The following is a 125,778-nucleotide window of genomic DNA, read 5'->3' as shown; positions in this document are numbered from 1 at the left end:
TAGCTCCTGGAAGTCTCCTGGTGATTTTAGAGGGGGAACTCGTCTTTTTGAATTTCATTTGATATGGGTCTTGTTCACAGGTTTGTGTCGCATAAGCAATTTCTAGTCTATACTTTCTTATTATTTTTTTTTCTCAATTCATTTTGAATGCGCATTATTATCATCGCACTTATTCATGTGCTGCTAGTAAGCCTATTAGCAACGGACACGCAATCGGCATTCGAAATCGAGAGCCTGATACGCAGCTAGCACAGCCTTTGCAATTTTTCTGACTCCACCTACGAACACTTTGGGCCATACTTATCGTCTGACATACCTCAAAAACCAAAAGAAGAATGGTCTGTAGAGCTGCTCCTATCCTAACATCAACAATAATAATAACAATAACAGTCCATAGTCAGACTTTGCAAGCAATGCTTCCGACTACAGAAACGTTCGAATATTCTTCTTGGAAACGTTTTTGCATTACAATGGAAGATAAGTATTGAGTGATATTTTTAGAAACTGTTTATGGATTCTCGTTTCCACTATTGTTGGTTTATACTAATGCATAAATCAGAAATCAGAATTCCCATATTTTGGAGCAAATATTTTTTGCCCGATATTTAAAAAAAATAATGAAAGCTTGTTTTGTAACAACCCAGATGAACAAGATCTTACATCATGCCAAATAAATTGTTGAATAAACACTTCTGTACGATAAGCAAGCTTTGAGTCAACTTTACGATTGTGAAACTCTGATAACTGTATGTTCTTGGAACGCCAAGATGATTCCAATATTGAGTACTTCCCCTGAGGAGAAACCAAGCGCTGTTATGTATTTTATTTCTGTTCGATGACTAACTTTAGTTGCGATGGCTAGAATTTAATGTGCATAAAATATAGGTGAATTTTAAGGAAGAGTTAAGAATTTCTTCCTTTCTTTCAATTTCATGGCTTTTATAATTATAGTTTATTTAGATATAATCAAGAAAACATTTTAAATTTATTTCAATTTAATTTCTATTATGTAGATACTCATATGGTTCAGTATAAATGGCATGACAAACATCTGACATAGTTTTCATCCTCTAAATTCAGTTCAATATATCCTTTCCTCCATAGGAATTTCAGCTAATTACTTACTCACGCAATTACTTCTAGTATCACAAATAATTTGTTTCCAGGTATGTTGTTGTCAGTCCATTGATATAATGCTTCACCATAAATGTGAAAATTATCACAAAGAAAGCCTTGAATTTCGACATATTAGTAACAACTAATAGAAAGAATAAACATTAGCTTTCATTCCAATAAATATAATAAAATATGAGTTTCACCTGAATAAACATGTATGAAAGACAATAAAAAGTAACCCATGACAAGTAAGTAGTGTATCGACAATCCAAATTCAGTTGTGTTGTCTTTCCAAATCATAATCGGCAGCAAAAGGAATTTCCCCAAATTGGCTATTGTTATTGTTTTACATAAAAGAATTTCATTTGACCAATCCCATCGATTGTTTTTCTTCTTCTCTGTTCCACGTAAAAATATCGATATTATTTGCAAAATTACGAATATCATGAAGTTATCTAAATTAAACAAGTACAGTTGATGTAAAATTGATCCCGCATTTGATGGTAGAATGTACTGAGATTACCAATTATATTTTCGAGGCAGCAAATATAAAAACCACGTTCTTCCAAAAAATCCTCTTTGTTTCCAATATCGGAGAAGTTGCTAAGTTTTTGACGCCATAACGCAAATGATTCTAATAATAGGAGAACTAGCGAGAGCTTCCAGTGTAGCTATAATTTGAAGTACAGATTGAGAGTTCAGTTAATAATTTTCACAAAACTTGTATTTTCAAGAATCACCACTTACCTTGAAATCAGTATTATACAGGACGTGACGATATGCGCTTTGCGAGAGTAATACCAGGTCGACAAGTATTATGATTGGTTCAAATTCTATATACTTATCAGCAACTTCGTGGCACTCATCCTGAAAAAAGAAAAGAAGGCCAATGCAAGTATTATGCATAATAAGGTGCGTAACTGCTTCGTTTTACGAAGATAAATTTTGCGACTCTATACATGTCCTAGATAATAGACTGGTGCCCTTCTTTTCAGCAGGGCTAGGCGCAAAACCATGTCACCCGCTTAGTTTTTGTTAAAACCCAGCAAAGTTATAAGTGACCAGCTTGCTCCCGTGATTTGAATCTGGTTGAGAAACTATGAGTGGGAGAAAATTAATGAAAATTTGGTCAATAACCTTCATAAAAGTATGAAAGTCTGTAGCTCCCGAGGCGACCCAATTCTATAGTTATTTTTAGTTTTTTTTTCCTAATTCTTATCGCTAGTTGAGTTAATAATAGTAAAATCTAATTGACTTTATAAACATGAAACAAGAGATTTAAAGGGATTTTCTGTTTCAAAAGCAAGCAAGCAAGCAGGCGGAGAAGCGGGCAATCAAAACTGGGTCGAACTCTGAAGGCAAAAGCTTTGGCCGATTATTTGCAGCTGCTGGCAGTGAGTGAGAAGCGTCAATATTCATCAGGAATGTCTGATTATTATTAAAAAAGAATTATACGGTAAAATGTTAATGGAAAAATTAAACGGGTTTTTCTCAAAATTACGTTTTTCAAAACTGGTACGATGTCTTTCTTGAAATCTACTCGAACAATTTTTATAAACCAAAAAAATCGGTTGTAAAGAAACACAAGACAATAAACCTCTAGCAATTTATATGCGCCCTAAAAAAGATGGTTTCCCGATTTTATTCAGAAAAAATATCTATAAAACAATGAGCATATAAAACAAGTTGGGAAACGGGAAACTGCACCTTTCAGATATAAAAGGTTTTGTGTTTTTTGTCATATATTTGAGTGGGCATATGCCCCAAGATCATAGCCGATGGAATGAATTACAGCCGAATTGGTTAAATATGGAGGCGATCAATTACACCAAGTGGTTCATCAACTTATGCTCAAAGTGTGGGACAGCGAATCAATGCCTGATGGCTGACAACGAGGCATTATCTGTCCCATACATAAAATGGGAGATATCACACAGTGCAGCAATTATAGAGGTATCACGTTGGGGAATATCATCAATAAGATATTCCCTGCTATCTTGCTAGGTCAGATAGCCCCATACGCCCAGAACATCATTGGCCCATACCAAGGAGGCTTCACTCTAGGCAAATCAGCAACAGATTAGATTTTTTTTCTTTGTGACAAGCGATGGAAAAATTGTTGGTATATGGACATCTTTTCATCCACTTTAAGGCCGCCTATGATAGCATTGCCAGGGTAAAAATGTACACGGCCATGAGAGAATTCGATATCCCGACGAAATTAATAAGACTGACTAGGTTGACTTTGAGGCCAGAAAAAAGCAACAGGCTCACTCTCGTCCTTTTTAATGTGGCCCTGGAAAAGGTGATCCGTGATGCTTAAATAAATGCGAGGGGTACGATCTTCTTTAAGTCCACCCAACTATTGGTCTATGCTGACGATATCGATATCATGGGGAGAACGGCCCGAGATGTATAAATTGCCTTCATCCAGATCGAGCAGGCGGTGCGAGATCTTAGGCTGCACATCAATGAAGGCAAGACAAAATATATGGTGGCAACGTCAGCGTACAGAAACTATTCCACTCGAAACGTCAAAGCTCTTACTGTACAAGACAATGATCTTGCCAGTCCTCATATATTCCTCGGAGGCTTGGGTTCTTAGCAAGAAAAAATGGAAAAATCCTCGGAAGAATTTTTGGCCCCCTACATAAGGATGGACGATTCCGTAGCCTACATAACGACGAAATCTAGGAGCGATACCATGACTGTCAGGTTGTGGATAAAATCCGGCTCAATAGGTTGCGATGGGCGGATCATTTAATCCAAATAAATGAAGATAATCCAGCCCGAAAAGTCTATAAGGCAATATGTTGTGTGCCTGAGATGGAGCGGTAGGTCAGGACACCAGACAGTTTTTAGGGATATCGAACTGGTGGACCTCGGCGCAAACCCAGGGTCCCTGGAGTTCCTTATTAAGGTAGGCCTAGACTGGATTCCGAATGTTGTGCCGTTGGTGATGATGATATGTCCCATTTGAACACTCTATAGGAGCGGCTTCGTGATTTTTTTTTCAATTTTTTCGGTTAAGTAGTTTCTGAGAATAACCCCATGAAATAAGCTATCACTTTCTTTTTCAGTGAAACAAATTTTACACCCCCTTTTTGCATATACGGAGATCAGCTTGGTGCCAAAATCATTCGTAGAAGGCGACGATCCGAATAGTATGAATTTCCTAACGTATTTATGTATGTATGTATTGGTTTGTAGTTGATTGGTTAGTAACATGGATTCGCACCCACAGAAGTGCTATAGAAACACAACACACAATACATTAATAGATGCGCAGAACCCACTGCGCTTTTTAACTATAATAGTTTCACCTCTTTGCGTGTGTTACAGCCTGACAGACAACCAATGGCAAAAAGTAGATAATAATAATAATAATAATAATAATCGATCCGATCAATGCGCACCTCGAGACCAACAACATTCTGTCCGAGGAGCAGAAGGGCTGCCGAGTTGGGTCAAGGGGTTGCAAAGAGCAACTCATTATCGACTCGGTAGTTGTAGGACAAGCAACTAGAGGCCAAAGAAACCTCTTCAGTTGCTATATCGATTATGCCAAGGCTTTTGATAGCGTTCCGCATACCTGGCTAATCGACATCCTACATCTGTATCGCATTGATCCGAAACTAATAAAGTTTTTGGCGACAGTCATGGAAGGGTGGCATACCACCTTGTCAGTCCGTACATCTGAGGGTGCTAATACCTCAGAGCCCATCCGTATTCGGAGGGGCATCTTCCAGGGGGATTCATTGAGTCCTCTTTGGTTTTGTATGGCACTGAACCCCCTTTCATGGCTACTGAATGATGCTAGAGGGCATGGTTTTGCAATAAAATATGGCCTACGTGCTAAGTGCGAACTGACACACTTGATGTACCTAGATGACATCAAGCTGTATGCTGGTACTGACAACCATCTTAGAAGTCTGTTGCGAATAATTGACATGTTCAGCCGTGATATTCGGATGGAGTTTGGATTAGACAAATGTCGAATCCAAGCCATTCGCAAAGGTCATCACGAGCCGCATGCCGGACATAGCATTGGTGACCTCCACATCGAAGCTATGACCGAGACAGACTTCTACAAGTACCTAGGAATTCTGCAAGGAACCCATGCTCGAGTTGGTGATCTGAAGGAAGCTCTGCTGTCCGAATTCCTGCGACGTGTAAAGCTGGTGCTGAAATCCCATCTCTCGGGGAAGAATAAAATAAGCGCGTTGAATGTATTCGCTATCCCTTCACTGGCTTATGCATTCGGAATATTGCCGTGGACGAAGACTGACCTGGAAAACGTCCAGCGGCGGATACGGACAACTATGTCCAAATTCCGAATGCATCACCCAAAGTCTGCCGTGGAGCGGATGAACCTGCCTCGTGACATCGGAGGTAGGGGCGTGGTTGACGTGGCGGCACAACATCATCGCCAAGTCGACTCGCTGCGCGCTTATTTTTACAGTAAAGAGCAGGCGAGCCCCTTGCATGCGGCTGTCTGTAAGGCAGACTGTGGACTGACTCCACTTAACTTGAAGGATCGATCTTTCAATCCTCTGAGTGGGGTGAAGTCGGACCAGGAGCGGATCGTGGAATGGAAGTCGAAGGCAATGCACGGTAAACACGTGAATTGTCTTTGGCAGGCATTTGTCGATTTGCATCTGTCGAACAGGTGGCTGTGTGCTGGGGAGCTCTTTGCTGAGACGGAGGGGTTCATGTGTGCCATTCAGGATGGCGTGGTCGCCACCCGAGCTTATAAAAAGCTCATCATGAAAGAACGGGTGGAGAACGACCAGTGCAGAATGTGTGGTTCGGCGTTAGAGACGTTGGACCATCTCATTTCTGGCTGTACTGTTATGGCACCGGTGCAATACATCACCAGGCATAATGCTGTATGTAAGGTTATCCATCAAAACCTTGCATATAAGCATGGGCTGATCACGGGAACATGTCCGGTTTACCGATATGAGCCGCAAGCAGTACTTGATAGTTCTGCTTACAACATGTATTGGGACCGGCAAGTTCTGACTGATCGCCATACCGCACACAACAAGCCTGACGTACTGCTAGTTGACAAGACGGGTCGCTCCGCGTATATTATTGATGTTGCTATCCCCCATAATAGCAACATTGAACGGAAATACGTGGAGAAGAAGGTGAACTATGAGCCATTGGCTCGTGAAATCAAAGAAATTTGGCGTCTCGAGCGGGTGGTTGTAGTTCCCATAATATTGTCAGCTACAGGTATTGTACCTAAATCCCTGACGGCTTCCCTTGATGTCCTGGGACTTTCGCACAGTCTGGTTCAAACCATGCAGAAGTACACCATTCTGCATACGTGCTCGATGTTGCGGGGGGTACTCGACGGATTCTCCCACTGACCTACCACCGGCCACCACCACCAGTGCCTCTTTAGTTTTTAAGTAGGTAGGATCGTCCGAGCCTAAATGCTTGGCACTTAGTGCTAGTATTAGGTAAAATCCGGCATCTGCCGAGATTGTGATAACTCGGAAATAATCGATCCGAAACTAATAAAGTTTTTGGCGACAGTCATGGAAGGGTGGCATACCACCTTGTCAGTCCGTACATCTGAGGGTGCTAATACCTCAGAGCCCATCCGTATTCGGAGGGGCATCTTCCAGGGGGATTCATTGAGTCCTCTTTGGTTTTGTATGGCACTGAACCCCCTTTCGTGGCTACTGAATGATGCTAGAGGGCATGGTTTTGCAATAAAATATGGCCTACGTGCTAAGTGCGAACTGACACACTTAATGTACCTAGATGACATCAAGCTGTATGCTGGTACTGACAACCATCTTAGAAGTCTGTTGCGAATAATAGACATGTTCAGCCGTGATATTCGGATGGAGTTTGGATTAGACAAATGTCGAATCCAAGCCATTCGCAAAGGTCATCACGAGCCGCATGCCGGACATAGCATTGGTGACCTCCACATCGAAGCTATGACCGAGACAGACTTCTACAAGTACCTAGGAATTCTGCAAGGAACCCATGCTCGAGTTGGTGATCTGAAGGAAGCTCTGCTGTCCGAATTCCTGCGACGTGTAAAGCTGGTGCTGAAATCCCATCTCTCGGGGAAGAATAAAATAAGCGCGTTGAATGTATTCGCTATCCCTTCACTGGCTTATGCATTCGGAATATTGCCGTGGACGAAGACCGACCTGGAAAACGTCCAGCGGCGGATACGGACAACTATGTCCAAATTCCGAATACATCACCCAAAGTCTGCCGTGGAGCGGATGAACCTGCCTCGTGACATCGGAGGTAGGGGCGTGGTTGACGTGGCGGCACAACATCATCGCCAAGTCGACTCGCTGCGCGCTTATTTTTACAGTAAAGAGCAGGCAAGCCCCTTGCATGCGGCTGTCTGTAAGGCAGACTGTGGACTGACTCCACTTAACTTGAAGGATCGATCTTTCAATCCTCTGAGTGGGGTGAAGTCGGACCAAGAGCGGATCGAGGAATGGAAGTCGAAGGCAATGCACGGTAAACACGTGAATTGTCTTTGGCAGCCATTTGTCGATTTGCATCTGTCGAACAGGTGGCTGTGTGCTGGGGAGCTCTTTGCTGAGACGGAGGGGTTCATGTGTGCCATTCAGGATGGCGTGGTCGCCACCCGAGCTTATAAAAAGCTCATCATGAAAGAACGGGTGGAGAACGACCAGTGCAGAATGTGTGGTTCGGCGTTAGAGACGTTGGACCATCTCATTTCTGGCTGTACTGTTATGGCACCGGTGCAATACATCACCAGGCATAATGCTGTATGTAAGGTTATCCATCAAAACCTTGCATATAAGCATGGGCTGATCACGGGGACATGTCCGGTTTACCGATATGAGCCGCAAGCAGTACTTGATAGTTCTGCTTACAGCATGTATTGGGACCGGCAAGTTCTGACTGATCGCCATACCGCGCACAACAAGCCTGACGTACTGCTAGTTGACAAGACGGGTCGCTCCGCGTATATTATTGATGTTGCTATCCCCCATAATAGCAACATTGAACGGAAATACGTGGAGAAGAAGGTGAACTATGAGCCATTAGCTCGGGAAATCAAAGAAATTTGGCGTCTCGAGCGGGTGGTTGTAGTTCCCATAATATTGTCAGCTACAGGTATTGTACCTAAATCCCTCACGGCTTCCCTTGATGTCCTGGGACTTTCGCACAGTCTGGTTCAAACCATGCAGAAGTACACCATTCTGCATACGTGCTCGATGTTGCGGGGAGTACTCGACGGATTCTCCCACTGACCTACCACCGGCCACCACCACCAGTGCCCCTTTAGTTTTTAAGTAGGTAGGATCGTCCGAGCCTAAATGCTTGGCACTTAGTGCTAGTATTAGGTAAAATCCGGCATCTGCCGAGATTGTGATAACTCGGAAATAATAATAAGGAAAGTGGACACTTCAGATATAAGAAGTTTTGCGTGTTTGTTATATGAGGAATTTTCAATGCACGTTTACCCATTACATTACATAGCTAAAAATTTATGTATTTCCAAATCCACAGGTGAGCATAACTAGTTCAACATAGGAGTTTTTCTACAAATTTTAACTTCGCAATTGATTTTTTCATGTTACCGTTTTATTTTTGAAAGTAGCTTTTTTCATATTATCATAAAGAATACTAAAAACAACTCCTGAATATAGTGAAACTAATTAATTCACTTTTAGCACCTTCTAGCGGATTTATTAAGTGACAAAAAAGTTTAACATCGGACTAATTATTCCAATAAATGCATTTTCCTGGAAATCCATAAAAAAAATAAATTTAACTGAATTTTAGTAAAAAATTAAGTTAATTGAGCAATTAATTAATCACTTAGTATTACCGGCTTTAAAGCTTGCTATCATTTAGGTATGGACTTTATTAATTTTAATTGTTTCAGTTTTGTTTCTGGTCGTATCAGATACACGTCTACTTCGTATGTAAATCAAGACTATTCAAATAAGTTTTCACGATCTTTCCTCTGTGATGCGGTGTATTATTCTGCTGAAGGATCCAATCATGTTTATTCAATAATCTATCTCCTCATGGAATTCCGTGATCTTTTAAAATTGGACACTACGTGCAAGCTTCCTATGAATATATGTGTGTATATCTCTCCTGAAACTGAGGCTGATATATAAATAACTACGAAAAGCTAAAACAGTCGAAATAAGATGCTTCCATAAGGCCATATATGGGGTTTTGCATCTCAGTCCGTTAATTTTATTGTGATATTGCTGTATATTGCTATACATATAAAACATATCCTATGTATGATGTATTCCGGGCAATTCACACTAAATTGGAAGCTTTAACCTTTTATAACTTCATTGGTAATTGTAGGAATTTTCGTACTTCTAGACACGAGTTTTCACCTTGGGCTCTCTACGATCCTAAAGTCATTGCAAAGGTAATTGTAATAATTTTATTTCTTCCTCTCGCAAATGTCGGTATTTCCTACTGTTGCAACGATAATAGCTAAAATAATCAAGTTTTATAGCACAACTGGGGAGCCCGCTATTGCCCTTTTTGACTGACAACACTGAGAATGGTTTACATTCCAAAGGCCTGCTCCCAAAGATCTGGTCAAGGTATGTAGATAACATTTTCATCATCGTCCATGAAGAAAAAGTGGAGGAGATGCTGAAAGTTCTGAATAATGTACATCGGAACCTAAGAATCACAATGGAGATAGAAGATGATGGAGAACTCCCATTTCTTGATTTAAGGATCATTAGCGAACGATTCCGGAAAATTCAAACCAACCCCCTTCACATAAAATGGCCCCTTTCCATCCACATTATCTACCAATTGCTCATCGTCTTCCTCAGTGTTGAAAAATTTAGGAAAGAACGGCTTCCAACGGTCGATTGTTGAAAAACTCATGTGGAAAAGGCGACACTGCAAGAAATAAGGGCACTGGCATCCCTCGTTAATAACTTGAAAGGAAAAAGTAGAATAGGGGTCACACACTCCGTGGCTTCGTCGAAACTTATAAAAACGATGAAAGGGTTAAAAATCGACGTAGTGTGATGGAGAATAGGGTTCACCAGCTCAGAAGTAGGCTAAGATCGCCCAAACGTTGCAAATTGAAACACTAATCCAGCGGGATATATAAAGTGACATGTCCAGATTGTGAGAAGTGCTACAAGCAAAAAGACGGTTGTCAAGGGAGAGCACGAGAGAAAGGCGGCAACGGCTAAGAGAAAGAATAAACAGAGCACAACGCTGAAATCAATGATAGCACAGCACATCCCAGATGAGAGACATAGCACATGGGACAACGTAGACGTCATCAAGTAATGCGGGAAGAGTAGGAAGTTGGAGGCGCAAGAGAGCTTGGTGATCCTAAGGGAACCGGAACGGAACAAATTGAACCATGACACGAGCAACGTGCAATCGAAGCTTCTGAGAGATGTGGCAAGTGATGTGTGTGGTTTCCGAAAGTAAGATTTCTCACTTTAAGTATGCACATTTTGACTCCTTACTTGCGCACTTTACAACTCAACTATATTCGGCAAAAAAATGTACATCCCTCTTCTGCATGTATGGAGAGCCTCCTTGAAAATCCACGGAAATTTATGTCACTCACTGTATATGTGGGATTTCAAAGTTCCAACATGTTCATCAAATTTCGTTCGGATCGGTTTAGCTGTTTTGGAAAAAAGTGCGTGTGACAGACAGACAGTGAATCGATTTTAGTAAGGTTCGTTTTACATAAAACTTTAAAAATTATTATCTGATTACCGAAATATATACCCAAATGCTTAACTTTCCGATCAATTAAGTAATAGAGAAAACCTAAAAAAAGCATGGCATCCGTAAGAAAGCAAACAACGTTGACGAAAAGGCTTGGTATGTTAAGGGTTAAAAAGAAAATAGTTCGCTCGAGGTCTTCCTCGAATATCGATAGATGATGATGGTAATTTAGTAGTATTGAAGGAAGCGTGCAACAGATTTGAAATTCAGAAGCCTGATATTGTAAAGGCTGCAATGAATATCTTTGCCAATTAAAAAACTATTTACTGTTTCAGGCACTTGCCTATTCCAGTAGTTGAAAAGGTCCTAAATTCTGTTCCACAACTTGAAAATATTTTAATCACAGCATTGTAGGCAGCGATCAATTAAGTAATGCAACTGATAGATTAAATAAACAAAACTTGGTCTCGGATGTTCCTACGGCATACAACTGCAAGTACCATTCTTTTGCGGGAATAAAAAATATGGGAAAATATATTTAATTTTTATTTGTAAAACAATAGAGGAGATGAAAAGAGTTGAAGCTTTGAGGTAACCTATACAACAATATTTGCTAATGTGGGCGTAAAGCTTTTATAATCCATACATTTATTTATTTTTTAGATGATGATTTAGCGAATAAAGCTAAAGGCGGCGTCAATACCATGGGGCAAATGGTCCTGAGGTACACTACTCAACGGCGAACGAACAGATGATCGTTTACTTTTTTCTTTAACATTCTTGCTATTGCCTCTTTTGGTGCTTCATCGTTTATTACGAAAATAATAAAATGATTACCAGAAAATCAACGGAGGCTTTTACGACGATAGCCCGCATAAGAAGTAGCAATGCCGATGATGGTTATGCGAAATCAACCAATGAAATTGGCGATCAAAAGTTAGAGGTTCCCGTCAATCAGCCGCGAAACAACACTGGTAGAAAAGTATCATGGCACATTTGCAGGAAGGAACCTATTCGAAATCGAAAAAGGACAAGGAAGTGTTGCGGTAGATGTAAACCCTTTTATAACGAAGATTCGGAAAAATAACTAAAATTCAAATTATGTTGAATACATCTTACATTACATTACAAAGTAGTAATCTCATCATTTTTTTATTAGTGCGTAAATATCAAAAATTAGATACTTTTTTTTCGTAATGATAATATGTGAAATGTAGTTATATCATTGTACTTACATATATACTTTATGAAGAATACAAAATGGAAATAAACTCTCATAACTTATTTGTCTAAAAACATCTATCTACATTTTCCGTCTAGAAACATATTTGCTTTATGATATAATACACGAATAATATAAATTTTTTGTAGGGGTACCCCGAGTGGCATTTACGTGTATTTTAACTATTTCCTTATTTAAAAAAATGAAAAACATTGTTGCAGTGCAAATTATGCCTTATAATTTGAGAGAAAATTGAACAATCGTGAAAATCCGAGAGGGTTTCAGCCATTTTTCAAGGACGAAAGTGACAAGTAACAGATACCAAATGGGCACCCGGGTATCTGGATGGTAACATAAAAGTTAGATATCGATCATCGTTGCTTTACTTAAACATATTAAATTCCCTACTAACCCTACTCTAGCCGCATTACCACTTGTTGTGATTGGCTGTTGACTTCATTTAAACGTTAAACACCATGTAACGTAAAAGTTGTAACTTTGCAAGGTTCTACGTCATGGAATTCCCATCGTAACAAAATTTACCACTTGCTATATACTATCATAAATATACTATACTAAAATCTTAAATCGCCTTACACTCAGTTCCTTGCGCATCGTAAATGCGACTTTACACTAAATGACACTTCATTATGTACATGGCAAGAAGACTATCCACAGGAGATTCAACTCCCTGCACATCCTTTGAAATTCTATGGAGACGGAAAAGTCTTGCGTCCGTCGACCGCGACGGGAGATGCGCGATCAAAATTGGTAATGGATTTTAATGCAGTGTTGGGTAAAAGCTAATTGCGACTAAAGAATGAAACTAATTCATTCGTTATTCGAACAATTTCAGTTGATCTGAGTGAAATTATGCGGTGTTTCCAACGATTAATTAATTGAAGTAATAGAAACTTGTTGTTTCTTTTTCGTTGGTGTGGACATTTATTCTTGCAAATACCGATATTTCGGGAACCACTTGTTCCCTTCATCAGTGCTAACAAGTTTTAAGTTTAAAAAACTTTTAAGTTTTAAGTTTAAAAAACTTTTAAGTTTTAAGTTTAAAAAACTTGTTAGCACTGATGAAGGGAACAAGTGGTTCCCGAAATATTGGTATTTGCAAGAATAAATATCCACACCAACGAAAAAGAAACAACAAGTTTTTATTACTTCAATTTCAGTTGACTAACGGTTAGTTGTACGGAAATCAGTTAATTGAAAAACCAGTTAACTAACGAATTATTCAGCGATTTTGATTGATAATTAACAATAGAATATTACTGGAGGGTAGGCGAATTACATTTGGAAGTTTTTGTAATTTTGTTATGAATTGTGTAAAAATTTGCATGGATTTTTTGGGACTGGGAGATGTTCTGAAATTTGGGTAATGTTTTGCATGGGGATGTTAAAGCAGTGTTGCCGTCGTTGTGTTATCGGTGTTGTGCGAACAGGTTTTCCGTAATTGTACTTTTTAGAGGTTTTTGGACTAATGAGTGCGGATCGCAGATTGTTTACCATGGAAGAGTTTAGCGCTGCCGCCCTTCAATTTGGAAGCCGTGAATTTTGAAAAAAGATTTTCCGTTTGAGGTTTCCTCGCGGCGTAAAATCCAGAAAAATATCGCAGGTTCAAAATTTTGATTTTTGGTGTCGTTTAAGAGTTTTTTTGAAATTGGTTTTAGGCATATCATTTGAGTTCTCTAGTGATATTTTGAAAAGATTTATTCATTTTCACAAAATAACACAAAAGGTGAGACATTTTTATATGCGGCAAACCAACCCTGACCTCTTCTGTTGAAAACAACCGACGATCCGGAACCATTCCGCAAAAAAATTAAATTCGAAGACGGCAACCCAACTTACAAAATATTCATAAATTCAAAGGCGCCAGTACGGTTACAACATTCTCTTTGAAGCTAAGAACCGACAGAACAGAAATCCTCCCCCTCCGCAGCAGCTAACATAAAATCATGTCACTGATTACCTGCTAACAACTTCGTAGACCACCTACCGCCTATCGTATTTGGAAATGAAAGAATCAGTTGTTTTCTAATAAGTGTAACCAATAAACGGACACACAGACATTTTTAAAATTGCTTTGCTTTATACAAAACCTTAATAGAAACTTCAATTCTTCATCTTTAATTTTCGTACGCACGATTCCTATAGAATTAGTTAGAAGTTTAATCGTCAATTGAAATTAACAAATATCAATTCGGAGTGAAATTATGCGGTGTTTCCAACGATTAATTAATTGAAATAATAAAAACTTGTTGTTTCTTTTTCGTTGGTGTGGATATTTATTCTTGCAAATACCGATATTTCGGGAACCACTTGTTCCCTTCATCAAGTTGAACTTGTTAGCACTGATGAAGGGAACAAGTGGTTCCCGAAATATTGGTGTTTGCAAGAATAAATATCCACACCAACGAAAAAGAAACAACAAGTTTTTATTATTTCAATTCGAATACCAATTGATTAGTCATAATCATAAGTGAGCAACTAATTTTCCCGATTTTTAATTGTTAGTTGCAAGGTTTGAATAGCGAATGAAAATTTAAAAAGTTAGTTGCTCGCTCGTTATTACCAATGAGCAATTGTCAATCGATCATTGCAAATAATAACTGAATGAATTATTAGTCGTATAATTAGCTAACTAACAAATTAGTTAACTGCTGCTCAACACTGTTCTAATTGAGTGCTCCAAAATGGGAAAACGGGAAACTTGGTGGAAGCAAACACGCGCAACATTCTGCTCTCCTAGGGAGTGAAGAGCAAATATGTTAAGTAGATGCATCCAAGATCAATTTTTTGGATGTTTCCGCTTCATACTGAGATAAGATGAAGAAACACACACAAAAAAAAAATATCTATACGACATCGACACACCGATACATCAATATCACTTGCCTACCTCGTCCCTGGCGGAAAGATTCACAATGAGTTTCCGTGCCCTTTGCCACAAGTCCCGAAACTTATTCTTACTAAGAACAGTGAATCTATTTGCAGTGATGCTAGAAAAGCACAAGTTCTTGCGGAATCATTTGAGGTTAAGCTCAATACCTCTCCTCCTCGAAACGATCCGACCTCAACTGCGACTGTTGAAGCGACAATTAGCAAATTCCTTTTCAAACATTCCAATAAGTTAGTGACCTTTTCAGCTACGAACATTGTAATTACACTAGTGGATTCGCAACATTTTCTGAGTCTCCCAGAACTCACCACCTTAGCCCACAACCTAAAGAGTAAAAAATCTTCCGGGCATGCGAGGTTACCGATTCTGTAATTAAAAATTTACCCATCGCCTTCTTAAAATTTCTTTTGGCAGTTTTTAAGAACTTCATTAATAACGGCTATTTTCCATCAACTTGGAAAGTATCAAAAATCATTGCGATCCGAAAAAAGGGCATCTTCTCCGGGCCAAACAATTTCAGACCCATTTCTTTGCTTTCCAACCTAGGAAAAGTTTTTGAGAGAGCCTGGACAACTGAACTGGTCCAGCATTCTAATCTCAAAAACATCATTCCTAGTCGCCAGTTCGGTTTTCGTCATATACGCGGAACGTAATATGCACTAGCTCCCTTCACGACACTGTCGTTCCTAGACTTAATGTCGACAATAAACCAACCGTAGCCTGTGTATTGGATCTAGAAATGGCCTTTGACTCTGTATGGGTAAACGGACTCATATACAAACTAGTCGAAAACAACTTCTCAATTCCGATTATCAGAACTAGTATCAGCTTTTCCGAAGATGGGTAATTCTAGGTCAACGTGGAAAACGAATTTTCTGATCTCTTGCTAGTAACAAGGGGTACCGCAAGGATCCATTTCGGGACCTACCTTATATAACGCTTTTACGGCTGATGTTCCCATTCCTGAGAACGACACTGACATTACCCAATATGTCGATGACACCCTTATCTTCGCGTCAAATCTCCGTCCCAACAAAGCCGCAAAAGCAGTAGAAAAATATTTGGTGCTTCACGGCTGCGCTATCGTGGCATTAAAATAAATGAAACAAAGAAGCAATCTCACTGGTGGCAGTGGAATTTGTATCGTGATTTGACGTTGGATACCAGCGACTCAGCTCAAATCAGGGTATAAATCTCGAACGAGCGCAATGTTGACCGCATTGCTCCTACAGGGTTCTGTAATCCTGTAGTATACCGTTAGGGTCTTGAATGAAGTGCTCTAACATACTTCAAGGCCCTATTCCAATTGGATTGTTCCGCCAACGATTATAAATTTAGATATTCAGATTTCCAGAAGTACCCATAAAAATGCTAAACGCTTAAAAATTAGGTCTAGTGCCAAAGCCAAACTGATTCTCTACAAGACCCTGATAAGATCCATCATCTGTTACGGAGCACCCACGTGGATCACCTGCTCCAACACTACCATGAATAAATGCGAAGCGTTTGAACGTCGAATACTTAGATATTGCACCGAACTATCTTATAACTGGAAGACTAGATAGGTCGGAAAGGGGGGGAGCAAGAGTGAAACCACTTCGAGAATATGTTCTCAATTTGACCGAAATATTTTCCAGAAAACAGAAGACCACACAAATCCAATAATTCAGCAATTCTGCCAACAGGGTAGCACATCCCCATTGACCATATTTCTCAATCCCTGCCAAATTATGAGTAATAATGTGGCCTGGTAGGAGTACAGAGAGAATAAGCACAAGTTACTGTGATATGTGATTACTGTGATAGTTTTAAGTTGGAATTAAGCATGTATTCTTAAGTAAAATGAAAATCTTCTGGTGCTTTTAATGCGAGCACCTTTTCTTTTAAAAATAAAGTCAATGTTTGGTAACTAAGAAAATGTCAAGATTTAAGTATGTACGTGAAATGCACAGTGAAGTAAGGTCGGACAGACCTTATAAATATAATACCATCCGTTGAAATAGGATTAGGATAGCTTCAACTTAAGCTACTAATAAGTTATCAATGATGAAGATGTAAGTCACTATTGAAAAATAAAAACTGAAAAAGTCAACCATCGGCACCGTTACTCCAAACAGGGTTTCCCATAATTGAACCAAACCAAGCATATTCCCCTGACCTTGGGCCATCTGTTTTCCACATATCCCAATAACACAAAATCCTGTTGGAACTTCGGCAATGGAGTATCAGGAAAGTAGTAAGCAGTCGTACCTTACGCTGGCCTCTCTCTGTTAGCTTTCGAAGCGATTCGAAGTATTGAATTTGGATAACCATGATCGGAGGTTGACAAGGTTACTTGTGCTAAATTGTTAGTGACTCGTCTCAATTGGAGCAAATCCACACTCTGCATGTGAAAGATACCTTAATAACCATAAAGGAGACTCAAAATTACCTTCACATAATTCTATAAAATGTTTTGGGGAAATTGCCCGTAAGAGATTGGAAAACTTACACACTTGATTATCTTGATAACAGACGAACTGTAGGTCTTGTAAAGTTCCTTAACTTTTGCTCCACAGTTGATGCACACAAACAGCTTCGCTGCAGTCGTCGACGTAACTTTCGGGAAACTTTTTGCCATTTGTGTTTTAGTTTTACTCATGCCTTACTCCCAGTGCGGATCCTGCGATCCCAGTGAGGCACTGTCAAGTCGCCATCGGCACCTGACACAGTTGTCAACTTATCAGATGACTAAAAATCACACATACATGCACAAAACTACTTGATAACTCAACACAAATACTTTATTAACACTTTTTTATATTAAATCGAAAATATAATACATGGAATTGTGTTTGCGTAATACTACGCTAACTTTAATGATATAGCGTGAACGAGCTGCAATCAACCCCTTTTAGTTGTCCTCGATGTTATTTCCCCATTCCTTAGCGATGATAAGAATAGAGTTCTTGTTGAGTGCGGGTCCAATCAATGGATTCATCTGTGCTAGGTAGCAGCAGAGCCAGCTGAAAAACAACCCTTCATTACATTTCTAATGATTCGTACACCAATTTACTTACAATAACCAGCAACATGCCGCTGTTAGCATCAATATACACTGGATAATTCTGTAAAAATAATTGATGGTCAGTTGTTCTGCGCACCGTCCCTCCACTGTATGTGCTACTCACCCTCTGTTTGGTCCTTTTGGGACGACGAATGGCAGGAAAATTCCTACAACGCCCCAAATGACGGTGAAGATGATTAAGGGAAGTGCAGCTAGGGCCATTGTAAAATTTCGATCTTTTCTGAAGAAATAAGAACTGCGAAAAAACCCTCAGTCCAGCAACCTTCACCTGCTGATTTCAGACAAATGTCACATGACAATTTTGAATGACGGCAGCCGAGTATAATTAGAACTAGTACGTTTTTTTATGGATTTGCTATAATTTTGTCTGACTGGAGTTGTTTGTTGAATGCGCAACTTCCATTTGAATTTAGCTTCATTCGCTTGAAATTGTTATAAATTGTTGTTAGTGAAAATTATAATAACTGAACTATAACTAACATAATTCATTCATAATGAATATGTGTCTTTTGTTTCATCTCCTATGGCAACATGGGGCACTCGCAGAGTGTTTTTTTCTATTGTATCTTTTTTTATCTTAATTTATTGACTCATGCTTCGCCTTTACTATTATTGCGATTAATGCGATGCGAGCCTAAAGCAATAGGGCAATTACAAACATACATCACCGTAACCAGAATTCGAACGCGAGACAAGTGATTCAACAAAATTTACTCAACTCAGTGCTAGAAAAGTATGAATTTGTGATTTTTATATTTAATTATACAATGGTACTTAAAGTCTGTGGACCTTTTTCATTATTTATGCGGTTTTAAAGAACCGGCTATCTTTTTGCGCAAGAGGTTTTTCTGAGCTTACGATTTTAAAGATGTTAGAAATGATTGAGTGAACTTTCAAAAAGGTTTAGGCTTTGAAACTCTTGACCTTCCTAGCTGCATTTATAAATTTCCTTCCGTTATTGACACGTTATTCATGTCTCAGACTAATATATAGTAATGAAGATCGGTGTCCGAGGTGACCAAAATGCCTGCTTCCACCAGTGCGTTATAGGAATTCCAAAAGTGCCAGTTGGACATTCTGGATATAAGTAAGGTGATTTCTGACGATTGTTTGATCGAACATGTGAAGGGAAACAAAATGTTGGGTACCGGATTTCTTAAGTCCTCTTGGTGATGTATTGTTTCAGAATAAAACTTAATCGGCTGAATTCTAACTTGTTATATACACCTAATCGATGAACAGCAGGTACAGCGATGATCTAAATTCCGCGCACTGTTCCAACATGATCCGTAGGGTGTTGATATGGTTGATGAACCCGAGCGGAAACCAGCGTGTCGATCAAGTATTCCAGATGTTCTTTGATGCGTTCCTGGATTATTTCTCAAAACGTGCGCGCTTTTTTGGAATCTTAACAGTCATCCCCTTCTTACACTCTTTGGAAAAGATCTTGGATTCATAAGATTTCCGTACGAGAGGAAGCTGCAGATCTGCAGTAACTGTAGGTGCAGCGATAAATAACTCTGCGGGGAGATGGTCAAGCCCGGCGACTTTACTCCGTTTGAGTGCATTGATGGCCGAAATGATTTTTCTTCTACTTCGAGCAACAGTCAGTGTCCGCATGTTATAATAACTAACCACTTCATCCACAGGAGGAGGAACCTCAACGAACGGAAGACGGTTAAGGACCCTGGCGAAGTGTTCTTTCCATCTCTTCAGTTGTTCATCATCGTGGATGAGAAGTTCATCGTTAACGTCCTTCACAAACCCATCGAAAGATTTGCAATCCTTTCGGGACGTGACCGACGACTTGTGCAGCACTCGATCAAAGAGCATTTTTGATGGCGGCCCAATCAATTTTCTCAGGTGCGTTACTCAATATATCTGCCGTTCGATCAGCAAGGTAGTTCTTCCACTGTCGACCGGCAGCTGGGCCGTACTCCCACCATTACGGTTACGGTCACGGTCACCAAGACCGTGCTTCTCCATCACATGTTCAAACAAGGTATTGTCACCCATCATGATCACAATGTGACCTTTAGGAAGTTTCTCCTCCACTACATCGAAAGTCTCCGTTTGTGCGTAACATTGTACAGTTGTGATGCTCCTTACCTTGGGCTGAAAGCTAGCAGTTAGAAGTCTGTCAGAAACCGGCTCCCAGGCCAAGAGAGCGCACCTTGCGATAGTCGCCAAAAGCAACCCGACAGCGTATTCGCGTCTGCTACCATTTGACTTTCCAGAGTACAAAAGCACATTACCGGAAGAGTACTCTCCAAGAGTTCCACCATCTTATTTCACTTAGGCCCAAAATGTCTAGTTTATATCGCTGGAATTGCCGCTTAAGTTTGAGAAAGTGAGCATTCTGAGGACCCTCGCTACGCCGAGGAGCGTGCGCACATCCGTTTTAGATAGCCACAAATTTTTTTCCCTGTTAGTCGCCTCTTACGACAAGCAGAGAAGGCTTTGAATCTATTCTTAAGCCCAATTCACAGGGCACAGGGAATTTAGGAAGGGAAAAGTATTTTGTAATTGTTGGTTATGTTGGTAGTAGATTAGCGGCGTAACTTGCTTCGAGCGCGTCTTAAGAGAGGTATAATATTGCGCCCATCGTCAAAAAGTTGCCAATGACACAGTCGTACCATCCATGCTGATAGTAAAGATTGGCCTTAATATCAAAATTGTTGAAAAATTGTGAAAAGACCGACCGACACAGCAGTAATTGTGCATCCTAAATGACGACCTGAAAACTACTCAGCCAAACCTACGAATCAAACTCTTCACTGGAAGAAGTAGCGGATCCGGTCGAGACTACCTGATTCTTCTTCTGGATCTACTTTGATGAGTCGTTGAAGGCGTCTGTAATTCTCATAATAAAATAATTATTCCATTTTATGACACAGTAAAAATCGATCGGTAAAATGCATTGTATTGGATTTCAAGTGCCGAAACGAGAACCAAAGCATTTGGGTTTTGGGTTGAGTCATCCTCTATCATTTCATGGTAGCTATCAAAATCCTCGAAAGAATCTCTCGCTAGATCCTTACCACAAGGTTAATTCAGCCAGATAAAGAATTGAGGTCCCGATAGCTTTTAACTTCAATTTCCATCTTGTAAAGGATATCTCTCGCATTTGAGAGAAGAAGCGTCATCCAAGTGCACTTATCACGACAACTGGGAGATATTTGTTCAACAAATTTGATTGAGAGAGAGCAAGGAACACTGTAATTATTAAATTTTTTTCTTAACAAATAATTCCCCGCATCTAACCATTATACACCACTTAATATGTCCAATGCAAGGGGGACCCATGTCGCTCTTTGAAGGCTTTAGTGGTGAGGCGTCGTTCATCCGAGAAAATGACTAACGGCAACTCTTCAGATGCTGCCTCACCTCTGCCCATGGAACATCGTGACCGAAAGTGGCAACAGATGGAAATTGCTCCTTTTTATATAATCGCAAATACGACAAGGATGCGAATTATATCCAACTTAAGACTGCCAGTACTTTCAGCCTAAGCCAGGCTAAAGCAACATTTTTTGTTTGGGATATGATTTTCGTCTGTTGTCGTTTTCGGTCACGTTCCTCCCAGGGCAGATGTAAGGCAGCGCCAGATGAGCTGCTTCTGCACTTTCTACTTTTGGATACTTGGGTGCTAAGGCTAAAACAAGGGGTTCGTGGACCAAAAAATTGGGAGTAAGCTGCTACTCATCTGGCCCGCTCCAACATAAAGTAGATATGGATTTAGGATGTCTCATATCCCAAACGAAAAAAATCATCTAATATAGCTTAATCTAGCTTGCTGTATTTCAATACTCATGGTTCGTCAATAAATTGCAAAATTCTTCTGATTTGTTATGTACCTCCTTCTTTTTCTAAACATTTTCTAAAGAATTTTTCAATTGTGCCAATAAATTTTTTTGTCGCTAGTACCAGGGTTCACATTTTGCATAGTTATAGCAGCAATTTGTGGACTAATCTTGATTTCAGTATGGACAGAACAAGAAACCATACAAAATCTTAGGATAGTGGATTCTATAGCATGGCATAGTAATGGAATTGTCATCCTTTCTTTAATGTATACCATTGCTACTTCTACTTACTGGTCGGCATATAAGCATCTGACCTGCACGCCAATGAAGCTCTTCGTTTAATAGCACGTGATATTTACGCCTTTATACCTACATATGTCGTCATCATTGATTCTACTTGATTTCTGGCAAATCTTTTTATCCATTGGGGTCAACATTTTTATGACAATGCTCAGCGTCAAGCGTGACAAAATATGAAAGCTATGATTCTGGTTATTTTCAATTCACACCTGGTACTTTGCATCTCTCATTGTGCTCCTTATTATTTGGATCAGTTTCGGAAAGATTCCTAGATTCAATAATGTTTTGCCTTATACGTTACGGGTAATGTTATCGTAGATCGATGCCGAATTCCCAGCATTCTTCCGGCATTGGTTTGATATTAGATCATCCTATCCTAAAGCTGGAAGTAGGATATACAACAAGGATATTCTTTTCGCTTTCAGATCTAAGATTTGCTTTTTTGAGAAAATGTTTATATATATAAAAAAATTTTATTTTAATCTGAAACTGGAAACTTCAAATATGTTTCAATTTTTAAAGCTAGTAAAACATTTACACAATCCCATACCATTGCTGAAGTTTTTCTGTATTGAATTAATATTTTTGTTTCTCTTCTTCACATGATTTCTTTAATTAACGTAGATCTAATTAGCAAATTTTCATAACAGGCTAAGTCGTGATCGATATTAATATAATTGTGTAAAAAGCAACATTTTCAAATTGTTGCTAGCTTAGACATCTCTCTGTGGGGGTCAACTCTTTTCAACCTCTTGAATTTCCTGTGAAATAAAATTCTCTTAGCCACTGCGTTGGGGTGACTCTTCAGACTAGTTAAGTGCTTACTAGCGAAATGATCAATTTCTTCTACTATTGTTCTGGTCTCTAAGCCTTTATGGAAGTTATCATTACAGAAGTACCAAAGAGCACCGAATACACTTTTCAGAAATTTACACTGAGACAGTTACAGCAAATTAATGCTGGAGGGTTTGGCAGAGCCCCATAGTTGAATCACATATGTATTAAGCACCGATTTGAAGATCTTACAATCCAAAAAGAGTTGAGTTGCGGATTTTTCGCCTTTAGGTGCCGTTTCAAGGTAAGTCTTCTATCAAGGTGTATTCTCAGGTATTTAATATCATCTGGTTGTGGTGTTACAAGGTTATTGATCTTTACTTAAGGATAATTTTCTATTTGCTAAGTGGAAGTTATTTACACACACTTCGAATCATTGACCTTCATTCTCCACATCTTTTTCAGTCAGTTTTCGACTTCCCTTAGATAACATTGCAGTTATAGAGAAGCCAGTTTTGGGTCTGCATGTGAACTTAAGATTGGGGTATCGTCAGCAAAGCTGTGGTTACTAACCCCCTGACAGGAAAATCCACCGTGTAGATAAAATACAGTATAGGAACTTCTGCTCTGATCTTATGTTATTATTTTTATATTTCACCTGGAATCTGCGTTTCATTAAGTTCAATATTAATAGTTTATGGAAATCAGGAAGTAGAAATTTTATCTTATTAATAAGGCTAATAGAAACCTTGTCGAATGCTTGTGTCACATGTAGCATTACCGCTGTTCAATATCTTCTTAATTCAAGCAAATTGCTTAGTTCTGATACAATCCGGTGGATTTGTTCTATTGTAAAGTGCCGTTTCCTAAATACAAATAGGTGATCAGGTATCACGTTGCTGTCTATTAAGATTGGCAATAGCTTCTTGAGTAGAAGTTTTTCGTATGCTTTTAATATTGTGGGGAGAAGGATTATCGGTCTGTGCTATTTGGTTTGAGCGATATCCTTTTCAAGTTTTTGAATCATTATCATAATTGCAATTTTCTAACAATTTTGGAAATATCCGATTCTCAACATTGCATTGAAACTGTAGCACAGGATTTTGCGGGCTTTTACTGACAGCTGTTTCAACATGAAAGAAGTGACTAAATCATACCCGGGAGCCTTTCTAGGGTTGGCTTTTTTCTTAATGACTCATTCAACTTTTCATATGCAAGTAGCTCCGCTTGGCGTTAATTGGACATCTGAGAAGTTCAAATTCCGATTGGGTATCGATTGGTTTAAATACTTCTCCCAGATGAGCTACAAATGCCTTAGATTTGTCTTTTTACTTTCAGCCCAATTCCATGTAGAAGTCCCCATAATCTTTTTAGCTGCTTTCCACAACGAATAGTCCTTGGACTCAGAAATAGACAGCCCCCCCCAGAAATCGTTATATATCCGACTCCTGATCCTCTAGAGCGCTGATCAATTTTGTGGCTTCATTGGCTGACCTTAAATGATCAGTATTTCATCAATCTGGCGTCAGTCAGACTGACAAAATGATGGCAAACTGATCGTCTAGGGTATTTTTATGGCAATAACTTTGCTTCTCGGTTGGGGAGACCTATATGACTGCCATTTTCTTCAAACTCGCATTTTATCTCGCAAAAGCTTTGAAATGGTCGACGAATTGACCCCTTGGAAATCGATTTTCTCAGACGATTTGGGCGTCACTAGAGACATAGAGGCGGCTTTTGGTATAATTTCGTTGAAACGCTCAAGCAATTCATCGATATCAGATTTTAGTAAACGTTTTAAAAAAGTAATAGCAATCTAATGATACGGAGTCAGGAAAATTTTGTGAGAAATTAGCACAAGTTTTTAGAATTCTCATCTAGATTTATTTTGACGGTTGTTTTTACTATTTCAAATCTCATTGGTGGCAGAAGAATTTGCACCGTGACTGGATTCCAGTGGACCTAGCTTTGAATGTGTACCTGACTCAAATCAGGCAAATAATCGCGGAAGGATGCAATGCTGGCGACATTGCCTCTTACAGTGCACTTGTAGTCCTGTAGTGTACTGTTAGTTAAGAGCTTATAGATTTATTTGATGAGCTCACACTTTAGGATCTATCCCTTATCATAGGGACTATGTCCTCCCGTTCTATATCCATGATTGTACTTTGTGATCAAGTTATTTTGTTTCTTGATATGCTAGGATAATGATTGTTTATATTGTTGCGGGATACTGTGTGAAGAAGCTTTTACTTGTGATATATAACGTTCGAACATTCCGTCGCTGCTTGATTTATTTATTTGTTTGTTGTTTTAACCTTATTACAATCGAGTCGGTGTCTGTCTGTCTGTCCGTCTGTTTGTCTGTCTGTCTGTCACACCCGCAAACGGCTAGACCGATTATCATGAAAATTGGTGAGAGTATGTAATCTGGTGTCCCCTTTACATACAGCAAGTGGTGCCATTTTGTGTTAAGTTTAAGGGGGGCTCCCCATACATGTGAATAGAGGGTGCACACTTTTTTTTCACATAATGTAGCCATGTGGGGCGTATCAAATGAAAGGTCTCAATTAGTACTTTTTGAAACTGATTCCATATTTGATATTGGGTGAAACATAGGGGGGTGAGGGCTCAAAATGTGACCCCAAAAAAGTGTAACAGGTCTCGTTCTCAGAACCTATCCAACTGAAAAATCTGAAAAGAATCTGCATCTCTACGAAATTTAGGCCTCAAAATATATCCGGTTCCGATATCTGCACAAATAAAGTTTATAATAGTATATTTACACATTGTAGAAATTTACCCGGCAGCCCCATTTATGTTCATCCCAGAAGTACAAAATTTGGCATGCGTATAATGAAGAACATAGTGCACAATTTGGTGAAGTTTGAAGAAAGTCCAACTATTATTAACAAAGTGATAGGGGGTAAAACTTTACCACTTTTTATGTAGGTATATAGTATCTGCGTGCTAATAACTTTGCGGCTAGTGCTCAATTCAGATAGATATAAGAAGTAAATCGGAAATATGGGTACGATCAACTTATATACGTCCATATATGTGTACAGTATTCGGAAATAGGCAGTTTGTTTCTTTAGGGTGAGCGCAATATTTATGGCTGTAATATGTACGTATGTCTCGTAGTTTGGAAAAATATGAAGGGATATGTTGGATCTGTAGCTATATACGTATAGAAAAACGTGCGTTGAAATTTCTTACATAAGATGAACACAAAACCTTTATACCCGAAGCGCGAGCTTCCGGTATTCCGACTTGTTTCTAAAAGTTGTTGGTGTCGGCTAATCCAGCCTCCTCTAGAAAGATCTTTATTTAAACCTCAAATCAGATTTATATAGCAAGACCCCCACGAGAATGAAATCTATGTAGGAAGATCTCCTCGAAAAAGCACAGGGTAGAGATTTCAGGTGGAAGCCTCATTTTCCCACGAATCCGACTTTAGGTGATTCGGAACAAAATTATAAAATAATTTCTTTTTACTTTCATGGTAGTGGGGCTCCTTAACTGAAGCGATTAAATTTGTTATTTATGAATCAAATTCTCTTTCCACACATTATAAGCAACTATTTCACACTACATGCAATTGTTGTTTCATGAAGAGTCATACGACGATTTCGCATCCATGAGTTTTTTTTTTTTGATTCTATTTGCATTGCTGGCGCCTCTCGTATGTACGTACGAGGACAAAAATAGAATCAAAATTGGCAAGCTTCATCAGGCTGATTAATTGCTGTGCACTCGACTGCACTGTTTAAAACGTAATGAGGCACTGATGCTTTGAATCTTTTCAAGTTCAAGGATTATTCCAGAAATTGAATTACTTTTGAAAGATGTTTGGTATTATAATATTCAAATGATATGCACTGCATTATCGGATATAACACAAAGGTGGTTGTCTGTGCTAAACTTATTAAATTGATGAGTGATGGTAGGCATCAAACGATGCCAGCTGGGGCTGGACTCCATTGCATTTTTATGGTAACCGTGTATTGGTACGGGCCATCCTCAATTGCCCACCTCTCAAAAATCTGACTACGAGTCCGACACAGGTTGGAAATTCTCGTGCGGCGTGTTGGATCGGTGCAGCAGGAGATTAGAGGAGAAATTATCCTAGGGTCATCTTAATTTATTGGTAAGTGTACGATCGTTATATTCGCCGGAAACAAGTAGCAAAAAGTTTCAAGAGTGGAAAATTATTAGTGGAAATATTCAACTCAACAAGGCATGGGTTATGTAATGTGGACCTTGTAAGCCATTGATTTTCAAGAAATTTTTTAAGAAAAATTCTGAGGAACTTTTTTGAGCATGTTTTTGATGGAATAATTAACATTTTCTTATTTACAGCTTTCTCCGATAAAAATTTGAAAATGTTCTCTGCCCTCTACGAATCTGTCCGGCAGTCCGGATTCAGAACACCCTTCAGTCAGGTGCACTGCGAATCGAGCCAGCCAAAACGTGAGATTCAAGCAGCTGCAGCCCCAGCGGCAACCACTGAGGACTCCTGTGAATTCGGCAGCAATAAGTATTTCTTGCTGTGCGGCTTTGGTGGCATCCTGTCATGCGGAACAACCCATACGTTCGTCGTACCGCTGGATTTGGTCAAGTGCCGCTTGCAAGTGGACCCGGCTAAATACAAGAATCTTTTCCGCGGGTTCCAGGTTACCGTCAACGAAGAAGGGTACCGCGGCTTGGCCAAGGGATGGGCCCCCACATTTTTCGGATACTCTGCACAGGTATGTATCGATTGAGTGTATGCTAATTGCATTATCTTTTTGCTGTGACTACGTTATGCAACCTGCTTCGAACGGGCTTACAGATCTGGACGGTCTCGTGAATGATTTACACGATATTTTATCGTGTAGGTGTGATGATATTTTCGATAAGATTAATCGGTCTTTTCGGTTTATCGTGGGCCATTAATCAAAACCGTGGTCATGTCAACAACGCAATGAATTCAATTCACATTTCAATAAGTTATTTCAGTTGATTCTATTATGAAATGCCCTGAAGAAAGCATGGACATGGAGAAACTCTCACATTTCAGATGATGGCTACTCACGTGCGTGAAGCATGATTGGCTGCAATCAGTTAGTTTTATTTTTAACTTTGTCACCCATAGTGACGCAGACGACTTAGTTTTAATCGGTGAGGAACACCAAGAGGCAAAACTACAAGCCAAACTAAAATAAGAATTTGATTATCCTTTCCTTGGTTTGAACCATGCGTGTGGCGGCCGGTTGACTTTTCATACTATACAGAAGAACAAGTTTCTAAATCTTTTGGTTGTTCATATACAATTTAAATGGAAAGATAGAATTGCATGGAGCGAAAACCATTGTTTTTTTTGGTATACATTTTGGAAGTCTTTATTTCTGTAAAGAACAAAGGCTAATCAATGATATCTTTTCTGTTTTGTTCGATGACCTTTTGTCATCTTGCGGTAAACTTCATAATTTTCCAATCGTAGAAGGATCTGCTTTTTTGGCGAAAAACTGAAGGAAAGTACTGATTTGCCGCCTAATACGAATTAAACGCTACTACATTCACGGAGTGGAAGTCTGACGGCGCAAGGTGATTTAGCATAATTTTTGACTGACCACCAAAGTTTTATGTGGTTTAATTGTCGGGATAGATCATAACTCCTCTAAGTTGGGGAGCTCTGAATGAGAGACGTATTCAAACTGTCCCAGTACTCTCAAAGTAATTGTTCGGTTCCTTGGTAGGCGTTTACAAAACGCGCGACTCTACCAATTCCATCAGAGTGCGTAATCTTTGATGAAGTTTACCTTTTGAATTCCTTGAGGAGGATTTTAACATCGGGACCAAAACTGTTTGCATTGCACCCATTGTCAGTTATCATTCTTTTCACGAATAAGTTATTTTCTTAAGCTTTCAATAGTATGTCGAAGATTAATAAATGCCGTTAAATGAATTTCTTTGAGCTCATGAAGAATGCAAATATCGAATTTGTTTACATATTCAAACTTCTTTAGGTGCAAATAAATAGTTTTTGCATTAACCTTTAACGTTCTTGCAATGCTTGATTTGATCACAATTTTGTCATCGTCGCTCGCAGTGAGCTGTTGTGATTAACCGCAGTGCAGAGTATCTTAAATAAAAAAAATAGTAGCGCTTAATATCCTAAACTAATTCGGGTCTTGACATTTTTTGATCATTGTCGCCATAAGTTTCACGCAATTTTTCACGGGCTTTGCTCGCTTTTTTCCCTTTGTAGAAGTAAAAGAGTCAAATATGGCAAAAATGCACAATTTGTCCTTCATTTTTTCTCATCCCTAAAACAATCAAACCGTCCAATTTTTTTTTTGAAGAACGGAGAACAAATCGATTGATGCAACGTTTGTCCTCTAATGTCAATAAACACAAAACAAATTAAAGAGGCCCGTTCGATAACGTTTCTTATCGAAAAACATCTCAAACCTACCTATCCGCAAAAAATAGCCTGGTTTTTTTCTACCGCTATTGTATGGTATTGATATGCACGAAGGACCTCACCATCTGTTGCAAAAAACACTAATCACTTTCTATTCAATACAACTACAATTCGCTATCTAAAAAGATCGCATACAGTTTTCAGAATTTCCCCTGGATTTGTGTCCCACTCATTCTGTATTTGTTCAATCAACCCGGTAAATTTGTATGCGATTCGGCTTCCTCTTACATCAAGAATGCTTCCTTTCCATTCATAATTTAATGGTCATTATTGAGGCATTGTGCAAACACTGGGAGGACACATTCCACTAAAGTTTTCTCCATTAACGGATGCTCCCTCTTCGACAAACTGTAGTCGGCCGCCAGCTACCATGACTTTTACGTCGAAATTCGAGCTGTTTGTTGTGGGAAATTGACGGGACTACTCGAGGTCACTGTTTGATTGTTACATTTGTATCTTCATGACCCGCCATCAATCAAGGTGTTTGCACACCGCGCCCGAACGCGGGCGTTATCTGCGAGGCCGAGATTTTGGAGTTTCACGCGATCGTGGATGTTCTTTGCGGGAAGCAAAGGCTTATCTATTGTCTCCATTTGTTTGGTCGAATCTACCGTTACAAATTTCACCAGGGTACTTGTTAATGAATCACGCGGATGCAATGGAAAGACAGATGTCCTTTTCCTCCTTGCTCACCGTTTAAGTGCAATCATATTTGTAAGTGTACGGAAATTACATAAACATTTCACGCAACACTGCCTGTCAGTATCCAGATAGCTTTGTGGCGAGAGCACTTAGGCAACGCAATGGAAGGTCGCAGTTAGAATCCCACGAGCGGCAGAGAGATTTATTTGTATTGCGAATTCAGCTAAAATAGAGCACCTGAGTCAAGTCAGGATATTGTGGATTGGATTGTTGTCATGTCTAATGGAATTTCGAAGGAACGATCTACTTTGAGTTGATTCCAAATGACTAGGCCATTGATGCTCACCTCTATTATGGATAATTCGATCGAATGTATGCATGCTCGCGGTTTGATCAGTTGCCTTTGCAGCAAAACAAAGTATACCGCGAAATGAATCAAGGAAAATATCACAAACCTTGACGCAACTGAACTATTGCTACAGCGAATACACAGTTCGGATTTTACGCCATCCGACCACTTCTTGTCCCGCGCTTTAATATATTGGATGCAGCATCAAAGCAATGTGGTGAGGTTGAAAAGGTCACAAGTAGTTCGCAAACTTAAATCTCAATATTAATATCTGTTGTGTGTGTTTTAAATTTTAGTAGAACAAAGATAATAAAACATTTTCGATTTGCTCCAATTGTGGAGAAGTTTGAAAACTCACAGCTTCCAAAAATCGAGAGGCGGCGAAGACGGCCTGCGGTTTCATTCCAAGGTAGGGATAACTCTTCAGACGCTGCCTCAACTTTCCCCTGGGAATAGTGTGACCGAAGAGGTGTGCGGGTGTTGAACGCTCCTTTATATAATTCGTAAAACACGACGTGAGTGCAAATTGTTCGGGTTCCACATCAACCACTAAACAACAAATTTCATAGATTCCATTCTTCTAATTTTGCCTTACAGGATCATCGTTAAGTATCCTCTCTAGCTGACCGCCTCATGCAAATAGCGCATTTCCTTCTCGAGAACATCGATTGGAATTATACCCCTTTATAGATTAGTCTCTGGATGACCCGCGCCCTTCTTTAAGTTTGGATAGTAGAACGAAGGTTTGGTTTCTCGGGGAAGGAAATTTCTTCAATCATCTATATTTCGAAAGTCATAGCGAATGCTTCTAGGTAGTATCGTTTTAATAGCTAGCTTAAGTGCTCTGTTTGGAACGCTTTACTGTTGCCAATTCTTCGAAAGAATGCCTCTAACTTCGGTTTCGTAATCGCGGTTATCAAGAATTATGTTCGAAACGGTGCCACGGAAAGAATTCGATGTTCTGAACTGTTCTTGGAAGCATCGGACAGTTGAATTGTGGTTCCTTGTTTTCCTAGTTTCTTGATCACCACCTCGTACACCATTCCTGAGGGTTGCTGCCACATGTCGCTCTGATGACAACTATCAGATTCTCCGGAATGCGCCTCTTCCGTTGAGCTTTCTAGCTAATGAGTTTTGCCAGAATCATTCAAGAGCAGTTAAAACCTGGTTAAACTCTACGGATTATTTCTAAGAAAATTAAAGTGATCAGTAAAATAAGTTACAAAAGGGAAGCCCAAGCTGACACTTTGTCGACTAAATTCTGAAGGTACTTCTTCATGCGGTCCAGGTTGATTTTAACTATTGTCTCTACTGGGAGCGCGCACATCCTCCCTTTTATGCACGCTACCTAGCCTTTCTCGGACTTCGTTTCGGTATCGTTTTGGCCCTTTGGCCGTGGAGGAAAGCGGCGCGTGTTTAATTTGCGGCCAGAAGCTAGCTTTCTGCGTTTTCAAGTACATTCAGAAAACCTCTAAATCTATTGTTGATCTGTTGTTATGTTGTCTATGTGAGTTTATGCACTGTATTGGTGACTTTATGGCTGGAAGAGAAGAAAGGAAAGAAATCCTTCATCATATGCTTAACTAGGTGCAAGGCCCTCTTTATATTATATATAGAAGTAACCGTTGCCTTGATATCTGTTGAGAACTTCATGTTTCTGAGTCGTATAGGTTTCGGTCACGTCTAACTCTGTTTTTCTGCCAACTCTGTTTCCTTCGGGTGTTCCTCAAGTCGTGTTTCTACGTTCATTTTGATATGTCCCATGTATACTTTTCTGCAATCTGCGCAGAAAATTTCGTATATCCCGGACTCAGCCATTTAATCAGTTGGATCCTTGGTCGATCCTAGAACGATTTTGAGCGTTTACAACTCAAGAAAGCTAGTTCTTATATAACACAATAATAATATAATCAATACAATTTCAATTTAGAATTCGCAGCATGTTGGAGCACTTCATTGAACCCATCGGGGTTTATTGTCCTAATTTAACTCTAGTGACGATGCAAATCCCTCTGCCGCTGTCACCCGAATTTTCCTTTGCGATAGTCTAGCCACTAAGTCATCCACACAGTGCGAACAGTGATTCGAATAAATGACAATTGAAATCAGATTTCCCTACACTATTCTGACGGCTATTGCTTTTATTGTTGTAGAGAATTGCGTATAGAATATAACTGCTGTAAACCTCATTTAAATCGGGGCAAACAAGAGAGAAAGTTTTAGAAGATTTGAGGACTATAAAAACAACAATTTTGAAGAAAGCCAAAGTGAAAATATAAGCTCATTACCAACACGTCCTCGAAAAACGATCAGAATTTAGGTCTACATTAGAATTTAGAATGGATTAAGATAGAATCTGGTTTGAGAATCGCCGGATTCCTAAGTCCGCAACCGAGTTGATGGCGGACCAATATACGGAGCAACATAGTTCCACGGGTTGGTCCACGGACCCCTCATTCTTGAGCAAGCACCCAAGTTGCAAGAAGTATATGACTTGCGATTTCGTCACAGATGTCGTATTTTTAAATTGATATAAGGGAGCAAATGCCACCTTGTAATTACATCGGTGACGTTGCTCCAGGCGCAGAGGCGAGTGTTTAATGAGTTGTCTCTGCCCTGGACGAAACTGCAAGTCATATATTAAGATAGAAGTTCCGTGGAGCACACCGAAAAACTATTTTAGAAGAAATATTGAGTGACCATCAATGGCAACATCTTCAATTTGAAAACAGTCCAGTTCAGTTTTGAGGAGAAGAAAACACTCTAAACTACCAAAACGGAATAACCGGTAAAATTTTTAACAGTATTAAAACTCACGGTGAGTTTTCAGAGTTGAATATCAGCAATAAGCAGCAGATTAGATAGTGTGTTGTTAATATCAGTTGAAGAATAATGCACAAACATATATAGGTATTGTTTCAGACGAAAAATACGTCAGCAAAACACAATTATATATTTAGTGCAAGCGTTCTGACGATTTTAATTGTCAATCATACAGCGGAAGAGAACGACGTATTCCAAGATCGGGGAATATTAGAAACAACGTAAATAACATGAAATTGCAAACCTACCAATGGATATATCAAAAAGCTGTATGTTAGAGGTAAAGAATATGGATAAGAAAAAAAAATATTTCAACCCGTTATAACAGCCCGCTCGTTTTCATTAGCTAATAAGCCGATTCACGGTGATAGCGCTCATTGGAAGTACATTTTTGGGGGAAATAATGAAATGAATTTTACTATATTTGCACGCATATGTTGCACATATTGGGGGGATGTGATTAAACTTGGATGGCAAGCATTAACGATCCAATGGAATCTCTCAAACTTTCTCTTACATTAGACACGGATCATTGTGTACCTAAAATTAGATATGTATACGCCTTGATTATATATATATGGTTGTCTTTCACCCTTTGGTGGGGTATAGCATGTCAACCATACCTGGGGAGCTGAAGCGCATTTCTGGTAACCGCGAGCGATGACCTGAAATGCGCTTCAACTCCCCCACGACTTCCCGGCTCGCACTCCTCCTCAACTGTTCTGCGCCAAGTGCCCTTGGCGCGACTCATTCGTCGGCCATCTTGGGAGAATAGTCCGCAATGCGATCGTCGCCCCTTCTTAATGTATAGCCTTTCCACTGCCACCGCCTTTTTTCTATCACATCGCACATCGGTGCCAAGCTTGTGCGTGGATTAAGTTGTTCGTTTGAGATAGTGTCAGGCCACCGTATCCCGATGATACGACACAGACAGGTATTGACGAAAGCTTGGAGCTTTTGATTAGCAGTGGAGTTCACTTTCCATGTGACACTCCCACTCCCCGTAGATATACAGATTCGTCGATGATTTCGATGGTCTGCCCAATGTGGACAGAGAGAATGCACTTACCAGTTAGACCAGACCAGCAAGCGATTGTAAGCGACCATCAGATGGTGATCCCTTTCGAGGCCGATGTCAGCGCCTCTCTTGTTGCGCACATCCAGAAGAAAACTCCTAAATCTACTTCTGATCACCAAATGGTCGATCTGATTGCTCATACGGCGTCAGTCAGTTGGAACTCAAATAACCTTGTTGTTACATGCCACCTTGGTGTTCAGATCACCCATCACTATCAAAATATCACCTTTAGGATGCTTCCCATCAACCGCTTTTAATTGCTTATAGAAAGCATCATTCTTCACTACATGGGAAGTCTCCGTTTGTGTGTAGCATTGTACTATAGTGATTTAACCTGGACTGAAATGTAGCAGTTAAAAGTCTGCCAGAAACCGGTTTCCAGGTTTTCGATAACCAAAGATCATTGTCGTGAGGTCAGTCCCTATCCGAGGTGTTGTTGACGTTTCGGTACTAGTAGAGTCAAAATTTGCAGGTGTCTAGCCTACAAATTTCTTCCCCTTTTAATCGCCTCTTACGACAAGTAGGGAAGGCTTCGAGTGAATTCTCAACCCCCAACTCACAGGGCGGTACGTACGCAGATACGCCCTGATTATGTATTAGATTATGTTCTAAAGGCTACACTGAAGTGAACTTTATACACGACTCTGAAAGATTAGAAATAGTGACGTATACGAATGTTAATTTAGTGCTTATGTTTGTTATTGCGTTTCTCGAAACAGATTAGTGGTTACAATTTCAAAGTTATACATGGAAGATTCAATTCCAATTTCCTTTTACTATTTTCGGTAGAATTTCGTCGAGATTTTTCATCGGTTGAATTCACAATAATATTAGTGGCTAACACTGGTGAATCATAAAAGATAATATTTCTATTCTAAAACCGCAACAAGATGTTTGATAAAGTATAATACTCGCAGCACTTGTAAGTGAATTCCTCTTCAAAGTGATAAGAGATCATATATAAGATCTTAATGTGTAGACTATGTTTGAAATTTCTAACTAATGTTTACGTTTAGTTATAGTTCTATAAACTTTTCTCTGTTTGCATTCCAGGGTCTCTGCAAATTCGGTCTATATGAAGTTTTCAAAGTCTACTACGCTAATTTATTAGGCGAAGAAAATGCCTACTTGTACCGAACATCATTGTATTTGGCTGCATCAGCATCGGCCGAATTCTTCGCTGATATTGCTCTGTCACCATTCGAAGCCGCAAAGGTAAAAATTCAAACAGTGCCAGGATATGCAACTACGTTCCGGCAAGCAGCACCTAAGATGATGAAAGAAGAAGGCATTTCAGCTTTCTATAAGGGTCTTGTACCACTCTGGGCCCGTCAAATTCCATACACAATGATGAAGTTCGCATGTTTCGAACGTACACTTGAGCTGTTGTACCGGTAGGTTGATACTCATACGAAATTATTGGACGGGATAAACCATTTCCTCCTATTTTTTTCACAGCTATGTCGTTCCAAAACCACGTGCAGACTGCACCAAAGGCGAACAACTGGTTGTCACATTCGCTGCTGGTTATATTGCTGGTGTTTTCTGTGCTATTGTTTCACATCCTGCTGATGTCGTTGTATCGAAATTGAATCAAGCCAAGGGATCGTCCGCTATTGAAGTTGCCAAGAAACTCGGCTTCTTCGGAATGTGGAATGGATTGGTACCTCGTATTATCATGATTGGTACTTTGACTGCATTGCAATGGTTCATCTACGATGGAGTGAAAGTCGCTCTCCGTCTTCCACGACCACCACCACCAGAGATGCCAGAATCTCTTAAACAAAAGCTTGCTGCCAAGAACCAGTAAGATAATTCATGATATTTAGGTGGTAACTTAACTATTTGTCTGGATAGCGCTATAAACGGGAAACATATTTAGTAAGAATAACGGAAAAATTAAAAAAGTCTACAAGGACTAGTATGTGAGAAAATATGAGATTTAGCATTTATTTACATCAAAAACACAAACATAATGTCAGTATGAAACACAAGTACCGTTTGCACTGATACATATCGTTTTTAAGCAAACAACATTTTAAGAGACTCCAGAGAATTGTTTGCTGGAACGCATACGCTGTCGGCTCATCAGCTAGCGTTATTGGTACAATAAGTAAAGTCTATAATTCCATCTACATTCAGAAACTGAAACATTTCCAGTTTTTCGTTTTATAGCCCCAACTTTTATTTTATTATGTCAAATTAAATGTTTCCTGGAATATATTTGGTGTTTTTATTTGAAAGGGATATGTTGGGATATTACTGATTTTGAGAGAAGATTTGACACATTGGTAAGTATTAACAAAGGAAGATAGTAATTCAATGATATTATCGTGGCTTCTTCCCGAAAGTGAACACATTTGAATGTGGTCAAGCATGTTTTTGATGCATGATTTACCAGAAAAAGACGATGGACCTCCATTACCGCTTTTGTTTTTAATATATCACCTTATTAAAGATATAACATTTTAAAATAGCCACGTCGTAGCAGTTGTGTTGAATGTAGTGTCATGTCACGCAGCGTAGGTGCGGTCGTACCTTTACAACACAATTTTTAGCTCTGAATGTATTTTCAAAGTTACCATTTGAGTCAGAAAAACACTTTCAAGTGTGGTCCACCAAAAAAAAGTGAAAAGTTTGCTCAGCGGAATCAAAAGTTAAAATGAAACCTTCGAATTTAGCACAAAGTATGGCTTGACAGTTTAAAGCAAAATTTAGCGACGTAGCTTAAAGTGGAGAATCAGCTAGTACTGATCAAGAAAAATACACAAATTTTCTAATCTATCTGACTATATTGATAATGAAATCTTGAAACAAGTAGTTTTTAACGTTGATGAGACACGAATTGATTTAGTTTACATATTAGGAGGAAATACTGCGAATGATTTTAAACTCAGATTCCTGTTGATGTATTATTCCGAAAATCTAAAGGGTTTGGAAAATACAACGAGAACCCACTAGTTGTTTGGATAACTTCGGTGTTATTCATTGACGACATAAGGCCTTACATAGACTCTACTTTTTTGAATTAAATATTGTAGTTCAAACTTCAATCGCTTCGGTCCAGAGCACACGATACATAGAGCGACTTTACACGGTTAATTTTTCATCAGTCTGCTATAAACCAATTCATCAATTGACTTAGGAGAAACTGATTGACTGTCGTATTAAGTATAAATAAGATAACAAAAAAGAGACTGCATTGCACGCAATTAAACATTCGAAACATTCGAAATTTATGTTTTGATTACAACTAGACTAGACTAGATTTTGTTTAAAAATTCATATATTCATTGGTAAGGGCATCAGTCCATCAGTCATTTGTGTGAATTGATTTTTGAGGATCTAGGGTAATCGATCCCAAAATTGTCATCAGTTGTTGGTGTAAACAAAAAAGCTGTGTCAAATCGTCGAACAGGATATCCGCTATAAGTGTTAGACAATCAAAGTGAGACATTCTGAAGCCACCAGGGCAAAGTTGAACGTTGCAAATTCATTCATTTTCATAAGAAATAACGCTGCCGGTGTTTCCCTAACGAGAAACTTTGATTTGTGGATGCAAAAATCAACCGGAGGAATAATCGTTGGCTCGACAACGACCCTGAAGATGTCATCATTGCTACAAAAATGACAGTTCACACACACATCCCGTGTGTCGGATTCGCGGAATCGATTTTTTGTTGGCATCAATTCTATCTAGATATAGTGTAGAATATACGGGCAAAGTAATTTTTGATATGCGGAGTCGTTCGGAAATTATAGTGTTAAACACGTGATAAGTCACATGCCAGATTTATGTCGATCGTCACGATAAAGCCCATATTTATCGGTCCGAATGACTTCGCTAAAATGACAAGAATTGAAACCAAGGCTGTACATGTGTTTCTTGAAGAAACCTAAGGTTTATGGACTATAGGTATAGCAGATTAATGATCAGTGAAGATTTTATGGCGAAAAATCACATTCTACTTTGTAAATGCGTTTTTCTCGAAACTGCATATTGAAAATCTCCTGCCACCATAGCCCAAAATCTATACAACCAAATTATGAAATTTTCACGACTTATTCAGAACATATTTCTACGGTCCGCAAACTAGGGTAATTGCGATTTACCCGGTAGTTTTTTTTACTCATTAAAGAAGCCTCACCAACACCAAAATTCACAAAAACAGTTTAACACGGCACCAAAAATTTAGCTTTTAAAATTTTTTAATAATCCTAGTTTGCGGACTGTAGTTAAGTTTGCACGTTAAAATGCCGTTTACTTTTTTCTTTAAGATGATCGCAGCGCAGCATACCGTGGCAGCAGAAAAACACCTTTTTTTGGAGATGGGTGTATGAATTGGTTGGTATTTTAATAATGAACTATGCTATCGGACTGGAAAAATTATTACGCATGATCAAGACAATAATAAATATATGGTCCGGATTCAGCACGTAGCGTGTCATACACGGTATCGTAGAAGCCAAGACCAGAAATCGTTCGCCTTGAATTTTATAGCGGGAGAAAATCATTGCATAAATACGGCGTTCCATGCATTCCAGTGGTGCGCAAAGTTCGTATAAGATCACTTTGTTGAATCCATGCAAAAAGCCATTTTTCTGCATGACATTGTAATTATCTGTTCATTTATCCTAGTTGATGATAATCTCGCAGTTGAAAAAGGAACGAATCTGGCGCAATACTATTATCTTCCTGAAATCACAGATCAAATCGAAGTTCGCATTGCACTCTACACATGGAACCGCTTTATATTTGCAAAAATTATGCTTAAATTCTTGAGAGGTACATTTTAATACAAATTGGCCTCTTACGGAACCATTCCTGGAAAAAGTCATGCTCATGTCTGCTTCTTCTATTCCAATGGAATGGGATGGATGGCAGGGGCAAAAATATTCTTTGCAAGAATTCTTACTTGTGTTGTGCTGTGTCTGCCGATCCGGAACGCCACTGCCGGATCCTATGAATACTATCATAGTAAATGTATGGAATAATTCTTTTGTGTCTGACACGTGCAGCCCTGTTAGTTGGAGCATAAGAATACACTTAAAGTCTTCCCTGCCTGCAATAAACGGCTAAAAAGAATAGAAATTGATGGGCTAGCAATCTGCAGCTTTTGAAACTTTATTGCTATGAAACGTCAACAACGCCTCGGATAGGAACTGACCTCATGGCTACGATCTTTTGCTATCGAAAAGGTCTATGATCCCCGACAACAGTAACGAGTTTCCTCAGAATGTTCGCTTTCTCAAAACTTGAACGGACGTTCTGGGCCTGAGCGAAGTTTCTCCCTATTGCGGCAATGTGCTTTTGTACTTTGGAAATGCAAGTAGCAGACGCGAATCTGGTATCGGGTTGCAATGGTTTCAGAAGGGTATACCACATCAAGAAAGAACTTGCATCTGGTCGCAAATCTTTCGATGGTCTTGTGAAGGACTCAACGATCGGGTTTGCATGCACGACGACGAACAACTGAAGAGGTGGAAAGAACACTTTCCCACGGTTCTTAATCGTATCATATCCGGTGAGGTGGATGAATGGCCAGTTATCGTAACATGTGGATATGGGCTGTTCTTTTTAACAGGAAAGAAATCATTTCGGCCATCGGCAGCGATTCACTTAAACGGAGTAAAGCCGCTGGGCTTGACGATCTCACCGCAGAGCTATTTATCGCTGCATCTGCAGTTTCTAAGATTTGCTACTTCCACTCGTACGGAAATCTTGGAAATCCGAGACTTTTCCCAGAGAGTGGAAGAAAGGGATGACCGTTAAGATTCCAAAAAAGGGTATCTATTCTAAGTATGACAATTGGAGGGATATCTGTGTGCTCTCTGTCGTCGCGAAGATAATAGCTAAAGAATGCTGCAATGCATCAAAGAACATCACAAAAGTTTGATCGATAAAGAGCAGACTGGTCTTCACTCAGGAGCCTGCTGTATTGACCACATCAATACCTTACGGATCATTCTGGAACAATACGCGGAATTTAGATCTTCGCTTCATTTGTTCCTCATTGATTTTGAGAAAGCTTTCGATAGTATCTGGAGTGCTCTATGCATAAGGGGCATTCAAGCAAACTAACAGCTATTATCAGTGCAATGGCGCAAAATGGTATGTGCTGCACCGAAGTAAAATCTTTCCGAATTTTGAGGTCCAAAGCTGAGTCCGTCAGGGTTGCATCTTGTCACAGATATTATTTCTTCTTGTTGTAGATGGCGTTCTTCATGTTGCCTTGCCCGGAGGATGTGGACGATGACATCTTTCCCCACCTTGGCCAAATGGCTCTGAATTTGGAAAAAGGTACTGACCTCCCAAACTGAAGATAAATACCAATAAAACCAAGGTTCTCAGTCTGAAGGGGCATCGTACTCTACTCACCTGTGTTAATAAGCAGAGTATCGAAGGCACCATCAATTTGTATATCTAGGGGACGATTTATTATCTGCCATGACGGTAGTCTGACGTATTTGGCTGGAGGATTGTTTTTCGAAGAAAAACTCACGAAGAGAATGCACTTGATTGTAATGCAATGTTTTCATTAGGAATTGGGTCGACATCCCCAGTTACTAAGCTTTTCCTGATTACTGGGTTCATGGAGTGTCTGATAGGTAAGTATTCGAGTTTCTTTTTTGTTCAGTTCGGTAAGTTGATGACTCCACACCGAGCTCAAGTGAAACTTCGTGGAAAATTTGTTGCGTAGTTGGTAGGACAACTCGATTATTTTTCCCTATTACCCGGTATTGAATGACGCTTCGGAACATGACTTAGTTCCGGAAAGCGGGTTATGAACGCGTCATGGAGTCGATGTCTGTATCCTGATGGATTCCGTTCCAAATCCGTGACACGGTAATAGACGCGGACGATAAATTTATTGAGTTAGTTCGTCCAAACCATACGACGCCTAGGTCTTCCGTCCCTGGTGGCTGACGGTATAACCGCCAAAACATCCAAGGGCGAAAAGCCGCTCCGATGTTGCTGGACGACTCTTAACCGTGTTGGGTACTGTCTTCGTATCCCTGGTCCTATTTAAAGAATTTGAAATGTTGTTATCCTGAATTTCTTCCCACAAGTAATGGAGAAACAGTCAACCCTGCAGCAGAGCCTCAATGCTACAGTATCCCATGGTTACCTCCAAAGGTAGGGAAGGTATTTGGAGGGAAGCCACTGCAATATAGTATAACGTCACTGCAAGTCATCTGATAGGTGCGTCGATTCCTTCACCCCAGATTACGGATTTGTTAAGGAGGCTAACTGCCCCAGAAAGGGAAGGGAATACGAACACAAATGGAAACGTTTTTCTTGCTACTTATTTACAAGATCATGTTGCGATATTCGTAGCGACTGGTCGCATGCAGCTCTGCGTTTGCAACTCAGGTCGGGATTGACTTGGTACGCCAGGATTATATATATATGTCTCTGTCAGATGACATTGAAATCTAATTTTTATTCTAGAAATTAAGTGAAAACTAAAGTATATTTTGCATTATTTTCGGATTATATTTTATATTCATATCATATTTACAATGTAGTAGTAACTAAAACATGAGAAAATTTGAATTGATTCACATTTCTAGGTTATTATTTTTAAAAATAGAAAAAAAACAATAGATTGGTAGCAAACTAAAACTAAACAATAAAATATTTACAATGAAATTTGTTCTTATGCGGTTACCACATTGAATGAATGCACATATTCGCCTTTTCTTATACAACTAAATAAAAACTAACAGTATAATTAGGTAGGAATAAGAATTAAATAAGAAATATTTGAAATAAACAAACTTAATGGAAAAGAAACAAAACTTCTCACCAATAATAGATAAAAAAATATTTACACTTGCATTGTTTCTCTTCACATAAAATGTCATTTGTTTATATTTAAGAGCATTTCAATAAAGTTATTTCCGTTTGGCACACACTTTAATTTTTTAATTAAATTTACTTTTGTATGCGTTGATATATAATTCCTCCTTATGCAATGGTGTTAATCTTGCATTGGTTGTTACAAAATAGTATTGGCCATAAAAAATATACAATAGTATTCAATAAAAGCGCTGATTATTCATCCTTCTATATCAAGTAAAATTTATATTTATGCGACTTTCAAAAGTTTGTATAAATCTATGTATATAGTTACGCCCAAGCGATTTTAACGATTACAACAGTAGCTTCTTTATCTTATTCTCTTCCTTAATAATCCTCACTTTAAAGCTAACAAGAACATACTATCGGATTCATACATTTTGTTCAATCAAGGTGTAAACTTTGTGGTTTTCCTGACAATGGAGAGAAGTATAAAAAGAGCTTTCGGTTCAACATGCAACAACATTTTGATTTTCATAGACTTGTGTATAGATAAAAAAGGATAACATGAAGCTTAACAATAGTTTAAAGAAACACAGCTGCTTTAACATTAATTTCAACATGATTTTGGCACAGTTTGTAAACATTCAGTTAGCACGGAGCGTTACTGACATGAACAGCATTTGTTAGGAGAATTTCACTTAGAACGAATGCCTCTGAGACGGAAAACCTTACAAATTTACATCACACTTTTGAGCAGACAATCACCTTCCCATTAGTCATAATCGATTATAAAATATATGGACAATTTCAGTCTTTTAGTTTCGTATCAGATTAAATATACCTCATAATGTTTAATAATATTTGATTCCAAATTTGAATATTATTTCTCCATTTTTTAAAGTCTCTGTTTTTGTATCTTTGCTCATTTTATTTTTAAATTGTTTCGAGCAACTATTTCACTTTTGTTTTTGCACTCCTTAGTTTTCCAGAGTGTCCCTTATGTGGGCTAATCTCTTCTATGTTATGTTACGGTTACAGAAAAAGTTGGTGAATGGAAACCTTTTCGATGAGATGCAGATATTCAGAAAATTCGGAATTTTTGCTGTAGTACTGATTGTTGCTTGGACATAGTAGTCATGAATGGTTTAGGGTTTTGTGCTGGAACAAGGAGCACTACAGCACGACCTCCTGAATTTGATGCTTCCAATATTTGATAGCAAACTGGTGTGTTATGCAGCAAAGTTGATTTGGACTGGTAATCGCTCCTAACACTGAACGCGATCCGGGTTGCTAGCGACATTTGCTCTTCACTTTGGCCTCGTTCAGGTTCGGATTAAGTAACAACATATTGATATATGTTTCAACGGTTGTTTTTATGCTATTACTTTGCTGTTGTGTTTGTAAAGGTATGGTGCAGCTTCTGGAAAAGGAAAAGAAAAGAAAGAATTGAGTGGTGGCTTTTATACAATGACTAGATTCTAAGAACACATTTAGTAAGGCAGCTGTGCGCAAGAAAGCATAGGAAAAGAAGCGAAAATACTTATACTAAGGAGACAAAATTTACTACTTTAATGATGGAAGATAATGATGGGACGGATAAAACAGAGAGTTTGCAGGAAATCGAGGGGACATCGAGAGGAATGATAGAGGTAACTAGGGCTAAGTGAATTATGATACGATGATACGAAGTTTATGTATCAAGGACTTCTTTAGCAGCAGGCATTAACGCTCAGTACGGGTCCCAAACAAAATACGCATTGGAGATAACGATTTGGGCAACTACTACTAAGCCAACGATAGGCCGGTATTGATGGACAACAGACGATTATTCACATCTGTGTAATCGAACTTATCGTTGCCCTTGCCTTTGTCTTAACATAGTTTACTAAGGATTAGTGATAAATCGGTTTATATACTTATTTTATTTACTACGGAAATCCCCAAAAATTGATTCTTCAGAGTTGAGGGAACCGAAGCTGCAAGCAATCAGGCGTTTTATTAGGAGGCCGGTAGTGCGGAGATTCTTTGTTAAAGGGAGCCTTTGCGAAGTATCTTCGAGAAAGGTCTGGGAAAACCAAGTAGCAGCATTGAAATGCTGACTTACCTCCGCCTCTTTTCCACACAGGCAAGATATATATAAACAAAATTTTTAGTTTTAAGAGCAGTGTCCGGTTGAAAGCCTTGCTGGGGTTTTCATGCTCTCTTTAATATATGATCCCTGTTCAGTTCTTCGTGGAGTAAAGGGCATCCGCTATTTTTTGCTATTGCTATGTTTTCCCACATTTTATTTTCCATGAGGCTGTGGCTTAATTTGAATCCAGCATCACACTTAATGCTGTGTAAGTAATAATCTTACATCAATGAAACATGCACGAAGAAAAACACAAATATCATTATACGAAATTTGGGTTTCTTCCTTGTCCAATGTGGAAACTGTGTCAAACAAAACCTTATTAAAACCGGATCAATGTTTGCCATCTGTTCATCTGTCACACGAGATTAGTCGGAAACGGCTGGAGTTATCATCACGAAATTTTGTGATACTATGTGATCTATGAACCGCTACATGTGCAAAGAGTTCCATTATTTTGTGTGGGGGTTTAAGGAGTGGCTGGTGGGTGAGTGGAGTAAAATTCTTTTGCAGAATATGGTCATGTGACGTATCAAATGAAAGGGGCCAATTAGTACTTTCCGAAAATTGAATGAAACACAGGGAAGTGTGGACAAATGTGAGTTCCAAAAAGTGAAAAATGTCTCGTACTCAGAGCCTATCCCACGAAAAATCTGAAAAAAAATCACAACTCGAAATTTAACCCTCAAAATACATCCCATTACTATATCTGCTCAAATAAAGTTAATAGCAGCATATTACTATATTTTAGAAATTTTCTCGAAAACCCCCCTTAAGTTCAGAAGTACAATATTTGGCATCATTATAAGTGATAATATTAGACATAATCCTGAAAAGTTTGAAGGTAATCATGCTATTATTAGCAAAGTTGTAGAAGATCAACATTTTGTATTTTGCATGAATTTATTGCGCTCTATAAGACGTATACGACGTCATCATCATATAAATTGGATTCATATGAGTTCACATTGGCAGAGTTGGAGTTTGGAAACATATCAAGGAATATTTTGAATTTTTAGTTGTGTAAGAGTGGAAAAACGTGCATAGACATTTTCTTACACAAGAATAAAAACTCTTTGTACCTGAAACGTACAGCTTTTGATATTTTGAGTTGTTTAAAAACCGCCATCCACGTTCTGTTCAGCCCGTCAGTTACGAATGAAGAGTCCACATTTGACCGACAGTCGTAACATCTGTTCAGTCGGTTGTATTGCGGGCTTATTGGCGTAACGGACTAAAATAAAAGTTGACATGTATTCAGAAATACAGGGAAAATTCAGATCAGGAAGAAAGAACGTAAGTATACTCTATGACAGCACTCGCTCGTCAAAATGATGTCAATGAATGTTCAGATTGACCGGCCGACCAAGAAGTATGTTATAATTATTTCATGAATTAAAAGTTTCTGAGTGCAGAAATGTGTCCAACATGTAATGAAAGCTTCCTTGGTGTCAAGACTAGGGATTCCAATCTCATTTTTAACAAAGAAAAGACAATCGAAAATCACATGGTGTTACTGGTGCTAGGAATATCAAATAAGGCATTTTATGGTACGCTAAAGATTTGCACAACAAGTTTTTGCTTTTCTTTGCAGGAATAAAAGCAGGTATTTCCGTAGTTTTTACGAAGCTACTAGACAGTTTAAGTGCTTTGTGAAATAATTTTTTTCTGAGTTATTGTAATCTAGGCAGATATCAGCTTTTGTCGCTAATGCCAAGCAGTTAAGCTAGGATGAGGAAAGCTTTTATGGTGGTGGCTGTGATAGGTTATTGAGAAGATCCGGGAAGAGACTCGCGCAACAACAAGCATGTTTGCCTAATACTGACTGTGCATTAGTTTCTCCAATCAGGAGATCAGGAAAAACGATATCAGGAGGATGAGCTCCAATAGGGGTTTTTGTGGGTAGTTAGACAGTGAAAAATCAAATTTAAGGTCCAGGAGGCGGTCACAGGATATCATCGATCATCATCATCAATGAAACCTGTATTCAGCCTGAAACTGGCACCTTTAAAGATTCCAGTTGCTCCGGTCTCGTACTAGCTCGTAACTCCTATCAAATTCTTAGCGTCCAGGTTAATACCATTGCCTTGCTTTAGGCAGAGGTTACCTCGGCGCTTTTTACTATAGATATTGCCCTTATAAACCTTCGACTGATGCAAACAGATGATAGTGGAAGGGTTTTGATGTGCTAATACAGATTGACAGTTCAAGTAGGTCAAGGTGTATACTGGACTGTAGCGCCATCGAAAAAGAAGAAGATAGAAAAAACATAAGCTTTGGTTTCCGAGTTTGATTCTATATTCGATCGAAATGCTACCACGCGGGAACTAACTACTCCCATTATCAGTGTGTAAAGAGGACACAATGATGAACTTAGATAGTTGGTGAAGGACGTTGCTCAAAACCCGGTATTAACCGCGTCAAGCCATGCAGTATGCTCTAAGCAAAGGTCTATGGCAAGTATATATCAAATTGTGTTGTAGCATTGTATTTCCGGCGGAATAAAATTGTCACAATTTTCATTGTTTTCGAACATAATGTACTTACTCTTACCCACCTTCCTATTTTTTCCACATTTGACGCAATGTGAGCTATGATCGAAACATTGTAAAACTTGCAAACGCAATGCAGATTTCATAATAAGCGATAATACTAACTGATCTTGGAATGGTCACCAGGGAGGATCATTATACCTTTTGACATTTATTTTATAGTTTCTTCAGTTAGTCAATTTCAGTTTAGTCATAAAAACTGGTACACTAGTGGACGCATTAATATGTTTATTTGTCCGTATATTTAAGTTTGGAGGGAAGTCGATGTGCACTGCATAATGTGCAGCTCTCAAAATAAACATACGGGACAAATGCTTAAGAAAAAGGTTCGCCTCCGGCGCATTGGTTGCATTTTGTATAGTGGAGGAAAAGCATAGCACATGTACGCCGTTCTTCAATCGCCTACACAAGAAAACCATCTAGGGACCATCGTCATATCGTCACCTTGCTGGGAGGTAAATGGAAGTTACTTGGAATGAATTGTCCAATTTCTAGCCATCGAATGGCTTAATAAAGTAGAAGAAAAATCTGATAATTAGTTTCTGCTCAGTTTCCGTCCATTTTTCTGTGTACCAATAATTATGACTATAATCGGTGGCCCTAAATTGTTTCGAAAAAGTTAATCAAATTTGTGATGGATTGAGATGATGAAATCGGTAGAAGCATGCTTGTTGTTAGGCAAATTTGGCATGTTTGCGTATCTATGCTTGTAGAAAATGTTGAAGTATTGAAGTAAACAAGTTTTTCATCTGGCTCAGGTTAAAGAGTTTACGCCAGTGTAGCCAATTACTTTGCATTTGTTGAATGGACTACCATTTTTAGGTGTTCAATTGACAATTCATGCTATCAAATTTAAATTTATTCTCATGCAATTTTGTTACTTGAAAAACTCTGCTTTGTCGCCAACATTCGGTTCTGAAGGACCAGGATTACTCGCTGGGGAAAAACGACAATTCAGAACAGAAGACAAAATCATATGCTGAAAGCAAAGCATATGTTGTTTGCTGTAAGTTTACATGCTTTTGCTTGGCATTCATAGGTTTTTTGAGAAGTACGAAAGGAGGCTGTTTGTATTGATGATTTTGTTAATTCACCATTCCTCACGGTCAGTTTGTCACTATCTAAGGCCATTACCGTTTCGCTTGGGGTCGTGGTCTTTGGGTTCCTTACTATTACTAAAGAAATAGTCAACAAAATTCATTAGAATCAGTAAAAAATATGGACATGACTTCTATCGTCTATGTCTGTTCTATGGTATTCAATTTTTTGGCGATTGTTCAGCGATATAAATTATGGATATTTTTGAAAAAAGGTTAAATAGTTTAGAACCATATTTTTGCAATCTTCTTCATACAAATAACACTCTAGTATGCTACAAAATTCGTGTGTCCGAATGGCTGAAGCCGTTAGAGCGCTGGGCTGTCGTAGCGGAAGATCGTTGTTTAAATCTCACTGGTGGCAGAGGGATTTGTTATCGTGATGGATACAAATCGACTCAGCTGCGAATCAATGCCTGAGTCAAATCAGGGTAATAAACGCAATGCTGACCACATTGCCTTCTGCAGTGTAATGTACTGTACCGTTACGGTTTTGAATGAAGTGCTCCAGCACACTTCAAGTCCCTGATCCAATATGGATTGTTGTACCAACGATTGTTATTATTATTATTTATGCTCGGAAATCGCAAAAACAAACACAATGCTAAAGGCCGTCAAGGGATGTCATAAAGAATAAAGCCAACAAGGCTGCACCAGGAGACTCAAATGATGTGTCGATGTGGCATATGTATAGGAAATCTGTATAGCAATATATTTAGTTTATATATGTATCCTTGGGACAATACTTGTACTCTTACATTCAAATGCGTAGAACCCATCTGCACAGGCTAGCAAACCAGTTCTTTGCCTGCAAAACTTCAAGCCTTGTATCAGTAATTATACCTCCAATGCCACATTGCCTCCTATAGGGTACTATAATCTCGTAGTGTACCGTTACGGTCTGATCCAAATTCGATTGTTGTGCCAACGATTACTATTATAGTCTTCACAGATACAGTACATACAACTTTCGATGCAAAAATCATTTGTACATTGAACTTTAAAATGACACTATCTACGGTTCACTCAAGAAAACGGTCAGCAATTTGCCTTTAATTTGGCAAAATGGTGAGTTTAAATGTCGTTTTTAGCCAGTAAATCTTGAGCTCAATTCCACATATATTGCAGGCGAGAATACCTCTGTGGTTAGATTCTCGATTGGCAAATGAATTTATCTAATTTGGTAGAGCTTGTGCGACTTCGGTTCCCATTAATCGTGTTCTTCTCTGATTTGTATTGCAGAGTTTAGCACTAGAAAAGTTAGTGATAATCCAAGAAATTCCAAAGTTTGTAGGTAGCAAAAATTTAACATAAACCACTATTAACACGCAAATCACAGGATTTACAAGAACATAGTATTTGCACCAAATTGCGGGTATGACCATGCGATGGCAAGGTTGATTGGGCGTTAGCATCTAGATTGAGTCTGGAATGCGTCATGAATGATTGTGTTCGTCTCTGAGTTTGTCTTGTCGCTGAAGACTTACTCCTTGCACAGCATTCGGTGTGATGATAATGCAACCGAAGGACGGTCTCATTGGAAATGAAGTGGGGGGGAAAATAACAATGAGGAACAATAGACTGTAAGGAAACTCTATACTCCACAACTGGAGACATAATATAAACGGAGTCTAACATCGTAAACTAGCGTTGTTATACTGTGAAGTGAAGGATTTCTACTAATTTCAAGTTTTGATCGGATATGATTAAGGGTGAATAATACCCAATTTAGAAACATTTAAGAATAGTGTTTGAGGAAGTGACAGAGTCTTACTTTTTGTAATATACACAATCTTTTCCTATTAAAATTCAATTCTATAAGAAACTATTTAGTGCATATCTACGTCATAGGTGCTTGTGTTAGTCGCATGAAAATCATTTTCAAAATTAAATTTAGAATGATTGAGCAGCTGACGCTATCAAACAATTTTAAGATACTTGGATACAATCTATAAATACTTTCAAACACGCCACATTTGGGTTTCGCGTTCAGAAAAAAATTTTAATAGCAGACAATAATCTAAACAAATGTCCAAATTCATAAAATATGAAATTGGAATTGCATAGATAAATAGGTTGACTGAGGATGTTTTGACTTTGATGCAGGCACATGTGACGTTACGAAAATATGGTAGCGGCTAATTTCTAGACTGTGCCAGTGGAAACTTTTAATATGCACATATTCAGATTCGTATCCAAACATTTCTGTCCGACAGCCTTGCAATTTATTTCTAGAAGAAAGTTTTTCTGTTTTCGGTATCCGCTGGGTTATAAAAACAACACGATCAATTGGCAGTGAAAGCTTCTTGGTGAAAAATTTAAGCAAGCAATCTATGTGCTCTCTATCTAGTACAAGCTAACCTAAGTTTCCTTAAACATAAAGCAAGCAACAGCACAGGTAACATCACAACACAGAACATTATACTACATTCAATGATATCTCATGATATGTATGTCTATGAATATTTACCTTTCTAATAGGTTCCCATATTCTTGCCGGCAAGGTTGCTTCGTTTCTTTCATTGCTTTCTTTGTATTTTTTGGTTTTGTCTACACGCTTTTCTCTCTACAGGGACTTTGCATTTTTCTACCAATACGGGCATGGGGGGTACTCACTTTGACTCCACGATGCATCTGGCCAAGTATTAAAATTAGACTTATCTCCCTGAGTTAATTGGTCCGATGAATATTTCAAGTTTGATGTTTTCACCGAACTATCACTACTATCGTAGTTTATAAGAATTTCGGATGGATGTGATTGGCAGGATGGCGATTTTTTAGAGATTGTGTAGTTTTTATCCTGTGAAAGGAGAAATTCAGGATTAAGTAGAACAAGTTCGGGAGTTTATATTATTTTTATTTGTATCTACTTGGGCTTTTGAGAGAGTTTTAAAAATAACTTGAATACTTACATTGTTGTTGTCCCAATACTCCTTTCCGTCTGATCGGAAACAAATACAGAATTCCAATTTCTTAGACGATGGAGGTAGAGTGATTTTAAAGCTAAATGTGTCATACAAAACATAAGCCGCACTGCTTCCATAAATCTGAAAAGAAACAGAATTATAAGATTGTTTACCTCTTCAATCTTTCATTTTATCCTTACTTGAGAATATGTACAGAAAATATCCTGTTGACTTTTCCAGTCGTCCCAGGTTGCCCGCACTATAACTTCTTTATGGAAACTCAAATTTTTCACTTTGACCGTTCCGACAACAATCGACTCGTTCTCACGTACAATAACATTTTCCAAGGATACGTTGAGATCGTCAATGCGTTTCCTGTAGTAGCAAAATGTTTACATGTTTTGTTTTCGATATTAATTTCTCTAAAGGTTGATAAGTTTACCTGAATTGCAAGTAATCTGAAGCAGGTTGCCGAAAATCAATAGTCCACTGTTCGGATGGATGCGGGCTTACAAGTCCTTGTGTGATTTGTGCAAGGAATTTAAGACTCCAAAGTGGCGGGACACTTGAAGGTTCTGACATAATACGAACTTCTGTTAGGGATCGTCCTTGATCATCAGCAAAGATGACCCTCTTTTTTGTGCGGCTGTAATTTAGTGAGAAAAAATTAACAATTACAGAATTTTTTAATCAATAATAAAAATTTTGACTTTAAAATTATAAATTGTTTTTGGAAAATTTTAAAAAGCCTCCATTGGTATGAAAGCATCTCAATAAAAGGACTAACTATAAGGATTTCAATTTCGACTTTCTGATGACATGATTGATGAGTTTTACTAAAATTTAACTACCCACTCAGCTTTCGCTTTACCTCCAAGAACAGAATACATAAGGTTCAATAAAATGGAGGAAATGAACAAAAAATAGAGACCATTTACACCGGAATCATAGTCTACGGTCAACAGATTAAAAGGACTTTCGTGATTTTGAGTTGCATGTTTTTAGTACCCTGCATAATGACTTGTCGCATTTTTTATCGTTAACATCTTTTCCTTTCTTTGTTTTCCCCATAAATTGCATTAACCACAAGACGTACTCATGTTGATGTACTATCAAACGGTTTTTGTCCTAACGGGTAGCGCTGAAAAGTTAGTAGTAAATCTTGAAACGTTGAATAACTTTCGGAAGACTACTATAAAGTGAATTTATATTTGGGTCTGCTACTTTACCGGTATTAAATAGCCAAACAAGCCGAAAAATAAGAAAACAGCTTCGAGCAGTAGGAACAATGATTCCGAGCGAAGGTAAAATATAGGAAAGGTGAAGTTGTGGGAAATATCGTAAGAAATTTGAAGATGCAGTGAAGGATCACAAATAGATGAAAGACACCAGACGAGAGAGAAATATTCCAAAATACAGTTCGAGATGTATTTTAGTGTTCTTCGAAATACAAGCTCCTCTGAGAAATATCAGGTTTTTAATTTATTGACCGGCTCTTGCATGTAACATATTGAATCCGCTTGCCAAGCAGGTGATTCACAAGAAGAAAATATTCAAAAATATGAGCCATTCTTCTCCTTAGTTTTTTAAAATTTTTTACGTGAAACAAAATCTTATTAACATCGATTCAATGTCTGTGCAAGGAGTTGCATCATTTTATGTTGGGTATAAGGAGGGTCCCCATACAAGCGAAAGGGGGGAGTAAAATTTTTTTCACCGAATATGGTGGTGTAGGGAATCAAATGAAAGGGCTCAATTTGCACTTTACGGAAATGTTGGGTGAAAGGTAGGGAGCGGGTGAGGACCCAAAATGTGTGCTCCGAAAATTAAAACAGGCTCCGTTGTCAGTGAACTCATATGAACTGTAGAGTTGGAGACATATCAAGTAATATTTAAAATTTTTAGTTGTGTACGAGTGGAAAAATGTGCATAGAAAGTTTTTCAGATAAGATGAACACAAGAACTTTATACTCGGAACGTCGAGCTCCCCATATTCTGACTTGTTTTTAAATCAAATTGTTTCAATAAAGGATGCAGACTTTCACTGGCGAAGCAGATGGCATTGCCTCTAGTAGAAATGAGTGAAGTAAAAAGAGCAGTAGGCATAAGAAAAATAAAAAAAAATACGGATAGACAGATTCATAGGTATATCCGTGGATAATTTCTAACTTCGCAAAATAGGGGACTTTTGATGTTATCATTCGGAAATATATTTGAATGAGCGATAGGGTGCATGTTCCATCCGAAGAAAACTCCGGAGACTCAATACCAAATGGGGGGGGGACACAAAGATTTATAGAAATGGAATTGAGGTGGAATTCGTCGGGGTGTGGTGCGGGAATGATTGTACGTACATTGTACGAAGAACAGATTAACTGCGAAACTAAGGCGCGGAAACCGCGAAAAATAGTAGCGGCCATAAACAATAAATGGCAAAACCATTAAATTGAAATTTTTGTTTGAGAATTGAACCTATAGGGTATTTATCTAGTTGGTTCAGACCATGCAAGCTGATCGGCTGGATGTTCAGATTTTTCAATAAATGCAAAAAATGTTCAGTTCCTAGTTATACATGTGTTTCTTGAAGAAACCTAAGGTTTATGGACTAGGTACAGCAAATTAATGGTCGGCTAAGATGGCTATAAATCACATTCTATTTTTTAAATGCGTTTTTCTCGAAACTGCATATTGAAAATATGCTGCCACCGTAGCCCAAAATCTGTCCAACGAAATTCTTTGAAATTTTCACGACTTATTCAGAACATATTTCTACGGTCCGCAAACTAGGATAATTGTGATTCATTCAGTAGTTTTTTTTTTTTAATTCACTAAAGAAGCTTTGAAAAACCACCAAAATTCACAAAAAAAAAGTTTAATAAGGCACCAAAAATTTAGCTTCCAATATTTTTTAATAATCCTAGTTTGCGGACTGTAGTTAAGTCTGCACGTTAAAATGCCGTTCACTTGTTTTCTTTAAGATGATCGCAGTGCCCTCTAGCGTGGTAGCAGAAGAACACCCTTTTTTGGTAATAGATATATAAACTGCTCTGTATTTTAATGACGATGCGCATGCACAATATTAATAAATATATGGTGAAAAATTCGTATTTGTATCTTCATCCAATTCTTCACAACAAATTTATCAAAAAAGCGAAAAAAAACGGCCTCCACACGCGATGACCCCCTTAATATCTAATAGATGTCGCCACTCGAATTTGATACTCTGAAAATACTGGTTGCTCACAGGGAGAAAGTTCACGAAAAGGCTTTATTTGTTCTAAACGAAAATAGAAAATTTCTGTACAAGTTACGGCCAAATGAACAACACTTGCTACGGATCTATCATTACCTGCATTTGAAATTTCTGAACGATTCGTTCTTTTGCATGACCGATTGTCTTCGATATCTCCAAACTTTTTCAATTAAAAAAGTTTTTAATAAAAAAATATTCAGGCAATTCCATTAATTACAACAAAAAGTAATTAAGAAATCCCCTTGTTATTTTTCTTTGATTATTGCTTTTTCTATGGCATCTCTATTTTGAATATTGATCCAAATTTTGTAAAAATTCGAGGAGTGTGCACAGAAAATTCACACAAATAATTTTATCAATATACGTAGTGTGATAAAAAATAACGGAGAATTTTTGAATTTCTTGTGGTTTATAAATACGATTTTTGAAAATCTCGTGTGTTCACACTTATAGCCATTTTGAATGTTTAGTCTATTTTTGACAGCCAAAAATACGCGTTTTGATATGCTCGGCGATTTTCTACTTTCAACAAAGATGGATCAAAGAATTTTTATTAAGTGTTTATTAAGTGAAAAATGGAATAAGTTACAAAACCGTATTGGATATGTTGACTATGGCGTTGGTGAATCTACTCTGAGTAAAATAAGAATTTTTGAGTGGTACGAATTTTTCAAAGAGAGTCAATATGGAATGCTAGTTGGAAGTTATGTTCCGTTTACGTGGAGTGATCCGATGAAAACGTTCATAGTTCTAGCAAAACAATTTGTGAAAATTACATCACATTGAGTGCTGGTGATTTGTTCTTAAATACACATTCGTTATTTTATTGCTGCGTCAACGGATTGGTTAGATATGGTATTGAACCTCTACGATTTTTTTTAGTCCAAATACTGGAAAGAACCACGAAAGTGCTATCTTTAGTGAGATAAAAACGAAATTTTCGAAGGAGTTGAACATGATACCCTAAAGTGAGTTTCAGAAGGTTGACAAAAAGTGCTGCTACAAGAGTAATACAAATGTCATCATTGGGGGATCGATAGTACTCGACACTATGACAAAACAAGCAGGCACAAAATAATAAGGTGGATTGGAAAAGATTAGGCTGGTCAAGGGCGACTGACTGAGAACCGCATTCTCGAACTCGCTGAACACCCTTCTAAAACTGCTTCCGATCCATTTCATCTGAAGAAATGTAGTATATGGCAGGTAGGTGGATAGGTATCTATAGTAATTTCAAGGCATTGTGGTGGACTGCTTTGATGCCACAAACTCGTAAGACCATGGCCGCTGTGGGAAGGGTGAGGGGGGCAAAATCCAGCTGCTTTAGATTTTCAAAGCCAGCCCGTAGCGTTTAAGAAAGGTAACAGCTCCCCCCACCCTGCCACTAGAGATCTCTTTGAAATCACTAAAGAATTGTTTTCCTATTCTTAGTAGACTGCCATTCTCTAGAACTGTGCAATTTCCTCTCCGCAATTTCGGCAATCTGAATAATAGGGTGGAATGGTCCCCTATAGACCAGTGCCCCGTGCAAACCGCCGTAACCCTGCTCACATTTTCGTTCGTCTGGCTCAAAAGCTTTCGCGATCAGGTTTTGGCTGTCAGGATGTCTTCTCAATCCTTGAGGTTATCAAGGGAGAACCACATAGCTTCAGAATGGAATGGGACTCCGAAAAAAAGCTTTCAAATGCTGAGATTGGCTCCCAGTGATTTATAACCACAATTAAACCGTGCTTCGTGGAAACAGAGCTTTCCGCCCAGTGGAAATGGCAGAAGTTAGTCCTCCTACCGATGCTCCAAAAATTACGTGGTGTGCTCTCTTCATATCATCCTATGTCTTTTGGACACTATGGGGAACATGTTGGAGAGGGTAGTATATAAAAGACTGCTTTAGGTCATCGAGATAGCGGGAGTTCCATCTAAACGATATTATGGGCTTCGGGAGTCGATGTGATAGCAGGAATGTCTTTATTCCGGATAAGTGAGGCAGGATTAAGGGCAACTTTGTTAAACTGGGTGGTTACTTAGCTGGGTTAATCAGTTAATTGTACGAGATAGAGACGGGCGGAAAAACTATATTGTGCTTCTCAAGGAGATATCTGCTGTGGAACATAATGTATGGTGGAGCAATATTGATTGGTTTTGCAAACGACCTAGCGTCCGGTGTGCATATAGGACATTACCGGGTCAGGCAGTTTGTGCCTCTACCGGAAAGGGAAGGTAAATCCGGTGACTGTGCACTGCCGAAAAGCCTCTAGGAAGTTGTATAAGAGATGGCAGTAGCGGTGGGATAATTCTAGAATGCGCTGCTGGACGAATACATTGAATCCCCGTATTGAAAGATGAGTCAATGGAGGAGACAGAGAATTGAATTATCACCTGACGCAGCATGTTATGTTCCAATCTTTCCATAAAACAAAAAAAATGTTGACTTCTTTTGAAGTAATGCTATTTTTAAGCACAATACATGGTAGATATTTGTAGGTGAGTGAACTTTTGGCTTTCCAGGAGTTGAAAAAGGTTGGATCAAAAAGCAACGATAAAAACAAAACAAACAGTTTTGTGTGCGTTTTTGAAAATCGAAAGTGTCTGTGAAGGCGTCAAAGATACCCTTGCGAAAATAATATAATAATATAGTCATGGATGGAACTAATAATCTTATCTACTGCTATCATTGTCATCAGTGTTTGGCAAACTTCTAGAACTAAAAGTCTAAGATTATGCGGACGATATAGTAAATACAGGAAAACACTATTTGATAGAATCTAACTAGGAATAAGGATAACTAGCAATTGGGAGGTAGGGGTTGGTATTGCTACCCCCCATGCTCTTTAACTTATTGCTCGAAACGTCGCCAGGAAGGTGACCTCAGTTGATACCAGAGGTACATTGTTGGTAAAATCTGCACAGACGACGTGGATATTTTTGCTCGAACGATGCTTCGTGCGAAGGAAGTGTTCGAGCAGTTCGAGTCAGTAGCCATTGAAGCGGGACTCAGGATCAATGAATCCAAAACGAAATACATGATTCAAACTCGAAAGGCAGTTGCTAGTATGCAGCACATTGCAATGAGCGAGCATAATTTCGAACAGGTGGACCAATTCGTCTAGCTAGAAGTCCTACTCTCGAAGGACGGAAACGAAAAATACGAAATTCAAAGGTGGATTACTACTGTTCATAAAGCATTTTATACGGTTCCCCCCATAATGAGATCGAGAAAAGTACACAGAGGCAATAAATTATGCATCTACAAGATATTAATTTGTCCCGTGCTGCTATATCGATGCGAGACGTGGATCTTGACGCAAATGTCGGAGATCGATATCTTCAAGAGAAAAGACCTTTGAAAGATTTTCGGAGCCGTAAAGGAAGGAGATGTCTGGCAAATCAGATAGAATCATGAATTGTATGAATTATTGGACGACCCACTAGCCTCGATACTAGTCAAATCCGGAAAACGCAATGGGTTGGCCACATCAAACGAATGCACAAGGGAGGGATTCCGAGACGAATGCTAAAAGGCAGAGTCGATAGAAGCCGACCAGCAGACGTTGGAAGGACTCAGTGGATGCAAATCAATTCTACGATTTTCTAACTCAAAGCCAAGGCTCGATTTGGGCTGTAGCTCCACGTCGTTGGAAGCTAAATATTAATTCGGCTAAAATTCTTATAGTACCATTTAATTGAAGGTACAAACCAAAACACATGAGAGCCTTTACGCTACACGATATGGTTATAAAGCAAGAGGCCGAGAACGAGAATAAAATATTGTAAAAATTATACTGGAAAACTCATGTCAGGCACATATGAACATATCCATGTAAGAAATCTGCTAAAACATTGGTGACTTGCTGGTCCGTTGCAGATAAAAAGTGCGGTTGCACAAGTAGACATTATTATCTGGCACAATTTGGCACACTGCATCATTCCCATGAATAGAAGAAAACTAAACCTGGGAGATGGTAAAATGGTAGATAAACTGTTTAAGCACTTAAAAGTTGGAGCGTACTAAAATTTGTGTCAGTTATCTGAGTTACATATTATAGTTAGGATATGCGCACTATATTCATCGAAGGGGCATGACAATTTGCGCGACCTCGTAGATAAATAATAATAAACAATGAATTCATAAATTATGCTAAAACCGGCTAGGATATATTCAAAGTATTTACGATAAAATATATGACAAAGTTACTCGGGTACTCCATTTTTTTCGGAATCAGGAAAGAAGGGTGACAGAAATGGATCCGCCAATTCACTTTTATTTCCCCAGCTTAAAATCATATCAAATATAATTTACTGAAAGTAGATGATAACAGCTATTTATGTCACTATTTTTGTAACAAATATCACTTTACTGAATGTATCGAACAGGAAGATAAATCGATGTCATATATCAGGTGAAAAAATGCTTTCAATTCAATCAGATAGGACAGAGTTATTACCGAGAATGCAATCAATGATAACACAAAAATATTGGCTTAACCATGGATAATAAATAATGTGCAATCTAAGAGTGGGTATAATTGGAAAACGCGGTAAACTGAAGGACAGCTCTCACTTGCCTTACATGCGTTGATTTTTAAACCATAGTGGTATGCACATGTCACCTACTTTGTTATCAAACTTTGTTCTTTGATACTATCTCAGCATTAACTTCTCCACTTTTATCTGTTTGAATTGCATTTCTTTTGAGAGTACTCATTTGATTTACTATAATCTATGAAAACAGAAAGTTCCATTGTTCCTACGAAATTACATTTGAGAAAGTCACTCAGCACAGGTCGTATCACTAATTTTACTTCAGACGTCCACATCACGGGATTCCCAGTTCTTCAAAATTAAAGAAATTTAAATAATTATCTACTCACGTTGGACTTTTGGCTGTATCCTCTGAACAAGCACAATCGGAAGGTCGATTCACCAAACATGATTTTGGAGCAATGTGTACTTTCTCTGGCACTGATTTAGTATTTTGTAATGTTGACAAAACCCGACGGGACTGTGGAGGAGTTAGGACTTGAGGGCGGCATGACCGGGGATGTGGATCATAAAATCTGCTGCAAAGTATAAGTTCATATTAAAAATCGATGAAATAGTTCCCGTAAGATAATAAAATGCAATACTTACGAGTAATTATTAGCGCTGAAGTCTGAGAGGAAACTAGCAGGAGGACTGTGTGAAACAATCATATCGTAATATGCTGGCATGTTTATTCCGACTGACATTCACGCCGTTTACGATCTGAAAGTAAAGAGAAAATTTTAATTTTAATTAAATTAAATGTATACTCATCAGATTACTCTGTAGAAAGAATCGATTTGTAGAACCAAATTGTTTTAATAAAGAATAAATTGAAAACCTACTAATTAGAGGAAATGAAAGAAAAACATCCACCGAGGAGACTATGAATTTTGGTAATATCAAAACTCAAAACATTGGTCTAGTTCGCAACCCTCGACGTTGTGAAAGTTTCAAGATTCGGCCAATTTCGTCGTCGAATTCGAATTAAAATTAGATCAAATTGTTGGCATTATATCAAGAAATTTCGCTAAAACATTGACAAGAGGCAACAGCGAAATTACCTTTCATATAGATTGGCGACATATTTCCTCTTCTCGCTCTTCACTATCTCGGCCGCGTCCCAAACTTATTTTAGTCTACCATCCATGGAATTAAAGCGGTAATTATATTCTGATATATGATAAAAATGCGACGCAGAATATTCGTACAAGGAACACCGAACCGAATAATCAAAAAAGCCTCCACTTATTTGTATCTGATAATTGTCGGCGGCGTGAGGTGCATTTGGCACTTGGCTAGAGGAATACTAGCTCGGAACTTGCACAGGAATTTTGTGACTAATATGCCGAATAGGCAAACCAATGGATACCACCACCGCTTCCCAAGGAAGTGATAACATCTGGGGAAAACTCGCTTTTCAGTTTGGAATAGGAGCTGACATGCGCTCAGTCAAAATCTATAATGCAGGGGGTGCTTTCTATTGACTTGGGGCATAATCGCAATGTGAGCAATCTTTGGAGGTTGGCATATGGATTCATTCATGAGGAAGAATCAGAGCAATGGGAGATTGTGTAATAAATGCCTATGATTGGGTCAGTTGAATCGGTTTTGTGCAATCATTTTGGCAGCTAATGAAAAAATGCTTCACGTGTGGGAAATTGTTTCGATGCAGTCCTGGTATGGCTTGCTCACAACTTTCGAGTATATTCCCCAATATTTGAGTGTAAACACGACATGTTTATAGAATCTGGTCAATATAGTCTTTGAATTGGATTGACGTTCTTGGGGGTGGCTATCTCGCGTGTGCAGACACTTAAAGTGAAAGCACTACAACTCGCGTTGTTTTAAGTTAGTAGCGAGCCTCTAATGGGTATATTTTATTAAAGATTATTGTTTGCAATTTAAAATTTTTACTCCACGACATCCACCGTATGAATTATTTTCTCTACACGGCCACCTAGGGGCTTATATGGGTTTTAAAGTCGTCAGATGTAACCTGATTTAGCGTAATCATAAGTTGCGTGGTTGTGTATCTATTTTTGGTTTTTGCGGTTTGACTAGTGCAACGTGCTCTAGTCTAGTCTGTTGCATTCATGTGCATATCTGAAGCGCGATTGTGGTGCAATTGCAGATCAGACGTTTGGTCTAAATTTACAATGCATGTCTCATTATTGCAGTAGGTTTTGTTGGATGAGATTAACGAACCCGGCTATAAAACTGAATTAAATTTTCTGTGCATGGGATTAAGATTTTTTGTATCAGCCAGAGAGAGGTTAATTGCGGCGGCTGTCTTTATTTTATTAGGGGAAACTTTATGCACATTATATGACGGCGTAAATCTAAAGGGAACTGATTTCATCTTGAATAAGACGATATGAGTTAGATCCACATTGCGCTTAAATGAAACGACAGTTTAAATTGAAAATGGTGTAGAAAACTTCAGAAAACAGATTCCTATCAAATTGACCCTTCAGATCAGAACGACATATCCCCAGAAATCAAAAAGATTATTACAAATCAGCAAACCTCGGGGTGAATAAATTCAATAGCAATAACTTTGACAAACCCCTATTGACTGAAAAGGCGCTGGCTGAATGTAAGCCCATTATTAAGAAAGCAGCCGAATTGAGAATGCCTAACCCATCTCTGCCCAGAATCAAATACCTCCCCAAAATACATAAGGAAGGCAACGAGGCCAGGGAGATAATCGCAGCAACGACCCAAAATATTGCGAGGTGGCTCTTGGAAGAAGCCAAAAAGTTAGGCCTAAAAATAGGAAAGCGAGCAGTGGGAAACAACGGAGAAGTCATTGCCAGACTCAACGAGGCCGGGGGGATACAAAGTGATGAAATATTAGTATCCTTCGACGTAAAAGCGCTGTTCCCAAGCGTACCGACGAAGGAAGCTCTACACTTGTTCGAGGAATGGGTCACGACACACGAAAACTCATCCGAATGGAGGAAGAAGGCTAAATTTTATAAGAAACTGGCCTTCACGTACATGAGTGAATCGTATTCCACATTCAGGAATAAATTTTATAAAACAACCTCCGGGGCAGCAATGCACAACGCCCTCTCACCGCTGCTATGCGAGATATTTATGAAGAACCTGAAGGATCAACTCGAATCTCTGGATCAGATACGTGGATGACGTATTAGTAATAACCAAAAGGGAAGAAGCAGGAATAATCCTCGAGAAACTTAATCAGGCACACATGAACATCGATTTCACCATGGGGATCGAAAAGGAAGGGGAGATATCGTTCCTAGACTTAAAAATAATCCGGGAAGGAGGGGATTTTGAATTCGACATCTACAGGAAACCGGCCCAGACACAACGAGCCATCACATACACCTCAAACCACGATTTCCACCATAAGATGGTCGCATACAACTTTATGATTCACAGGCTGGTCACAACGCTCAATGAGGAGAGAAGAAATAAGGAAATGAATTACATCCTGGAAACAGCCAAGAAAAACAGATACAACAGGAACCTCACCGAAAATCGGAGTAAAACGAAACTACACCAGGCCTCGAGACAGCAACTTTCAACACTCTTTCAGGAGGCGAACACAGAACCTAGGCAATGGATAACACTAAACTATTAGGGTCGGACGCAGGACATCAAAAGGCGACTACATAAACGTGAATTCCGGGCCAACTTGGCCAGCAGATGATACCTACTTATGACCGAGTTACAATCGGTCAAAGACAGAAAAGAGTGTACGGAAAAAAGGGGCATTTAAAAGATCTCCTGCCCAGATTGCGACAAGATTTATTTAGGGCAAAGAAAACGGTTAGTCAACACCAGGGTGTTAGAACACTTAAAGGAGGCTGAATCCGCTAAAAATAAGAATAACCCACACATAAGGTTTGCCGTTGCCAGACATATAATAGAGCAGGGACACCATATGTCGTTGGACAACGCCAATATCTTGAAGGAGGTGAACGACGTTAGGAGACTAGATACCCCCGAGAGTCTCCACACCTCGAGAATTCCCCCGGTAAACAGGTCCAACACTGACATGGGCAACAATTTTTCCACTTTGGTGGAACTTTTAAGAAGGGCTAATTAAGATATTATATTCTCAAGAACAGCTATAAAAACCTAAATGGTGGGAACATTTTTCAGAAGATAAAAACACTGAAGAAGGGGACAGTTGGCCCTCGAAATACGTATTTGTTTAAATTAGATACTTTCAGCCAATAAAACGGAAAAATTACTTCCAAAGGAAATCTTTTATTTTTTCACTATTGACTATTCTTTTGGAACTTGGAATGGTAGAATCTTGTATAGAACATTTCATTGGCGAAGTTTCTGATCGGGAAATAGCAGCCACGTAGACTTATTGCCCTAAGACGTTATCGAGGTGACTTCAACGCGAAAATCGGTCGGTTACTTTCTACGAGATGGTCAAGAAACTACTTGGAGAAAATACTTTCTAATCTGAAGTCTATATTCTCTCTGAAAATATGAGATCTTGAATTCTTCCAGAAAAAAATCGAAGTGGAAGAGGACGTCAAGCGTGAATGCCCAATAGCAGCGAACATCCGGACACCTTTACGCGTTTTCGAGACCAAAAACTTGCTTGATTGAAAGTTGCTGTCGGTGATGTGCCTGGAGGATAGCTTGCAGGAAATGCGGGCTTGCAATGAAAAGTAGAGTACCGTAAGTGCATTACGCATACTGCGGACTCGGAGCGATATTAAGTTTTCAGGATGGAATTTTTAAATGGCTAGGGCATCTTGTTAGCACATGTCGCTGCAAAAGTAAAAGCTGATCTGGTGCCAATTATGTAGGTCATGTGGTATAAACCCAAACAACAACCCAGCTTCGTCGCGTGTCGACTGTCATCAAGGTTTAAGTTCAGGTCTGATGCCGAGGGGATGGAGTACTTCACCAATAGACATATTTTCAATACGATTATTCTCTTAAATGAGGAAGAACCTAATACCAAGAAGACCCCGGTAAAAAATGGAAGTACGATATCTACTTCGAGATGGTAACATTTATGGAGAGGATGACACCCAAATTTTAAAAAAAAAATGTTTATTTTACTCATTGATTCCAATGTCATTTAAAAAATTATCGGTTCAGTCTTTGAAAATACAAGAGGAAAGTTAGGAAAATACGTTAAGAACGTTAGAATGAATCATGCCACATAAACATCAGAGGCTAGCTTTTTATAGAAATGTTGACCTATAGCTGTATAAAAATAGGATTGCCTTAAAGTATGTCCGCCTACAATTCTTATAATCGTTTTTTTTTTAATTTATTTTTCAGTTAAAAGTTATTATCACCATTAGAGCTGCCCCAGTGGATTTTGATAGTCAATTTATTTCCTTCATTCCGTACTAACAATAATATTTTTGCGATAGAAATTGAAAACAAGATGTGCTGTCGACCACGTAACTGCATTTTTCATTTATTATTTTCCCACCCATGTCAGGCGTTTTGAAATATTAAAACTTTCACAAATATTTCCGTCAAAGTGAGTAATTGGTACCGATTGAGATGGGAATAACTTTGAACGTTTTTCAAATAAATACAAGATAAGAAAATAGAAATTGGGGAATGTGCGAACACAACTAATTAATTTAAATTTAGGGGAAATGCAATTTTGCGCGTGGAGTTTGTTGTTTTTAATTTTATATAGTAGGGGCAAAAAATATTGCTGATTTTGGTTTTGACTGTAATAGTTAACTATGGTGTAAGAGGCAATGTGGTCAGTATTGCACTCGCCTATGGTTATTACTATTTTTTGGATGACATTTTATTGTTATCATTTTTATATTTAGTATTTACCTAATTAAAATTTGCCCAAATGTACCTTTCCAACATACTTACCGCTCCAGAGCCGCCTGAAACATATACTTTACTACCTCTCCAAAACCCATTATTCGTCAGGTCCTATTAAAATTATTTATTTAAAACTAATTTTTCTGAGTTATTTTCGTTTTGCTCTGGCTGGTATTATGGTCAGCTGGATGTGCGGTACCAATATTGAATGGCCGCGATCGAAGATGATATCATTGTCGGTAAGCGTATGAAGCTTCACTTGCATTGCTGCAGCAAATCAGATGAGAGGACGGGGGAAACATATTTGTGGCTGCTAAATTTTTTGCTAAAAATCAAATTTCTCGTCAAAAAATCCAAAGAGTGTGCTTCTACTGTCTGGGGAGAGTTGTAACACATTGTTTGCATAATAAGAATCAAACTCCCCCGGGAGTTTGGTGACATAGTAAAATTTAACTCAACTACGAAGGGGGGATATTATAAGCTTCGCGGATTCGATGGTTGGAAGAAAAATTCGGACATTAAGGAAAGGTGCTTATGCGATCCTCTTGCATGGAGTATGTTGCAAGAGATGTGTCATTGAGTTGTATAGCTCCGGAAGATCGGAACATCTTGTATGATCTGGACATTGCCATTGATAGAGAAGATAAAGAATAGGAGAACAAATTGCCGCCAGGCTCATGGCCAAGCCTCAAATTATATCGTGATATAAATGAATGCTTGGATTTTTAATTCCATTCCGGTGCAAGTTTCAATGCGCCAGGATCAAAACACGAAAATTTTGTTAATAATGTGTCAAAAACTGATGTACGATCTATAGGACTTGAGGCACCTCTCGAGTTGGCTACCAAGGAGGAAGACGGAAGGAAGTGCTTATCGACGAATACTTCAGAGCAGCTATACTTAGCTTCTGGGAGCGGTCACATTTCGTCAATCTGGAATTAACTGTACAGTTCTATCCTGGTAATCGACTTCAGTTAATTCTAGATGATCTTTTGACCACCCCCAGAACATTTATTTCTTTATTGTAAAATTTAAGATCTACCTGATTTGGATATTTTCAATTGAGGTTAAAATATTTTCTTTTCCCTATATTAAAAGCTTAAATTTGTTATTTTTCTAAAGCTTTGTTCACCAAGATACGAATGTTATAACATATCCCTCATGGATAGAATGAGACGCTGAAATTTTGCTTTGATGAGATAAGACCAGTTTAGAAAGAATTGGACCCATCGTATTTTTATTTTGGTGCGAAAACATACCATTGGTTATAAGTTTTTTTCTAATTTTAATAACGCAGGATTCGAGACATAATTCCAGCAAAATCACGTTGTTTTAGCAAATTGATAGTTGAGGGAAATCTAACAGACATAGATTCCAACTAGATGAGCCAGTATCCACTATTAGATTAGTATAGTAATATCTCAGCCAGGAGCTGTATCTGTCGTATTCAGTCGAAAAGTTTTTAAATAGTGAAGCTAAGCAATAGAGGAGCAAGTTTTAAATAAGTAGCGGGTTTTCGTCTTGATATCGGTCTATTTTCTAATAATTGAAATTTAATCATTTTATGAATTTCAGGGCTAGAATTGTCAATATCGATTTTCTTCTACACTTTTATTTCTGTATGGATGTTTATACAATTTCTTTTTCTTGTCCGTTTACTTTAGTCTTATCTCCTCTTACTGAATGAAAAGCTTTGAAAGTATGGATTTTTGTCAAGTATGAGCTCAAAAAGTATTACCGTCAAATACAAGTCCTCTTCAATTTGGCGCTATTGCAAACTATCTTCAATAAAGGTGTGGCATTGGGAAAAAAACTAAGTTAAGTAATTGTAATTCTTGGTTCTATTATGAACAGATGAGACTCCTGTTGCTGACGTTGAAAATATGATCATATGTTCGTTTGAATTAAACTCGTTGTTAAACGAAAACGTCTCTACTACTCCAGATACTGGAAATTTTTGCCCTTTTCTGAGAGCCTGATGGCCTTAATGTCTCTGACCTTATCACTTTTCAAGGCGAAAGTATGTCATGATAATGGGCGTAAATAGAGCCTTGCTTTAACGATCTTGAATATGTCTGGCGGGAAGTACTTGGCCAGTAATTCTTATCATTTGTCTGTGGCCAAGAATGTGCTTCATCATGATCTATTAAAGTATATAGGACTTGAGGCCCGTTTCCTCCAATAATTTGGTGAAGCAAATGTTGTTACGTTCTTAAGTTGATGAAACCAGATTATTTGGCTTAGTGTCGTATACATCAAATTTGCTGACTGATACTCCGCTTTTCGCTTAGATAAGCGGGCATTTGCATGGCTTTTTTTCTTTCATTTTTGAAAATTAACCCTCACAGACAAAATAGATAAAATGAGAGCTTTTTCGCCTTTTGACAAACAAATTTATTTTTTTTTCTAGTTTTAAATTATTTGTTGAGGGTAAAGGGGCCCTTTTTAATTTAATTAATAATTTAATTTATCATTTCATGTTAAGCTTTCTGCACAGTAAAAATAAAATTATGATCTTATTTAAAAATTACCTAATTATCTATCCGTGAACTGAAGTTCCAAACCGTATTAAATTATGTGGTTGCGTAGATGTTAATCGTTACTTTACAGTGCATTTTTCAAAAATTCATCAAAATATCATTTTTATTCATATCACAACCAATGAAGTTATATTGCACGAATGAAATTCACGTTATTTGATTGATATATCATATTCTCTTTTTCTCAGCTCTCTTGACCCCCATGTCGTAAGCAATAAATTTGCAAATTGATGATAAGAAATTGATTAAGTTAAAGAATGGCTATTGATGAAAGACATTCAAAATACCAAACTACATCATCTCCTTTGGAGGCTCAACAAAAAAACGCTTTCAAAATGTAAACAAAAGACAGGCTGGACAAAATTTAATAAAATAGTATTTATTAGAGAATTGATATACACTCTATGAACTATGGTGAACTATGGGAGTTACGTGATATGGAAGTATCTTTCTAATTGTTTTTTTTGGTTCTATTTTTGTATTTTAATATATTTAATGGAGGGTTGTGTAAGTTCGTTGAACTTCATATGAAATTTGACGTGCAAAATGATTAGGCAGTTAGGTAGCAACGAGGTTATCATGCATAGGCAAACGCGTAGCTTTGACAATATATTTTTTTTTATTAAAACGTCACACGTAGATTCTCAGTAATTGTTAAATTAAATAATAATTATTAGAAACTATTAAGTAAATATGAAACTACAAATACAAACATTTTAATCAAATCAGGGCAAATGTGATAATAGACAAATACAAATCTGATAAATGTCCAAGAGAAAACATTCAGCGTGTTGCCAAACATTTATTTAACACACAGTGGTTGACATCTTCACCAGCACGACTCTGCGTCCAAATAAAGACGGGCGAATTCAATTTGAGAAATGCTTCTTTCCTCACAACTATCTACAAGATAACAATAAAACTAAATGCTGCTGATTTTTATTGGTAGATTTCGGTTGTGTACCGAATCGAATTCAATTGGGTTAATCAGCAGCAACAGATTCAGTTTAATGTGATTTGCTTTTATAGTTGCGTTGGGTGTTATCAACAAGCGAAATATCATCATTGTCGTCATGTAAATGCATTGTTGATAGTGGTTTTTTTTTTGAGAGAAAGTTTCGAGAGATAATGAGATAATGCAAATGTACGTATATGTGTGACGTTTAGATAAACAAATTAAATAAATATTTGTTTATTATATTAGATAGCCATGTGTATATGAGTAATGAAGAAATACACAAATGATTAATACAGACAGGTTTCTATTGTAACATTTGACTAGACATATCTCGCAAATTGTGCGGAAGATCTAGAAAAATCGAGGTAACGAAATATTATATGCACATACATACACACTTCAAAGAAAATTTAATCTTATATTAAGGGTTGCATTGCTTTATATTGATAGCATTTATAAAAGAAAATGAATAATGTACAGTATGAATTGCTAACACGACACTGTTAACTAATTTACTCTAGTTGAAAATTTATTGCGATATTTTGTGTGAGGATTGAGGGATCTTAAGTCCCCATCCACTTGCTCTCGGACTGGGCCAAATAAGGAACAACATGCTCCCTCTTTTATTGGTCCCGGACTGCTCGTTTGGGCTTAACAACCCAAGCTCCAAAAATAAAAAGCGAATATGGCTTCACGGTTACCAGGGCCTGGTCTCCCCATTTGGCCCGGTCCGATGTGGATACGGACTTAGGATCCCTCAGTTTTGGTCAATCTTTTGCCCAAATATTGACGGACAACTTGCTTCTGCCATGGTACGAAACCGTGAAGCCGTCTTCGCTTTTTATTATTGGGATAGTTTGAATGAATGCTGCATATTTTATAAATACTTTTGGAAATTGTTTTTTAATTTGAGAGAGGTTATTTAATTTATTTATTTTTAAAAAGAAAACAGCAAATATATTTCGTTTGTTGTCGGACATTTATGGTGATTATATTTCATACGGAACTGCACTGAAAGGATGTTTACCACATCTACCGTATATGTTCAACATACCTCCTTTGGATAACCTTATTGAAGAACGCTTAACTTTCGGACGAGCCAAAAAAGCAAAAAGTGTCGTACATTAATTAGATATATGTTGATTTTCATGAAAAAAGCAGAACGTTCTTCAAGTACCAAATACATATTAGTGATTACTTCAAATGATTAAGTCTCAGGAAGATGGTTTTAAGTTTCGGCACTAAGTTTAAAGGTTATCTTTTCAATGATTCTCTTATAAATGAAATACGCTGCATAATTACGAACTAATATATATTATAGTTTCAGTAAGCATGGGTGACATATGAAAAAATCGATGAAGCATTTTAAGTTAAATAAGTTAAGGAAAATTATTGGGTATGAATAGCATTCCGCCTTAGGAAGGTCTTGTTTAACATCCTGGCATAACTTTTTACTCCACACGGACAAAAACCTAAACCTATTTTTTTCTAGTAAAGATATCGGTATCTTGTTTTGAGTATTCTTAGAGCAACATGCGCTTGAATGAGGTCGACGTGGGGGTAATAGTTTACCTTGGGAAGCTAGTTGCCAGACTGTTAGAGAATATTGAGACTGAAAAGGAAGAAAATCTTCAAGCTAAATTTTTGGGAAATTTGAAAGTGTTTTTAAAGTCAGCCTCAGAGGATAGCAATTTCGAATCGGTCAATGAATTACAGCACAAAAGTGACGATGACAATTATTTGAGTTTTGATTGTCATTTAAATAGTCAAAATTGCCTCCACCTTCGTCAAGACCTCGAGCTCATAAGCACTTGGTAACAATCACAGGACTGGCTATTACAAAGAATAATCTCAGTCCGCTTGGATGCTACTATTTTCCCATGGATAACATTGTAGTCTATAAAAATAAGAAAATCGATAACGTAAGGAACACCTCAGCATGAATCGAAAATCAAACTTACACTCGGGAAAATGACGATGTTGAATAACTCTCTTCCATGGTGGTAGGAATATTACTGCCGAAAATTTGGAATAAAATTATCAAAAGAGTTTCTTCTAAATAAGAAAAGATAGGAAAATTTGGTTATTTAGGGCTTTACTTCTGATAAGATAAGATACTATCTGATGTCTCGAAAAAGTCAATCTGTTGTTCTTATATTATCTGTACACCATGAAATAAGTTCTGATCACGTCATCGGAAAACCCGAAATAATGATTTTTATAATTTAACCAATGGTTGTGTAGATGTGGTAAAATTTGGGGTTCTGGAGAACGTTGTTTTTAAGAGTTTAATTAAAGAGAATTTATTCAGGATCACGTTGTTTTTTTTTAATAAAAAGGTAAATTGGTAACCTCTTAACTTATCAAAATCACAAATTTTATTTTTGCTTTCTTTCCTTTTTTATATTCGTAACTGTGGGATAACTTTTCACGTTAAGATATTAGTTGAGTAATAAAAAATAAGGGTGCTACTTAACGGTCAAATATAAATCACAGATACGGAGTCGGGGACAAAATCCCCATGTCTTCTAGAAAAATGACGAAAAATAAAATAAAGAAATAAATAAAATTACGAAAAATAGAAAAACAAACGATCATCTGCCAAACGGAAAAGGCGCAATGCAGGGCTAGAATTTTCGGAATCTCGGTGAATGGAAACTGCTGATTGCTCCCCCTGAGGAAGTTGGACAGATATGATTAACGCCTCAGTACGACGCTTAGTATAGATTCAATGGCCCCAAACAAAAATTCGACCCTTGCTGCCTAGTAAGGAGAAATACTAGCCTGTTACTGATTATAATGTTATATTCGACAGATTTTTAATATTAGCACTATAATTAATGCCGATGCCCTTTCTGAAAGCAAAGATAAAAGCATGAAAATTTTAAGAAAATTTACGTTTAGTTTGGTTAGGTAAAGGTATAATTAATGATGGGAAAAATATGAAAGTCGATAATACTATGTTCCATTGTAAAACAATTTATAAAATTACAAACTCAGCTAGAAATCTGATCTACCATCATCTTTATAGGTAAATGATTAGTAACGGGGTTGCTTGATATACGAATACACGAAGACTCAGACTATTATTTACTACACTTAGTACTTAGTAGTGCAACTTGAATGAAATTGTGTTCCACAACTGGTGTTCTTTGTGAATGATGTCTCAACGAACGTATCAAATCCAAAATTTATCGCAGTCTCGTCTGCCCTATCGCCCTCTGATTCTGAGGTTTGCCTACCTATAAAAGATAATGAACGGTGCCTCGGGATAATGAAGACGAAGGTGTTGCTTTGGACTAATGGCGTAACAGCCATGATCACATCCAAAATGAGGATGATCGATATGGGATTGTACCGATTGTGGAAAAATTACAAAGGAGGCGTCTTCAATGGTATGGTCATGTAATTCGCGCTAACGAGAATTCATTTGCCAAGATTGGTCTGAATAACGAAGTCGATGGGAAACGAACAAAAGGCCGACCAACGGTGGGTTGATACGCTATATGGTGATTTGAAAGCTTCGCATCTACTTTTAAATAGAGCAAAATGTCGCAACCGACGAAGACGAATCTACTCCCTTCTGAACTGGACAAACGCTGAAGAAGAAAAAGACTTCGGGATTCAAAAGTTTTGTTAGTTAGTTAGTTGATAGGGTGATAGTCAAAACAAGGGTTAAATTATTTTGTCCTGGAATACTTGGTTTATTTCGTTGAAAGTATACATAAGTGAAGAGCGCATACCCATTCTTAGGTGATGTCATGCTTCAGAAAAGGTAAATATTCAGTAACCAGCTTATATACTTATGTATATATTTTATATTAAAAAATGATCTGATTTTTGCCCTCATACAAAAAATAAGCCTACTCTCATATGACAGTGCCTTTTTCAAGTCAAAAGTCCACTACTCAATTTCGTTCGCTGCTTTCAAATCTTTATCGTATCGTGGGTGTTTCATTGTACCTTTATGATTATCCGCTGTTTTAAGCTTATCACTTGCATTATATTGAATGTAATAGTCGCAAAGTTAAGCTATTAATAAACAATGATATTTAAAAAAGCGAGATAGAGATGATAAATCGCGTTAGAGCTGCTATGATTATGCTATATTATTTTGGGAGGCTGCTGATATAATAACTATAAAAAATTTAATGGGAGCGGAATGAACTTGGGTGTTTGGACGTACATTATATATATATATAGACAAATAACCACTCGGAGTTAACTTTTGTAAACCAGGAGAGCAGATCTATACTTTGCAATGAAATTTAATGAATTATGAACGTGGAGATCCGCCTGAAGCGATACCAAATGCTGTGTGCTAGGATGCCACCGAGCTGGCTACCTTGAGAAAGTGGGCAGGATTCTCAACGATTCGGGGGGGGGGGATTCTTGACAATTTTCTCTACCTTACTACAGCAAAATTTACTGCTGAGGTAGAGTCCTATGGCGGTGGAATGAATGATCCCTATAATTTTCACCATGGTCGCGGATTTTTTTCTACAGCTCTGTACTGCCCATCTGGTTGACATTGGTAGCCGAACAATAACCACAAATCCGACTTCAAATTTTCCCAGCATGATAATTTGGTCGAACTTAAGCTGCCTACGCTAACGTTTAGTTAGGAATAAGTATCTCTTTAAATAATCCGTTTCAGTTTCTATATCAACAATGTTTGATATGATTGGTTCCTCTTTGCTTGCCAGTTCGAAAGGATGGGAATTTCGATGGAGCTGCTTTTAGGCAGAAAGGATCCAAATTTGCCATTTTTCGGTTTTCGAATAGCTCTACCCTCTGACAACTTGAATGATCGATTAAGTACTCTTGAGAAAACTATATAGGCCTCTTGTTATTGCCTTATTTCAATAAAGTCTTCATTCCAAAACCGGGCCCAATTCCAAGTCCTTCGAACTTCCTCTGGTTAAACGGCCAAGTAACTTCATATGCTTTTAGTTCTGGAGAATATAATTTGGAATACGGAAGATTTAGCCTTTGTTAGAGGACATTTTAGAAAATGAGTTCTCAAATGTGACGTGTTTCAGTCTGGTTCTTCTAGAAGGAAAAATATGTGCACAAATTGGTTGCAACGAAACTATCAGAGTTGCTAGTGATGGAGGAGATAGGGGCGAAAAGTTCTAACGCAGTCGTCAGTAACTATCAACGCACTGGCTTCGGGGATAACTAAAAATCATCAGCACTTTGATATGTTGAGTGTAGTTGAAGTATTGGAAAGGACAACATAGCCAGAATTGTTGAGGCTTTTCATAAGACGCAGATAAAGAGATTGTCGCTTAACGCCCATAGATTTAACACGCTTCTGCACAATGATGAGCACTTGAACTGCTGGTGGGTTTTTCCAGAGAGGAGACGAAAAAGAGAAGTGTTTTATTCAGAACCGGAGATTTCTGAGAGGATGGGGAATAGAGATGTTAACAAAATGGCCCGCAAAATTTTCAGTCCAAGTCCGAATTTTCTTCCTACGACCCTGGTTATGTAGGAATTACTATAGATTTTGGAAAATTTGACTAAGTATGAAATTTCAAAGTGAGAATTATTAAGTCAGGATGTAAGCAATAAAAAATCGGTTAGACAAAATCGGAACAAGCGTTCTATTTATCCAAAATAACTGTTTACATTTAACCCCAAATTAGAAATTTAAGCATCCTACCTTTCCAAATTCGAATAGTATTACCTTGTAGTATGAACATTTTCTTTCATGAACATTTTTTCCATTTGTGCTAAAATAAATTTTGATCAAAATAAATTGCCATAAATTTCCAACCTTTCCCAACATGCGACAAAAAATCTGTCCGTCGCAAATGTCATCATTTCGTAATTGAATTCCCTACAAAATCTATTTTTACGATAGTTCGCTAGCATGAGTGAGCATCATGCACACAATCGTAACAGCAATGATTAATCTAAATCTCGCCATCCCTAAGTGTAGATAGAAAAGATTGAGTAAGCCGCCATATGAACGTGCTATTACTTTGCGGTTTATGTGTACTTGAAGTGGAATTTTGTTTTATTTTCGGAGGTACTATTTTACTTATCTATAAGTTAGTTTAATGGAGTGATAGGTACTATCTTTCTGTGTACAGAAACTGACCTTTTGAAATACGAGTAATCTAAATGTTAGAAATCTATGCAAGTGAGGTATTTGTTCAACACGACCTAATGTTTCTGAGCTGCATAAGTACTTTTCACGCTGCTTACCGATTCTGATTGATTTGATAATATGTATCTAGAATTGGCAGTTTGGTGGCTAGGTCGGCTGAAAGTTTATCTCTCGAGTTGCACGAATGACCATGACCTAGGTTCGAATTTTTTCTTAGAGAATGGTATTCAGTTGGTCTATATCAATTATAAGGATAAACAAGTTGACAATGTTCATCTATAATATTATAACTTTGTTGGTAATAGTAGGACTTTCACAAAAATTTACAGTGTCATGCTCTACATTACAGCTTATATTACTGCACTTTATGATTTGAATATTAACTTAAGGGGGTTTTCCAATGTGACGGTTTCCAGGAATCGACTTTTTCTTTTATATATATTTTAAAAGTAGAATATCATCATCATCAACGGCGCAACAACCGGTATTCGGTCTAGGCCTGCCCTAATGAGGAACTCCAGACATTCTGGTTTTGCGCCGAGGTCCACCAATTCGATATCCCTAATTATGTAGGCTGTAGGCTACGGAATCGTCCACCTTCATGTAGGGGGCCAAACATTTTTCGGAGGATTCTTCCCTCGAACGTGGCCAAGAGTTCGCAATTTCTCTTGTTACCAAGGAATACATGAGGACTGACAAGATCATTGTCTTGTACAGTAAGAGCTTTGACCCTATGGTGAGGCGTTTCGAGCGGAACAGTTTTTGTAAGCTGAAATAGGCTCTGTTGACTGCCAATAATCGTGCGCGAATTTCATCATCGTAGGTATTATCGGTTGTTATTTTCGACTCTAGATGGGAGAAATTATCAACGGTCTCAAAGTTGTAGTCTCCTATTTTTATTCTTCCCGTTTGACCAGTGCGGTTCGATGTTGTTAGTTGGTTGGGTTTTGGTGCTGACGTTGACACCATATACTTTATCTCTTATCTTTATCTCTTCATTGATGTGCAGCCCAAGATCTCACGCCGCCTGCTGCATCTGGTTGAAGGCTGTTTGTACGTCTCGGGTCGTTCTTCCCATGATGTCGATATCGTCAGTATAGGTCAGTAGTTGGATGGACTTAAAGAGGAACGTACCCCTTGCATTTACCTCAGCATCACGGATCACTTTCTCAAGGGCCAGGTTAAAGAGGACGCATGATGGGGCATCCCTTTGGATGCCTGGCGTGAAGCCTCTTTGGTATGGGCCAATGATGTTTTGGGCGTATGGGGCTATCCGGCCTAGCAAGGTAGCGGAGAATATCTTATAGATGGTACTCAGCAACGTGATACCTCTATAATTCCTGTACTGTGTGATATCTCCCTTTTTATGTATGAAACAGATAATGCCTTTTTGCCAGTCGTCAGGCATTGATTCGCTGTCCCACACCTTGAGCACAAGTTGATGAGCCACTTGGTGTAATTGGTCGCCTCCATATTTAACCCATTCAGCTGTAATTCCATCGGCTCCCGACGACTTATGATTTTTAAGCCGATGAATTGCACGGACTGTTTCTTCTATACTTGGTGATGGCAGTATTTGCCCTTCGTTTTCAGTTGGCGGGACCTCCAATTCGTCGATGTTCTGGTTGTTCAGTAGTTCATCAAAGTACTCAACCCATCGTTCCAGGCAGGCAGGCAGGATGAACATCGAAGTGTGTAAAGCTTCACTCTCCAGACTTGTTGGTAAAACTTCCGCGCCTGGTGCGGTTGCTCCCTGTATTTTTCGAGTTCACAGATTTGTTGGTTCTCCTAGGCTTCCTTTTTCCGTCTGCGAAATCGCTTCTTCACTCGACGGAGTTCGTGATAAATCTCCGCGTGTGCCCGCGTTCTTTGAGAATGCAGTATTACTCGGTACCCAACATTCTTCCGTTCCGTTGCTATCTTACATTTTTTGTCAAACCGGTCGTTCCGACTCTTTTTGCGGCTGGGGCCAAGAAATTTTGTGGCCGTATTTATGATAACGTTCTTCAGGTGATTGTGAAGATCATTTGTTGATGCTTCATCTCCAGGATCTCTGTTAACTTCGGTTATTACGGCATTCATTTCCCTCTTATAGACGTTGCGGAGGGCTGTGGTGTGGATAGCTTCAATGTTAGCTCTGACCTGATTGTCAGAGGGGATTCTAGGTAATGTTGTTATTCAAGCTCGGAACACCATGCCAACGAGACAGTGATCCGAGTCTGTATTGGCCCCCTGTATGTTCTGACATTTATCAAGGCTGAGAGGTGGCGGCGTTTGATCAACACGTGGTCGATTTGGTTGAAAGTGGTCCCCTCTGGTCCACGTACGGTTGTGGACCGCTTTCCGCGCAAACCAGATACTTCCAACAACCATTTCGTGTGACACTGTTAATCGAATGATCCGCAGTCCGTTATCATTTGTTTTTTTATGTAAGCTATGGGAGCCAACGTATCGCCTGAATACGGGTAGAATATATTACGAGTGTATTGTAAAAATTTTGGGCTGAAATTCAAAGTGTTTACTAGGCTACAACAAATAGAAAAGCAGGCGGCATGTTGATGTGCATACAAAACGAAAATTTTAAATGCGTTTTCCTCGAAAATAATTATTTTGCACTGATGAGAAGCACATTATTCTACACATCAGTAATTCTGGTCCGAACCATGGGTATGTATTTTCGTTAATAATTTCTTCTGAATTTTCAGCATTTTTTTCATTCATTTTTGAATTTTTTTTTTACTATTCCTCCATTTATATATATATATATATAGAGTAAGTTAAAATTCTAATTATGGTTCGGACGATAGAGGCAAGTATACAGAATAATAAAACTTTTAAATTTTCGGTTTCAAATTACTATAAATGGAGATGGGCTTCCCACCATCAACCCAACTATGTTCAAAGGATGGGTTTTAATTGCCCCGAAAAAAAATTCGAAACAAATGTTGAAACATCGAGCGGTACATAGGAAGCTCCTTTAAAGGGAATTTCCCATTAATTTACAAAAAAAAAAGTGATAAACTATTATAAACATCTATTGGAAAATATATCGGTATATAAGGTAATTTGAGTCTTAGGTCATGATTTTTTTTGAGATTTTTCGACTCGGTAGTTTGTGAGAACGGGCCTTGATTTTTAATTAAAATTTTTCGCCTCCCTCTCCACTCCTCTCTCTCTTTGTAACGAACTCTAGCACTTCTGCCGTAAAGTACTAATCAAGACCTTTCATTTGATACCCCACATCACTACATTCAGTGAAAAACAAAAATCTACAGACCTTTTAAATTTATCTACCCCTTTAACATAACAATATGCCATTTACCGCATATGATGAGATTCATAGTTACAATATTCTATCAAATTTCGAATTGATTTAATGGAGTTTCCAATGTGAACATTTTGACTGGTCTGGAATGTTGAATTTGTCCTTTGTTTGCATAGTAACATGTGAATATTTTTATTTATATTAAAATCAGGCTCACTTGGCAGATGAGTTATAAAAGAAGTTCTCTTTTCCAAAATATTTTAGAAACTATATATTCACCAAGGACTTATTATAAAATAGTGAAATACACACCGAAGAAGCTTTTTTATTGGCTACTGGTTGTTTCTAATTTTTCTGAACCTTGCACTAATTTAACGAATGCGCGTAGCAACAGTTTGGAGAAAATGCATTTTTATTTTGAATCGGTCGTTTCTATTTCAAAAATAGCATCAAATGTCTTCTGGTAAAAATAAAAACACATGATATGCCCACGCATTTCACATACTATCATGTGGACGTCGAGGACATGTGAAATATCGAATAAAAAACCTGTTCATCACACCTTAGAAATTTGTAAACATATATTTCGGATAAAAATATGCTAGACGGCGTATGCCGTTCCCGTTGAACTGGGTTGACCCTGTCGACGTCATATGGAAACCGAAGAACTAGACAATTGGTTTCACAGGGTGAGACCAGACCCTAGTGTAATATTTACAAAACTAGAGCGCGTTGGAAGCTTTAACTTTTCCTCAAGGTACATTTCTTAAAATATAATAATTCTAACACACTCACATGCCATGAGTAGTCCAGGCTTTTTTTAAAAATAACCTATTCAAAATTCATTTAATCTTATTATGATTTGACATGTTAGGCATCATCCACGACTTCGCAATAAATTGAAGAAATATAGAAAAAAAAAAATGTGGGCAGATTATTTAGAAAATATATTATTAAAAATACTTAAATGAGGTTTCGACCTCTCTTGGTTTCACGCATCGACAACGTGCCAGCTGGCCAATTTTTTTTTTTAAAAAAGCAGATCACAACATTCTATGGCTGTACACATTTTTTTCGTTGATTATGGCGGGTAATATTTACGAACCTGTGTCTGACCCGTTAAAAGTGACGCGGTGGCGTTAACGAGGCAAAGACGCCGCTTTCGCCATGCGATAACATTTGAACGGATTGCTGCATACATATATATACTATCTGTTTTGTTTAGCTTCTTATTAGAATGATTCGCCTGGGGTTTGAAATTTCACCAGAAAATTTCGTACAAAATTTTTCGCGCTTAAATTTTTTAGATTATATTTTAGGGAAATCCCTTTGAAGTCATCATTATTTACCACATTTTTTGAATCATTTTTAGATAGAAACATTGCCAAGATGTAAATTTCAAAGCTCCTGTCCATGCTTTCGTTCGATTTTTATGTCTTGTTCGCACGCTAATAGCGATAAACATCGGAACATTCTTTATCGTATAGTGAACTTTGTTGTCTACGATACGATTAGTACAAATTCATTTGAGATATTTTTGACTAAAATCAGATAAACGTATGCATGTTTGTAGAATGGCAAGTATTTTTGCGTGTATTCATTTATCGTAAAAATAGGTGAAGGTTTTACTCGTATGCGCTGGGCGATAAAATCTCAGCGAATGTTCAGACAATCACGCGCCTAGTGAATGCATTGCACCCCCATTTGATATTTAGATTCTGCCAGGTGCCAGATTAGTACGTCAGAGACTACAGAATGTATTTCCTGAGCTGTCTGTGCAGAGGCGCCAGAAATCATGATATTAAGAACGTGGACGTAAAACATTATTCCATGTTGACTAACGTAATGAGCACATTTGGATTGGTGAATCAATGAAAATGCCGAGCGTTGAAAGCCGTTGACTTCTTTTTTTTTTTGAAAAAAAAAACTAAAATTTATGTGTAGAAAGGAATAAAGTAATTGGAAATAGCTTTGTTTTATTGAAAATACTTAAAATAATAAACTTTGGAGAACGAAAATTTATTGATTTGCGCAAATTCATATAGTGATGGTCTATTAGTCTACAGCTAGCAGATTGTATTCATTCTATTATGATACTGACATTCTATGATGAATTTAAAAATAAATTGACACGCAAGTTCGGTTTTGACTTTATTAATAATAGGGACATTTTCACCAAACTTTCTATTATCGAGTTTTGTATTTGAAAGGGGCACAGTTCCTCAAATTCAACATTGAATAATATCACTCGCTGCACGCGTGAGATTTTACAGTGGGCATATACCAACACACCAGTTTCGTTAAAATAGACACACCTATTTCTAAATAAAATGTATGGTTTATGATTGTATGTAGATGTATGACAGGAAGACAGATAGTACACCAATTTTAATAGCACTTTGGCTTCGCACATTCTTAAAAATTAAAAATTTACGAAAATGAACATTTGCAATTCCTTTCAACTTCTGCAGTGATGTCTGCTCGGAGCGTGGTTAAGCGAAAATATCAGTCAGACTAATTCATCCATAAAAGTTTGGCAAAAAGTACAGTAACAAAATAAAAAAAACATGGAACTTTCGATACCGATGAAACCACCGTGAAAATGAACTACTTATGTTATGTTAGATCTCTAAATAGAGTTGGTGCTATTAAATCCCTCGTCTAGCAACCCTGCAGCTGTATCTGAGATTGCTGCAAGTTTAAGGACGGATTGGTAACGATATTACCCATATAAAATTGCAAACAATTTTGAGGTTTGGCAGTCATCAGATAAAACAGGAAGGCTAAGTTGCCATGGCAGGACATTAAAAATCATTGACTTCAAACTCATAAACGAGCAATTGGGTAAAATTCATATAAAAATAATTTGTTTCATTCCCTGGTTAATAAATCTCTCTGTTATTCAAGAAAGTAAAGACGGCGAAATGCAGCAGTATTTTGACAATAGTCTGCACCACCAAAAGAAATTAGGGAAGTAACAGCTTAACTGAGGAACACAGTCTCAATGCTAAATGGAATTACAACGGCAAATACCTTGTTCTTTTTTCATAAATCTAATTATAAAACGGGCGTATGTACTTTCACATAAAAGCACTCATAAAAGGACTTGGGCATCTCCAGTAAGCAAGGTAGTCTTATAATATCCTTCGTATTGGGTCACATAGAAGAGCTAACTATAACTCCGACTGTTAAGAGACAAGAAAATCAAAATTCATGTGGTCAAGGAAGAAAAGGAATAAAAAAACAAATAAATAAATGAAAAGGTAACGTACAAATCTAACAGTGGTTATGCAGAAATTGTTGACAATAGTCAATTGCCTATAAAAATGGAGCCCAACATGGGGCTAAAGAAAACATCTAACTTTCTTTCTGGACATTCTGGTGGGCTAACAAGTGGGGGTGCCAATAACTGTCTTGAAAAGGGTTTAATAGTTGCCTCTGCGGAGGTCAGTCTTATAATTAAGTGGAGCAGATTTGGCAAGTTGCTTGCCTAATTTCTAATAAACAATAATATGATGGTACTGCATATCCAGCCCAAGATACAATCTCTTCTCCATCAGCGAAATTTGAATTGGGGGCATCCGTTTCCAAACTTTGCAGAAATAATATAAAGAAGAAGTTCCAATATCGAATAACGAATGAAAAAAGGCGCAGTGCGGAGGCAGGATTTGCCAACTCAACCATCGCGACGAGACCAAATAGCACAAAAGACTATCCTTTTTTAAGGTGAAAATAGAATGACTCGAAACTTGATTGCTTTTCAACTCTGCAACTTGTAAGAATACAAATGTGCTGACTGCATCCCCTTGCCTTTATTCAACTGATGAATGAAAAGAAGGCTGCGTTTAGTCTTAGGAAAGATATGTATCAATGGATGGGGATTTGAAAGCCTCGCGACTGCCTTTGATAGAACATTGGCGTAATCGATCGCGACGAACCAACCCCGATTGTGAACGGTACAAAGGCTAACGAAAAAGAAGGAGAAGATGGGCTCAAAGTCTAATCAAGGCCGGAGGGGTGTTATCTACCTTTAGTATAAGTATTCTTTTTCTGCTCCTGGGTTATTGGATAACTTAGACTATAACCTTTGAGGATATATTAATAATATTGAAATCATTTGTGAAAGTATCATTGGAAATATACATACCTTGAAGTGGATATTCGCCTATTCCTGAAATAAAAATGAGAGAATTTGTTAGAATTTATACTTCCATTGAATGGGAGCTGGATGGACAACTTGAAAATGATCAAACAATTAAACCTAAGTTCCGTAATCTTTGTTGATGTAACATTTGATCAAGCCTTTGTTGGGATGCCGCCAAAGTATACCTTTTCCAGTTTCTTTGTGCTATGTAACAACTTCTTATTGTTTTCGTTGTGAAAGCTATCAAATCGAAGAAAATCAAAATCGGTTAACCCATTGAGCCTTACGGTAGATTATCGTCTATAATTAACATATTAAGGGTTTGCCATCAGTCGAGAAGGAATCCAAAATGAGGAACAAATTCGGAAAGAACTGTCGCCTTCATCTATTATTCCCTTCGTGCACTGATGAAGAGAGCCGTGGGTTCCCGAAAAACAGAATTTATTGTTTTTAGTACACTCATAACGAGGACAGCTGGTTCCCGAAGTTTAGTTTTCGTAACAATAAATTTTAGTTAGTAAGGGAAAATTCCCTATCTCTCTCTCTTCGAATGTATTTTTTTTACCACTAGTTAACAAGTAACCTCCAAACTTCAACCATGAAAAAGGTAGGAATGAAAGAATGTATATGAGGTCAGATTAGTAGGTAGACTGAAACATGGAGTAGTAGTATTTGAAATGTAGGTTTTTTCGGCGAAACTGTGCCTCTAAGTCAACGAAATCATGGTATAATCTTCAAGATATCATAAGACGGACTCAATCGTGTTTTCAAGCAAAAATTACCGTATTTGTCCAAGAAGGTAATTCAACGGGAGAATTATCGACAATGTCATGTATGTATTATATAAGTTATTCCTTCAACGACTCCCAGAGGATTTAGACATCACCGACTTTTTCATTTTCAAACTAAGTGGAAAAGATTTGATTCAAATGAGGAAGTACTAAGTTGTCGCAAAAGACGGTCGTGGTTTAAATCTTCGTGGTGGCAGAGGCATTTGTGTCATGATTGGAATTCGGATAAAAGTGGAATACTTGACTGAAATCAGGGTAATAATCACGACTTGAATGAAGTACTCTAACACACCTCAAGACCTAGATCCAAATTGGATTGTCGTGTCGTCGATTATACTTATTATTTTGGAAACCTCGACTAATGTTACGGTTTGGAAAAAAAAAAACTGAAGGTGTATTTGACGAAGGGTACAGAGCACAAAGCAGCCAGAGCCTAGGAAAAAGTTTTTATAAAAAAACAAGTGATTTATTAAAAACAGAACAAAATAAAACAAGAAGAGGGAAAGAAAAGAAAAACAAAATAAGAACAGAAATTAATGCGTTTATCGAGAATTTTCTTTAATCAAATTTTTAAAAATTGTAAATTTGTGCAAAAATGGTTTTGTTAAAATAATATTAATAAATATTATACTATACAATTAGATCAGTAGAATTTCGTTTGGGAAGGATTCTGGCTTGGGTCGAAATATGGATAATTAAAAATAAATTCCTTATTTCATCCAGAAATTTAAGTTCATTCCAAATACCTTGCAGAACATTTCCAAACAATTCAAATGTAATAATTGATATGTAAATATGTTTAAATTGGTCTAATTTTTAGATTAATTTTAGGATTTATTAGTTTGTAAACATATTTGAATTAGCCTAATTATAAGATTAATATAAATATTAATTAGCGTGTAAGCATGTTTAGATTAGAATTAGTATCTTAAATGCCAACGCATTGGCGTCGTCAAGACGTGTTTATAAATATTATACTTAGACTTGGCCAAGTATCCCACTTTCTACAAAACACATTTTCAAGTGACTTTATCGGAAAGTTGTTGTTATTAAAGAAAGGAAAAGTAGGTAGGGCTCTTCAAATAAGGAAAAGTAGGTTGGCGATATTCTACAGAATAACATTCTAGCGGAGAAGACATTCTCCTAGTAGTATATATTTAGTTATCGAATAATTTAAAAAAGCCTTCAATATTTTAAATTCATTCAAGTGGTTAACCTGATCTACGGAAGATATCTTTGAAATATTAACTTATCTACCAATTACTATATTGTATAAATGCTGGACGGAATTCAATAGAATGAGCAACTTGATTCTATCTTAACTGGTTCCTACTTAAAAATTTCATTTATTTTATAAAATTTTGTTGATTTTCATTATCAAAACCTTGTACAATGCCCTTCATATTTCATTGACAATAATTTGCATTCAATTTTAAGCTACAGTGTAAGTGGTTGTAGTGGAGGTCGTGAGTCAGTTGAGTAGACTATTTCAGTCAAGTAGATTCATCACAAGTGTAAGTCACGGCGACTTGGAATATATCATGATGATGTGGGGTAATTTGTTGAACTTGTTGGAATTCAATGCTCGCAAATTCTCGACAAATAAGCATGTGTTTATATGTAGCGCCAAAAATTAATAATATCTCAAACAATTATAAAAGTGCAAGGCCTCAAAAAGCTTTCAAAAATGATTACTCTTGAAAAGTAGGAAATAAATGTTTTATTTATTGCATACTGTAAATAAATTAGAGAATTATCAGAAAAATTGAAATAATTTAAACAACAGTTTGACAAGAGGCTTCACAGCATATGTCTTATTTTAATTAGAACTTTCGGAGGCAATGTTTTACTTTTCTTTCCTTTGTAATGGCGCTAAAATAGGTCAAAATGTCAAGATTTAAAAAAAAACTATTTCTATCTTTCTTTGAAAAAATTAAGTGAAATTTAAGACATTTGTTAAAAGGGTGAGAACTGGGCCTATTTTTATCATTCAAATAGAATTGTAAATCAAGTAACAATTTTTTTTTCTTTTTATTTACTGGAAAACTGGTCTAGACATTTTTTGTGTTTTATATATTTTATTCGAAAATATTTGAAAGAAATGAATAAAGTATTCGAATAAATACACGAGATGTTTTCTATCAACGACAATTTATAATATCAATAATGAGATAAATGTTAAATTAAAATATGAATATACTAATTGCATCACAGTGGAAAATTTCCAAGTTTCATTTAAACTATATGAAAATATTTCTTATTAGGTCACAGTACTTACTTTATCTCGTAATATAAATACTAATTCATTCAACTATTGATAAAAATTTGCTAATAGTATTTGCAAATCTCAAAATAATAACAATTCATTATCTGAGCTGAGTCTATCAATTAATGTCAAAGCAAATGACTTTTATTGTCAAACAAAGTGATATTTATTGATATAAAATGTGCCCTTTTCCTAAAAATAAATATATAACTTATAGTAGGAAAATAGAGAAGGAAATGAACTGTGATCATATTTTACAAATTGATCAAATACAGTTGCTTTTTCATTCTATTTTGTTTGCAGATATTATTTGTGAAAGCAAATGTCATACTATTATCGATAGTTTCACTTTTTATTCCAGTTCTTATCATAGAAATGGTGTTAGCAGTGAATGCTTTTCCAGAACTTGTTTGGTCTGTGGGGGTGATACAAATGTTAATTATGCATTTAAATTGTTGAATAATAATTTGTCAAGGTGAGGGCATCAGTCAACGTTCATCTCAAACTAAGTAATAATTACACTTTCTTTGTTGACGCAGTTAAAATAATAGTAGATGTTTTTCAAAAAGTCCCCTCTACCTAGTAAATAGAGTGATGTTTTGTTACTATCCTGTAATTCCTTTCTGTAGATTGAAGGAGAGATAGGGGGAGAGGAAAATTCACCTATGAATCAAGTGGACAATGGACCCATTATACAGAATTTAATATGAACTCATAATCGCAAACACTGAATGTTTAATAATTTGAAGCGGATTTAGTTAACTAGTCACAACACAAATTCTCAGCTTGAACATTCTGCTACACGGCATACGCAAAACTAATTTTCTTAAACACAAAAAACTAAACAAGGCAACAACCATTTCTCATGATGACTTTTTATAAATATAATAAATAATTATTTAGATTTAAATTTAAAAAAAAATAAAAATTTTAAAAAGTCCTTAAACTCTGACTGTCACTTTTGGCACAGTTTCCACATTGGCTATAGTTTACTAAAATCAAGTATTAAATTGCTATGGATACTCTTTGAATGTGGCCCATCTGTTTTTGATTTAGACTATTAATCAATCAGTCCGAGGTTCAGGCTTCCCTAACATCCCATTACGTGTTAGTTTGGATTTCACAATTTCGTCCACGAATTTCACTATCTACAAAAAACCCAACAAATTGGAAAAAATGCTCAACTCCTTGACGGAAAAAGCGGTTTTGGGTTTCTCCCGACTTTACCATTTTGACTATAAATTTTACCCTCGATATTATAGTAGTTCTTGATATTATACGCAAAATGCTTATGGCTGATGTTTGCTTTCATGCATGTGGCCTTGCTTTGGTAATGCGCCTGGGGGTGAAAAGCACTTTGTTAGGTCTTGAATCCCGTTCTTCATTGCAAGTTACTTCTTCAAGATCCGATATCCTCTTCAGTTTCTTTTCATTGTTGACCATCTATCCACCCCTTCAAAAAGTACAATAGTAATTTCCTGAGACTGTTCGAAATTGTTTTCTGTAGCCACTGTGTTACTCAGCTTTGAAAACACTCTCCCAAAATGATTGACTTCCTCAAGCAATGTTATTGCGATGGGGTCTGTAGGTGTAGGTGGACTTTTGAGTCAGGATTTAGCGGTGTGAGATATTTGGGCCAATGTTCCGCTTTCATTTTGGAGGTGTGTCCCTGCAATGGTTGTTTGTTGTGGCCTGTATTGCTCAATATGTATATGTATATTTTTTTATCCGTGGGTAGACTGTGCTCTGTGCGGTATTTGAGTAGTTTTCGTGCCAAGTTTTATTTTATATGTAATGCAGACAAATTTCGTGTGGGCTCTTATTTTTTTTTATTTTACCGGGCAGCTGCCATTTTAACCACACCCATATGACAAAAATCCACGTAAAGCGGGAGCGATATTAGCGCTAAATTTCCACTGCATACCAGTCTTTTAATGTGATTGTTTTTATGCGTGAAAAATATCATGAAATATTCAGGAGTTTAGCCAAATTGTGAGCTATCTTCGATCGCAAAAATCGCCACGTTGTTTCAAGTCGCCTAAAATAAATCTTGGAATGATAATCGCGACATTTCCTTGTTTGCAAAACTGTTCTCAAAGTATGTACTAAGAATATGTAAGCAGAATCAGCAGTGTACCGATAGTTGATCAGTTCATCCGGTAACGGTGTCTTACATCTCCTTTTCATTTCAGCATAGTTCTAATTTAATGAGATGCATCCTATAAAGTGGCTAGGTGTGACGATCCCCACTGCATTCTTATCTCCACTTCCAATCTATCCGGCCTAAATAATGGGTAACGTATTCTTTAGGTGACATACTTGAAGGCCTTCGGTAAATAGATATTCAGTAATAATAATAATACTGTCAAGGGAAGTCCCATTGCGTCCTAGGAGAATTATTGTACCTCTTCACTGATAATAGGTGGACTATCTATTAACTCTAGTATGTAGTTCAAGCCTATATGCAACGGGAACTTAAGTATGTTTCCTAACTACAAGTGTTTCAACCTGGCTTTGGGAGGATACTTAACTACTATTTTACAAAAGTGCCGGACACTGTCCCAGTGTCAGAGAGAGAACAAACGGTGTCCGTAGATATCTCCAGCTATCCCACATGATAATTTAGCTTGAATTGGCCAGTGAATACTGCGGAAGCTTTTTTTGATGAAGTTTAAACAGTCCTTCGAGCGCTTGGGTTCGTATCTGTCCATGAGCATCCTGGACTGTTCTGCATAGCGGCGACCCGGTTGCTTTCCTGGCCAGCTCTTGCGCCGCTTCTAACACAATGTGGCCTGAATTCTAGAGTATCTGGATCTATTAATTGAGAATGTTCAGCTTGTTGTTTCCAGTTTAGAATTTACATGGTTGGACATAAGTGCCCTAATAGCCGCCTGTAGGTGAGGCATACGTATATATGGCAGCAGAGTTCCTTCTGAAAGGCAGATTGAGAAGGCTAAATAACAGATTATCATCTATTATTGAAGTATGAGTTGAGCACTATGTTTACTCTTTTCCTCTTCTCTAACTGAAGTATGGGATTCTTCAAGTTGTTCTGTGACTGACATATTTTGGAGGTGATTAAGGAGCTCATGTTTTCAGTTGTTTGGGATGTAACGAAGTTCAAACTATTCTAAAGATAAACGTTAGCGAGGATCGCAGGAGAAATTCAACTAGGAATGTTGCTAATTCTCATTCCTCTTCTACGAGCTCGTTTTCTGGATATGGATATAAGGATATTGCCACGGTGCAAATGAAAGTCAGGCGTTTTTTAATGAAAACTTATTCACAAAGATGGTTCAAAAAACAAAAGCTGATGAGGATTATCAAGCGGGACCATGAATGGCAGAAGTAAAGGTTACGACACGCTCATGTGAGAACAGATGATTAGAAAAGGAATTTGCATTATGAACCTCTTGATAAGTTATCAAAGTTGTTTGGGTTTCTTTATTTTTTCTGTGTTTCACATTAATTGCCAGAAGAACTAAATTTAGAGCTGTGATTATAGAAAAAAATGTTGGAATGAATAATTGAATCTGGTGAACAATAATAATTATTAACGAAAGGAATATATAAAAACCTAAATAAGAGGACTTAGGAGGAAGACAGTATTTGTGTAGCTTCAATACAAAATTTTAGCCAATGACGTGGATTCTCTCCAAAATTTGTTCATTTGTTGTACGTGCAAGTTGTAATCTTATCGGGAATGGGGAAAGACCAATATTTCACAGCTTATAGCTTAACTTTGAAATAATAGAAGAGCTACTATAAGGAGTAATTATGAATGTAGAAGAAAGAAATATACTCGCTGCCTCTACATGAAAACAATTTCGGAAAATCATTCTCACTGACGTGCTATTAAGCTTCTTCACAATCACTACGCCAACGTACAACAATGGAATTGGTTATAAGAAAAAAAATATTGTTACCCTTAGATTGGGTGCTATCCTTAAAATTTCACAAGCTATCTTAAGCAGGTGACAGGCATACAAAGTAAAATTCGCCGCACAATCGTTCAAATAAACCATTGTTATCTGCTTCCTCTAAGCTAAAGCACTTCGTTATCTTGATGGTCAACGTGCAGTGATCAAAATAATAAATTATAGCTGAAACATTTCAGCTGACTTATCTCTGGTTCAATGTTGTGAATTTGATGGCTACAAGAACCAAGTGCAGAGAAATGGTAAAAGCACCCCAATATTTTCGTGGATAGCGTGTTTCGCCGACATCATAAGAGAATCAAAACAATAGTATGAACTCGTTTGAGTACGATAAATTTCAAGATATGGTCTGACTTTTTAGTAGTCACCGTTCTTCTGGTGATGAAATGTCTCATTCCTTACGTGTTACAAAAAAACCCTCTCTTGGTTATATTTTTTGAGAATGAGTCCCTGGAATAAGTGTACCCATTTGAACCCCCTCTCCTTCTATTTGCCAAAGATACGTTCGTTGCAACCCAGTCGAGCATATTTTAGTGATTTTATGAAGGGCTGAGTTTGAAGGTACAGGGAAGATATCAGCATTTCCCTCAAATGGAAGTAGTGGTACAGAAGTGTCAAGGACCTCAATAACATACCCGAACTAGTCGTCATAAGGGTATTATTTAAAGACCAACATTTTTACGAAGCAGCCCCTGAACGCCGGTGGATGCACATAATCCTCATTTGCCACATTCTATAGTGAAGTCTATGTATTATTTTGCCGTTGTAGCTGCAAAGATCAACTCACAAGTAGTATTCCAGCGCCCCCCCCCCTTCAGATTCATTTAATTGCAAAAGATAAAAGTTCCCATCGAATAATAGGCAGCGCTGACATGAGTTGACCACTTCTTTATTTGGTGTTTTCCTGGACTTCTCAAAATTAAGAAGTAATTTTCGAAAATGTTATCTCTTAGAATTTTGTTTCTATTTGAGGATATCAATTGAAGCTTAAAAATGAAGAATTTTATTTTTCAAATTTAGAATTGGGAGAATGATACCAGAAGGTTTCCAAAATGCATTAATTAGTGTGTAACTGTCTGTTTTTTTTAATGGATAAGAACCTCAAGAGCTAAACTAAAAGGAATTTCAAACCAAATTTAATAGAATCCTCACTGAGGGTTACCGCAATTCTTTTCGTTCATTTCAACTGCCATTGGGGAAGTGCATATATGCAATTGTATACATCAACTTCTCTTCCTAAAATATATCCACTTCCCTTTGATTGTTCTACATTGATTCATTCACTTGAACTTCTTCCTTTTTCCGTTCCATATCTTATTTGGTAAAGTTATTATTGAGATCGAACCATTGAAGAAAAGAAAAGAACAGCATTTACAGCTGCGTTCAATTAATTTTAAATTCCTTGTTTAACTTCCTAACACTTTCTAATCATCAATGTCTTTTCATATTTGATGTTGCATTGTTATTATGCCATTGCTGGAATTAAGGTCAACTGCATGTATGGCTTGGATATTGTATGGCTTATGAGGTGTGATGATTGCCGACAAGCAGGAGAGGCTTTCATTTTTCGATTGAGAGTGGTTTACAATACTTTTTTGTTGATTTTAGTTTTTTGAGAAATTTATGTTGCAAGTCTAGATTGGGTGATGTATTAATATTAGTGACAAATTTGCGGAAAAAAGGCTAAAAAGTATTGAGCTGTGAAGCTATTCAACTGATTTAATAAAATTATTATATCATAATTCGAACGAAAAAAGTCTACTTGATAAAGCACAGCTATAAATCCATAGTTGAAACGTCGTTTTGGTTGTTTGGTTGTCATAGGTAGAGATAGTGTAAACTTTGACCTGAATAATATTAGCCGGAAGTTGTTCGAAAAAAAAAACTTTTGGGATTGGAGATGCCAAGTAGAAAGAAGAGAGATTGGCAAGCAATGCTACGGATCAATTAGGTAAACTACAATAAAAGTTCGTCAGAATTGCTTACAAAATTTTCCATTTTTGCACCAATTGTAGGCGGGGAAGCGAATACGGTGGAAAGTTTCCACGCCTCCTTGGAGAATAACAGCGAAATCGCTAGAGCAGGGACTTTGATGACAAGCCGTTGTGAATTGAGTTATGTCGGCAGCGCAAGAAGTTGCAGCCTTTTTTCTGAACAGGATTTAAACAATAGCGCTGTCGTTAAATCTCTGGAGAAGCCACTCTTCTACAAGGTGCATTTATCGGGAACAGGATCAGGCTTGAGATGCTAGGAAATAGTCGTTTTATGTGCTTACGTAATTTTGTAACGTTATGTAAATAGCGTATTCAAATTTACTTCGCGTCAGTTCCTTTTACGATTGCCCTGTTAACTGTTTTCTTTATAATTTAGACTGAGAAATATCTTTATATCCCAAAGGCGACTTGCAGGCAATTTCTTTTCAAACATGTTTTTCTCAAAATAACTTTTTCATGTTTTTGGGAATCCTAACCCAGAAAATAATGAACCGATTATTATGAAATTTGGAAGTGTATTTTTTTATAAAATTACAAAGAATATAAACCAACTTTTGGGGGTATATTGTATTTTGCAGGATGCTTCTTTGGATAATTAGTGAAAAAAATGGTGAAAATTGAAATGGTCTTTTTCAACAATTGTGTTAGGATCAAGGACAACCTTGTCGTCTTAAATTGGGAGAACAATTAATTTATATTATGCTGTGAACTCATTTAGAGTTCACAGCATAAGTTACAATTTCGGGAATACGCACGTGTGGAATACCCGTTAGTAGTAGGGAAAATTTATAATAATTTAGCGGTACAAATATAACGCCAACACAAGTGAAGGCGATCTAAATTTAGATTATTGGCAGGCAAGTATAATTTTACTTTCATCTTAGTTACCATTATAAAAAAAAACGATAAGCTCTCCAAAAAAAGGAGTATAGGAATGGACTCCATAATATTTTCTTTTTAGTTAATAAATAAACTTCAATATTTTTAAATGCATTTTTAAGTCCGACCACAGTTATCTTCGTAACTTTCAAATTTATATTCACGACAGATAACAGATGTCACGTCGATTTAATGGTTTAAGATTTTCACATATCCGAGCTTCTAGGAATGTGGCTTTTAAAGTGTAGGATGAATCATATGAGGTATAAATAAAGAATTTTATAGCCCTTAACATCTGGTTTACTTCCTTAACTTGAGGAGAAGTTTACCCTTAAATATAAATCTCAACTTTGAAGATAAAAATGATATAACAAACAATTTATTGGGCTGAAGAAGGAGCCGGTTTTATGATAAAAAGTCGTAAAGACTAGCACCATGCAACAAGTATGTAAATGTGTGTTTAATAGTAGTTATGTAGACATAAATATGTCTGTCTAATTGAAATAAGATGTTTCCTTTATTTTATACTATCATTTGATAACAAAAATTGGGTGCTCTAATACCGAAACTATAAAAAATAAGAGAAAGTCATTAATTGATAAATATGTTGAGGGGGTCAGATAAGATGTTTAAAGTGGACATTTTTTATAATGTTATTACTTTATTGTTGTGACATCCTACAATAGTATTATCAAAAAGTCAAATGGTCTAACCAATTTCTTATTTTCATATCAACTACCAGTTTCATAAGTGAAAAACCATTTAAGGCTTACAAAATGAAAGAGATAAGCTAACGTTTAACGTTTTCACTTGAACTTCTTAATCAAATAGTATTTTAATGAATTCATTCATTGAAATTTTAAATTCACACATATGTGTGTGTAGATATGGGTGTACTTATATGGGATCCCATATGAACGTAGAAAGTATCTAATTATTTCAAGTTGGTAAAGAAAACAATGATTAAATCGAGTTTTTCGATGGCGTTACAAAATACAGCTATTGAACAACATTTAAAATCCATTCTCTCTGCAGGAAGTGCTCCAATTTGCAAATTTGCAAATAAAGTGGCATGTTAGCCAATTGAAGCCATATATATATATATATTATATGTTGCATGCAGTTCTGTATGTGCCCTAACTAAAGTGTGAAAATGGCTCATGTTCGAATTTCCCTGGGTGTTTTCTCAGCATATGCTTGTTTGATATTCTTGCTCTCGCCCACTTCACTTATATTCGTAAATGGGCTTCAATTTAAATAAGTGCCTTTAATTGACTCTTTTAGTCTCTAGATTCAAGACCGATAATATCGCTAAATATCTCACCGCCATGCCTCGGGTCTGTTTAAATTGGAGCTGAATTGAAACAATAAAGCAGACCAAAATATGATTTCTGCCCTTCAATAGCCATGAAGTGCACAGACGTGATAGATTAGCTCGGGCTAGGCTATGTAAAGCGATCTACACCTCTTGAACAATTGCTTTTTGCTGTAATAGACTAAATGCACTTAGTCGTTCCGGAAGAGCCTTTAGGCATACTCAATCTTGGGGAAAGTTGCTATGGTTTATGAAAAGGGCCATACTTCGTGAATGAATGTTCACAATTAAGAGGGATATCAATTGGGAATGGAGAAATGGAAATCAGCAGTATTATCGCAAGTTGGTCTTTATTGGCATTGTTTAAGGAGACATTTAGATGGGGTCATCATCCGAAATATTATTATAAACGCACAGAACCTCAATGAAAAAATCCTAGAAAACATATTTCACATATATACATATCTTGAACATATCATTAACATATCATTAACATTTTAGGCACCTTTACACGTTCATGGCGTGATAATGCATGACAAACAAATCTTGACACCATATCTAATTAAACACGAAGATAGAAAGATAAACGGAATGAAAAACTGAGGTAGTGAATGCCCGTGACACTAAGTCGATGCGCCAGTAATGTATTACTAAGCAGCAGTTGAAAGCCAACTTTTCAGCGGTTGAAGGAATGCGACGGTTCCACCATTTCTCCACATATAGTCATATAAATTGAATATGAACAACACCAAACGATCGTAAAACACCATCAGTCGATTAGCTGCAAACATATTTTATTTTTAACGACCAATTAACATAAGAAGCGTCCAACATTGAATCAACAACTCTTAGTTCTTGGGACGCGGCATACCTTGAACCGAGTCTCACAATTTTCTCATTCCATTTTTTATGGCGGAGTCAATCACATAGTACATCAGCTTCATGCATAATCCTTAACTAGTTTAACATATTTTCAACTTTTCGTCAGATGCATTTTTCCATGCCTTGCATTTTACCCATAATAATATTGCAACGTGGAGACGAGCAGGCTTTAATCTTTCTCAATAGTTACCGATTTTCTGTTTCTTGCATGCATATTTTCCCCGCGTGTTGTATAGAGTGTCAATATAGCCAGTAGCCAAGCATAATGAATTTATCCGGTTTATTGCATAGTATTTGTACAGTCGCCAGTAGATAGCTGGCAAAAGCCGGTACTGCGACAAAAATAACTTGAACTATAAAATCTCAGGTGCATATGCATATGCCGGGATGCATGTGGAAGAACTACGCGCGGAAAGCTATTTGATGACGACAACGACGCCGGCAATGATAGTAAAGAAATCTTATATCATGTATTATAGATAGTTACGATACCTAGGCAACGTGTGCAGATAATGATATTCATATCCACAGGTCAAAAGATACTCTCCACGCCATAAGGGAAATATGAAGATTAATGTGAAACTTATAAATCAAGATGCCCACACACACGAGCGGTTGAATGCACCGCCATTGCAAGATGCAGTCTGAGGTCTACCTACTTAATTGTATCTAAACGCCTGACTCTATTTCCTGCAGTTCATTGTGTGACAGTTTTCTTTTTGAATATAACCATAAATGCATTGTGGTTGCAAATAGTGAATGTGTTGCAAGTCGCAGAAGGTTCACATTTGAGGAACGTAACGTAGCGACTATGTATGGCTATAGGAATGGATCTTTTAAATGGGCTTAGTTGCCCACCTTCAGCTACTGCATATTTGCATATTATGCGAAAAATGCAGTTTGAATAACTTGCAGGCAACGTCCTGCAGTACTATGATGAACTACAAGAAATTGCTTTGGACAGCCTGTCTCCAACTAGCGAATTCCTGGTGCTAACATGACTGAATTCGAAATAAGACTAAATTTAGATGCAGTCTTTTGTGTATCAAAGAAGCCAAATTTTCAAGTGGCTTGGAAGGGGAAAGCCCTAATTTGCAAAACATTTTCTTGTTTTTTTTTTGTAATAGTCCATCCAAAAGGTTTAAGTTTATGCTCCTTTATGGGTTAATCTTGTCGTAGAGGAAAATCTAATGAGTATAAATCCCACGAACTTGGTAGCCCCTTCATCTCACCTCGATAACTATACGTTACCACCCGTGGTGCAGCACGTATAGTGCACTGGAATCGCATGCTGTGCATGTCCATATACCCATGAATTCTGGCTAATGCTTGTTACCTCCTAAAACTTCCTGGTACTGGCGTTGCAGTGTATTATCTTCCGCATTTCTGAAGTATGACCCAACTGAAAATGGGCACTAAGAAGAACGAATAGAAGAGTAGAAATATTTGAGGCTCAACATAAGCTAGTTTAGGTTATGTACAGCGATTCTAAGGTCTCTAATATGGACTAACATAGAAAAATACCTGAATATAACATTCGCCTACCAATATCAAAAAACATACTGGATCCTATACTGGATTGCATAGTGATCTAGGTGCATTCCAAAACCAACGCTACCAAATGTATAAAAATCTATCGTCAAAATTCGACCAAATATCGTCCGCCTGTGTCGATCGAATTATGGGAGGAGGGGTGTTTTCAATCATGGAAAGCGTCCTGGAAAGCTTTCTCTGAAATTTAGAAGTGATGTACATAAGTCTGAATTTTGAAGAAGAACGTTTGAATGAGCTAGGTTAAAGCTGTAGGAAGGACGGGGAAGGAATAGAGTATGGTTCCAGGCGGAGAAAACATTGATAACGAAGGTGTGTTGCTTGGCCCGTTGTGGTGATGAAGTTTATAAACGCTCTTAATCTAGTTTCCGTAACGCGCGACTTTCGAGCCTTTTGACCACTTGTAAGTAGCAGGTTGCATTTTCAGCACTTCTGGTAAGTACGATGGTGGTGGTACGACCTCTGACATCAAGGAAGATGTTGATCCTGGGCTTGTTGGCGTGTGCGTTCTTGGTACGGAACTACCTCGAGGACAACGCTTTTTTTGGATCCAGGACATAATTAAAAAAAATTTAAATTAAGACCATTTCCACACTTTTAAGACTAATTGTCATCTCACCATTTACGCTTTCTTTTGTTCGTCAGTGAACAATTTTGGAATCACTTCTGCGGACATCTTTTTAACAGTCGAATCTTTGGTTACAAGGCGATAACCGTTTACCTTTATCATGTTCTCAACAGCAATTTGTACTCAATTGAAAGCTCAGCCATCAGCCAGACTTCAAACATTTATGAACATGCATCACTTTTCTGTTGATTTAGAAGATCAATAAAGTTTCACTGTGGGCTTCGTTGAACGAAAAACTTGGTAGCGTGATGGGAGTTCATGGTCATGTATGTCCTGACTCTTAGGCGCTTGAAGGTGACTGAGGGCGGTTGCATTTTCAAGCTGACGAGGCATCTATCTAATTTAGTAAATCTTAATTACTCCTCACCACTTTCGATCTTTTGTGAAGATAAGATTGGCATGTTGGCCCAGCAACATCAGTCCCTCAAGTATTTAAAAAAAATTACTTTTGTTACTGTGGTAATAATTTCCGAACATTTTCATGATGTGTCAGAATCATCGGGATTTGTCCATGCTTCCTAAAAATCGTAATAACTACCCCTCTTCTTCATCACAAAAAGCCGAATCCGGCAGTAGTATTCATCAATGTGATACCTTCAGTTAACGAGGAACAGCTGCGTAAATTGTGCTGATTTATCCGAAACAACGGCCGTAAGTTTACATGACAATCTCAGGAAACCTTGCCAGCGAATACTGGGCCCGACAACAGCTTTGATGTATGCCTGATTTTTTTTTGTTGGGTAGGATGGGTGAATGCATTTACGCACACAGTGTTGGACTCCCGGTTCGGTACGTCGTCGGACTACCAACTGAACATCTCCCCATCGCCCGGGAGCTAATTTGATACCGTTTGTCAAATTACTTCCGGCTAGTCCCCGAACTCTCCGGCCTTGCGGAGCCTTCAAATTAGGGAATTCCTTTCACCAACGGGAGGGGAGAGGAGGAAGGGAACTGTCAGTTCAAGGAACCCTCTGCCACCCGGCTCCTCCACCGGTCGAGCTCTATCTTCTTAGCAACGAGAAGGACTCGAACGTACCTGTCAGCACTCCTCAACATCTCTTCGACAATGTTGCCTGGAGAGAGATCCTCTGTGTTTAAATAGAGCTGCTGACGAACCCCATCCCACCTGCCACAAGAAAAAAAAGTGTGATGGGCGTCGTCCACAACTCCATTGCAAAACACACAATCCGGAGATCGCGCCTTTCCAATCTTGTGCAGGTAAAACTGAAAACCTCTATACCCACTTAAAAATTGGGCAAGGAGATAGTCAGTATGCTTCCGATTCAGCCATGCACCTAAGTTGCCGATGAGCCGCGCAGGCCATCTGCCTCTAGTTTAATTTTGCCAAGAGAGCTGCCACTCGTCTAGAGTGCGTTGCCGTTCTTCGCGAGCAAGAACCTCCCTTGGCTCATCTCTTTTGCGATTGTATATGGCTTGACGCTCCTTAGCAAGAAGGGCAACTGGGATCACTCCCACGATCACCATCATGGCCGGTTCCGAGACAGTGCGGTACGCAGACGCCACCCGCAAAGCTCCCCGTCTCTGTACTTGCGCGAGACGTTTACGATATACCTCCTTGTCAAGAGCGTCAGCCCATACCTCTGCACCGTAGAGTAGGACAGACTGCGTTGATGTATACCTAATAGAAGGGCATTCTTTGCCGGGGAGAAACGAACACTGAAACTGCTTCCTTAATTTGATAGACAGTCACAGTTGCAGAAGAGGAGGATTACTTGGCCGTTGTTGTGAGAGGTTAGTGGAGGTCCCACGAACAGGATCCAAATGATGAGAAGCCAAAAGCAGTCGTTATCATGTTAGTGGATTGAAGCATATACAGCGGGGGAGCCTAATATTCGTTCGTCTAACCAGAGACTGACAAACTCTGAAAGCTGAACTAAAGGTAATTATTTTACCGCCTAACGAGTCTGGGCAGGCTAGATGAGGTGGGAGTGGAAAGGGGGATTGGGGAAATTTCCATCGGGCCCGAAGTTTTGTCAGGGGTCCGAAATATAAATTTCAGTGAAGATAGGGTTAAAGGAAGAAAAGGGGCATACAATTTCCCCCCGAGCCCGCCGATTTTTACCACGGATTTTCTCTTTGCGACCCTTACCTGTGCAGGAATCAAATGGTATTTGGACGGAGGTTTGATCTGGTAGCATGAGAACTGCGGTACATCTCTGGGTGTGAAAGTTTTCAAAAATAGTCCTCTTTTGATACTCCTACTCGTGGAACTAAGTTTTGGATCATGGTGTGCATTTGACGGCCGAGGTATTGTACTAATCCCAATCAATTTGAACTAGATTAGTTTTTTATATCTCCGTGCAGTAGAAAAACGGATAGAAAATATAATAAGCTTTTATATTAGCACTCCGTACTCTCTGCCGTTACAAAGGTAGTAGTTAAAATAATCGTGGAACGCATCACAGAATACCTCAAAACATGATTGACAGAGAGCAAGCTGGTTTCCACTCTGGGGTGAGGCTGCAAAGATTTATGCTAACGAATTAGGCAATTTGAAATTTTTCCAGCAAGTGGAAATTTTTGTAAATGAACTTGCGATCCCAAGAGCAGTGTTTTTACGTTGCTTCATGAAAAGGAAGATATAAGTAGGTCTTCTAGTAGATTGCTCGCTAAACCTTTCAGAAAAGGGATATGAAAACGCTAATCGAATTCGTATGTTATTCTATCTGGTTGTTAGTGTTTCTTAAAACACGACCTTAAAAATATCATTGTGGGGAACTCAGCTCCCCTCAGCCAGTTTAAGGAACAGGGAGGGACGGCCTTGTTTTTTTATAAGTAATTGCCAAGCGCATTTTCTCATCTAAATGGAGATGCACCTGGGATATTAGGAATAACGGTGCACTTCCTAGCTACTAGCAACAAATGCAAAATATATCCATAACTTTGAGAAACAACAAGGGCTTGGGTGCTAACGACATTAAATGCAGCTATATGATAGTATATACAATATTTTTCGAATCTGCAGGGAAAAATAATTGGTCGTGAATTATCACCAATGGCGCGTTCAACTTAAGCTTTCTGGCCTATTTACCACTACAAGCAAAGGAGCCGATGTCTAAATTGCCTGTATAGCGAACAAAGAAGGTACAGGCACTATGCAGCACAAAATCAAGATTAGAAGATTAATAGTGTTTTTGTTTTGTTTTATAAAAACATTTGAGTGTGAATTTATCCTACTCTTTTTTTCTTTTTTTCTGATTTTTCGGTTTTGCAGTTTCTGAGAATGGCCCCGTAAAATAAATGACCAGTTTTGACCCTCCGAACTCAACGCCTTTCTAACAAATGTCAAAACTAAGACCAGCTTCAGAAAGTACTAATCGAGATCCTTCATTTGATACCCCACATGAGTATATTTGGTGAAAAAAAATTTACATCCTCCTTTGGCTTTTCCTTTCCCCTTAAATTTTACGTAAAAGGATGTAACTCACTGTATGCGTGAGCGTTCACAGTTCCTACCTTTCCACCAAATTTGATGCCAATCGCTGCTACGGTCTCCGAGAAAAATGCGTGTGACGAACAGACAGACAGACGGACAGACAAACAGACAGAAAACCGATTTTATTAAGGTTTTGTTTTACATAAAACTTTAAAAACGAGTGGAACCGAAAAAAGACCAAAATGGATCTGTAACGTCACTGTATAACAGGACGAGAAAAATAAGTTAAACCAAAAAAATTGATTTATTTATACAATTATGCTTGTGGAGCGGAAAACGAGAAAATATTGCGAAACAGTCCAGCACAGGAAAGTTTCGATTTTTTGAGAAAGTTAAAATTAAGCCAATATTGCTGGAAGAATGAAGATTTTTTTTTAAGTTGAAAAATCTTTCATTTCCGTTTTCGATACTGTGTTTTGGGAACCAGTTGCCTCAGTTTTCACTGTAATTTCTTCTAGATCAATCAGGCAATAGCATAGGAGCCGATAGCAACAACGTTGTTCACTCAGTTTTTATTAATGCTCCTACAATTACACAAAAAGTTATTATCCTTGGACAGGACTAAACAACTTTCTTTTAAAAAACTCAATGCCATCAAGAGGTATTTTGAAATTGAAGTGTTTTCCGAATGTGGTGCGTCAACCTTCTAGTCAATTATAATCTCCATTAAAAATGTTTTAGTTGTCAGTTTACTCGAAAAGCAAGAAAAGATAAATAACGAGTTTTTTCATAGTCTTCCTCATTTCAAAGTTCTCATCTTGTCCATGGAAAATGAAAACAAAGTGACGTCCATGCAACAAGAATAGAACACGCCAAGGAAAGGTCATGAATTTGGAATCCAAGTAATGGTTTTGAGAGGGCCTCCTCCACTTGCGCCATGAGAGCTGGTGGAGTAACAAAAACATCTTTTCCTATAATAATTTAGATTTAAAGTTATCAAATTGGAGTGGAAGTTAGTTGTGCTCTTTTTTAATAGGCATCAAGTTCGATGAAAGTCCATTCATCTAGCACGGGGTTAACACCGGATATTGTTTATGTTTACCCGTTGCGATTTTTTCGCGAAAAACTGAGCCGGCATCTGTGAAAACTTTCAAAATGCGCAATATGTAAAAAGTAAACATACATACATACCAAGCATTCATCTGAAAAAATGTACACACGCTAATGAACAGCGTAATATTTAATTAAGCGAAAACTTGAACGAGTAATTATCAAAAACGCTGAGTAGGTGGAGGCAGCTTTTTATTGAATCGCGATAGTCGCTCCTTTTTTAGTTGAACATATTTCGGGGATAAGTGAGTGGCACTGATAACCTCCGACTGAGTTTATCAGCCCTCATTTGTTTAAATGGGATCTCCTATGGAAGAGCGTGAAAACACGGCCAGTGGGTATAATATAAATAATCATCGCCTTCGACAGCGTTTTTGATGAATGCATGGACAACCATTGCAGTTGCATGACGAAAATTAAGGTTATTGTGATGAGTAGGCGAACCCCAGTCGAGCAACTACCTTGAATTTTACCTGTTTTGAATTGATAAAGCCAATTTCACTTGAAATTAGTATGAGCAATGTATTGGCCCTTTGACGAGAAATTATATGATAAAACACACCATCCACGAACGTATGGTGAGAAGTCATCCCGTGGGCTGGTCAAGCCCAGTTTTGATTATTTAGTATGCCTGCGAAGACCAGTGAAATTTTAAATGCAAACGGCTGTAGCATATGCATATGTGGATACGTATGTTCGGGCGACACCAAAATTCACTACTATATTTAAAAGAAAGAAGCAGCACCAAAACAGAGAGAATTGATCACGTGAAGAGTGCATGGGATCGTATGAAGGCTGTGATGATTTTATATGTGAATATTATACAAATCGGACGATCATATCAGGCAATGATCGCGCCGAGAAGCTTGTGGAAACCGCTTCAACTTTTGCAATATTATTATAGTAAGCTATAGTAACCAGGAGAGTCATATTTGATAAGTTATGCCACATATGAACTAGATAGCGGTCAGGTTGAGGGGAAAGGTACAGAAGTAACTGACAACAACCAGAAAGTGGGTTGGGGTTTCACGATCGCCTGATCATTGTTTCGCCACTAATAGTTGGTTATAATGGTCGCTAAATATATTTGCATTATTTTTAGCCAATAACAAATAGAGATATTTGGAGTCAAACTTTTTTCCTTCTATTTATAAACTCAAGGCAAATATTGCATTGGTCCCGGTAACATTTTGCCAATTTACACGCAAGCGGCCACCTAGCAGCTAGCACTCAATTAAGGTGTTTGTTTATAAACAAATAGCATCGTTCACTGGCTGAGGCGAGTATTCTTAAAAAAGATGCATACAGACACAAATGTGTACATATGGATTTATTGTGGGAGAAAATGCTGCCGGCATAGCACACCCAGATTCTAGCCAAATAAAAAAGAATATTGAAGCGTATTCTACGTTACAGCAGAATCGCACGTTCCATGAAAAATTATCTTGTCTTGAACTTGAAATAACCTTAGCTCTGTGGAGTGCTGCCTGTCTGACTACTGACACCCCCCGGGCAACTTTCACTGATCTCAAAACAAAAATGAAAAAGATAGGGCTATTCTCCGCTCCTAGCAACTATGGCGTGATTCCATATTATATTTTATTAGCACAAATAGAACTCAAACGCTCAGAGCTTTCCTCACTCGTATCTCATTTTTCACTTTCAGTGTGAGTTGCTTCTCAATAACAACAGGAAAGCTACGAGCGGCAAAATAGATTGATCGAACACATTGGACACTTGTTTGCAAGCGTGATAATATGCGCTACCCCCCGCACTGGCGCCTGATTTTTTGGTTACTTTTCATGTTATCTTTTTCGGAGCTGGTATTTTATTTGGAATGCATTAAACCACGGCTGAGTGAATGCACTGTTCCAAAGGAGGTTGGGTGGCTACTCCGATGGAATGATCACGAGCCTGATCACTGATCATGTTACCTGCATTTCCATATCACGGAAACAAGTAGTTCAGCTGATAACCATTTCAAGATAAAAAAATCCATTGGCTAATCCAAGTGACAATTATTTTTAGTCAATGAATTTCCTTCAACTGTAAAACGGCCTTGCTCGATCGCATCGCCTGGTTCAAGTGATTTCGTTCAGTAAATGTGTATTCATTACACCACATGCAAGTAGCTTCATTGAAATTATGAATAATATACAAACGTATGTTCCCATATGCCCACATTCAACCAGATACATACTTATAGTACGGGCAGACACCAGATCTAGTAACACATTAATTATTATCTAAGCAAAATGTGTGGTTTCCACTATGAGCACATTACGATAGCAGCAGGCGCACTTGATTTGCTTAGAATGGAGTTGCATACCTCACGTCTGATTAGGTGACACTATCGCTGGCAAAACAATTATTTTTAGTTGACATTTAGTGCATTGTGCCTAGTGCCAAAGTTACTACGAAAGATACATATGGAAATGGGCATCGACTGGTTGAACTTGATTTCGCAAGGTATCAAGCCGCTCGGTTCCGCTTTACTGCTATTGAATTATTTTTGGGTTGCATAACATGTTACTAGCGTAGATTTATTGCTATCAAATTTTTGTTTGAAGTAATCGTTCTTTTGAGTGCCAACTTCGCTATACTGGTTCCAAGTCCAGTAAAGGAGTGTCCGAGGCGATGCATTCAGTATTATCCTCAGTAAAATAAAGAAATACTGAGGTCAGGGAACAAAAGGAGTTGAATTATGCTGAATCCTATCTGATCTCCTCTAGTGATAGATTCTACAACAGGCCGAGCAAGAAAACGCATTCAATTAAAAAAGGGATCATGCAAATTGACAACATCAAGCCTTGGAAAAACATTAGGGTGCCTATCTTAGTTGGCATGGTTGGGCGACCCCGATTCTATCACGGAATCAGCGAGAATTTTTTACCAATAGACTGTGTCAGCACGTAAGCAAACTGGTCCGAATCCGCATCTGGACGCTAAATATTAATATTTTCACTGAAGGAAGCTGCAAGGACCCTTCGGAAGAGGCGTTTCGGTAAATGTGCTCTTCACGGTGCTGTGAAAAGCTGCCGAGAAAGACGCTGTCTGGCAGCTGCTGAACAGATGCTTGTTAAGGCATACCCACATGTTTGTCAAACTTTAAAACACAGTGGCAAAGGCCAACGTGTAGATAGACTATTTAGCTTGGTTTGTGTAGGTATGCTAGCGCTTGTAGACAGTCTGGAGTGTCCACAGGGTGTGTGGTTTGATATGTGTAGGTTCATTAGCGCTTGCTGCCAATACAATGCAGTGTCGGTTTTTTGACACATATCATAGGGAATCTGCCGTCAGCACATCGCACGTGGGTGTTTTTAGTGAAATGGGTATCTGGTCTAGTGACCAGGAACGTGAGTGCGAGAAAAAGGAGCGATATGAAATGAAGTTTGTAAACGAAACTTATCGACTTGGAACGAATTTGAATGTTCATTCTACAAAATTGCAAAAGAATTGTAGCTCACCTCGCAAGTTTTTGGAGGTCTTCAATTTGCGGCAAGCGGAACTGGCTTAATACCAGCAACAGGCGCGCAAGCAAGTTGTTGGATGAAGCGAGGTTACACGTTTGTCGGCAAGTTGGGGTTGGTCCATCAAGTTGCGACAACCGCACTTACCCACAGACGTGTGGTCTCGCTGCAATCAACAAGTTTGTTAACAACTTGGTTGCATGTTTGTGGCTAGTGTAATGCAGTTGCAAACGATGACGATGTTTGATATGCAAAATCAATCACATTTCACATCATCACATTTGTCAAGGTTTGGAGTTTGTGGCAAGCAGCAAACGTGTGGAACCGGTTTAATAGACTATGGTTACATTGTCATTGCGAGTGATCTGAATGGTCACGTTAGGGAAAATTTTTTATGGCAATCAGTAACATAGGGTCAAAGGCCAACACGAGGAGTGCACTGCCCAATTTTGTAGTGTTAATGATAAAAACATTGCTTATCAGCCGGTGGGCTCAAGTGGACAGATGGCGGGAATACTTCGAGCAATTCAATCTGCCTGCACCATTCAAATTCAAGTTACGATTAAATCACTGAAATCGCGGTGACCGGTGCCATCACCGCTACGCTCTGGAAGGCGCAGAGTTGGAACCCACTCTGAGTAGCCCAGTAGAATATTCTAATCACCATCCGATTCGGTGGTTATTCTATACCATAATAGTTGTTCAGTGCTTTCTTGACAGTCAAATTCACGGTATCTTTCAAATTACCGTGAATAAAGAACCAGTTAGGTTTTGTTAAGAACTGCGGAACTATTGAGACAATTTTGGGCAAGGCGTTCAAAAGTGGAATGAGTACTTAATGCAGCAGTCTCCGACTGCATCACTGCCAGTGACCGTAACCTGCCGAAAAGCATCTCGGATCAGCCAACTGTGAACTATGCTATTAAATTATTTCCCGTATCAGCGTTACTTGGGTGAACTGCATGAAACCAAAAATCTACAGCTAAGTCGTTCTCCCTGTTGACCATTATGGTTCTGAATGCTGGCAATTACCGAAGACAATAAATGCCGCCTTGCGCTAATGGAGAAGAAGATGTTGTGTTGGATCAGTGGCGTAACATTCCATTACGTCAGAAATGAGGCCAACTGCGATCGAAATAGAATTGCACCCTTCGTGGAGAAATTGCGAGAGAGGCATCGTCGATGGTATGGTTACGTGATCCGCGCTGGCGAGAACTCACTAGCCAAGGCTGGTCCATAGATTTCGATATGGAAAACAACCCAGAGGCCATTGGATTTAGATGAAGCCAAATGACAGAAAAAAGTCGCGAGCTCGATATAGTCGAGCCGTCCCTGATGCTAAAAGAAACAATGACTAAAGAAGAGGATACTTTTTTCCTCTTTTTAACTCACGAACATAAGACCCGCTCTCTAAGGAACTATGGCTATTGATCACAGCTGGAAATAGATGCAGCAAAAAGCATCTCAAAATTATGTATCTCAGTGAAATATAAATATATAAAGTAAATATAAGAATAAAGCATACCTAAAAATGAATATTCGGCTATTCCTGAAAAAAAAAATCAGAAAAATATCGTTAGTATCCGATCTTAAAAATTTAAAATATAAAATATTCGAAAATCCATAACGTTTTTTCTATAAAATTTAATAGCAGTTTTTCAGGCCTAATATCTGCTGGCCCAGTGGTGATTGTGTTTGGCTGGGAGCCATTGGGCGAATAACCTCAATCTCAAATGATTATCCAAAATGTTTCGCAAAGGTTTGCGCAGAATTAACGCTTGTGCGGAATGTTTGGCACGTCGCTGGAGGGGTGGGTTGACAGACTCTCTTTATTTTTAAGGGTAGAAGGCTAGAAGTTACAATGCCGTATTATTATCCGAGCAAGCTCTGGAGGAGTTTTTATGGACTCCCTGCAACCACGCTTCACACACCATTGCGCCTCGAATCTGAATTCGAATGGAAATTTCCGAATGGTCATCGGTAAAGCCTTTGCTTCAACGGAGAGTTTCAGAAAAGCTGCTGTTTGTTGTTTTACCTACGTTCGCCCTTAGATAGAATACTAGGATTTTGATATCGAAATGTTGAATTATGGAATATTCGTTCAGTTAGTTTCTATTTCGTTGTTCATGCATATTTGTACACGTCGAAATACGAGTACATCTTTGTTTTGTTATTTCTATCTTTTCCTTTTATATTGAAATTTTTTTTAAGAAAATATCAAAGTGCGAAATATAATGAATTATTATTAGTGTAAATTTTGAGAATGATTGCCTTTTCCTCCTGCTTCGGTTATATTAAAATATTTATGTTTCGGTAGAAAAGCTGCCAAGGTATCTGAGGCGTAACCAGGATTCGCCGTGAATTCGTTTTTCTTCGCTAGGCTCGAGTTGTCCCACACCGTCAGCAGTAGAGTCCTTATTTTTTAGATTCAAATTTAAAACTCCACCTTTTCCCCTGATGAACAGCTATGACCTGGTGGTTTTGAATGAGTTTTTCACGAGTTTTCCACGGTTCTCTTCGGACACGGATTGATTTGGAGACAACAATCAGAGCTGTACTATGACTGGCAAAGCGATACCAGTTTATACTGATTACGGGCTTGGCATTCATACCGGTTGAGGCAAAGTGTATCTACCGCAACTAAGCGGTACGGGGCTAGAGTTGTATACCGCAGCTGCACATTTGAGCTCATAAGGAGCTCCGCTCACGATATCAGGACAACGACAATCTCCATGAAACTCCCACAAGAATCAACTGCGAATAACCTGGCCGAGATACCCCAGGAATTTTCCTGAGGTAAGTTCTCTCGGAGGGCGATGTTAGTTTTCATGATAGCAGACAACCTCTGCTTAGGCTTCGTGGCCGGAGAAAGTTCAGATGAGTCTCGTGCAAGCTCGGGTCTGATTGCGCAATGCCTCAGAACACTCGCCCACCGCATTACAACCAGCAAGTTAATGTGAATTCAGCATTTTCCGGTGCCACTACGGTGCTGACTCAGTTTATAGGGTTGCTAGCCCATTTGCCTCCTGGTTACCTCTTAGCAAGTCTACCTAGGCAGCTGGAATCTTATGAAGAAGTAATGCAATTCCTCTTTAGTCTCAGGAACCAGCTGCCAACCGATTTTTGAATTTGAAAGTTCTGTTTACTCTATACACTCACACTAGATGTTGGCCCTTTCAGGAATTTTGTTACGAATCAAGTTTTAAGTTAATCTTTGTTGCAAAAAAGTTTCCGTCAGTTTTTAAAATGAAGTAGAAATGTTAGAAAGCACGTTTAACCCAAGTGTTGGCACTTTCAGAATTATAAAGTGGGCACTTTCAATATTTACCTTCAATCTTTCACTGATTTATGCAACTGTGAATCGACGAACAATCTTAATATTTTTGGGTGATGTCGAAAGCGAAGCATCATGTGTGATCTAAGTTGTTGGCTTTTCACGCTGTATACTGAACTTTACCAAGGGTTACTACTCCCGCCCATCAAACTGTTGTTTCATTATATTGTATTTGGTGACAGTTTGTGTCGAATTTTTACAGATTTAACATTTTCAAGTGATGCGCTGCACAATCTGGTTATATACCAAATTCGTATTCATCTTACTCATAATGAGACCAACTGAGAGTATAACGAGAGGTTTACGTGAATACAGGGTCACTGCTACCGCATCTAAAGGCGTCTTCAATCTCATAAAGCCCTTTTACGATTGTCAAGCCTTTAATGGAAACAATGGAAAGACTTTTTCGTCCTATCCAAACATTTTTATTCTAATAATGTAAACCCTATTTCAGGGACCATTTTTTCCTTCTGCTAGCACTCCATAGTGGGAGGCGATGTTTGATGGAAATGGAGGTTCTATAATGACTACAATATTAGATATTGAATGAAATATTGTAGCATCATTTCGTAATTGCAGTCCTTGTTGTAATATATTTCCAATTCAGCCTATACATTTTTTTTCTACATATTTAGGAACGTAAATATCAAATATGAATGTAGATAACTAAATTTAACATTGGTATTTCCGATGCGTTTTGTTACTTCATTTTAATCTGAGCGGAATGACCTTCCTGCACTTGTTGCTCTTAACAATCGGAAATTTCCAATATCCCATTTTGTGCCACTCAACAATACTGATAAATGCAAAATATCAACATCGAATTGTTTTCATCCATTTAACTATCAGAAATATACTGATATGTTGGCGATTCACATTCCAATGATTGCATCTTCGAGAAACATATATTATCACTTTCTCTTACAAGATGTAAAACGGAGGAAACTGAAATCTATAAATATCGTAAAGTTCATAGTAGTTTATGACATTTATGAATGAGAAACACAATTGGCAACAATAAACTTAGAATATACTCAACAGGTAAGTTTAAATATAAGGGGCCGGCCTACTTTAATGAAGAGATGGTGCCAGAAACAATCTTCAATTTCAGAAAATATGAAACTGTTTCAGTTGTTTCAAAATCCACTTAAGTCAATCTCGTGATTGACGTGGTTGAGTCATATTTAGTAATCATCTTAACTAGGTCATGTCTGGTTGCAAACGTAGCCATCTATTAAGCAGATGTTTTTGCAGAGAAAGTTCAAAGAAAGAAAATTTAGTTCAAGGATTAAACTGCATATTGTTCTCTGTAGAAAAGTAGAATATTGAGAAAATCTTTTTATTTTGAAAACAATTCCTTGTCATTTGTAAGGTATTGTTAGTTCGTAATGTAGAGCTTAGATGATAGGTTCCTAGTGATTAATCTTCCTTTTTTAGGAGAAATTTGACCATTCATTTAAAGTCATTCGGATTTTCAAGATTTTCATAGTTCATTCCGATGCACATCTTTGAATATTTGTTTCTAAAAATATCTTTTCCATGAAGCGGAGGCGGATATTCATTTTAAAAATAACATTTGTTTTTCTATTTTATTTTTGTCCGCGTGTGCATTGAATATTTCTGGTTATTTAATAGTACGTTTGTTTAGATGATGACATGAAGTATTTATGGGTGCCGTTGATTCTGTGTTGACCAGAGATAATATCGATTACTGAAGGAATGAATACACGTTTTGGCAAAGGTATCTCATTAACTAGCGAGCAATGTCACTAAATTCTCTAAATTTTCTCATAGTAAGAGGAAACTAATTACCAGCTCACAAAAAAAAAAACATTTTGTCTGCCAATAGTTTCTGCAGACTGGTTTTCTTGATGAAACTATCAAGGTGAATGCGTCAGTGATTATACAACATCTTATTCTCGTCCTTATGCGATGAAAAATGGATTGCTCTTTCCAAGACGGTCAAGGTAGTGTCACTGAAAATTTTCAAGGAAAATATTCCCTATGATATTCACAGATTTCGTTTGCCAGGTTTGAGAAATCGATATTTTTTATTTTTCTACTTTTTTTTGAAGATATAGTCTATACGAAATATGTGTTTGTCTGAATTTTCTTGATTTTAAATACTTGTGGGAATTAGAGTTCGTCGTGAAGCAAACTGAACATTTTGAACACGATTTTCTCAAAATCCCGCTTTCAAACGGATACCGATTGGTATCTCTTATACTGAGAAATAAAGGGGTGGACTAGCCTATCTTCAGTAATTAATTTTTTTCACGAGTTTCTTAATTTGAATTTGAAACAAAATTTAAATTGTGCTTTGTTTAGAACCGTATATCAACAAGTTTCTCAAGAATTTTCTCTCCAATATTTCCAGAGTTGAAGGCAACATTAATATCAATTACACCACTTTGATTACACAGCTGACCGGTTCATCTATTATATATGCAGAGTCTGCACATCAGAGGCTGCTTCACCTCTACCCTGGGAGTCGCGTGATCGAAAGCGACTACAGGTGGTGATCGCTCCTTAATATATACAGGTTTTGGAAATTGGATTCAAAATTTTCCAAACTAATTTCAAAACTCCCCAAACTAACTTCAGGCTTTTCCAAATTCATTTCAAAATCAGACTTTTCCATTTCCAATCCAGAATTTCTTCAATATTTTACTAATAAGTTTTATACCAACTTTTTGCCACTGGATGAGGATGGAGCTGGGGATCTTTAAATAAATCTGAGCAGTTCATCATGATAATCGATTTGATGGACCGTCTGGGTAAAAATGTATTGCGCTCAATCGTTATTGCTTTCTTTTATGATCTCTAGATATAAAAACGTGTTCGTTAATATTCTCTGACATTCGAAACGACTCACCAGGTATGAGAAGTTTAAATTGTCGCATTACTATTACTTTTAGACACTTACCCGCCCGAAAAAACCCCATTATATTCTCAGACCTTTTTATTAAAGCAAATAATGCTAGAAAATTGATGAGCAGCACCCAGATTTTTTTCCAAAGAATGAGCAGCACCCAGATTTTTTCCAAAGAATCCCAGTTCCATCCTTATCCAGTGGTAAAAAGTTGGTAATAAACTTGATCAAATGTTGAAAAAATTCTGAACTGGAAATGCAAAAGTCTGAATTTGAAATGGAAAATTCGGAAATGGATTTGGAAAAGTCTGAATTGGGTTGAAAAATACTGAATTTAACTAAATTTAACTTACAAACACAACGTGTATGCGAATTATATCTAGTGTGAAAACCGCCTTGATCAGAGTAGATGTGAGGCAGCCTCTGATTAGTTGCCTCAGCTCCGAATAAAACCATTAGTTGTCCTTTGGTAAAAACCTGGGTGCTTTGGCTGAAGCATAAGCACATTATAAACTACGGGATTTTGAGTCCTCCTGTGATCATATTTATCCTACGAAAAGAGGGCCAAACATTACTTCTGAAAAAAAATTTGAGTAATAATAATAATCACTGGCACAACAATCCAACTGGCTATATGAAATATGAAAGATATTTCATGAACAAAGTTGTATGTTAACATCTATATTGTCACAAAGGTTTACATTTATAGGTTTCAACCTAAGGGGGGTTTCCTATTAAGTTTATAAAAGGTAGTAATATATTATTTGTAACTTTATTTGAGTAGATATTGGGATGGAATGTATTTGTCCTCTAGATTTCCGATTTTTATACATGATTTGCAAAAAAAAAAAATTATAAAATTAACCCAATGTCTTACCATTCGCTGCATGTAAAAGGTTTTATAGGCACCATGTTTGCATCTAATTTCATGACAATTGGTTTGTGATTTTGAGTAAATTGGATATAATAGGCAGATAGAAATACAGAGATTTAACCAAATTTGATAAGGCTTTTTAAGCAAAACAAGACACACCGATATGAGCCAACGCTTTTCTACATTTTCCTACTGATTTGAATTTTTGGCTCTACAAGAATTTGACGGGTTATCATGGACCCCTTTGGTGCCATTTTTGGCAGTGAGATACAAAAAATCAATCTCCTTCAATGATTTTCAGTAAAACTTATCACAAAGTTAAAAAAGCAGCTACCTTAAATTTTATATAACTACCCATCACACAAGACTACCCCCTTAAATCAAAGTAAATTAATCGATATTGAATCAATTATTTCCGTAAATATCTATTTTCCCTTCTCTGTAGAGAAAGCATCCATAAACGATAACAAGTTTCATATTTAGTAGAAAAATCCAGCATGCGCTAAATGTTAAAAATAGATATTTTTATAGTACTTGATCCGGAATGTAAATGACGATACGTCTGTACATCAACACCCCACACTCGTATAACTTTACATATATATATTTGTACATAAGCACCAATATATATATAGGTATATATTTATGAAATTTTGGGGGCGAAAAAGTGAAAAGCGAAGGCGTTTCTAGAAATCTTTTCGGAATTAAAATTTTGTTTGAAAAAGATAAATGTGCTTACATTGACTCAGAGCTCAAGGAAATGCGTCATTTTCTTGTTCTTAACATTGATACCAATTTTCTTTTATTGTATTCAACCGCTTTCCATGATGTTTTGTATATAAAGAACTTTTTTGGGGGGAAAATGAGGATGATTTGCCAAGAAATGTTCTTGAGAGATTTATGAATGCTGGAAGATAATTTGTTGTGTATATGCGAGTGTGATTATACGTAGCTGCGAGAATGGGATAATTTAGTTGGTTTTTAGAGTTCTTAGATTTATTATTTATGTACGGCTAAAATTAGGGAAGGTAGTAAAAAGTTAAGTTTACACGCATATTAGGAATTGTGATAGCAAGCGCTGAAATTTACCAAAAAAAAATATACAGAAACGACTGCTTGTAAAATAACAATGGATTTACCCGTCGCTAGGGCACCACAAGCCAAACCAAACTATTATCAACGTTATTAGAAGGCTCTACGTTCAGTGTTATTTAGTAGTATTAAGATGAGCTTGACTTTTGTACGATTGTGGCATGACTAACTCACCATAAACTTCATTAGTGAGTTATTTGGGTTCATAGGTATAAGTCATACTCTCATCTAGTGAAGATACTAGCTCTACCCTTTCGTACTACCAGAAATGTCGCCAATGTCTCTATTATTATTTTATGATTTTTTGGTACAACCTCTCCGATTTGCAAGAGAAGATTCTCATTGGCGTTAGCGATACTTCCGCCATGGATGTTTGTGTTTGTTTCCGCGCTTACTCCGTTGTTGTAAAATAGGCTTACTAGGTCCTTCTTACAGAAATCATTCAGAAATTTGCTTTCGAAATATTGTCAGGCACATTACAAGTCAGAGTGAAATTATGCGGTGTTTCCAACGATTAATTAATTGAAGTAATAAAAACTTGTTGTTTCTTTTTCGTTGATGTGGATATTTATTCTTGCAAATACCGATATTTCGGGAACCACTTGTTGCAAACAACTTGTTTGCACTGATGAAGGGAACAACTTGTTTGCACTGATGAAGGGAACAAGTGGTTCCCGAAATATCGTTATTTGCAAGAATAAATACCCACACCAACGAAAAAGAAACAACAAGTTTTTATTACTTCAATTACATTACAAGTGCCTGGCATTCTGCTCTTTTATGAGGGGGTACACTGTTCAGAAAAAAAGGGTGATTTTTTGTTTGTTCTTCTTTCTTTTGTTTTTTTTACATGAGAGCCAGAGCTGCAGTCATTGGAATTAAATTCAGCTGAAACTTTTAACGATAGCTTTCAACACTCACTACTGTATTTCTTCGAAAGCAAGCAAGTAATTATATATTTTACATTATCTTTCTTGATATAGATTTTTCACCCTCTTCATTTATGTCTCCAGGTCGCAATTTTACTTAAAGAACAAAAAACTAAACTATTTCTGAGGGGCTTGCTTAAAATGTAACGAGAATCGTAGAATTTTTTCCAATTTTTTTTTATATAATAAAAAAAATACCGTCAATTTGGTTTCTTTCAAAGTTTACAACAAAAGATAACCTTATTAAAATCGGTTCGATGTCCGCCTGTCAGACCCACTTTTCTTAGAACCAGGTAAACCTATTGACATGAAATTTGGTGAAAAGATTACAACTATGAACTCACACACATGCAGTGAACGACATCATTCTACGTTAAGTTTTAGGAGCAGTTCCCATACATCCAAAAGGAGAGTGTAGTTTTTTCATTTAATATAGTCATGTTGATTATTACATGGGAGGTGTGAAGGGGATTTTTTGCCAATCGGGTATCAGTTTTGGCAGTAGTTTCAAAGAGGAGAGCGAGAGGGTCAAAAAGGGGTTACTTGTTTTCAAGGGCATTCTCAGAGCCTATGAAAACTAAAAATAGCGATGCTTCCATACGAAGGGTACGTGCATACCACCCGTGACGATATCTGCTCAAATCAAGTTAATAATAGTAAGTTACTATTTCTTTCGGAAAACGAATGGAAACCCCGTTGTTGAGGATTATGTATTTTGCTAGGTCAGGCAGTAAAGAAGATTATTTGGGCGTTATAGATCGAGGAGGTAATGAAGAAATTGAAGGTGGCTCTGATGGAGATATCAAACATTAGATATAAAAAATGTTTCGAAGCTTGGATCGGGTGCTGGTATAAGAGCATTGTAATTGATGATTATTACTTTGAAGAGGACTATATCAATTTTGATGAATAATCTTATTTTCCAAATTTTCGAAATAAATTCCAAGAACTTTTTGATTGCGGTAGCACTTCAGAGAAAGTTTCCCATTCCAAGAAAACAATCAATCAAACCTTCTAAAAAATTTTAATAATGCCAATAAAGTGTTAAATGGAGTCTTAAACAGTTTTTTCCCAAATTTTGGCAGTCAAAATTCCCCAACATTTATTCCAGTAACCAGTGAAATGTAATGTAATCAACAAAACTAGAAAATACAATGCAGATTATGACATTATCAGCAAGTTTACAGTGAGTCAAAGTTATATTTTCAATACGAAAATTATTTATCTCTTGGAAATTTTGAAACGACAATATCACCTTAAGGTATATGCAAGTTCAGATGCACTTGTATGAATAGTCTAAAGCATAAAGTATCTGCCTTCGGTTTGGTTGTAGGAAATTTACTATTTATTTCAGTTTTGCCTGTTTAGCGGCCTATCTTTATTTGACCAGGAACTCTGCTATTTTTTCAGACATAGCTAGTATTTTCAGCATAACTTCTGGTGTACTGGTTTGAATTTTCCAGTGGCAATTTTGCATCTTTTATCCTATTTTTGTCACTCTTATTTCTCTACTTCTTCTTGAAATTTTCAAATGATAACGGGTTACCCTTTCAATCGATTTTTCCCTTTTTATTAATATTAAATTACCTCAATTATACTAAAATATTTAATTACCTTGAATGCTTCAATTAAAATTTAAAAATCCTCTTCTTTTCAAGTTTTGGCGGTACTGTTGGAATTATCTTTAGATAATTGTGACGGTTGGTCTTTTTTTCTAGTAACTGGTCCGTCTGATTAGAATATATAATTTTTTGGGGATTTCCCACATAAATACAACATGTTGGACTCAAGTTTGTTTTTTACACATAGACGTAAGTTAGTACTTTCTTGAAGAAATATATTGAAGCAAAATAAGATTCGAAGATTAAGAACGATTGGTGCTAAAATTACTGACGTTTTCGCCGTCAGGGCAGGAAACTCTTCGGACGCTGCCGCACTTCTTCCCTATGGAGCTGGGGCGTTGTTTCTAGTTCCAATTATATTGATGCAAAAACCCAACATGGGTGTGAATCGTTACGACCCGCTCAAATCTTCAAACAACAAAATTGTTCGTTTGGGCTAGGTCACCTAAGGTCTGAACCGGCTGTATGTCGCTTGTTCATTCCCTAAGGAAAAAACTGAAAACTAAAGACTAACTAACATTTTAACCTGACCTTTGCTTTCCTGGTTATCTCTACCAATTATGATATCCAAAAATGCGTTAAGATTTCTGAAAAATAGGGCATATTAGAAAAAAGTGGATTCCGCACCACAAAAATCAAATAAGTAATAATGAATTACTAAAAAAATATAAATTTAACTTTGGCTGGTCTGTGGTTATTAATTAATAAAATATACATATAATAATATAACAAGTGAAGCTACCTATATGAAAATTTTAAGTAATCGTGCAACACATCGCTACGCCTACTTTAAGTTTTGTTTTTTTTTATATTGTTCTCAGAAATTCCAAGATTAGATAAGTTCTTCGTACTGCGGAAATTTTATATTAAAAAGAAATTGTTTAGGGGGTAATAAATATTATAATTGTGAGGCGTAAATTAATGGTTGAGCTAGATGACGGTTGCAGTTTTCCGTAAAAATCACCGTTGAAATTCATTTATCAACAAATGCTTATTTATTATCAACACATAACACCCCTGCCCACCCCTTCTTCCAAAAGCTCTGATAATTTTAATAATAATATTTTATATACCGCTCTCGTTCTTCTGCTAGAACACTTCTGCAATTTATAATTAGCAATGAACTTGAGTGCAAGGTTATCTAAAAATAGGCAGCAATGCATTGGAAAGCATAAAAACATTGTCTTATCTGTTTCTTATTCCGAATATTTCACTATCTATCTTTAGTTATAAATTTCATTTTTCCGAATGCTTTAGAATTTTATCATATCAGTCGAAATGCACCTAATCTAGACAAAATAAAATAAAAATACGTTTTTGTGCGTAAATATCTTATCTCGATTATTGGAGAATTTGCCAATAATGTCGTCAGTAAGTATGTGCGAAACCGCGAATTTTCTGGGAGAATCGATGCAATGTTTATGTACGAGTAGATTTAACCAGTTATCACATCAGACGAATTCTTATCATATCAAATTTGTTCAAATGATTCACAAATTCGTTCAAATATTATTACTGATGTTGTATCGTTGATGTTTTTTTCTGGTTTTTAGTTTGCATCACACCACTATTGACTTTTTGAAATTCATGCCCCAAAGTTCATATGGTGAGAATATTCAGGCTATTTATAGCTCTAACAATGAACCCAGGTGCGGAAATTAGAAAATTTGATAAAGTTGTTATATTTTTTGTTTCAATTGATTCGTTTAGATACGCTCGTTCAGATAGAATTTTGATGGGTATTTAGATAAAAAACGTGACTACTTGCACGTTGCTTTTCAGTTGCCGCACTCACGGGGAAAGGACCTCAGTAAAACTTGTTTTCGTTTTTAAGGTTAAAATTGGCTGACCGTCTGTCTGTCTGTCCCTGTATCTGCCATCTGTCTGTCACAAGTAATTTTTTCAGAAGCGGTTACACCTATTGACACGACATTCGGTAGGGTACTCCCCACCTTTTCAGCAAATGACAAAACTGTGTGAAAGTACTAACCTTTCATTTGATACCCCACATGACTATATTTGCCGAAAAAAAATTACACCCCCCTTTGGCGTGTATAGGGAGTTGGTTGGTGTAGTAGAGCAAAACAAGTATTCAAGAAAGAGGAGAGTAGTCGGGAAGAATGGAAAGGGTGGTTGAAAGAGATTAGAAAGCTAGGATAATTAGGTCAGTTGAGCATGGGGAGGTTAAAATCGCCGCAGAGGAGGAAACGGAAAAAGGAAACTTGGCAAGTTCAGGTAAACTGACAAACAATCCGTTGTATTAGTGAGGCGGGCAACGATAGAGGTAGTACATACAAGAAACAATGACCATAACTGAGTTACGGTAGATATGACGTTGTTGGGTCAACAGGGACAGGCTTCACTTTTAAACCCCTAATCGAAAAGTGAAAAGGCGGCCTATCTTTTTTGACGGATTCTCAGTAGACGAGAAAACATAAATTGAAAATTAAAGATCAAGTATCTATCTGCTTATTCTCAATCAAATGTGGTAAATAAAATACTAAGAAAGAAATGAATATGCAGCCAAATGTCGGAATGTTCAAACGATTGCTCAACAACAGAAATATTTATCCCAAATCCTAAATTAGAGATACAAATGGAAAGAAAATTTCGTTGATTTACCACTGCGCGGACAAAAACTGTTAGTCTAAATTTGAATATGCCAAAATATTAAGAAGAGAATGCCACGCATTGCAAAAGGATAACTTTAAAGGCGTTGTCAAAGGTAATAAGAAAACATTTACGAAGGGGATGCTTGACCATTTAGACTATCTTATAAGAGGAGGTTACAGACACAGTATCCAAAATTGGTCTAATTTCAAAAAAAAAATTACCGACCGACTAAATTTCAAAATTACAAACACATTACTTCTTATTCAAAATCACTGGTTTAGTTTTAAGTAACTTCCGTAAATATTGAATATTTTTAACAATATTTTTAGATTGATTTTTTCTGTTTTATTTTTCATAATGCTAGAATATTTTTTCACTAGTTACCCTTCCAAATTTTCAACTGGTTTATTTAATTGCCAACTACTATCTAACCCTGATGATTGGTTTCGCTCTAACATTAGAAAAATTGCATAATTAATTTTTTGAAATTGCATAGGGTTCATGGATAACTTGGTGGACTCTTTCATCTTAATTTTCTCGGATTATAGTAACCTTTAAGCTATCTTTTATCAAAGATGCAATTCAACCACCGTAATCATCATAAAATATTTTCTTGGGTGATAAAAATTAAATATACAACACTAATTCCGTGTTTTTGAAAATAAATTTGGAAAGTCTGTCCGACAAGAAAATTATATGGAAATTATATCCAGTTGCCGATATGTTTGTATTAATATGTAAATCCTGTTGCTTTATGAGCCCAAATCAACGCATGAAACCTGTTTCATTATATTTCCTAGATAAGATTGATATATTAGTAGATGTTTATATGATTTCGATAATTTTACATATTAATTCAAAACCTTATCAAAATCGAATGACCATACCGCAAGAAATTTTAAGACATTCTCCAAAAAAATTAAATAATTTTTAAAAATTAGTTAAGACTTTATTGGAGAAATGCAAAACCGGGCATCACCTGATCTGATTGTTTATTTATGTTATATTTCTGGATTTGTTGATTTGCATCGCATTTGAAATTTGCTTGTTTTTATTTCTAATGAATGGAATTTTTAAATCTATATAAATACGAAGGAATTCTAGATATACATAAATTCTGCAGAATGCAACATTTTTGTGAAATAAATTACTCAGGAGAAACTAAAATTGGTTTCGATGGTTAAGCATATGAACGAAGCTAGATATAGCTATTTTTTAATTAATCGTTGATTTTTACATTTTTCCCTGCTCATTTTACATGCATAGATATAAATACAGGCATAATATTTTGGAGATTGGTTTATGGCGTTATATAAAAAGATATAAATGGTGGTGCATTCATCATCATGGTTATTGCAAAGTAATTGGTAATTGGCGAAGCAAACACACTACTCATCAATACTCAATTATTTTCGCATTATATATGTGTATATATTACGAAGAAAAAAAAAATGAAATTAAAGTGATGACAATTAATATTAATAGTAATAATCGTTGGCGCAACAATCCATATTGGATCAGGACTTTGAAGTGTGTCAGAGCACTTCATTCATTCATTAACGATACACTATAGTACACTGTCGGAGGCAGTGTGGTCAGCATTGTCCTCGCCCGAGATTATCACCTTGATTTTACTCAGGTACTCATTCACAGCTGAGTCGACTGGTATCCAACATCCAGTCACGATAGCACATCCCCCTGCCACCAGTGTGATTGGAACCGCAATCTTCCGATACGACAGCCCAGGGCTCTAACCACATGAGCCATCCGGACACACATTAATATTAGTTTATGGATAATTCACTAGATATTTTCACTTAATTTAACATAATAAGTAAATAAATAAATAAATTAAAATAAATTTAAATAAATATAAAATATAATTAGAAAAAATAGTTTACCTATGACTATTATCGGTATAAATACTTTTACATGCAATGTATTTCGAAAATCGTTTACAGACGCAAGAGCATTTTTCTGATGCATATTATATTGCAAAAAAACATAAATATAAATACATTTTGTTTTTATCAGTGATGTATTTATACATTTACCAAGAATGATAAAGACTGATAAGAGGAAAAGACGTAAGTAAAATAAAACTTTATTGATGGTATTTATCATCGATAGTAAAACAAAAAAAATCAAATATGTTTTTGTTTAATATGAAAGTGAAAAATTTATTTAGTAATGCATTTAACGCATTGGAAGTTACGAAATATTCATTTAAATACGTACTAAATAAATAGATACCCATCTAGGTAAAGCACAAAGAGAATATATCATTATTACCAGATTGAATCACACACGCTACGAAGAAAATTATTATTTTAAAAACATTTCCAAGTTAAGCAGCTTAACTTATTTTGGATTTACAATATGACCATCAACTTTTACCTAAATTCAAATTTAACCCATTCCATTCGGTTGATTAAGCTGGAAACTACCACACACATTATGTGAACAAAAGGAAATAGATATAATGAAGTATTCTTTCTTGTCCTTGTGATGATTTTGACTATATTTTGTCCTTATATTTTAAGTACTGTTAAATTTTTATTAATAGCCTACCAGATCTAGAGTCAGTCCCGAAAAGATAGGAGCAGAAACGGTTTCGACTGATAGCATGAGGGGAAGCTCCCTTGTGCACAACTGCTGCACCAGCCGGACGCAATGGGTTAATTGATTGTTGAAAAAGTAAAATTCAGTTGCATAATAGTGAATTTCAATCAATCAAAGCTGATTGAAGCCTTGTTTAGATTTCTAAGTTTATTCGAAGTGCGCGTAGGCTAAACGCTATGTGTAAATAGGTAGGTAATATGCAGGCAAAAATGCAAAAGACTAAATAAACAAAATCCTCATGAATAGCAAAAGTGAATGATTGTCAATTTAAGACTTTTTTGTTGACTGAATCAATCTTAAATTTGGCAATATAAAAAATATAAAACCTACACCACATGATCATCTCAAAGATGTAAACCGCCGGTATCTTCTAGAATTTCAAAAGCATCCCAGGTTCTCCCGTGCTGTACAACAAGTAATTCACATTTTCAGGGCTATTATATGGTAACATGTTCTTTTTACTATAACATTATATGAGTAAACTTGGCGGACAATACAACATTTACATCTACAGTTTGCAGCGCGTGTCGCTGTTTCGATGCAGGTATGATATTAATCGTGTATACAAGTACATGTGTGACAAATTTCCGAGATATTTACTTGGAATATTCCAGGTGAGCAAACCTTGTACTGAGACGTGCTTGCAAAATTCTAATGAGTTTTAGTTGCAATTTTATGATATTGACTGCATGTTATATTAATTCGTTTTTAATGAATGTTTTTCGCCTTATAAAGTGAAAGTAATAAGTATATACCATGTTTGTTAGTCAATCACAATTGGGAGATTTTTTACTTTTGACAAAATTAATATATATACTGGGTTCCGGTAGAGAACGGATTAACTGGTTTGTGAAACACCATATACTTATTAAAGTTTATAAATTTAATCTAAAAGAGAAAAATCTTTGAACTTTTTCAATTTGAAAGTAATATGCCATATCATGTTACCCGAAAAGGAAATTCGGAATATTATAGTTTCTATAGGAACTGAAAATATTTAGTAACCACTAAACAAAGGAGATCTGTAAAACTGTAAAACACCTTTCCACAACTCATCACTTGTTTCAACAGGTTGACTATTATCGCCGGATGTATAGGCGTGCAGGAAAAATACCATGCATTGAACAGAAACTGCAAAAATATATCCGAAGTTTTATTCCATTGTCCAAAAACCTAGGATTGAGGCTTCCCAGAACTAACGATAGAGATTATCACCCAAGTCGACTATTACTCAATCTACGTTCATAGGGAAATGGGGCGAGTATTGGTTGAATCCTGGGTAAACAGCGGATCATTGGGCTATTGAGCTAGGTCAAGAAAATCATTGTAAATTGTGAAAAATGTAAGGTCTCGAAAGTTCCCAACCAAACATTCTTTAGTTCATTACAGTTGTTCGCACGACTCACTTCTACTATTTCAGAATTAAACCCTTGGTCAAATAAGTTATAATCCAGGTGTCCATAAGCAAAATGGTAAAGTGCTTTGGTATTAGCATGTAAAACGTAGGATATGTTCTTTGTGATTGACGTATCAACGAACGTCTCAATCTAAAATTTACCGCAATGTCGTCCATCCTGTCGCTCTCTATGGTTCTGAATGTTGGCCGACTATAAAAGACAATGAACGGGGTCTTACGGTAATGACGAGGAAGATGTTGCGTTGGACTAGTGGCGTCCCATGTTTTGATCACATCCGAAATGAGGATAGCCGCGATAGTTATAGGGTTGTACTGATCGTGGAAAAATTGGGAGAGAGGCATGATGATATGGTCACACAATTCGCACTAACGAGAATTCACTTGCCAAGATTGGTCTGAACATGGAGATCGATGGTAAACGACCAAAACGCAGGCCAAAACAACAGTGACTTGATACGCTGGATGGGGATTTAAAAGTCTCGAGATTGTATCCAGATCAGGCATTTGATAGAGCCAAATGGAGAAACCGATCACGACGAGCCGACCCCGCTTGGCTGAAGAAAAAAAGAAGATTAAAACTGTGGTGAATATTTTGGTCATGGGGTTTTCCCAATATGCAAAGGAAACAGAGGAGTTAAATAGGATCTGCATCCACTAATAAGAATATTAAGCGTATACTTGATATAGACAGATAACCCCACCTTGAGGTAGGGGGTAAGGATGTAGATAATCCTTTTCCATTTTTAGATTCGAGTGATGTAGTTAGACTCATTAATTGAAAGAAAGCCTGCGGAATCATTGTTAAAGTTTTCGAAAGCAGATAAATATGATGGGATCAAATTAAATGGAGAAAGTAGAAAGCTCCTACGCTTAAAACTATAGTAGAAGCAAAAATCTCACGGACTTTGTAATCGGGTACTTGAAATAAAGTTCTAGCTTTGTGAAAGATGTTTCAAAAATGTCTGCGTTATGCGTGCTGATAAAGGGAGAACAGTCCATTGGGATAGCAGAAAGTTTAACGAAAGTACACATATACAGAAAGTTTCCGAGTAGTTTTAGGTAAGAGAGATTAAAAAGTGGAGACGGGTAAAATAGTTCTTCTTAGACAGTCGGGATCGGATGAAACTGCATAAAGAGTGTTACGGAAGGTAAAAGAACTGAAGGTCCTCAACATAAAGCGTTGATGAAGAGTTGAAATAGTGTAGAAGTAGCGCCTACTGAGTAGTCTCGGTCCTGGACTAGGCCGCAAGTCACCTCTTTTGAAAGATTGGGTACTACTCCAAATCAAAAGGATCCGAGGACCATGATCTGTGGGAGTAAGTTGCTACCAAGTACGCCATCTACTTAAGATTCCCTCAATTATGGAACAGAAAAACAAAAAAGTTGACCCAAAATGGATCCTTATGATACATTAGCGAAAACGCAAAAGGAACAGGATATGCAAGCGTCAAAAGAAACAAACAACAAAACGAAACGAACAACGTAATGAGGGACAGGAAAACGTTAAGTGAAGTGAGTTTCGAAAAAAATATCTTGTTATTAATTAAGCCGAACGTCTTAGGGGAACCAATGTAGATATCGTAAATTTCCCGGTGAGAATTAGGCCATGAAATTGGTGAAGTTTAGTAGAGCAGTAGACAGACTCTTCATGAAGCTACGTTGCTTTTTAACTATAAAGTGGCCAAAGTGGATAGTGTAACACTAATCGAAGGAGGGATATGGGACGGTTATTCCCGATGAGTGCATGGTCACCACTTTTTTGTATAGGTATAATGAAAGCCTCTTTCTACAAGCTAGAAAAATGACAACCTTTGAGGCTTTTGTTAAAAATTGTGTGCATAGTGAGGCAAATGTATCGATTTTTTTTAGCAAAAAGAGATTAGAAAGTCTGCAGGGCCGGAGCTAAAGTTGCCATCAAGGTTCTCAATAAGATAATCGACTAGAGAAGGAATGAGGAGGGGTACTGCCGAATATTCGGAGCAGACTACATGTAGTCGGGGTGAAAAGAAAGGGGTGCAGGAAGGAGTTATACACCAGGGAAAAGTAGTTATTACATAGGTAACACAATGACTGAATCAAGTCGGACGGGTTTGCGGGTCTTGTGGATGTGAGACCAGAAGGACCTAAAACCTCAATTTCGAGGGCCCTGCCCAACGATAATCTGTAAAAGTCAAGAGCCATCATACATTAAAGAAGTTGGTGAAATGTATGTTTTTAATTGTGTCCTCCAAGTTTCAATTCTAGACCTATCTCCTGATTATTCATAATTGGATCTTCGATATAAAGTCAAGATTTAAAACCAGCTACATTAGGATTTTTAATTTTTCATTGAAAATAAAGTAAATGGATGAAACACAATCTAAATGACAATACATTTCGATTTTCGGTGTTCATTAAAAGGTAGAGGTGTGTCAAAGACATGAAACACTCATACATATAACAAAACTAGTCTATTCACCTAAAACTGAGCAATTTAAGAATATTCTAGAATGTAAAATTCCAAAAAGGCCGGCTACGAAATTCATGTATGCATATGAATTCAGCACTGGATTAGATGCGATAAGACAACTACTACAGTTTCTATAGTTTCTAGAACTCACTTCGTGACGAGCATATGGTTGATCTTTCTATACATACGTAGATGTTGCTTATATTTCAGGAGACATTTTTCTATTGAGCAGAGATGAGGGTAACATATTTCGTGGAGATCCAATTTCATTCCATCGTTTCCAAATTTGTGCAATAAATTATCATGCATTTATCGGCAGAGACTAGAAAGTATAGAGAATTGATTTAATTTTATTTATACATCCAGAATAATAAGGGTATCCGACTAAGATATTATAGTAAATAATGTTGTCCATCCAAAATTATCTAGGTTACTCTGTGAGCGATGTGATCTATTTGAATTTAATGGGATATAAAAAGTTTTTCCTACTATTGATTACAAATAAATAAAATAAATTGTCTCCTGCAGAACAACCATAAAAATCCGAAATACCGGTTCGAATTTTCCCTAAATATGTAGTAATATATATTCAGATTATACGACACCGGCTCTAAACTAGTTTCCGGTTTTTCCGCCCGAGCAGGGCCCATATCATAATGTATCTATGAATGCATCTAGCCAGGCAAACCGAGCTGAGTGCACGCGCCGACCATGTGAATAAGCAGTCGATGTCTGGGAAGCCACCAATATGGAATGCTACTCTCGATTTATACAATTAAAGGTTTCACCCGCATAAATCAAGTGTCGTACAATAATGAAAATTCCTGACATGGTTGTGGGTTGATCGGATTAGTGTAGGACCCAATTTTTTGCTCTTATAGATGCAGTCCAATGTATAAGATTGAGGGTTACTAGAGGCAAAATGATTTTTGAAAATAACCTGGGAATATCTATTTGTAGATAAATGCACTGATATTAGGTTCTTCTTAACCGTGAAGAGATAATACTAAGATAACTAGCCTTATTATTGGAATGCAGGAATATCTTGATAAGCAGTTTATTTCAGAAATTTCCTGAAACGACCTCTATTGAAGAAAACAATATGCGAATTTTATCTTTGACAGTTTAAAATAGAAACTCATTTATTATTGGATATTAAATAATTGTTCTATCTTATCACACTTCCACACGTGTAACTTATGCATAAATATATACATATCTCATCTCAATCTATCGATGAACTTTTAGATAAAAGATAAGAATGCAATAGTCACGAATAGACACTGAGGTCCATTGATATTTTCCAATTAATCCGGCAATAATATTCTATTCATAGTTCTTTCAAAACTATCTGTGAAAAGAACAACAACACTCAGATCAAATTCAGAATGCACTTACCAATTTTCAGTCAGAACTCTTAAAATATCTATTCCGTTCGTGGTATGTTCAGTGCAAGATGAATGATTCTTTGAACTCCCGACAACCATTCACTATTTATCTATTTTTAAAAAGTATCTCTGTATTAACTTCCGAATGTTCTGCCGGTGATATGTATAACTTCACTTTAGAGTTTTCAAATATTTTCATAAAACAAACGACTTTTAAATTTTCACATATTTTTAAATGGAAAGTTCGATATTGCACAACTTTGCACTGTAGATGAGACAATTTATAGGTGATTGTATAAATAATGTAGCTAACAACGAATGTCACTTGCGATAGTTGCAATAAACTTTAACAACACAACCAACCCACTCTTCAAAAAAGATTGATTTTTAGTTTTCTAAAAACTAAAAAAATCTCGACAGTTGCTTAAAACTTAATATAACCATTTAACTTGTTCGTTTGTTAGTTTGTTCTTTAAGTTACGAGACATTTACGGGTGGTTTAAAACAGTTCGTGTTATTTATGCACATGTTTAGAGACTTAGCTCGTCTCTGTGTTAGCGAAATTAGAAAAACGTTTTTATACTCCGACTAGTTATCGAAGACTGACACCGTGTTGAATCTAGATAGGCCATTAAGACGCTGGCGCTCCGCTTTCCGGGCTGACGGCCTAGTCGGGGGACCGGTATCAGTGTCGGCTGTTCCGCGTCCATATGATTTCCATCTAGACTTCGTGTTAACGTCGAGACTCACCACGAGCAGATATTTCTAAGATGTAGCAATTTCTCCAAGACACTGCAACTTTGGTCCGATGTCTTGAGAGATGCCGGCCCGATCGTGAATGGGGCGTGCAATTAAAACACAAAACACGAATTTTCAGCGTGTAACGATCACTTCAAGTTTGAGTGGTTATCAGGGAAATAAGATGTAGTCAAGTGCACGGCTTAAAGCATTAAATGTGGAAGGTTCACTCGCGGCCCTCGGCACTGATA

The 125,778-nt window shown here is 37.4% G+C and overlaps 4 protein-coding genes across 12 annotated transcripts; 1 reads left to right on the top strand and 3 right to left on the bottom strand.

Annotated features, from left to right (window-relative positions):
- Positions 1 to 984: 984 nt before the first annotated feature.
- Positions 985 to 17,679, bottom strand: LOC119649128 (protein ARV1). Its single transcript, XM_038051133.1, has 5 exons — positions 17,446 to 17,679; positions 1,864 to 1,983; positions 1,640 to 1,787; positions 1,320 to 1,571; positions 985 to 1,258 (listed from the first exon to the last, which is right to left on the bottom strand). The coding sequence occupies exons 1-5, from the start codon at positions 17,593 to 17,595 to the stop codon at positions 1,146 to 1,148; spliced, it is 783 nt and encodes a 260-aa protein (XP_037907061.1). The 5' UTR covers positions 17,596 to 17,679; the 3' UTR covers positions 985 to 1,145.
- Positions 17,680 to 17,719: 40 nt separating this feature from the next.
- LOC119649129 (V-type proton ATPase subunit e 2-like) lies at positions 17,720 to 18,326 on the bottom strand. Its single transcript, XM_038051134.1, has 3 exons — positions 18,125 to 18,326; positions 18,014 to 18,061; positions 17,720 to 17,959 (listed from the first exon to the last, which is right to left on the bottom strand). The coding sequence occupies exons 1-3, from the start codon at positions 18,220 to 18,222 to the stop codon at positions 17,848 to 17,850; spliced, it is 258 nt and encodes an 85-aa protein (XP_037907062.1). The 5' UTR covers positions 18,223 to 18,326; the 3' UTR covers positions 17,720 to 17,847.
- Positions 18,327 to 26,891: 8,565 nt separating this feature from the next.
- LOC119648053 (phosphate carrier protein, mitochondrial) lies at positions 26,892 to 36,485 on the top strand. The gene is made up of 4 exons (XM_038049515.1): positions 26,892 to 27,051; positions 27,264 to 27,652; positions 35,316 to 35,656; positions 35,721 to 36,485. The coding sequence occupies exons 2-4, from the start codon at positions 27,287 to 27,289 to the stop codon at positions 36,070 to 36,072; spliced, it is 1,059 nt and encodes a 352-aa protein (XP_037905443.1). The 5' UTR covers positions 26,892 to 27,051; positions 27,264 to 27,286; the 3' UTR covers positions 36,073 to 36,485.
- A 5,252-nt stretch (positions 36,486 to 41,737) lies between these two features.
- Positions 41,738 to 125,558, bottom strand: LOC119647908 (protein phosphatase 1 regulatory subunit 3C). Of its 9 annotated transcripts, none has more exons than XR_005248964.1 (10): positions 124,800 to 125,532; positions 105,103 to 105,126; positions 81,360 to 81,383; positions 59,136 to 59,249; positions 58,877 to 59,065; positions 51,198 to 51,401; positions 50,956 to 51,130; positions 50,762 to 50,896; positions 50,320 to 50,649; positions 41,738 to 43,489 (listed from the first exon to the last, which is right to left on the bottom strand). XR_005248964.1 is itself a non-coding variant. In XM_038049223.1 (10 exons), the coding sequence occupies exons 4-10, from the start codon at positions 59,231 to 59,233 to the stop codon at positions 43,443 to 43,445; spliced, it is 1,029 nt and encodes a 342-aa protein (XP_037905151.1). In that variant the 5' UTR covers positions 59,234 to 59,249; positions 81,360 to 81,383; positions 105,103 to 105,126; positions 124,800 to 125,558; the 3' UTR covers positions 41,738 to 43,442. The 9 variants fall into 9 exon arrangements, 8 of the variants coding, with proteins under 8 accessions (XP_037905151.1, XP_037905146.1, XP_037905152.1 ...); XM_038049223.1 differs by having other exon boundaries at positions 50,466 to 50,649; positions 58,877 to 59,062; positions 124,800 to 125,558; XM_038049218.1 differs by having other exon boundaries at positions 50,466 to 50,649; positions 124,800 to 125,536.
- Between the last annotated feature and the right edge of the window lie 220 nt (positions 125,559 to 125,778).

This window comes from Hermetia illucens, chromosome 2, assembly GCF_905115235.1.
Source record: "Hermetia illucens chromosome 2, iHerIll2.2.curated.20191125, whole genome shotgun sequence".
NCBI classification, from domain to species: domain Eukaryota; kingdom Metazoa; phylum Arthropoda; class Insecta; order Diptera; family Stratiomyidae; genus Hermetia; species Hermetia illucens.
This window is presented reverse-complemented; position numbering and strand designations above follow the sequence as displayed.

Excerpts from the sequence above, each read along its gene's own strand:
- LOC119649128 (XM_038051133.1), bottom strand. The coding sequence starts at position 17,595 with ATGAGTAAAACTAAAACACAAATGGCAAAAAGTTTCCCGAAAGTTACG. Across the intron at positions 1,984-17,445 it reads TTATCAAGATAATCAAGTGT|GATGAGTGCCACGAAGTTGC; the intron begins GTAAGTTTTCCA and ends TTCTTTTTTCAG. Across the intron at positions 1,788-1,863 it reads TGTATAATACTGATTTCAAG|CTACACTGGAAGCTCTCGCT; the intron begins GTAAGTGGTGAT and ends TTCAAATTATAG.
- LOC119649129 (XM_038051134.1), bottom strand. The coding sequence starts at position 18,222 with ATGGCCCTAGCTGCACTTCCCTTAATCATCTTCACCGTCATTTGGGGC. Across the intron at positions 18,062-18,124 it reads CCAAAAGGACCAAACAGAGG|AATTATCCAGTGTATATTGA; the intron begins GTGAGTAGCACA and ends TTATTTTTACAG. Across the intron at positions 17,960-18,013 it reads GCGGCATGTTGCTGGTTATT|CTGGCTCTGCTGCTACCTAG; the intron begins GTAAGTAAATTG and ends GTTGTTTTTCAG.
- LOC119648053 (XM_038049515.1), top strand. The coding sequence starts at position 27,287 with ATGTTCTCTGCCCTCTACGAATCTGTCCGGCAGTCCGGATTCAGAACA. Across the intron at positions 27,653-35,315 it reads TTTTCGGATACTCTGCACAG|GGTCTCTGCAAATTCGGTCT; the intron begins GTATGTATCGAT and ends TTTGCATTCCAG. Across the intron at positions 35,657-35,720 it reads ACACTTGAGCTGTTGTACCG|CTATGTCGTTCCAAAACCAC; the intron begins GTAGGTTGATAC and ends TTTTTTTCACAG.
- LOC119647908 (XM_038049218.1), bottom strand. The coding sequence starts at position 59,233 with ATGTCAGTCGGAATAAACATGCCAGCATATTACGATATGATTGTTTCA. Across the intron at positions 51,402-58,876 it reads GATACAGCCAAAAGTCCAAC|CCGCACAAAAAAGAGGGTCA; the intron begins GTGAGTAGATAA and ends ACTAAATTACAG. Across the intron at positions 51,131-51,197 it reads TCAGATTACTTGCAATTCAG|GAAACGCATTGACGATCTCA; the intron begins GTAAACTTATCA and ends TTGCTACTACAG.